The 144,179-nt window shown below is 37.4% G+C and overlaps 3 protein-coding genes across 6 annotated transcripts in view; 1 reads left to right on the top strand and 2 right to left on the bottom strand.

Moving 5' to 3' along the window:
* Positions 1-8,475, top strand: part of LOC134532886 (pachytene checkpoint protein 2 homolog) — a 20,519-nt gene extending 12,044 nt beyond the window's left edge. The window contains exons 3-8 of one of the 2 annotated variants that reach the window (XM_063369894.1): positions 1,648-1,845; positions 2,668-2,895; positions 3,634-3,824; positions 4,320-4,473; positions 5,128-5,246; positions 5,971-8,475. In XM_063369894.1, the coding sequence (XP_063225964.1) occupies positions 1,648-1,845; positions 2,668-2,895; positions 3,634-3,824; positions 4,320-4,473; positions 5,128-5,246; positions 5,971-6,121 (1,041 nt within the window). In that variant the 3' untranslated portion in view covers positions 6,122-8,475. The remainder of the gene's footprint in view (positions 1-1,647; positions 1,846-2,667; positions 2,896-3,633; positions 3,825-4,319; positions 4,474-5,127; positions 5,247-5,970) is intronic. The other variant, XM_063369895.1, reaches the window with a different exon arrangement.
* Positions 8,446-40,484, bottom strand: LOC134532885 (solute carrier family 52, riboflavin transporter, member 3-B). 3 transcript variants are annotated; one of them, XM_063369893.1, is made up of 3 exons: positions 40,413-40,484; positions 23,593-24,865; positions 8,446-16,356 (listed from the first exon to the last, which is right to left on the bottom strand). In XM_063369893.1, the coding sequence occupies exons 2-3, from the start codon at positions 24,778-24,780 to the stop codon at positions 16,159-16,161; spliced, it is 1,386 nt and encodes a 461-aa protein (XP_063225963.1). In that variant the 5' UTR covers positions 24,781-24,865; positions 40,413-40,484; the 3' UTR covers positions 8,446-16,158. The 3 variants fall into 3 exon arrangements, with proteins under 3 accessions (XP_063225963.1, XP_063225962.1, XP_063225961.1); XM_063369892.1 differs by lacking the exon at positions 40,413-40,484 and adding an exon at positions 26,184-26,271; XM_063369891.1 differs by lacking the exon at positions 40,413-40,484 and adding an exon at positions 25,730-26,156.
* Positions 40,485-56,171: 15,687 nt separating this feature from the next.
* Positions 56,172-138,137, bottom strand: LOC134533406 (uncharacterized). The gene is made up of 5 exons (XM_063370928.1): positions 138,026-138,137; positions 76,546-76,699; positions 57,299-57,438; positions 56,444-56,668; positions 56,172-56,292 (listed from the first exon to the last, which is right to left on the bottom strand). The coding sequence occupies exons 1-5, from the start codon at positions 138,067-138,069 to the stop codon at positions 56,172-56,174; spliced, it is 684 nt and encodes a 227-aa protein (XP_063226998.1). The 5' UTR covers positions 138,070-138,137.
* Between the last annotated feature and the right edge of the window lie 6,042 nt (positions 138,138-144,179).

Genomic DNA, 144,179 nt, shown 5'->3' with positions numbered 1-144,179 from the left:
ACTTTACTGACTCCAGAAAATTTGTGTGTTGTAAATATACTTAATATATGATATAGTAAAGACAGGTACTAAAGAAATTATGATACTGGTATTTTTTTTGTTGGTAAACTTAAATATTATTGCAAAGGTTATTGTCATATTGTTTTGAACTGGCCAAAATTAATGTTTAGTGTTGCTTTCTATGTTCCGAGCTGTTAAATGTAATTTAGTGGGAATTATAGATTTTCAAAATTATATAGTTTCAGCAATAGTTTTGACGTCGACCGGGGTTACGCCCTCCCTAAGCCCGATGTGCCTCACGCCGTCGACACCCCTCTCCTCCCATGATCACACCCTCTATTTCAAACCTCCCGCCCCGTGTGCAGGTGTGTGTGCGTGTGAGCCTTGGCCCTGCAAGAGGCAGTAGCTTCAGTGCCACGTTCCCGTAAAAATGTAATTAAAATAATAAGTAATTGTAATGCAAACCTTTATCTTCATCTTTTTTAAATTCCTAAGTGTTTATGTTTTAAGTTGTAGTTAGTAAGGATGGTGCAGCGCCCCAGGCGGGCAACCCCGGAACTACCCGCAACTACTTTTTTGAACTTTAACGAATAAATTAAAAATAAGTTAAGTTTGGTAATGTTAAATCACTGTGGTCAGTTTTTGCTTAATGTTTAAGAGGGTTTTTCATGTTAATATGTTACCAGGTGGATACCTGGTAACATAACGGGAACTCAACGCTTCCCGGCAGCCATGATGCCCTGGCCTCGTCAGTCAGCTTCCATTCGCCGCCCGGGGTAGAAGGCCTGCGCGCGCCTCGTCAACTTCAATATTTTATTTTCACTGATCTGTTAACATCCGTCGCTCCGTAAATATTTCTTAAAACCTTTTTCTTTTCCTCGAGGTCTACCCCGGGAGGATGGCTCTTTAACGTAATTATTTAAATCCAGTTGGATATTTTATTTCGTAATACGTAACAAACTTTCGAGGCCAGACCACGAGGTGACCTGGTCAGCCTTTAAGCCGGGGTAATATTCCTGTTGCCATGGTATTTCAGTGTATCAGTGAATAACTCTTTTCATGTAATTAATTATGTAACATTTTATTTCTTCGTGCCGCTCGACATCAATAAAGAGCTTTCCCTAGACTTCTGTTAGTTTCACTGAGCAGCCGCGTGCGGAATCTTCTGAGTCCCGAGGCGTGTGGGATGCCTTAAGAGCCCACTAGTGCTACTGCACAAAGGGGGAGTCGAGCCTAGTCCCCACACGGGTAACGTCACGGCCCCGAGCGAGGAGTCTACGGCCGGGTCCACGTGCCCCTACACGTGGTGGCACCCAAGTTACGCAATTTCAATTGATCCAAACCCCCCCCCGTAACAACAGTTTATTTCAATCTTGTCATAATTTGTACCTTGCTGTATCAAGATACTCTGAGTTTAGCACTGACGTTTGCAAATATTTTTAAAGTACTTAATACATGTCTTTTTGAGTTAGTTAATAAAATTTTGAAAGTTTATTTAAAATGCATACATGGTAAGTTAAGGTAAGATAATTTGTTAGCTAGATGAAGCTAGAAAAAAAACAAAGATTTTACTGTGTGCTCTTGTTGTACTGTGACATTACCATCAACAAATTTTAAGTTTTTCTGTACACTTTATGAACTTTACAGTTTGAAGTTGATACCATGGGGATACATTTTAATCTGTACGAGTTTGTGCTGACGGAAGATGAATCACTTTTTGAACACTCCACCAGCACAGGAAATGGGAAGGATGTCGTCACTGCTGCGAAGATTTGGCATTTGCCTTCTGTTCAATTTGAAGGAATATGGGAAACACTAATTATGGAACCAGGCATAAAAACCAAGGTTTGGCCTTCAACTTGTTCTTATGATTTGTGATTTAAGAGGCCTGCCTCGTCAGGGATGTTTGTGTGTTATGAGGCGGGATGTGACAAGTGATGCTTGTGGGTATTTCTAGCGCTGTCTCTCCTCTAAATGCAAGGCTCTGTACTGTCGCTTATTCTTCTCACCGTACATTGGACAAACATGAAAACTTGAGCGTTGACCATAACATTATATGGCGGAGAAATGAGGATAAAGGTGTAATGAAATTTCCTTAAGTGCTTTCAAGAATCTGAACTAGTATTTTTATGCCTAAAAATTACTCTGAAAACACAACTTTTTATTTATTCTAACTCTTCTATGAATACTGTTTAAAAACTTAATACGGAAAACAAACCACTTTTCGGCCCTCAGTGAACACTTAAATGCTTTTTGTAAACAGACACCACTCGAATGTGTTGAGTAGTTTTCAAATTGCGTTATTTTTCCTGAAGCTCTGCGCACCGTATGTGTGCCCGGGTAGGCGGGCCGTTGAGATGCTGTGATAATGTTCTATACAGAATAGAGGATCTGTGGCAACCAGTATTTAGACCAGCTAATATTTGGCATTTCTTAAAATGCTTTCAGTTCTAAGAGCCCTTAAACTTGAAGCTTCATTAATTTATTTGTTGCTATTTATTGAGTGGTTCTCAATAGTTTCTGTTATCACAGTGTTATAAAAGAAAATTAAAAAAATCATTTAATGATCATATGTTCTTATAGTGTTCGTCTTTTGTTTTATCTTTCCTAAGAACGTGTGGATAAACTCTTAATAAGTGATTGCATGTTGTTATATTTTTTCCTTAGTTGCTGAGCTATGTGGAGACCATGCTATGGTTGTCAGATGCTGGGGTGAACAGCAAGATTATAGCATGTAATCGTTTGGTGCTGCTGCACGGGCCCCCAGGTACAGGGAAAACATCCCTGTGTAAAGCACTCAGTCACAAGCTCGCCATCAGGCTCAGGGACAGATATTCAAGCGGCATGTTCGTTGAAATTAATGCCCATAACCTGTTTTCAAAATTTTTCTCAGAGGTATGTAATAACACCACTCATACATGCACACACTGTGTATGTGTGTTTGTGAATGTGTGTGTATACATACATATATAATAGCTAGTAGGTTTCCCCAAAGAAATACAGTTTTTTGAGATTACGTCTTCCTTTTTGTCTGTGTGTGTATATGGACCCTCTCGTAAACTTAGCATTTGCTTAGCCAAATTCAAAGAAAAATGTCTTATTACAGTGGACTTTCCGATAACACAGGTCTGCGATGAAAAAGTTTTTTAAATAAATTTATCACAAACATGTAGATGTTGGTCTGTATATAGCAAATATAAACTTTGTTTTAACGTATCACGTCACATTCTTTTTGCATAGGCTATAGATAAATATATAATAGTTTTTTTTTTAAAAAATTGATTCCATGATCTATATTTCTATTCTATACTCTTATGACCGACCATCCTATAGTCTATTGTTACTAACCTGCCTTTCCCCTGTGAGAAAAAGTATCAAAAAAAAAGTTTTATGTAGTCTATGACTAATCATAGTGGTTTAAACTGCAAAAAAAAAAGTGTAATAATAGATTTTGTACATTTTTTTAGTAAATCAGACAATTGAATAAAATTTAATCTGTGTGTGTATATATATATATATATATATATATATATATATATGTGTGTGTGTGTGTGTGTGTTTGTGTGTATATGTATGTATGTATGTATTTGTAACATACACCAAAATGTCTATATGCACCCCATTGTTTTTCAGAGTGGTAAATCAGTCACACAGGTATTCACAGCTCTCGAAGAAAAGATTTCTGCATATAGTGATACATTTTTCTGTATTCTAATGGATGAAGTTGAGAGTTTCACTCACGTTCGTCAAAGCAACTCAGGAGACCCTTCTGATGCAATTCGAATAGTCAACGCTATTCTAAACCAAATTGACAGTATTAAAAGGTAAGTATCATGTACCAGTCTGTGTACATAAGTAAATGTAAGGAATTGTTTGTCATAATGCATTATACATGCTGAGTGGTGGTGTTATTATTTAAAAAATTATGTAATTCAATATTGATATCCCATGTTTTATTCTGCTGATTCTTGTTTCATTGTTTAAGAAAAAGTAGTATTTTTTTTTTCCAGCTCTGATTCTTTACTTGATGCAGAAGCCAGTGTTGGCAATCTCTTGCTTTACTGTTGCTTCATCTTGATGTTTGCACAGGCATTTTGATGTAATGCAGCATTTTGCTGTAGGTATTCCAGGGATTTGCAATTTTAATTCATGTTAGGTAATGTTCGAAATGTTTTATCTACGATTTTGTAGGACTACTATCCTGAGTAAGGTCATCTCTCATTGCATTCCCTCTAGCTTGCCTATACCCTTTTATCCAGCAAGAATATACTAAATTGCATCTGATTATACTAACATTGTGAATTTTCTTTCATTTTTAGGTATTCAAATGTTATTCTACTTGCCACATCTAACCTCACGGACTCAATAGATCCAGCTTTCTTGGATCGTGCTGACATAAGCCAGTATATTGGTCTTCCACCTCAGCAAGGGATTTATCAGATATATCTGTCTACCTTGAAGGAATTGGAAAGAGTGAGTTTACTTTTATATATATATATATATATATATATATATATATATATATATATATATATATATATATATATATATATATCTTGGTACAAGATCACATGTTGCTTGAAATATATTTGCTGCCATGGTACATATTCCACACTAAAACAAATTAAAATCATTAACAGTAAAAGGTCTTTAATCCGGCATGTCGGAAAACACGGCCATGATGGGTTATTGATCTCAAAATAGTTTTAACTGGAATACCAAGGGTGAAATTGTGAAATGTAAACTGTTGGAAAGGAAATATGTGTGTGGAGTCCTGTGGTTGCTTTATGCCCCTAAATGGTGGGTTCAAACATGGCTTTGGTAGTTTAAAATGTTAAAACATATACATCCAACTTAAATGTGAAAACTTGGGAACATTATTTTCTAAATATCACTGTGTGGGTAGTCAGTAATGAGTAAGCATCTCACAATTTTGCAGCTGTTGTTATAAGTTCACACTGTTAAATACTGAATGAAATATGTGTTTATAATTGGTATGTTAAGAGTTGGGATATTTACATGATTATTCATGCATTGTTTTGTTACAAGCCAACATTAAATATAAGCAAGCATTGAACTTGCAACACTTCTAATGTATGTGTGGCATCTTTCCTCTTTGTTTTGTAGACAAATCTGATATCAAAAATGGGTGATGAATGTCCCTCTACTGTGGCTCTACTTTCATCGCTCGAAAACCGTGTTTCTTCTTGCATATACAGTACTGAAAGACTGTTGGAAATTTCAAGGTAAATTTCAGTTTGTTAGAACTAGAACATGCTTACCACAAAAGTTTTCTGAAAACTGCTTTTTTGTAATGGTTATATATATTTCTAGCTATTGTATTGTTTATCGAAAGATTAAAACATACACAATATCAACTACTGGTACGCTGCATTGCACAAAACCAACAGGTCAGGACAGCCATCCTAATTTGAAATGCAGGTCTTTTCAGTTTGTTATAAAATTGATGTCGACCGGGACTTCGCCCTTGTGAGCCTGGTAATACTTTGCTACCTTCCTGACCTTCACCAGTCATTTTCCTGCGTTTGTATCGCCATAGTACGTAAGTGCCACAGTTCCGGAAGACACCTGGCCACATTCAGGGTTACAAACCCCTTTTCATTAAATAAGTAAAGTTGTGTATTCCTTTCTTTTGATCCCCAAGGTTTTTTTTTTAAAGCATACTAGCTTGGAGCACCCATAGTTGGCAGAAGCGGGCAGTATTTTTAATCTCGTATATTAAATACCTGTATATTAATTATTAACGAGGGTGTGGGAGAACGTTCCTCAATTATGTAAGTGTTTTTGTGTATTTATGTTTTAAGTACCCATGGCACAAATTTAAATAAGTCAAATGGTTCTTTGCTTGACATGGAGATGCCATGATGCTCTGGAAAGCGTGCTCTGCATGTATGTATTAGCATTTTTCCTCACAGTGCTGAAGTTTGGACTGTTTTATTTTATTTTCAGGCACAGTGCAGGACTGAGTGGCAGAACTTTGCGAAAGATTCCCCTTGTAGCATTTTCAATGTTACGTTCAAGGAAAAATGTGAAGCTTGGCGAGTTCCTTAATGCTATGAAAATTGCTGTTACTGCCCACCACAAGTCTACAAAAAAATGAATTTTTGGGACTAGCATGCAGCTAAGTTTTCTACAGATTTAAGGAGTTTGAGAAAATCTATTTAAAATATCTGAGCATTTCTGAGCAATGTTCTAAAATTTGCTAGCTAAAGTGCACATGTTTTCTTTTTAGAGAACTTTTAAGGTAATAAAAAAAAATCACTTAAAAACTGATAATTTAATTTGAATGTTCTACTGAGAAAATATTCGTGCTAATCAAATGATGACTCACTTTGTTTTGAGGCTTAGGATGGAGAATTAAAATGAAATTGGTTACAGCATAGACGAGACCATAAATCAGCATCTCCTATGGAAGACTGTAGAAGCTCATATCAGTTACAAATATTCAAATCCTTCAACCCATTAAAGAGTTTTCCAATAACAACTTATTTAATTTAAACATACTTTCACAGCACTATGACAGAACTGTAAATCTGTGGCTTCGCTGTGAATTCCATGTACATATTTTGTTTTATTGCACCCTGAAGCTTTCTTCAGTGGAACAAAAAAAGAAGTGAGAGGAAAGGAAGACACAAATTGAGACTAATGTCGAAAACCTGCCTTATACAGACAAATGATGCAAATGAGGAATAAATATAGATGAGTAAAAACCACATAGTGTGCTTAAATTAAGTTAAAATGTTGTGCCTTGTGAAGCATTTACTAGCTTTACAGTCATTGTATCTGTGATAGACTATGACAGAAACAGAATGTATGTTAATATTCACGATCATCTTAAAAATATGATTAGTACTGCAAACAGTAGAAATTTAACAAACAATTGTACGGAATTTGTGTCTAGCCATCCAATTGTTAGTAGAAAATTACATTACTTAATAAACAATTTTTTTTTTCTCTTTGTAAATGCTGTAGGGTTAAGTACCTTCACAATTTTTGATGACATTAGCTTTAGAAAGCTTATAATGTGACATGTGCCCAGTTTTGCTGTCTGAATGATGATGAAATGTTATCTACGTTAAATGGAATTAGGTAATAAATGGTTATTGGTGTTCTTTATCCAAATACAGGTTATTGTCAGAGTGAATGTGTTAAGGATGGCTTATCAATTGTCAAAAATATGAATAATGCTTTGACAACTTTGTATGAAATAGCATTATACCTGCCTAAGGAGGGTTCTAATGTCTATCTTATTAATTGAATAAAAAATATTGTACATAAAGAATTCCTTATGATTTGGAAATGCCACCATGAAATAGAATTAATCATTGTCATTAAGCTGAGTTCGAATTAAAGTCATTACATAACATAGTCATACATAAAACTATTGTTGCAGTACATCCTATGAAACATGTATCATCATTTAATTTCCAAAATACTTGCAGTCTATCCTGCATGCAGTATAACTACTTTATTTTAATTAAAAAGACTTTTTGGCAAGTGTGAGAATGAACCTTAACTTTAAGTTTTGTGATTGTTGCATCCAGTGTCTCACTTTTGGAAGGGTACATGTTCCAGATATAAAATGTAAAGTATTGGTGGTTTCATCTCGCTTGTCCCATTGTAATCCCCGATTTTCTGTTCATGTAGATATTTTTTTTGTATGGGTGGATCACTGGACTTCTCAAACTCTCTAATACCATTTAATTATTCCTTGTTAATTATTTTAGTCTTTATTATTTAAGTTTGGATTCAAAGTATGCATTAAGATTCAAACTTGAGAAAAATTAGAATTTGAACCTAGGTTAGTTTTTTTGGGTATGTTTTGTTTGTGTTTTGTAATGACATTCTCTCAGTAGTTGTGACTGAAAGGAGCTTCATTGCTTCCTATATCTTTTCCAGTTTTCTCACATTACCTGTTTTTTCAACAATAGTATGTATTGAACTCTCTCTCTCTCTTTTTTTTTTTTTTTTGCTGACTCATATTTATCAACAAAAAATGTCAGGTTGAATTTACTTAGTATAAATTATGTCAAGTGTGTACAGTAATTTATTTTTGTAGTATGGTACCATTAATTTCTACTTACTTTTTTTTTGTTTAGGCTAGGCATTCAATGAGGAATGTATAAAATTGTGTAAATGAAATACTTAATGTGTGATTACTTCTAGCACATTGTAAATGTAAGAATGTCAACCTTATGGATTCACAGCAAGTTTGCCAACTGGTCCTGTTATTCAAACAAATTAAAAGCCAGTTTTAATGTCTAATACTAGATACTATAAAAACTCACAAAGGAAACAAAATAAAATTCCATTCAAACAGCCTGACTGAAGATTCTGGCTGAGCTCCGCTGTACACAAAATCATAAAACATTTTGATTACAAATAAAATGGATTTACTACAAAGCATTGTAATTTAAACAACTATAACATTCAAAAAATATATTTGGGCTAATTTCTTTCAGTGCACTAGAGCTTTACAGATTCACATATCCACCATTTCCGAACTGATACGGGGTGGGGGAACATTTTGGTTAAAAATATTTTTAAAAATATATTGGAGTACGCTAAAAGTCTCATTCTTAGAAAAGAATGCAATGCTAATTGCACATGCATTTTAGTTTCAGTAAACAAAAGTTAATTAAAAAGAAAGATAACCTAAGATGTACAGAATGGGAGATCATTTTTTTTTAAACCAGCGGTAATAAAAAATACAAAAACCAGTGTGTGCTTGTCTGAAATTCACTGTCATAAAACATTTTGACAGTAAACAATTCAACAAATTGACATATCCATACATTAGCTCACTAGAAAACATCTAAACTACAACCAATTACAGAATTCGTAAATTTTTATTTAGAAAACATTCTTAATTTTTCAATTAACATATTTTCGTACCATTAACAATTCCACGTGCTGAAAAAAGTCTCTGCAGGTACACATAGGTAAGTACATGTATCAGAAAGACATAATTTCTGTTGTACAGAAATTAATTATTTATTTGCAAAATAAGATCCTTAAACAGGTAACTATGAATTATATTGATTTCACAAAATAGAAAGAGAATTTCAAATGTGCAAGATTGTGGGAATTTGTAGATGTTCACAATTAGAGAATGGTAATTACAATACCAAATTAATGCAAGTGGTGGCAAAAACTCACGATACCAAAACAGAAAGTTTGCTTTGCATGGAAAAATGTAAAAGTAATTCAGGTTATGTAAGTACATTATTTTTATATAATTCAACTTTGAAAACTTGACGTAAATTAATTTAAAAATGTCGGTCACAATATTACGGACATTTATTTTGCATTTTGAGCAGTTGGTATTTTCTGTTATTTTGTTGTGGCAGCCATGATTATAAATCAAGTCTTTGTTCGTACAGAACTTTACAGTGATGGTGATACATTTAATTACAATGTATTAAATTCAAGAATGTTATTAAAACAGGGTGTTTTAAGTTTGATGTGTACGGCAGGCACCCATATAAGAAATGATGTGAGTTCAAAGTATTTAGTACTATGAAATGTGAAAAGGGTACTCATAAATTTTAAGGTTATGGCGTATACTTTAATTTTTTAGTAGTATCAGCTGAAAATTAACAAGCGTATTGTGAATCAGCAGAAATGCCAATTCAACTAAATACCGGCATAATTGGCTTCCTCTGATTTGTATCGGTATAGCTTTACTTTTCACATAATTTTTTTGAATTCATTCACATTCTGTTAAGAAAACAGTTTATAGATAACAATTTTTTTTTTTAATTTTACTAATAATCAGTGAATACATATCTGTAATAAAACTTCCATTAAGCATTTATCAACTACTCCTAACTTATGCAAAAATTATGTAACTTAACATTCATTACAAATTTCATGGAAAACTGATGCAAGGGAAGACATGTTCTGCGATGTGTTATAGGTACTTAAATAAAAACAGGAATAACTAATATTGATTATTTTTTTAGACATAAAATCCTGATGTGATTTAAAGTTTACAAGATTTTGAATCATTCCTGAGGATTGTGAACAAGTAACTGTCATTATTTACATTAAAAGGCTGTCTCATGCTTTTTTTTTTGTTTTGGTCCCCCCCCCCCCCCTTTCCCACCCCCGCAATATTTCCCCATTGCATTTTTCAATGGGTATTTTTAACATTTTAACTCTATACCTTCCTTGCATTTGTTTTTCTTGCATAAATATTTTCAACCGATGTTCACTTAGTGTAATATCATGGATTTAAAAAAAGGCGCACAAGTCTTTGTAATTATCATCACTTGCACAACTATTCACACCCATGATATAACACACAGTGAATATCTGTTGAAAATATTTGTGGCAGAACAACAAATGTAAGGGAAGTAATAAGTTAAAATTTAAAAGAAAAGTAGATAAAAAAAATTATCATGGTGGTTGAAACTCAACCCTAAGGCCTGGCTAAAACCTCCATCTTGGGTTATTATTATACTTTGTCTTTGTTTAGCTTTTTTAGTTCTATAGCAGTCTGATAATAAGGATACAGTTTTAACAGTATAGAAAAATAATCTATTATTATTTAAAGAGGCTGCTTGCAGCAATCGAAGTTAGAATTAGTTGGAAAAGGTGGAGTGCTTGGGATACAATTGTAACTCACTTGCTTTGCCATTGCAAAATCGCAACTGTGAAACATGAATGATTAATGTAATACGCCTCCCCCCTTGCCCACGGAGCAATCCAGCTGATATTTGCACATGCCTGCTAGTAAATTAACTATTTTTTTTTTCTCCTAGCCTAATTAAAACTAAGTGTATTTGTTTGGTAGCATAATTGATGTCATGACTATTGTAACTAGTTTAGTTGGGTCTAGGTAGAATTTTCATACACAGGGAAATCCCTGGGCACATTCATGCAGGGTTAAATTCTTGCAAGCATTAAGCAGGCAGGTTCAACACAGGACAGGAAGGATGGTCTGGAAGAAGAGTTGGTCGGAGCAGAAAGTTTCAACCGTGCTGGGGGTCGGGAACTTGGATCTTGCAGCCCGCAGCGGTGTACGTGCGTGTCTGGATTGGTACCTGTGGCACATGTGCCTCTGATGGGAGCGACTTCATTCGTCACACTACGGCTGCCAGTTACAGTCAGCACACACAATTAAAACTATAGAAAAGATGGTGCTGAATGCATACTAATAAGACTTATTGTGAATTAAATTATGTTAACCGTGAACTAGCGCATAGTGTCATTCCAAAAGGTATAGTGTTGCAGGTAGCATGACGTCAGTAAAACCTACTAGTATTGCATTCCTGCAGGAAGCCATTGAAAATGGACATTGCTCATGCATCTTATACTAAAAATTAAGCAGAGCTTGGCATGCTTTATTTTTAGCTGCAATAGGGGGTCATAAATATGCAAAATTATATTTTTATCACTTAAGTTTCAAGATGTTAATTAATTTAAATATATTAATATTCCAATACTAAATTCTCAAGTTTTCTCACAAGAATCCATTGGAAATGGATATCACATACACTAGTCCCTAAAACACACTCTGAGTAAACTTTAATTTTGGCGCAAGTGGGAATTATTTGTGAAAAGATGTGAAAGTTACAAAAACATGTAAAAGAAAAATGTTTTCAAATCTTTTGCCACAGCAATAAATCGCAAAAATGTTATTAAAGTTTATCCTGTGTCTATTTACTTTCCTTAAGCCTCTTTATTCCCCATTACAGGTTACCCAATACAGGTCCCGATTTTTTCTCTTATTGGCAACTTTGGTTGCACAGAGATAGTGTTTGCTAATGTTGCATTGCATAGTATTTAAGATCTCATGAACTGATGTAAAAGTTGTAGTCCTTGTATAAAACATTTGAGTATTTTTTAAGTAATACTAATGTTATGTTAACGTAACAAAAAAAATTCTGGAAACCAACACATGTTGGGAATGAGGTGGTCAGCTGTGGATGAATTCAATACTGCGGGCTGTAGCCATCACACGAGCTATTTGTTTACTTATCTTGCAGCTCCTGTAGTGAAATTAATTTGGATTTATGCAAATATTTTCTTCTTTAATATCTAAACTTTGAACTATCATATTTTAAATTTTAAACTTTGTCTTTCGTAAAAATAGAAACTTTGAAAGAACATCCCTATTTAAACAAGTTATATAATGATTTGATAACCCAAAAAAATTCACACAACCTAGCAACAACACAAAAAAACATTGTAATACAAGAGAACAAAATACATAAACAATAAATATTGCAGAAAATTATGCATATTAAAGAAATCCATATCTGAATTTAATGTGTGTATCTAGATGTACAAAGGAAACTTTGTGCCTCAGCTTTCTGATTCAGTTTTTTTTTACTGGGTCAAGAGTTCTCTGTACATACTAAAACCTAGGACCCAGAAAAAATTTCTGGGTCTTACAAAATTAGACTACAAACTTACTTGGTAATCAACTTGTGAGTATAGAGCAAAACAATAAATTTTTGGTGTATTTGCATACAAATGCTTGAAATTAAAAACAATATTTTTATTTACAAAACATGAATAGAGAGTTAGAAAATATATAGCATAAAATTGTAAAAACAAAAAGTTACTAACACAAGTATCACAAATTTAGATTACACAGTTCACACTACCTATTGTAAAGACATCCCTCATAGTAAGAATTCTTAAAATGTTACAAAGATAAACTTAGTAAGTACATAAAATTTTGAGCAATTTTTTTTCTTCAAATTATAACATTAAGCTAGTTCACAACAAAACCTTAAGTTATTGCTTTACTTTGGTCATTCATATTTGTTAAAAATGTTTTCTTGCAAAATTTGAAACATGGTTCTGGTTTTATTATTACTCTTAGGGCCGGTTTCACAAAGTCTGTTTAAAGTTTCGGTTATCTAATCGAACGATTAATTTAAACAGGACATTAAAGTACTGATTATCATTTGACTGTTTCCCAACGTATTTTTAACAAGTGTTTAACTAAACAACGGTTAAGGGAAATATGGCAACCAGGCGATGACGTATCGGATCGCGATTGGCTGTCGTGCTACCTTCGTTTGTTACTTTTGGCCAGTGTTTAAGGTTCGGTTAGAGAAAATTGTAAACAAACATCAATATGGACGAAAATAAGCGGTAACTTGATGTAAAAAGTAATTTTTATGTTGGATACGATATTTCTGCATGAATGCAAAGGTATAGTGATGGAAAATAAAAATGGCAATTTCTCATAAACTATTTGGAATTTCTTATCTCCGGTTTTTTTTATTAAATTCAGGACGGTTTAGAGAATGGAATTAAGTTATTTTAGGATTTTTAAGTATATTCTTTAAGGAATACCCCTAAACTACATATTTACCGATAGCTGCCCTTGGACATTTATGTATATAACAAATATAAAATTAGGCCTACACACTACGTAAGTCTTCATACCTGTAGAAATAATTTTGATGTGGGTACAGTCAATAGCTCCGATTACTTTTGGAAACCGTGCCACATTGTAAAATTCTTCATGTAACAGCCGATATTGTTCATCTGTCTCAGGAAATGCAATATATTCTCTGCGGAGCATTGCTATCACAAGAGTAACCTTTTTTACAATACGACATACAGTGCTCTAGTGTAAACCGAAGTAATCACCAACGGAAATAAAATATCCATCAGATGCATAAAACCTTAAGGTTACTAGAAGTTGGTCAATAGGAGAGACAGAAAAATTCCTGAAAACAAAAATACTTGTTTATACTCACATGTTTACATAGCCAAATAAATTTCAAATGGAAGCTCACACAAAAAGTACTTTTTTTTGTTTGTAATAGATTAACAAGAAAAAAGCCATAACTAACCTGTCTGTGGGCACTTCCAACTGTCTTTCTATTTTTTGCAACAGTGCTAGGACCGTATTTTTGCTAAGCCGAAACCTCATTGCAAATTCACTGTCATTCATTTGAAAGTGATTTGGCCTTACTCGAAATATTCGTGGTCTATTTAAATAATCAACAATTTCTTCATCATCATCATCAAACAAAATGTTCAATTCATTCGCCATCATCACTGCGGCACTTCAATCAATTATCTCTGTTTTGCACACTATGTGGTTTCAAACAGCTTCAAAAATATACATAACCTCAAAACTATCAGCAGTAGCCAACTAATCAGAACCTCTTCTTGTGTTTAACTTAACCATTGGTTACCATCAGTTAATCATCCGATTGCTGTTAACCCTATATTGAGAAACAGGTAATTCTGCTAACCAGCACTTAAATTTTAATCAGAAGATAATCGGACGATAACCAGACTTTGTGAAACCGGCCCTTAGTCTGCATCCTATTTTAATGTATTGATTTATTTAAAGATGGTATTGAAAATCATAAATTTAGTGTGAAACATAAAAAAAATAGTGAACCTGCTGTACACATATTTCAACATTGACTGTTGAGGTTAAGTCATTTATATGTTTTTAATGGGACTGGTAAGCACAATAATAAAAGTGATTAATACTTAGCATTTTACAGAGACAACATGTGATCAAAATTATATCAATACAACCTTGCATGATTAAAAACATAGTTTCTTTGAATTTTAAAATTGAAAACAATTTTTTTTATATATATTTGTATTTGTTTCACATGCATATCAGTAGCAGAAAACAAATTAATAGTATGCAAATATTAAGTACAGAAATAAATAAGTAAACTCAAGTTGTGATGATATATAAATCTCTACCACCATGTGACACAGAAGAAGCTTGCTTGCTGCGTTTATCTGTGATGAAACAAACATTGTGACAAAAAAAAAGTCTATACAGACTACAAATTCTAGAGAAATTTGGTGTAAATGTGTTCCTAATATTATTGAACAGTAATACAGTTTTCCAGGTCACCATTAAAAATGGGTGAATAACTAGGGTTTAAAATGTAAATATGAGCTCATTTCATTACTATTTCAGGAATAAAACTATTTGAATATTTTTGTGTGAAATGGGTAGAATTTTCTTATTCATTTTAATTGCGACATGCTGAAAAAATTTTTATGGGATTCATATTGATGTCATTGCTGTTCTCACTATTGAATATTTTAGAACCCAGGAGGGATCAAAAAATGCAGTTATGGCAGGACTTTCAAGGTACACTGGTACAACTAAAAAAATTTACAGTTAAAATTTCTTTTTCCACAAAAAATCTAAAACTGTATTTTACTATTTTAATTGGAGAGTAATTGTATAATCATATTCAAACCGAAAATCCTATTCACACAGGCCCAGTAATCAGGCTTACTGATCAATAATGTAAACTTAATTGCTAGTGTCACATCTTATCTGTTGATTGATAATGTAAATAATTGTTTATTAGTAGTACGATAGTATTTACGATTGCCTTGATCTTACAATCATTAGACGGCCCTGAACAAGATGACCTCACATAACTTACACACTAATAATTGAGCTCAAGGTTTTATACTGTATATAATACGCACCTATACATCATCCAGTTACTTTTTTTACTAAGAAAAAGACATGTCTGGTAATAAAATAGTAACATTTAACAGTAAGGGTTGACTATGCTGCTAGAATAAAATAAAAATACAAAACGTATTGATAACTTACACATTTTATGCTGACAACATTAACTGAACGGATGATAAAACATTATTAAATGCATTATTCATCAAACCAACAAAAATGTGACTGGAATTTTTTGGGGAATTGTTTCATTTCCATTAAAATAATGACTGATCTTGATATGAATGAGCATACACAGAATTTCAATTCTGGAGGAGGAATGGGAATGGGGGTTTGATGGAACCACGTTGTATGTTGTTTTGCTTTCTTTGCGGGAATGAGAAGATTTTTTTTTGGAATAGGAGGGGGGGGGGATTCCCCTCTCTCCCATCCTGTGTACACCACTAATTTGAACATATAATTCTATGACTGCTGCTGCAAACATGAAAATTATGTTAGCTGTTTTCTTGCAAATGAATGACATTTAAATAAATGCTAGTTAATGCTACAGGATGATAAAAAAGTATTATAAAAATGACTTTTAAATGCTACTGTACTTATACACGTTTCGTTGCATTTCTAAAAAAAAATATATATATCACAGCCATCTATAAATACTACTAGTTTTTCGAGGTTTTATTTCTGTAAAAATACGCTTTCTATTGGCAAGGTATATATGAGTGAAATATATTTGCAAAATTTATTAAAAAGAACCCGAGTATAGCACCAAGAGCAGATCCCAGCTGTTGCATTGCACCACACCAGAACAGTTTTCGTCCATCTTCTTGCCTGAATACAGACGCCACTGATACTTTGATGTACGAGATCAAGCCAGTGTAAAGAATCCACACCAACACCTTAAAAAAAAATTCATAATTTTTACATCATTCTATCATAATGTAATTGCAGGTAATGCGAATAACCATAAATTTGATGAGAATAAAATGCTCACACTTCAAATATATGTACGTATACATAAATTTACAGCACCAGGTTTTGGCAAGATTAGAGCCGTTTGACGCACTCTTACTTCTAGCCAGCTAATGCAGTCATGAATATAGCTGTACTACTATCATCACAATGCCTATTTCATGGGAAATAACTGCTGAGAATGCTCTGTGTTTTTTGGCCACATATACAACCAGCATCACTTAAAAACTATCCTGTATTTTGATTACAAATCATCTGTTACTGGAAACCCGTCTGTTTTCATCATTAACTATATATTGATTTAATTATTTAAAGCTCTATCAAATGTTGGTAGTCTTGAACATGGTCGCAATCACTCTATTGTTTCAAAGTTTGGCAGCATTGGTTTCAAAGCGTTGATGGAAATGATAACAATACAGATTATGTATTGTGCAAGAAAAGATTTTATGGTCAATTTGACATTTTATTTGGTTGAAATGTGTTTTGATGACCATTTGTAGTTTAATATATTTATGTTATCTTGCAAGGCTGAGTAATGAAATGACAGGGAAATAAATTTTGGTTTGACAGAAAGAACAGAAAATTTAAGGAAATTGTTAAGAGCAACAGTAAGAGTTGCATAGAGTTATGATTAAGGACCAAGATGACTTAAATCAAACATACATGCTCTGGAAACCACAATGCCCAGAATGAGAAAAATTCATATCGCAGGTAGCTATTTGATCTGTCTTGTCGACCGTGAGGTCATTTATGATGAATACATAGGTTATGATGAGTCAAGGAAATTGAATTAAAAGAATCTGGCAAATTAGCCTGGAGTGATGAATGGACGGGGATTTTATTTTTCTATTTATTTATTTTGGTTTTATGCATGGGCGTGGATCCTGGAGATGACCAGGGGAACCTGGGTCTCTCCAAGAATCAAGAAGCGCTCTCTGAGGGACCCACTTGCGCTTGCCAAATCGTAACTGTGAAATGGGAAAGATACACGTTATCCTGTGGGCCCACCCCCCTGGGAATCCTACAGATTTTCGCCCATGGTTTTATCATGTCAAGTAACAGCTGAAAAGCCTTTAATGGTAGGCACCATACAAAAATACATCTAACTATATAAATGGAAAATACAGACAAAACTAAAGAAAGAACATGATTACATGCACAAGTGACATTAACAAGTACCTACACGTGAATACATTTATGTTTGAGAGGTTTACTAATTTTAATAGCTAGTAATGAAAAAATGCTGTCAATTTTATTAAAATAGGTGATGAGTATATGTTTATTCTACTTTAAAATTTTAATTATTTATTAAATAATAATGTAATAATTTCAATGCAAATAAATTATACATATGGGAACATATCCTCACTTATATAAATATACTTGAAAAAGTTTATATACACAAATTCTGTCACAAATATACACAATAAATAAATATTTTTTAATTATATGAATCAGTATTCAATATCGATCACTAAAGTATATGATTTAAAAGCACTTAATTAACTCATTTAATTTTTATTTGTATTTAGACTTATTTCATCCTGCCAATTTTTGCTGTATGCCACGTGTGTATCGTAAAAATTATTTCTCATAATTTTTTCATAACGTGCTTAAAGAAGTATAACCTAACCTCAATTATATAAACACAATTGAAAAAGATTATAGACACAATTTATATCTCTAATATTCACAATATATAAAAGTTTTTAATGATATGGACTAATATTCAATATCATTCACTAAGTCTAAGATTTAAAAGCACATATATAATTTTTATTGTATGCAGCCTTTTTTCATTCTGTGATAATTTCGTTAATGGTGCGTGTGCATTGTAAAAGTTAATAAGCATATTTTGTAACATGTCTAAAGGTTATATTTTAAAAATATTTTAAAAATATAACCTTTATAGTCACATTTCTGCAAGTTTTCTACGTAAAACTGCAAATAACAAAAACAAATTAGGGAAGTAGAGCATTTAGGGTAAGGATGTACATTTTATTTGTTTTTTCACAAACCTTGAAGTTCATTTTGCGCATGAGCATGTGTGTGTTTTTTAACTTTGTTCACCTTTGGAATCTTTCTGTTGCATAATTTTTTTTTCCTTATGAGGAAGCAGATAATATTTTAATGTTAGCATCGTACTTTCTACTACACCGACGTTAGCACACGGATATAAAACAACACTAAGCATGTTAGAAAACAAAATCTAACACCACTAAGAGATAAATATTAGGTATTTTAATTCAAAAACAAAACGTATTGAAAGGTTTAGCATATATTAAATATTTCAATTTAAAAATTGTGAAATCGTAAAAGTCCACCTTGATAACATGAAAACAAATGAATGTGTCACATTAGTTGAATACCACTGCTATCTAGCGGCAGAACCATTTACTGTGCCAAACTTTGAACATTGTTCTACCCAATCTGTATTAGAATTAACCTTAACCTTGACCACTGGCCACCAAAGTTTTTAGTTTGATCAGTGTTTATAGTTACTGTCTGTTTTCATTTCAGTAGAGTGTACCTTGGTTTCTAGCGGATTAAATTTCACTTCACTTTTTCACACATGGTATTCCCATTTAAACTCAATAATCCTGCAAAATTGCTAATTCAGCATGGTCATGGTACGGAACGTGCCGGATTAACGACCTTTCGCTGTACTGTGAAGAGAGGACATACATTTCCTACTCTTGTTCTATTTTTACGTGAACTGATATGAAATGCCCTGCCTCGTGTAAACTGGAACAAAAAAAAAGTTGTGGGTCAGCACAAAAAAGTTGTTATTGTATCAGTCCCTTCCTTCTCTCTCTCTCAGAATGCATAAAGACGAAAACGGAATGAAAAAATGAGGGGGGAGGGGGATTGTTGTTGGTTCCTTCACCCCCAAGTGTCACAAGTGTCACTGGGTGTTGATAATATTATCTGTACATTGGCCACATAAAGCATGATTAGTTAGCTTGCTGGTGCAGTTTACGTATCTCTTAAGATTTGTTGAATTAACATGACTAAGAGACTGATATTGTAATTCCAATAAACATCACAATGTTGATCATTCACCATTCCTGAGAAACTTGAGAAACCTTAACTGTTTTTTTATTGCTTCTTTTGTGGTGATAGGGAATGTGTGGTAACCTGCTTCTAACTTGTTAGAATAAGTCCAATGAGAAATTACTATGTGAGCTGTCAGCCAACATAACTGTCAGGTTTTAACAGAACCTTCAAATATTAAGTTAAAACTTTATAAATAGTAACTTCTTTTGACAGCTCGGAACTTGGTGGGTTCACCACGCAATTTATTGCGGCCTAGAACCGGAACCTATCCCCGCACGGGAAGGTAAAGTAATGCATAGACATTATCATAGGGTACTTTCCATTCATTATTAAACATAGTTAATTAAATTTCAATTATTAAGATAATGCACTGCGACAAGGGCCTCAATCTTGATAAGAATAAGGAGTAGCCTACTGCCTACGTTCAAGTTCGATAAACATTGTATTCATTAATTTATAATTGAAATAACATAACCACGTTATACCTGTAATGTTTTACTCAGCATAAGCTTGCAGGAAGCAGTCTAGGTGGTCAATTTTCTTGTAGTTTCAGTTACAAATATTACAATATTTTATGAAAAGGCTCTTTTTTTTAAAAAATAATAAAACATTGCTTATGTCCATCTGGAATAATGTAGCTTTATAACTGTAAAAGAACTTTTGAGATTGGTTTAGCAGTTTTAGAGTTTACATCTTACAAACAATCTCTCACTCTGTCTGAAACACAAGTAAAATATTTTGAAGTTTTTTTCTAGAAAGTAAATTAAGTATTCATATCACTCCTCAAAATTTATTGTTAGGGGTTTATTTGAAGTGAGTGAGATATTGTGAAAAATTTTTAATTGGACTGGTTAGGGAAAACCAAAAATATAATGAAAAAAGTATATTTGCACCCTCATCCTAAATTTTGTTGTTCATAAGCAATGAAATATGTTTTAGTGGCAATTTAATGATCTGTTAATATCCAACAGCATGCTGCCAAAAAAAAAACGGATTTCACAACTAAATGCAGTGAGAAAGAAAGGAAGAGAAAGATGCCGCACTGGAGAATTTGTCTTGTGGGCTGGCTACATTCTAAATACATCCACAGCAAAGTTCTGCTGTAGAAATATAAGTAGAGACTGGAATTTTACGCTATAGTGAAAATTTGTAACTTATTTACAATTTTAGAAATGTTGCTTAATTTCTGCTAATTCTTAGCTAAGTTTCCCAAATAGTTTTGGAAATTTTTAGGCACGTTATGGAAAAATGATGAGAATGAATTTTAACAATGCACACATACCATTTAAACAAAATTTTTACAAGAAGATGGCGGACCCATGTGAGTGAACATAAAACCATACGTCACGTTCATAAAAATTAGGGAACATACCAAACCAAACATACTGGTGTGCCAAATGAAACCTTATGATAGTGAAACTACTACCCTGGAATATATTTGTTAACTATAATAGTCATAGTATAGAGTAATTTCAAAATTTAAAAAAACATAAATTATATTGGTATTACTACTGTTATGGTACATTTTCTCCATACAATCTTTGTCAGGCTTGGTAGTGCAGTCGTTAAAGTGGGCAGTTAATAAGATAAAGGAACGTATTTCAAAATGCTGCAGTGGAAAGTTTTTTGTTACTACATATTTCTAAATTACAGATTACTGGGTTAAAAAAATTGTGCTTTAAACAAATATAAATGAATATATTTTATTTGTTTATTGTATTGCGATTATATTATTGAATCCATAGCTCAGTCCATTATTTATTTCATACTAGGTAGACTTATAACCTCTATTTTAATTAAAGTAATATTAAATTAATTACATTTGTTATGAAATGAATGTCCATGAATTCACCTAGGTAATAATAAACAAAACTTTATAATAGTACAACTATCCTTTACTACAAAATAATTTATAGTTATCTAATGTATGCGGAAACTATATGGTGGTAACCTTTTAATAAACTTTAACAAGGGCAGTATTTTTAATAAATTCCTTGCCTAAAATCAGGTCCAAGCCGAGGTTTAGTATTTTTTCAAGTCTTTTTCGTTATTATCAAAGATGTTTCATTACATAGTTTAACCTTTCACTCTGCAAATTGAATATTCAGTAGTCGACATAGCTGCTCTGATAGTAAATTATAGCAATGAATGTGGAACTACGTGTGAGTACCGTTTAGAAATTTAGTGATTTATATTGAATCCTGGTCCATATAATTAAAAACATTTATTTATTGTAAATAGGCCTATTAGTGTTAGAAATTGTGTGTATAAACTTATTTCAAGTTTGTTTATATCAGTTTATATTCCTGTATATAAATATATTTGCATTATAAATTATTACATTAATATTTAATAAATTAGAATAAACATTCAGCATATTTATTGATTTTACTTATTAATTAAAATTAATCTCAACTATTTTACTAAATTAAATAATTAATTTTTATGAATATGTTTATATTAATATTTAATACTTAGATATTTATTTAATTAATTTTTGTTACAGTAAATTTCAAATTAGTTCAATAACTTCTAACAAGTGTACCGGTACATACTTTATAACATTAAGTACATTTCTTCTCAGTTACAATACCTATGCCTATATTAAACTGAGATGGTGCAACTGTAAAATGCTGGTACGGAGCAATGCAGTGCAGTGGCAAGACAGTGGAGTCACATTCCAGAGGATGCGGGCTTGAATCCTAGCCTGGTCATCCTGGTTTCTGTTTCATTGGTTTCCTGACAACACTGCAGGCAAATGTCAGGATGGTTCCGTGCTGCAAGTGATATTCAATTCCTTTCTAATTTTTCAGGCATGGAATTGTGTGTTTGACTCAAGTGATGATGTTAACAAGGTGTTATACCATAATACAATAGTGTCTTGATTAATCAGTTAATGTAAACTGCTGCAACCTCGGATAAGTAAAATCTCACTAACACGTATATAGAATAAGAATATCTTGGTTTCCCAGTTGGACCAGTTGCAGCTTTTCTCTAGTGTACATTCTTTTATATCACTCTGTGATTTGCCCACCAGTAAAAAGCATCTTTGAAGTTAATCATCTTTAGACTTTCGACAACAGTTAAATCATTTTCTAGGTCCTCAAGCAAATGTTTCAAAAGTTTCTGGTAATGGCTCTTTGGGTTGGCTCGGATAATCGAGAATCTACTGTACAATATCATGTTTTTCTTAACAACATGATTATTGCCAAGAGCACAAATCTGTAGGTTTCTAATGAGGGGGGCAAATGCAGAATCTGAGGCCAACGGGATTTGCGCGTGGGTATAACCAACACAAGTCATCTCACAAGGCGGTCTATGTCTATATGCACGTAAAAAGCTGAAAACTTTAAAATATTCAAGAAGTTTTCTTTAAAATTTATTTGTGTTGCTTAATATGTTTACCATCCCAGTTTCACAGTTACATCCACTGTGAGGGCCTTTTTTTTTGGGGGGGGGGGGGGGGTGGAAGGGGAGGAACAGGCTCTTATCGCCATCCCCTGGGATATACGTCCAAGGTTGATGGATTTTCATACTGAATTTTTTTCCCAAGCATGGTTTATACAGATGTATTACTATACAAGGACTGGATCTTGGGTTATGTAGCAAACATTTTTATCAATCTATTTGTAGAAAGTCAGCAAATACTTATTATAAAGGTAATTTTTTTACTGACATTATTGCATTACTAGGACCCAATAAAAGTAATTTTATCAATTTTCACAACTGGAAAATACACACAAATTTACTTGTTCCCATTTTCAAGAGATTTCTCTGAAAAAAAAAATTCTGAATAAAAAAAAATCTTATATGGTGAGTGAAACCATACTTAGTAAATCAATGGTTTTGCTTTAAGTATTAAAAAAATTGGAAAATATTTGATAAAGTAAAAATTTATTTTCATAAAAATTGAGTTTTTAGCCCTTTAAAATAGTGTGTTGCATTTCGAATACAATTCCACTGGTTAGCTTTCTACTATTAGTGCATCTTAACGATAGAAAAAAAAAAATATTTAAATTTTTTTGCCAGTCAGAGTAGTTTTTTAAATAGCATTCATCATTAAAAAAAACTAGCAAAATTAAGAAGAGGAAACCAAAATTACTTACTATGAGGGCTTCTCCTCCTGTCGTGCCAACCAGTGGCGGCGTGGGACTCAATAACGCTGTTGCTGCGATGAATGCTGACAAGGCAGTGCCCAGTACGCCCATGACAGTTGTTGCCGTCACAGACGAGTATGGCATGAAGAATGCCAAGAAGCACGCTGCAGGGTTGGCCATGCTCCCCAACGTAACAGCCAGATGGTATGCAACATTGCCGTATGGGAGACACGAATAGGACTGGATACCAGGAAACAAACCATTGCTGAAGAAGCACAACCAGGAAACCAACACCAAGTAGTAAATATATACTTTACGAGAGAGATCTTTAGGCTTCAAGGTATCATCCTGTGATCCTGCCTTTCCATAGGAACTATTATCGTCATTTGGGCTAGTTTTTAGTCTTTCATCGTCCATGGTAAAACCTTGAATCGTACTAACAGGCACAGGTGTGTTTGTGGAGTCACTGCTCTGTTTGTATGCCAAGTTAGTGGATGAATAAACTTTCTCACTTTTCAGATACTTCAGATTGTTTAACATGACAAATGATAGATTACTAAGAACCAACGTACAAAATAAAAATATAAAAAAAGATTCAGTAGAAAAGCGAGGTGGTGGTGTATAGGAAGTCCATATGTTTGAGCCATTCACTGTTTCATTTATACATATAGGATTACCACCAACTCCTTGTATTAGAGCTACAATGCTGGGTACAAAGCCGCTCAAACCTTCACCAACAAAGTAGGAGATCAGATACGTGCCTTTAAAATGCCTCAAGAAAGGCATGAACAACACGGAACTTGTGCAACCAACCAGTGCTACAAAGAAAACCAACGACAGTAGAGCTGTGCTATGCTCGGTCTCCCCAAAGAATGTTACTTCTTTATAGAAGAACGACATCAACAGCAAAGAAGTGCAGCCCACAGTGAGGATTCCGTAAATAAGCCAGCTATCTCTTACTCTGTCTGGCCAAAATTTCTGAAGCAGTGTGTATGAAATAGGCCCAATATTTCCAATTTGAACAACAATGGAAAGGTATGATGGTAAATTCCATCCTTCTGGTTGAGTCTGCACCATTAATGGCAGCTGTACATACATTCCATTTATACCAATCCATGCTCCGATACCAAAGAAGATAACCAGCAAATCAACAATCACTTTACGACTGGCCAGAGCATTACGGCAACTATCAAACATTATTCTTGAACTACTGTCTTCCTCGAACTTATGATGGCTGTCACACTGTACTGGCAATAAAACTTCAGCTTCAGCTGGATTCCCCCTAAAAAAAAAATTAAAAAAACTAACATTAAAGAGCATCTCTCTAATGAACCCATTTTTTAAAATGTAATTATGCATAGATCAGAGGCATTGCCACCTTGGCATAGACACAAGTTATAGTAAAGATAGTAGGTAATTTAGATGGGGGGGGGGGGGGGGGAGTTAAAATGAATGTAACCACAACATTTATTAAGTCCAAAGGCTAAAGTAACAAATACATGGCTCAATTTATGGCCACTGAATATTAAAAATTACAGAGTAAGAAGCTTCTCTTTGAACATGTATTAGGGCACAATCATAAGTAGTATGTAGCGTAAGGATCTACCATTCATAAGAATAAAATTTTATTAAAAAATGTAACATTTTGGAAAAAGCCAAAAATTTGTTTTAAATCATCATCTTTTGAAAACTTTTCTGGGGGAGGAACAGTGGACCAGCCACTTAACTGTAAACTTGGAAGAAAGTATTTCATAACACTTCCCTCAGACCAACAAAACCAGGCCTGTCATAAGTATTCTTGTTATAGTTTCATTTGCCTCAAACCCTTCTCGATTAAGCACCTGTATGGATCTGTCATCAGATAGAAAATGGTTCAAAAAAGGCAAATATAATATTGCTCATTAAATTATATATTTAGATAACAACTAATGTAACAGATCACAGACACAGGCATGTGAATAAAAATGTTTATTGTGTAAATTTTCAAACAGGCTGACATGGCAGTAGGTAAGACAAGATCCAAAAAAGCATTGTTATTACTTTACCCTTACATCTTTGTCGCTAGAAAAAAAAAGGGGGGGGGGGGAGAAATTGGCCAGTATTATTTTGGTTTCTATCAACGCCTTAGCTTTGGCAATGCACCTACCTTAATACTTCATTGGTAAGTACAGAAACTTTCTCAGAGGTTTTGCTACCTTCCTTCGACATGACTTATCACTTTTTATCCTTCCGATTTCAACCACCTGCAGCCGTACGTACACCGCGCAACAGTAACGCAATCACAGCCAGTACACGTGTGACTGAGCATTCAAAGATATCCTCCTTTTTTAACAAGTTCTGAAATGACGTCACATCGTTAATTGTTTGTGTGCAGATATACTGATCCAATACATTTGTTAAAAAAAAAAAAAATTACAGACAGGTTATCTGGGAAAACCAAAACCATATAACATTCGCTTTGATAGGTGTTTTTCCTAATAATTTATTGGTATTGAGTTAACCTATCAAAAATAAATAAAATAACCATAGATTAGTTGACGCAACCGTGAGAACAAATGGTTAGGATGGAATGTTAAGTATTTTAAACTTTTGTTACAAACCTCTCCTCTCAAGAGAAGCCACATTAATTCAAAAGTTGCATTTTATAACTCAAAAGCGTTGGCTTCTAGTGATGGGTCGTTCGTTAACGATTCGTTCAAAAAGAACGAATCTTTGAGAGAACGAAATCTTGCGATTCGTTCGCGATGTAAAGAACCGGCTCTTTGAGAGCCGGTACCTTGAAAGATTCGGTAGAACGAAAATGCGGAGAGAACGAGAGAACCAACCGGCTCTTTGAGAGCCGGTACCTTGAAAGATTCGGAAGAACGAAAACGCGGAGAGAACGAGAGAACGAGATGAGAGAACCGGCCACGCGCCCGGTCTGATTCGTTCGTGAAATGATTCATGACGTCAGGAGTCTGAAGAATTAGTAATCACAGCGTGAGCATGTTCATAAGAGCAAACGATAACTGATCAAATAAAATAGGGTAACATGAAAAGTATCTATACCTGAAAATGTCAACTGTTAAGTAGTGGTTTAAAATTGCGTTTTCACATTCACATACACAAATTTGGGGGGGAAAAAAAACATGAATTAAAAATAACAGGGAAAGTAACTACAAATGTTCACACTTACCATTTAGGTGTTAATTAATGTACCTACTTCATTTTTCTCTCTTCATACTGAATCGCAGTAGTAGTATTCAATTTTTGTCTTTTTTTTTCTAAATGTGTTGGTCTACATGTAAACACTTTACTCTCTCTAGAGTGTAAATAGCCTGTATATTAATATTTGTAACTTAAAAAGTAATACAATATAAATAATCTTGTTTCATATACGCAACTGTGATTCACTGGCTACGAAAAGCAATGTTCAAGTACTAGCTATAATAGTGCGATTACAAATTAAAGTTAAGAAAGATCACTTTCGTACCTAACATTCTTAGATTTAATGCTCCCGTATTATATAGAATCACTGCATGAAGCATTTGCAGCGATCAACAGTCAATAATTTTATAACAGTCAGTATACAACTAGACGTTTGAAATTTCATTTACCCATGCAGAGTAGATAAAGATAACCACCCACGCGATCCAGCCTCCTCTCGTTATCGGGTCACGCGATAACGAGGGGAGGCTGGAAGCAAACACGTAGCCAATACTCTAAAGGATGAACGAGTTACGACACCTGATAAAAGAGCCAGATCCTATTCACAGAAAAGAACGAAATGACCGAGATGAACGAATCGTTCTGAACGAATCTTTCACGGAACTGATCCGAAAGTACCGGTTCGGTCAAAAGAACCGTTCTGCCCATCACTATTGGCTTCAATTGGATATAATCTTATCAGTTAGAGGCATTAATTTTTTGTTACACCTGACTGTACATACTTGAGTAGACAGTGCACGTAAGCTGCGAATATGGAAGGACCACCAAATTCTTTGGCGTGGGGCAAAATTTAGACCACACCTCCAAGCTGGCTGTACAACCTTTTTTGAGTCCATCATCAAATGGTCTAATGTCAAAATTGTGGTCATGAAAAACGCAGCTGGTACGTTTTTGAGATCATACATAAAATCTCTTATCATCTTGTTTAACCAAATTTTAATGTTATGTTTAATATCTGATAACTATAGCATTCTAATATTTTCTGCATCTTATTATTACTATTTTATATTCTATAATTTTAACAAATTTTTATTATTATGTTTTCAAAATATTAAATTGACCCATAGCATGGCCATGTAGCCCCTTATCTATGCATGTAGTCATGTCTAGCCACTTCATTTTATTCTGTGTTACACTGTAAGCATGTTCATCTCCAACTATAATGGACAACAAAGTGGGGTCTGATTGGATACAATATGGCATTCATTATCTCAGTTATTGCTGGACAGATAACATTTAATCAAATTTTAAATACTGTTATGCTATCAAAGTTTATTATTAATCTGAGCTACCTCATAGTATTATTATAATTTCATAATTAAATTGTAGCACTACAGTGTTGGATGGAAAGTATAACTTGTTTTAATTTTTGCATTTTTTTTTAACTTTAAAAACAGCATAGTTTTAAATGGTATTAGTACTCTTTGCATAGTAAAATTAACATTCTGCAATCTTTAAACATTAAAAAACATGATTTTTTTTTAAAAAAATCATTTTACACGTGACTTTAATATTTTAAAAAATATATATATGTTTGACATTCAAACCTTTTTAATTTTTTCAATTATACTTAAAACATTTTAAAGATAGGTAATACGGAAATTAATGCTAATTCTATTTCCGTAGGCCACGATATTGATTGGCTGGTTCAATCGACCTGACGACGACTATCGCTGCTCACCCAGCTTGCACAGGCCATTATGTCCTGACGTCGTCCGACCGAAGGCCACCCTAAAGCCCGACCTGCAACCGCCAGTATTCAACCCCGCTAACGGAACGCGCCCCTAGCCATGGCTCACCCGAGTCAGGCGAGCCACCAGCAACCAAGGTAGAACCCGGCTCCCTCCCAATAAACAGACCGTCATGACACCCCAACCTCGTTACAAGAACAAACATAGATTATTAAACAGTATTGAATATTAATTTGAAGTTGGTTGACGAAAGTGCGACGTAGGAGTGCCCGGGCACTCACGTGTGTGATACGTCGATACGTGTGTGAGTGTTCCCCTGGTGGCCTTCTGCCTGATATAGTCAATGAAACCATATGACATAATTATTCATCCCTCGTGTTACGTTTTTTACCCCCACCAGAGCAATCCGGCAAGAGACGAACAGTCGCTGGTGTGACGTAAAATTTAAATGAAATAATTCCTAAACACAATAACTTCAATTTGTAGAAGGGACGAATGACCTTGGTTCAGCTTTAATAATTAATGTAAGGTTTTAACGTCATTAAATTCTCTTATTTAACATGTCACATAGAAACTAACGTAATGAGGTCAACCCTGGCGCGAGGGCCACCAAGCCTCGGCCGGACACCATGACATGACGCCAGTACAGCGCGACTCATGGACCGGGGTGGACGCACGTCCCACGGGGAGACATCATCCTTTGTCCACACCGAGTTCACTTCTGGTAAATATAGTCACTTCTTAAAACCTCTTCTCTACTAATCTCTCCGTGCGTACCCGGTCCAATTTTTCGGTCCAGGACCTAATCCAGCCGCATAAATTTAAAACCCCCCCTGCACCACACTTGGTCCGCGGGGTAGGTTCAGCATCCGGCACGGGCCGTCTCCCGAGGAACAGAACTTTGGTTAAAATCAGTCACTCCGGCGCTGACACCACCCGTAAGGGAATTTTTGAACGAATTTAGCTGCGGTCTGCGCTCCACTACCGTGGACGCGAGCACCGCCTCGATACGTAGACTTACGGGATTGGTCGCCTCCAATCACCCTCATCCCTCGTGTGAGTAACCAGGCTCAGAAACGCCTAGTACCACGCTAATACGTAACATTCATAAACTTGTGCAACGCACCTCCACATAACATTCATAAACTTGTGCAACGCATCTCCGCGTAACCTTCATAAACCTGTGTAACGCATCCTCATGTAACATTTCTTTTGTAAACTTGTGCCACATTTTTATTGAGTAACTTTCAAACTCATTGTTGTGTAATTGTGTAGTTTTTGTATTTTTGTGACGTCACCTGTTGTACGACGTGGCGTGTAACCAACGGAGTTACACCTGAACCACAGTCGCCTGAATAAATGACGCACGTCATTTATTGCCTCATTTCAGCGTATTATTACTTAACCCTACGATTCCCAACCACCGCCGAGTAGGGAATTCCTTAAACCCACGCAACATCGCCGACGGTCCTAGTGGGCCACGCAGGGCAATCGACCCCACGACCCACCTACTGGTTAGACACCGAGCTAGCCTGGCGCACATCCGGACACATTACATTCACAGCAGCCACTCCCGCTAGGAACCGCACCGGGACTCGAGCCCGAGACCCCGGACGACGGCAGTCCTATTGCCATTCCTTCAGGGCTTTTGCATCTTAATGGGTCGAGTGCAGGGAAGTGCAGTAAAACAAACGACCTCCACCATTAATGTATCGATAGCCACTTATTCAGCTATCGACTAGTGTGTTCGTGTATTCTTCTGCTAATTACTTATTTGTCAATTAATAACAAACCAATTCTAAAACAGTTTTAATTCAATGTTTATTATCTTTAAGTAGACAACCTCTTTTAAAATGCGAGTAGGCCTACATATTTAAACACAGCCTGACTTATTTCCACGCTCTCCATACTTCCGCACAAAACACGGCAGTCGTCCCTCGGCCAGTGATGAGGCTGGATGCATCACGTCGAGGCCTCTTGCCGAGCAACCAGAGTGTTATCTCAGCCAGCACTAAAACTGGATGCACTCGCACTCACGGAGCTCATCACCATCGTCAACCACCGGCTATCACCTATCGCTCTCGTAAGCATATCAACCTCAGCACAAGCTCTGTGTCCAAAACCTGTGTATTTTTTCCTCATTTTCCCGCCTGAATACGAGGTGTGGTGTAGCCACGTGATACAAAACTTTGCAGAGGGCTGTGTAGTGCCCACAAGGTGGACCAACTACAGAGGCCCTTTGCCCAGGCATCATGCCAGAGACAATTTTCTATCAAGTGTAATTGTATTTCAAACCTTATTCGTGTAACTTTAGTGTACTTTTCAACTGCCCATTAACAGACTCTCAGGACCTCAGTCTGTGTATGCTACTGGCTATGGTCTGTATGCTAGACAGTCTATAAATAGCATTTTTAGTGAAACTTTGTTTGTGTAACTTTTCCAGTGCCTGTGTAACGGACTCCTGGGGTTCTCAGCCCAGGCACTATGGCAAACAAAACACATTCCATTCTGTGCATCTACATACCATATATTTTGTGTTTAACTCACCCACACGATTAAGTAAGCGTGTTTCAGCTACTACAGCAGAAAGGTGCCAGTTACCTGAAACCATGAATTTTATAACTATACATCAGCATAACAGCCTCAACATGCTCATCACCGGACTTACTGGCTACAGTGTGTCGGGACGAGCCCATCAGCTCTCATACAAGATGTTGTTGTGCACAGAGATAGCACTGTGTAAAGTACTGTGTTTGTGAAACTAAACATGAGTTCTGAACCTTTGTCTTTCATTTCCAAACTAACGGCTTCCCGAGGGGCCTTGGAGGAACTCTGCTGAGAAATACATCCGCTGCCCCCTGCCACGAGGCCAGTCATCCCACCCTGAGATCTCACGTGAACTGGTGAATGGTAATCTGCTAGTTGGTGCGCTGGGCACAATGAAACTACATGACACCGAAGGGGGCAGGTGATATGTCGACAAACCATTGATGGCCTGCTGCCTTCTGCCATACTGACTAATACTGCTGATGATGCTAAGGGCACCAACTAATGTATTTATGTACCTATAGCCATTTAACATTTGGAGATAACATTTTATAGTAAAATTAAACTAATGTATGACACACAAACCTTAAACTTGTTAAGCATCACATGAACGAGCAAAGAGAGGGTCCCAAAAATTCCATGGGGCTTAACTAAGAACGATGCTAGTAAACATTTCGCATAACCAGCAGCCCTGTGTTTGCGAAGCTGAGAGAGACTTGACGAATATAGTTCATTACATGATGTCTGGGCTGCCATCCATGCTCAGAATAAAAATCACCAAAAAATTATGTAGAAAATTGAAACTTCCCTTGCGTTGACAAACATTATTTAAGTACGCAGCTGGTGAGTTTAAGCCAGCCGTGGAGAACTGGCCATGGAGTCGATGGAAAAGGATTCGAAAAACTTACACTATGGATGGAACATGGTTAATGCTGAATCAAAGGTCGATGGGCTCCACGGTGCGGACGGTACTATCCCTGACTCGAAATGATGGCGAACTGATCGAGGCCGTAGCAACCACGCACAACCCCAGCTTGCTTCACGCGAAAATTTGTCACATGCTAAAGGAATAATAAAGCCATGTTTTCAGCTTAGTCATGCTAATCCAGAAAGTTGTTATTAATGAACATAATGACGTCCCTCGGCTTCTGGTCCCTATTTCCCTGTTTGCTAAAAATGTCCGTTATGCCCGTACTGCTCTCGTCGGAGAGGTGTGGGCCCAGGCCGACGTGGCCGGGACCCGGAAATGTGGGACCTGGAGGGATGGTGAGGTAGAGTGACAGGTAGATCGAAAGGACCACTCGCTGTTAATCGGTTCACGAGCTCTTTTATTACGTTCAGAGAGCTTGCCGCGGCCTGGCGGATCCGTCGCGGGTTGCGCGCCTCTCCCACGAAGACCCGGACTCCCGGTGACCGTCTCGTACGGCCCACTCGTCCCGACGCGTACCGGCTTTTAACCACGTAACAAAGTTCCTGATAGTCAACTATGTTGTAATGGCACGTGACGCGTGCGCGGCCCCTACGTACTGACTCGTAACGTCTGCGAATGGCACGGCAAAGGTTAACTACGCCCCACACTAAGACACGTGAGGCGTACGCGGTCCTTACGTACGGACTCGTAACGTCTGTGCAAGTTCTGCGACGCGTAACGAAGCTTACGCGTCCCGTAATACGTGATGCGTGACGTAACTTACGTACTCGCAACTCAGGCACCCACTCGCGTGGGCGGCTCGTCGTGGGCAGCACGGCTGCTGCGAAAGATGCTCGTCCTACGGCTGAGTCGCCGGACCGTGAGCTCTACACCCGTCTCGCGATCAGCGCGGAGCGGAGCGCACGTCCGCCGCTGCTCGAGTCCTGAGTTCAACTACTGCTCTCCCCCGCTCGTCCGCGGACCGTCGCGCGCGGGCTGCGGGGGAGTGGAGGGGAAATCGGCCGGCGTGGGAGAGCGCCACCCCTCGCGACGCGGATGAGCGCCAGGCCGCGCTTACATACAGACACTGCGATACGTTTACAAGAATTACACGATAGTTGCCGATAGTTAATACATACATAACAGTTACACTATTTACACCCTTAAACAAAGACACTGTCATTTAGAAAGAAACATATATACACGGAAATATTTACATAAAAACACTGGCGTGCTAGGGCGCACGCGGGTGCGTCCCTAGCCGATGCACACACTGGGGTTCACTGGGGTTCACTGGGGTTCACTGGGGTTCACTGGGGGGGGGGGGGGGAAACAGCCCCCCTCAGGCCCACGTCGGTGGCCAGGTACGGCCTCTGTATCTGGGAGGGTACGACGACTGTCGTCAATACAATACATGCTACAAAAATATTGTCTATCATACCTCGGTTACAGAAGTTACAATTAATAAATATACAAATCTGAGTTGATAGCCATGTGGCAACAATCGACTCGTCGGTGGCAGCCGTTCACCTCGCTGCACCATACTGCACTACATTGTACTAATAGGTGTTCTAGTCGTACAAGTTTTCATGAGGCACCGATGTGCCATAGCAGTTTGTGAGGATCGAAGGAACACAGATGGATGTCATCAACATTCAACAAATTTTATATCCAATCCTATAACAAATATTTTATGGAAACTCAAGGCATCACACATGTCAAAATGCCATCAACCATGGTCTTGTGGCTGTGGCCAGGGATGAGCTTAGAGGGAGATGATGTGTATCATGAGATATTAAGTGTCTGGGAGGATGCCAGGCCAGCTTGCAAACTAACCACTGATGTTGTATGGGTCGTCGGCCCCAGCATTGCTCATTAGGCCTTAGGTGGCTGGGTGTTACTGAATAAAATGACTATCTATTGCAGTAGGTACACACTTCCTTGAAAGAATTGAGGGCTGATTCCTGTCTAGTGGGATTATAATTACAGAATGAAACACATCCTGAAAAAAAAATATGTGGTTTTATTCATATTGTTACGAATGCGAGAGACCAGACCATGATGCCAGGTTCAAAGCTGGCTGGTGGCCCTGCACAGCCACTGGCATCACGTGCCATGTCATGTGCCATTCAATGATGTAAGGCATGCCATGCGCGCCTAGCCAGATTACAAGGGTCGTCGCTACCCCATTTCCCCTCTGCGCCCTGCGCATCGTCTTTCTTCGGCGCTGTTATCTATCGCTGAGCAGCCTTGGGAATTCCGCGGGCCGCCGCACGGAATGGCGAGAATAAACATCGCCTTTCTCGTTTTTCCGGGCATCAGGTTGGCCCAGGATGACGCGACTCGTCACAGATGCTCTCGTAGGTTCGAGAAGTGCGCCCCAGGTACTTAAGCAGCAGCAACATTGACCTCCGTATGAGTGCAATGGGTCCTGCGAGAGTGCCGCGAGAGTTCCGAGCGAGTTGCGAGCGAGTCTCGCGACAGTTCTGGAGTTCCGAGAGTTCCGTGAGCGAAGGTGCAACATTGGCGAAGAGGGTGAGAGATACCCCTTCCCCCTGAGAGTGGTGCGCCGTGAAGTTAGACTGGATCGTAAGAGTGCAGCGACTGAGTGGCGCGAGACTGTGTATGGTCAGGCGTGAGGTAAGGGGCGAAACACTGTTGAGCCTAGTTCCAGTGAGGAGTGCGAACTGCAGAACTTGACAGAAATTGAGTGACTTGAGAATAAACAATCTTAGTGCCAGTGATTTGTTATCATGCAATTTTAAGTACAATTGTTTATTATTAATGTAAATATTAGTAAACCATAAAATTTAAATGGAAAACTCATATGGGCTACCTCTTACGAACCCAGTTCTCCCCACATTGGTCATAACAATATGTTACACTTGATACATTGAAGTGGCTCGTGCTGGCAAATCACACTCACTCTTAAACACGCTGTACTTTACGTTGGTTACTATTCATTATAATTAACCCTAGCAGCAGTCTTGCTAAGGGGATCATATGCTGTAATTATAGGTGGCCAATCCTATAAAATGATTAAGTAACTGTGACGCGAAGCATACCTTCTAGAGCCGTGAATCTACTATAGACTAAAATTGAAATGTCTGTGATGCCAGCAGGCATGTGCATGGCTGATTAATTGAAAATTCTCTTCTGGAGTTGCCCAGTTCTGTAAACATTTGACTCTGCAGTGTGGTCACATGGCGGAGTTAAATTTAATATGGGCGGGATAGACCTGGCCCGGGGACATGTAGGGAGATAAAGAAAAGATTTAAGGAGTAGATTTATAGTTCCCAGAATAAACGAGATTAGTTGAAGCAAAGTTGAAGGCTCCCCATGGAACTGCACTTCTGCCCCGAGCTGTGAGCTGATGAAGTCTGCCGGAAGGGGGTGGCGCGAGGGAAGGAGACAGCGCCACCTCGCGCCAAAAACAGCAAAAAAACAGTAGGTAGAAAAAGGTAAAAACTGATTAATTTTATTTGGCACATCCACCCTTATTAAAACAGTGTTAATTATGTTACGATCTGAGTTCTTTAAAGTTACTAAAGTTTGCGATTGTTAATTATTTCATATCAGGGTTCAAGTTAGCATCTGTTCGAGGTGGGTTGTTTATCTGAGCTCTGGCCATCGGCCATTAGTGCGTTCTGCAGACAGGGGTGGTTGGTGACAGGGTGGGGCCCAGGCATCAGGCCTCGTACTAGGTACAATGTCAGAACAAACATGGTTGTACTAGTGATGTTTTCGGTAACATAACCATCCAACACCTTCTAATAAAGTTGAAAAATATAATGTGCGATACAGACTGGTATGGTGGAGCATGTGAAGGGGGAACAAAGCCCACTTTCGGAATTGATGTCCCAAGAACTTGCACCATTCGTGTGTAGTGGAAGGCACCACGGACTGGGAGACAATGATCCCACCAGGAGTCGAACACTGGCTGTCTTGCCAGACAGGACTAACTTACAACCACATTACTGCAGATCTTGACAACCACAACCTACTACCTACTGACCTCTCTGACGAGGACGAGCTCGTGTGTGATGTTCAGGCCATGTTGCAGTATGCTGCATTGCCACTAACCCATGGCGAGAATGGCACAACTAATAAAGGGATGGGATTATCTGGAACCCAACTCCACATGAAAAGAACAGGTTGTGCTTGTATGCTCCACCTCATGTACGAAAGGTAGTGCTGTGATTTACACATTCTGTGGGCTTTTCTCCTCCTCCTCGCTCATCCGAGCAGTGTCCAATTCCAGTGTGCTTTAAGGGCCAGTCAGCGAGTCAAGCTAGGTTTTGTAAATATGCGCCTGGCAATTGTAGTGAGTTTTACAAACTGGCCAACCGGGTATTTTCCCAGTGTGCCAGTTTTTGAGGGGGGGGGGGGGGAGAGAATTAGAGGCGCGAAAAAAATAGGAAAGTATGTAGAGTCAAGAGGAAATTATAATTTTTACTAACTAATGCAGTGCTCATAGGCCAAACACTTTAGAAAGAGATTTAGAAAATGTTTAACAATGGACAGTATACTATAACTCATGTTTTATTAATTTTAAATAAGGAAAAATACAAACAACACATGTCTTTGAAAAATGTAGTATTTAGTTGCATAATGTGGTGTTTTAAAACTGATAATAAATAAACCTGAATTTGTATAATTTCATGTTTTTAGGGGGGGGGGGGGGGCTAAAGATTATCTGCCCAGAGCACTAGCCACTTGGAATCGGGGCCTGCTACTACCTACTTAAAGAGTGATTTGAATTAGCGCTATCTAACACTTTTATATAAAGGTAAGCTATTAATATCATAAACTGAAAAACTCATTTTTTTAAAGTTATGCCTAATACCCCTTAAATGAAAGATGTGGATTGTGGATTTTGGGTTTTTCCTAAAAGATTTATATATATATATAAATAAATAAATGATATATAGGTGTATATATATATATATATATATATATATATATAATGCGCTGCTGTTCTTAGTTGATTACACCGCACAAGTGTATTGTCAAATACAGAAATGAGGTTTTTTTTTTCTCACTTTACGAAGCGTGAAGAGCGCTAGCACAGTGGGAACATTCGTCTACGTGCAGCATTCCCCCCCCCCTTTTTTTTCTCCTTGTGACATCATCGCCCTGGGCAGCATTGGAAGATTGGTACCTACTCACTAGCAGTCGGCCTCGATTGCGGAACACACCTGACGATTCCAGGTGATCGATATGTCTTTTCCGCGCCATTCCCTGCCTCAGTGCTCAATGCGACTCAGATACCACGTAAAAGTTAATTCAGAAGCCAAATACCTGAACAGTTTGTGAAAGTGCGACGTTAGCATTTGTGACAAACCCCTCGAGAGTGCCTTAATGAGCCATGTAATCATTTACCCTTGAGGCCAAATGCCTTAAAATAATTAATGCAACGCATTGACACTAAGTCACACAAGTAAAATTGATTAGTTAATTGTACAAATCAACAGTACAGGCTAAGCTGCTGAATCGAAGCTGCACACTCTTGTACAAACTTACATACTTCATTTCAATATTCTAAAAATTGCAGTATTCATTTCAATATTCTAAAAAAAAAGTTTAATTTTTTTTGAAAGAATAGAGTGAGATTATATTGCATACGAATGATACATTGAATGGAACTCTTTTTATCAAGTTACTCTCCATAATCTAGATACGGTATCAGAAATGTACTATTTAGAGTAACTGAGTAATAAGTCTCGTGATCCTCGTGTTTGAAAGAGAACAATCGCGGAAGATTACGTTGGTAAAGTTTAAGCCAATCTAACTATGGCTTTCAGTAAAGAGGGGAGAACAGGCACACCTGCATTTATCTACTAACGAGGATTAATGTACTTAAGTCTTAATGACACTTAGTTCAAATACATTAGTGAAGATAGCTTTAGATAACCATGCTTTATGGTTTTTAGCTGGGAAAATAATTTGCTACGTGTTCACTAGCACTGCCACACAACGACTAAAAATAAACTAGATTATTTCTTACTCTTACCAAGTCCATCTAGTTTAAGATAACGTGTTTGACCGCCTTACAATCATTTACGCCTCCAAGAAAACGGCATAAATATTTCTTAACACTGTTTCCCAATAATAATTGTAAGATAGGTATCAGTAAAAGTATAAGTAACTTTGAAACAAACATTAAATTATATCATGTCAGAGCTACTTTTGAAGTAAGGTTGTTGGAATGCTAGAAAGGTCAATTTAACTAACACAAACACAGGAATCGAAGGTAGACTGAAAGCTTTCGCCGTGGTCTAATTAGCTGTCTTGGCTTTAGAGGTTGAGCAGAGTCAAAGTGGCCGACGTTTCGCTTTGCATTACAGCAGACGTCTTCAGTGCCCCACTCACGTTCCGATAATCCTCCTCAGAGGAAAAAAACTGCGCAGGTCAGGCGTGTGTGGCACGCAAATGCGCAGTTTTGAAGGACTGTACAGACCGCCGGAGACGAATAAAAAAGTCAGTTAAGCCTGCGCAGTGCTGTACCTGAGCGTGTGTGGTCTCGCGACGTAACGGAAGAGTTTATAAAAGCGTACGAATCAAAACCATGCTTTCATCTGGTAAAAATTAACAAGTACCATGATCGAAAGAAAAAGGAAAATGCCTACCCACGTTTAGTCGAAATATTAAAAATCACATTTGAGTAAAAAATTTATAAACGAAATAAGGAGTGTGTAGAGGAAGGAGACAAAATATAATTTATGGAAACAACGAAGTCTGCAGCTGAAAGTAATAAAAATTACGAACAGAAATTGTGGTGTTTCATTTATTTTTAAAGTAAATAACTAAGTTATAGACACAATATGTTTGTTTTCCAACATGTGCCGCAACTAAATACCCAACAACAGCCAACACATAGTCTGACTATGCCATTGTAACCTGTGAACATGTTTTGAGCCTGGCCTGCGGAACGTGTGTGGGGTCCAATTAAGAGTTTATTTCTCATAATCAAATCAACACTGAAGATGCCTACTGCAATATAAAGCGAAACGTCAGTACTATAGACCACACTAATGAGACTTAACCTCGAAAGCTCATAGATAGCCCATCACACTATGTTGTCTATTTTAGAGTCCTTAGACCCATGATGGCCAAATTCACGCTTTTCGAGGGCCAGATATAATTTTCGAAACTTTTCCGAGGCCCAGACACAAATGAATTAATACTTATTAGATTACTGTGATTGATGTTGCAACAATATACATGTATCCGGAAGAAACTCACCCAATCACGGAACACAAATGATGCTACAGTGTTTTAACTTTCAGCTTTCTCGGAAATCTTTTCGCGAAATACGCATGCCGCTACTGATACACATAATAGTAGGTATACCTGATATCTGTTTGTTGACAGATTATTAAAGCGGGTAGTACGAGACGATCTAGTGGGCCGGAGCCGGCACTGACTGAGGCAATGCAGTGTATCGCACCTGGCAGGATACAGTGATCCACTGTGGCTGGAGAGGTCAGCAAACTCGCCTCCCTCCAAGGCAATGCGGGTTCGATTACCAGCGGATTCAAACTCTGAATTTTGTCTGCAAGCGTGAGCCGGGGGATTTTCTCGGGGTACTCCAGTTTTCCCAGTACGTAACATTCCGTCGATGCTCCATTCTCGACGAGGTATTAAAGTCCCCCCCCCCCCCCCCACCGACGCCTTTCCTGGCACGCATACAGTGTGTAGAGCTTCAGAAGAAACCATGCGATTTGAAAACTGCTCAAGACAGCCGAATGGGTAGTTTTGTTTCAGTATTTCGGTTTTAAACTGTATTTTAGAACCGTGGAAATCGTTAAAACGCAAGTTTTCAGACTAATTTTTATTCATGAAACGCCTGGTACCAGATTCTTCAAATCATTCGAAGGGCCTTGCATTACACTTTTTTTTTTTTCATTTCTCCGCCATCTAATGTTATGGTTACCATTCAACATTCATCGTTGCCCTATGCATGACGAGAAGACTGCGCGCCAGTTCACAGCCGTGCTCTTAGAGGCGATATCACACTGGAAGCACCAGCGAGCGTCGAACTTACCATCCCGCCTCACACAGCTACACCCATGACTAAGCGTCCGTTTTAAGCCTGAATTAAAAACAATGACCCTTTTGCTTTGGAATAACGATATTAACGAAATGTTGTGTTAAAAGCTCCATCAGATCTGGAGTTTTAAAGTAAAGTACTTTGCAGAAAGCAAAGCAGATCTGTTTTTAAAAAAAAAAATGATATTTCATCATAATTTTCAGATATAAAAATATTGTACAAACAAGATACAAAAATTTACGTCTTGGTTATTGAGACAATAAAAACTAATTCAATCGGTTTTGTCTTTCAGCAGTGAGAATTGTGATTCCGAATTTTTCTTTTCGGTGTACTTTTCAGAAAGCAAAAGGAGACAAATTACCAAGCAGTAAACGAGGACGATCAGAGAACATCTCCGGTTGCTAGGAGGTGTAGTACTTACCCCGGCTACAAGACTGTCTTGCCGTGAATGAGACGACTCCTTGAATAGGACGTCTCTTTACCAGGTGATGCTGATTATACTGGCGCTATAGCTGCTTTTGGCTTCTTCTCGACGGAAAATGTTGCTGCGATAAGGAGTTGCGCAAGCGACAACACTGAGCCGACAGTTGAGCCGGGTGATACCTTGCGCTGAACTTTGAGACGACGAGTGTCTGGCCGCGGATGTAGAAACAACGAAAAAACTAAATCAATAACAACAAAAAAACAAGTTTATCTTATAAAGCTGTAGTTTTTCCCCTATTCTAAATGTAACTTTAGCTTATGTAAATAAGTATACGATTTAAACAGTAATAACCTAGTTCCTTATACTACACGTCGTAAACTTACTTAGTTTAAAACTTAATACATATATTTCCTTGAAATAGCTCCTCACACATATTCTACTGTCTTAAATTATTTGAAATGAATTTTTAATAAATGGTGTTATCAATATTTCAAAAGATCGGATTACTATCATTACTCAGAAAGGAAACTGTAATATTCGTTAAGCCTGGGCGCTATAGACAACTTTATAAACAAACACTAAGCCTAAATCAAACTACTGTTGGAATTCAATTCAAACAGACGTCTAAAAAGCAACTCAAAAGCGTAGTTTGACCTATATATTATACGAAAAACAATGATAAATCAGCATAGTCCTCCCATTTTATCATAACCATTTAGTTACGAAAAACTAAACGGAAAATTAAACAATTGGGTGAATAAATACGCTAGACACCAGTGTCACGGACGAAACTATCATTAGAATTCGTATTAAATACTTAAAGTATTGGACATAAAATGGCTTCTAATTTTCTCCAGAAAATATATTTGTACAGATTTGTTAGATTTATCTTAGATATAAAAAAAATTGAAGGAATTGTTTATTAAAAGGTCCTTAAAAAGTGCCAAAATTGGTTCACTAGGTATTTGTAGACATCTTGTATGAATAATGTTTTCTTTGAGCTTGGGATTAAGTATCTCAAACTTTTGAATTGTTTGTTCAATTTTTAAATTAAATAATGAGCACAATACTGGGGGGGGGGGGAATTTTTTAAAACTTGTTTGTGCATTTAAAAATATTTTTGTACATTAAACAATTTAAATCACAATCATATTCGTTACATAATGAAATAATATTTCAGAGATTTTTTAAAGTTATAGAAACATAATTTCATTTTTTAAGAATGAAATGGTTTCGCTTACGACGTTCATATTAACATTATTTTACTTATTTAACATTTTTTTTAAATATCTTTAATCAGCCATGGGCTCTTCACCATTTTAAAGAATCGTTGAGACGGAAACGGGTGTTATGTCCGTTTTCGCTAGGCACGATTATGAGTGGGCGATCGCATCCAAAATCTAAATTATTGTAGAACTCGTCCTACATGAAAAATTTTTTTTGATGGGGACTCAAGTCCCTCCAACTTGTCAAACAAACATGGCTGCAGGTGTGAAGTTTTCGGTGACGTCACAACCCTCCAACTATATTTGACGTAACACGCTGGAAGGTGTTGGAAGCGAAACAGTGTGACAGTGTGACAGGGCCTTAAGATAATGCCCTAACAGGTCGACAACGGACAGCACTGATAAATATTTTGTCTCGGTATTCTTGGCTGCATACCACACCGCCCGTTATTTTATTTTTTACCATTGTGAAACGGGAACCGAAAACGAGTGTTCTTCTTCTTCTTCTATGCTCCCGAAGGACACAGATTGGGATGAAAAGTTGAAGTTGACCAATGTATTAGGACCATCGCCCACACCACCCGTGGCGTCAGCGGGTCACGTGGACCAATCAGCGATCAGTATCCGTTGGACACAGTTGGGGACGTTGTAGTTGTATGCGGGTCTTCAGGCCGACAGAGGAGCGAGGCTAGGGGTTGCCCCTTCACGTGCCGCCGTTAGCTATCACCACGCGCATTCCTTCAGGTATTTTAAACATTTCCAACTTAAATTTACGAACAACACTGGTTACAAATTATCCAGGAATTTTCGTTAACTAACAGTTAGCTTCGTAAGTTTACCGGTGTTCAGTTCACTTACTTTGGACATGAATCAACAATAATAATCCTATAATATTAAAAATACATTTTTGAGTCTACAGCAAAAACCTTTTTTTTTTCCTTCAGCGTGTGTGTTTGGATAGCTTACATTTCACAGGAATGAAAGCCACAACCACAAACCGAACAGCACCGAAGTTAATCGAAATGAAAAGGTATGTTCGGAGAGTGTAATGAATAATAGTTTTTTATTATTTTCCAGGATGGTAGGGTAGGTTAGGTTATCGTAACTAAAATAAAATTTTGGTTAGGTTAGCGTTTTTTTTAATACTCTTTGGCCGTAAAAAAAATCAGTGTCCTTAATTAGGTGTTTTTTTTTTTAACTTAACAGAGATCGAACGAAGGACCAAAATCGTTCAATACAATTTTTAAATTAATTTCGAATTTTTTTCTGAATGTTTTGGATGATTTAAAATATTTTCAAAATGCCGGCCATTATTACTGAAAAGATTTTGGCTGGTATGATGCTTGACGATATGGTGATAGACACTAGCACATTCCAGCTGACAAAAGATCCCATCATGGTGACATATTAGGATTCCGTGACGTCACATTGGTGGAAGTAATATGTTTTAAGTCTTAGTGGTAGTAGTAGCGGTTATCAGTCTGTTAGTAAATGTTGAGGAGAAATGTTACTGTGGTTTATCTTTTACAAATACATCCGCCGGGAATCGAATATAGTGTCTGAGAAGTTCGTGACGTAAGTATTTTATATTAAATATATTTTATATAATTTAAAATTTTTTTATAAATATATTTTACTATGTTGACCTCGGCGTCTTCAAACTGAGGACTTTATCAATTGTTTTCATTATTTTTATTATATTTTATTATTGCCCTCGCCAAGACTTCAACGAAATACATACCTTTATTATATATATATGTAATTACAATATTATTTTAACTTCATAACTATTCTCCCCAGGCTTCAGCAATATATGATAGTTGTCACTTAACTCAGTGACCATTTAAATTTTCATTCTTATCCTTGGTGACGCGAAAACCTATTCTAATGTCAAGTGCCGACCGCCCATTGAGCAATACGTTGTAATCACGCCCATTGAGTAATGGCTCCACTGTGCTCACCCGGATGGGACAGCCGTCTCGCTGCGGAAACGTAGAAGTAGCAAAGGAGGGACGCGGAGACCACCCCTTTGCCTTCCTGAGCACAGTGGCACAAAATAAAAAGAAATAGAAGGGTGAAATCATAAAATGATCTTTTATTCAATCAAAAATTTACTGGTGATAAATCTTAAGTCGAAATCATTGAAAAAAAAATTGTAGCTTAAAAATGGTGGCTATAGCTTGAAAAATTATACCCAATTCATTACTAATTAGTATGTGGTGATTTTAAAAGTCACTTATTGCGGTTTTAATTCAAAAAATCGTTGTCAACAAAATAGCAGAATAATTTATTATGTAAGTAATATTATTATGTAAGTAATTTATTATGTAAGATAAGTAAAACAAATTTAAACTTCAAAAAAGTTTTATAAGTTTTCATTTATGCAAATTATCAATACTCTGCTATTTTTAATTACGTGAAAAAGAATGAGACTGACACAATCCTTAACGAAAATTAATTATTCGAAAATAAAACGATTTATAGTTAAAACTAATTAAATGCAGTATAACTTACGGTACTTTATTAGATAGAATAAATGTTAAAATCTTAATCCTCGTCCAAAATCATAATTAACTGATGGACCGATGTCAATCGTAGAATTTTTTTTCCCTCGCATTCAATTTGCAACTATTATGTAGGAGAGAGAGAAATAACGCAACGGCTTCTTGGGATAAACTTTTTTTCCTTGCGTATACATTTCCTGGAACTGAATACGCACTCACAAGTTACCACGAGCCGGTCGAAAACTTCTTAGATCGTTTCAGCTCTCTTAACTTTTCCGTGAAAAAGTTCCACGAAGTCGCATCGCGTCTTTGTTTCGGTCTTTCCGGGCGTATTCCAACAGTGGGACAATTGGTAAATAAGTAAATAAAAAAAAACTTTTATTTATTGACATAGAATCTATAACCATCGAATTTAACAGGCATGTAGTTAAACACCGCGTGGGTGATGTTGGAAACATTTTGCTGCGGAGAGTGTTATAATATCTATCAGGGGCGCAAATATGTAGGTTCGCGAAAATTTCCAAGGGGGTTCAGTGTGGCCCGAGAGTTTTGCACGTGGGATTAACCGACACATCATCTCTGGATACGGTGCTCGTATGTTGTATACTGACCATATTTTGTCCTTCGTGTATACAATAAGCAGGAAACTTTAAAATCTACATAAATTTTCCTTAAGACATCGTTTTGACGTCAACACCGTTTCACAGACACGGTTTTGACGTCAAAACCGTTTCACAGACACGTTTTTTGCAAGTGCATGCAGTCTCCCCCCCTCCCCCCCGCTGTGAGGGGCTTCTTAATTCCAGGGGGGCCTGGGCCCCCGGTATCAACGCCCAAGGTATCGATAATATGACGCTAATTGCACTAACAGCTCGTTCATCTCCTAATGTAAGTAGAGTACACGAGAATATCTGGATAAATTGTACCAATATTGAAACGCGCATTCGAGGTTAAGCTAGATTGTCTATTATTTCATCTAGACTCAGTTGACTTGAGGTTATTGTAACAGCCCTAACAACTATGTTGTGGTCCCGAGTTTTTATGTCGCATCAAGTGCGATGTTACACCATGGTAAAAAATAAACCTGCTTTGAACCACGTGTATTTCGAGCTAAGTTGGTATTGGCTTGAACTATCACCGCTTGGGAACGATTAGTTTTATTGCAAATAAAATCGAAAATATGTTTGCACAGATCTTGTAATAAAGATTTTTTTTAACTAGTGCGATTTTGAATTTTTTTTAATTTTTCAATGGTAGGAACGGTGAAAATAAGTTTTATTCATTTTTAAGTGGAAAGCAAGTAGCAGGGCAACATAGGAAACTTAAAAATACCCCATGCAGTATTTAAAATCATTCTGGTAATATAAATGATTTCATAATCTTAATTTAAAGAGAGCATTTACTACCCACTCTTGAGATCACTTTCTAACAGCTTTCCAGTAGTATATTATTTTAGTAAAATTTTGTATATGTACAATATATCATCACTGTCCTTGGACTGATAGCTGTGGGCAATATCACTCTGGGTTGGGTTAGGAAAATAAAAAAAGCTATTATTAACAAATTTGTTTATTTGCAATCGAGAAGTAAGCAAATCCATAGCAGATTTAAGTAAGAAATGAGCCGTTTCTAGTTTTACATAAATTCTTCTAAATGCAAAACTTTATATATCTGCAAGAAAAAGTTACCTGTTTTAATGATAGTGAGCATAACTTATAACATTAAATATTTACTTTTCATTTTATTAAAATACATAATTCAGAACAGTTTCGAAACTTTATGCTTCAGTGGAAAACACACACAATACATATCATGAAAATGAATTAAACGAAGAAAGATTAATACCAAAATACATGCAAAAATTATTTAAAAGACCATATTCGGAACTTTCAGCATTATTCACAGTAATGTTTTCCACGCTGCTTTTCTTAGGTTCTCAGAAATTTCCAAATCAAAAAAAGAGATTTTGTTAACACTTTTTTTTTTCAATATGTGCGATCATAAAAACATTGAATAAAAGTTTGATCCAAACTGTTTTATAACCCGTAGGAACATTTTTTTTGAAAATATGTATAAATATTACAATTTTTTTTTTTTTACATGGCTGCAAATTTTAAGGAAGAATATATACAAACATTTAAAATAAACAGTATTACAGATATTTAAGCATAAAATATAATAAAATACAGAAATATATTATTTCTAAATATACAAATATCAGGTTTTCGAGATAAATAACATTGTACAAAATATCCCACTTAAATCTTAGAACATATACTTTTATACAATTAATAAATGGATTCAATACATGTACTTAGTAGGTAAACATTTGGTACGATAATAACAATAAATATACGTATAAACTTAAAAGTTATTTTAAGATAAAATTATAAGTCTGTGTGCAGTAGTTCTACTTATCATGATTCTGTAATATTAAATCACTTAAAAACAATCCTTAAAATAATAATTTAATTAGCAAGGATTTTTTAATTGTATTCGTCGTGTGATAACTTTTGCTAATGAACTCAGTTATGTATTGAAATAGTTTGTATGGTTAAGTTGGCATTAATTGGGTTAAGATAGTTTGTGTTGCCTGGTTGGCACAATGTATGTTATGAGATGAACTGCAGCCATGTTTTGTGAGTGAGAACTACAATGTTTGAGTGATGTGTCTTTAATAAATAAAGACATATGCAGAACATAATACACTCTTGATCATACATTTTTGGGAGTCAAATATTCTTCCAGTCATATCTGTTCTGAGTAAAATATAATTTATTGTATTTACATTTATGGGCTTATGCTATCAAAGACCAAATTTAATTTCCGCTTTCAAAACTTATTTGGTAGTGTTTTTTTTCTCGCATAACTTAAAAAATTTGGCTAATCAATTTTTTGTTTAGTAATGAACCAAGAAATATAGATTCGGACACTGCTGATAAACTGTCTACGCAAATCAAGTGACAATAAAAATAGTTTTTAAAAAACTAAAGAAACATGCTTTTAAAGATTATCAAACTAAAAAGTAAAAAATAATTTTAAAATTTAATTTATGACAATAGTATATAAGCAATACTAGTATAAATGAGAAAAAAGCTTGAGGCGCTTTGTGCCATATTTTTTGTATATTAAGCGCCCCATGCTTTTTTCTCATTTATACTAGTATTGCTTATATACTATTGTCATAAATTAAATTTTAAAATTATTTTTTACTTTTTAGTTTGATAATCTTTAAAAGCATGTTTCTTTAGTTTTTTAAACTATATTTATTTTTAACTTTTTAGTTTGATATTCTTTAAAAGCATGTTTTATTAGTTTTTTAAACTATATTTCTTTTTAACTTTTTAGTTTGATATTCTTTAAAAGCATGTTTTCTTAGTTTTTTAAACTATATTTATGTATAATTATCATAGGGAAATGAGTTACCGACACTACCTATTACCATCTGAGATAACTATTTGGAGTTGCAACGTCACAAAGAAATGGTAAAGTCTCTCCGAATCATTTACAGTTAGATGTAGGGATATAATCTTAGAATTTACCGGGAAAAAAACGTGGCGTGGCCGGGAGTAGAACCCACGATCGCTGAATCCGTAAGCTGACGTCACAGAAGTCGCGCGCCTTAGACCGCTCGACTAACGAACGTAAAGAAATTGGTGGGACATTTCACAGTAATGAGCCACTCACTCTTAGTCGAAAGAGTTACAGACGGACAGACAAACAAACATACAGGTGAAGCTAATATAAAGCATGTAAAAATAACGCTACTTCCTGAACCACGTGCTTCTGAATATTTACCAACTACTGCACACAGGCTGATGTTATCAGAAGAACATCGCTTTTTCAAGGCACACATACGTAGCATATTTTTATCAAACTTAACAGAAAATATTTTACTTTAATTTTTTTTCACAAAATGCAAAATTTACCGCAAGGTTTTATGTACAGTTCTTAGAACAAAATAAACTTATCTAAGGCTTTAAGTTTGTGAACGATCTTTTAAATAATGTAAATTGAAAAGTATGTATTTACTATTACTTATTGAAGTTAAACTTTTTTTTAGTAATTACGTGGAGTTAATACGCTTATTGTATGCTGTTTATAAAAAAATATTTCAATGAACTTTCAATGATTTTAATCAGAAATATTATCAAATATAATCAAATTTAATGCATAGCCGAGTATGAATGATCAATCTATAATTTCGTTATCACCTACACGTTTTAATTTACCACAAAAATTTACATTTTTAATTTGAGTAGACGTATAAATATTGACACTATAAAGGAAATGTAAATGCTAACTTTCTCTGACGTAAAAAATTGTAATATGATAGAATTTTTACACCAAAATTAACTTCAGAAATAGCAAGATATGTATATTTTAAAGCGACGCATTAAATGCTTGGCAAAAATTTGTCAAGTTAAACAAATGTAACTATATAACTACAAGCCTATTTATGTTTTGTATAAAGATGACACTTACACTAACACCAATATTAAGAAAATATTATTCAGAAATTGTCTGAACATACAATAAAGAAAGCATCCATGAAACTCTTTTATGTGGAACAAGTTCCGAATTGACTTGAAGATTGTAATATTTTCTTCTTTGTAGACTGTACAAGTGTCTGGGTTACCTCACTATCGCTTGAAACATTTGGTTCACATTTCTAACAAGCGTTTGAGGGAACAGTGCTTAAAGATACAGCGTTAATATATTTGAAAAATAAATACAAAAAGTCTAATTCGGATTGCAAGAAAGCTATTCATTGAAATATTTAGTTGCGATAGAGATCAAGTTTGTCACTGTCCACTTAATTTTTAGCACTTTATAAAACACTTCGTTTAATCACTTGGTTATCTTGAATAACATCAATCCATAATTTTCGAATATTTTCATACACTAAGCTATATATGTTTTACAACAATAAAAATATATCTAAAGGTCCCATGCATACATGTGCAAACTATTGTTTTCCAAGTGTAATAGAGGCATAATTTCTAATTCACTTGATATACAAACTTAAAATATAAATAGTATAAGTATAAGTATAGTATAAGTATATATATAGTTTAAGACACAAATCACAAAAAGCAAATGCAATTCAACATTTTACTCACGCAGATATCGAGGGTGCCCGTATCTTGATACGTAAATGAATGTAATGTAGACGTTTTAGTGAGAATTGTTCTTAAAAAAAGTTATAAAACATTTTAAACCCAAATATTGTTATTTTGAGTTTTTATGTTTAAATTTATAAAATATGCTTGATAGATTTGCTGATCTTTTATACAAAAATATGATGGACTCTGATTTTATTTTGAGGCCGGAGTTTGTATTTAAATTTAATACTTTAAGATAAAATTATGCAGTTAGTGGACTTTTAAAAAAGCAACAGCTGCAAGCAGTGAAACTACCAAGTTGTATTTCATGTTCACAGACATTTCGCATATGGGCATTGTAACATTTCCGGTGATATGGAATCTCGCTTTTGTGGATTCCCATTGGCATATAGCTGTACAAACACTCTCACATTAAGATCAAGCCTTTCATGTGGTTCTATAAATACGTTAATAAACAATGCTTCAGTGTCAATCTGAGATAGAAAATACCAGAACACCATTATAAAAACGCTTATTTTATACTTAAAGTGTAAAGGATTCACCCGACACAAGATGTTTTCAAATCATGATTAGTTTAGAGAAAGAAATAAGCAAATTCCTTGCTGTCTTTGTTTTCCCTAAAGCTAATATGCTGGTGAAATAAAAGGAAGAAGAAAATAGTGAAATATAACAAGCATTTAAATAAATATTTAACGTAAATTTTGCTTGAGGTTATTTAAATTTGGTTGTATTTATAATTATAAATTACATTATGTGTGATAAAATAACGTATATCACATTATATTCATAAAGTGTCATCACAATATAGGTATACCTATTTCTTTGAAGTTTGTAGCCCACAGTAGGTGCTAAGCCAGAAGTTTTATACTTTAAACTGACTTCTAATTTGTGTAATCTATACAGTTACTTATTGGTTTTAGAAAGCGTTTTAGTATAACGAAACATCAAACTTTTATAGTATAGTTGCAAAACATTCACTGTTTTGTACGGAAACACAGAATGTGACACAAAAACGTTTCCAAGAATATATATATTTTTAAATTATTACCGTGAAAGTTTACTTTGATTTAATCATCGAGTTACGAGCTAGTTCATTATTAAATAAAGAGAGTCTAAATTCACGACAGAAAGAAAACCATATAGGTAACAATGTAATTTTTAAGATTTTCGTCCAAATAGATACTAACTGTTGGACAGAATAATAATTATCAATATAACTGTCAATGAATGAATACAAAAAGGAAATTTTGTTTGTTGACGAATTACAATTTACTGTAAAAAAGAATCTCATCAAGTAAGAACGTAAAAAGGGGGAGGGGGAAACAAGGATATGTGGTTAAAATATTTTTGGTTGCAGCTTATATACATATATATTCAGTTTGATAAACATAATTTAACATACAAAACTTAAAATTTTTGAGCTTGAAATTATTTGTTAAATCTAAAACAAGAACAGAGTAATTACAAAGTCAGAAAAACTTTTGAGAAGTAAGATAACAATTAAACAAACATCTAGGCCTAAAACTAAAATTTGATCTTCTTAAAATAGTTTCTAATGGTATAATGCTATTAGTGTAGATATTTCACAAATAAAAAAAAAATCTCTTTTGGCACAGTCTACAGGCGTAGGTACATTTCGAAGTACCTATTTATATTTATTATGGAAACGTTTTTGAAAATTCTATGAACTTCTGGAACAATTTAAGAACGAATATGGCTTATAAACTAAGCAGTTTGATGGATCAGTTATAACTTAATTTCAAGAGAATTTTGTTCCCGGTGTTAGATGCTCTGTCATGATCAGTTTTTTCCGTAATACACCATTTTGGAGACGGTTTGCAAAGTAGTTTTTGATTTGATGTCAACTTATAGTTTATAGCTTGTAACATGTTGTAACAGAAAGGCAAATAATAATCTAGCCCAAGTCACACTGCCGATAATGACGAAGCTATACGATATGGCCTACCTAGCCATAAAATGTTATTCGAACACACGTACTGCTGTGTCTGTATGTTGAAAAATTTACAATTGTGGGATGAGTAATTATTAACTGCAAGGTGTTACAATATTCTATCTTCTAAAATAAAACTGAATAAAAATATTAATTTGGCATCATTTTCGCGGAGGATTTCACTGCTAGGCCTCAAGTGACAAATATTATACGTATCTCAGGAATACACTGGTATACGTTGTGCCTTAGTAGGCACGTAATTACATTTGGACATCTAATTTTCATGGGAAAATTTTAACTGGTCCAGTTGAATAAAATCATACACCCAAACCATTAACGAGAGATCAAAATTACATGTGTATTTAGTCTTCTCCTGAACAACACAGTGTCACTAACAGCATTAGAAAATAATATAGCTGTTTTAACTGGAAAACTAACCTTGTGATACATACAACGTAAATGTTATAAAAAAACACCAAAATAATACATGGCCTACCAAAATTAACAGAAATTGTAATGTAGCTATAACTTATTAATGTATTCATATTTGTACATAAAATTAAGTTCCTTATTTGATTTAGTCCTGATGTTACCTTTATAAGTTCAATCAAAAGCCTTGACCATAATAGAAAAACCTACTTTTTTTCCTTTCCAGACAGTGAATAACTTAAGAGTGCTATGTATATAAAATACACAAAATTTTTTGAAGAACAGCAGTTACATAAATTCTGAAATAATACAAAGCCATTCAAGCAAATAAATACCTTACAGATAGGTTAAAATAAATGTATAACTTAAATGAATAACACAAGAATTTTTCTATAAGCAAAAAAAATGCTATATCTGAATTATTCTGCATAATCTGGCATACAATGGAAAAATATTTAAACAGAAGGGATTAAAATAAATAATTAATACAAATCAGTTTCTTAGACTACACATTATCTTGGGTTTATTATAAGTTTAGTTTTACGAGATGACTTTCTTTTGGCACAGTCTTGAGGCAAACACGACGTGGAATACAAATGTATAGCAAAAAATTAATCCCACTACACTAAACTATTAACTTGTTATATTTGATTTTTAACTACGTGTGCGACTGATCGTTTATACTAACACATATTGTACATAAATACTGTTTTTTTGAAAGTACATTTGAGTTAGTGAGTGATAAATATTATCTATACGGTTTAATTTTAGAAATTTGTGCACGCTTAAAGAAGGCATCAATGCATAAATAACATCGGTATATAAGATAAATGTTATGACACAGTAAAACTATATACAGTAGTATAAAACTACAGAATTTGAAACACGTTTCAAGTGGAAGCAACATTAAACGGTCACATGTTAGTGGACTTATTCAGAGAAAGTTGGTCCCAAGTATGAAGAACGAACGGCTAAAGTAGCGCAGACACATAAATGCATTACTGTTACAATAACATTGTCTTAACCTTATGACTTATGTACACACTCCACGTATCATCAAGTTAACAAGAAGGCAAGCGAGAAGCGAGAGTAAAAACGCGTATAAACAGCTTGAGATGCAATGGTGCTTTATCCTTCTGTGAAGAAACCACATAGTAACTGTGATTTGGAATTAAAAGTTTCGATAGTTTTAATAAGTACCTACACTAGTTTGTATTTTACACTATAGGGACCTGCTTAGTCTTCGACAATCATGAGCACAAGCACCGCCATATTTTTAACAAACGCCTTTTCACCAACTTAAAATAAAATTAATATTGGGAAATTGGTATGGTTAAGGTTAGTTGCTGTGAATGTGACAACCCCAGCAGCAACATTTCATGGCCTAGGCGAAAGCGCTATTAGAAAAAAAAATCAGTGAATAATATCAAAATATTGTTACTTCGTAACGTTTCGCTTCATTAGAACTTCGTAAGTGACCATAATGTCAAAACCCTCAGTAGAAATGGTGGTCAGAAACAGTCACGACAACTTCTTGACCAGCAACCCTAAGAAAAGACTATCCTTTCGGTTACTATAGGGAAGATATCAATTAATCAAGGAGTATTTAAAATTTCAGTAAAAAGAAGACAATCTTGTAAATTGAAAGTAAATCAAACAGTTAGTTCGTAGAATTTTTAAGTGTATCAATACAAGCAGTGGCGCAACAACTATATTTCCAAAGGGGGGGCAATATACCTTTTTATAAAGAATCATCGATCCCCCCTATTTAAGCGGGGGGTCCGGGGGTCCTCCCCCGGGAAAATTTGTATTTCAAGGTGGAAAATGGTGCTATTTAAGCAGTTTTATTATCTAAAAATTGATTACACAGCACTTTCTTTGCCCCCGTTTGCCCCCACTTCAAGGTTTCACAGGGAGGGGGGGGGGCAAAATACCCTTGCCCCCCTGTTGTTGCGCCCCTGAATACAAGTGTTACACATATATTTGTCACACATCGAACAACGAAATTCATTCACCCATTTAATTCACGATTTCGTGAATTAGTTAGTTTTTAATTTGATTGATTTCAGCAATAATTCTCGAGAGTTTCCACTGAAGAAAGACATACGTATTTGTCTAGACTGAAGGTCTTAATAAACTAACATGTAATATATTTATCTAGATTTCTTTCTAAAAACACAATACTTCCTAAAAGTCTAATGTCTAGATATCTAGCTATTACATTTATTTTCTTATTGTTTCACATTGAATTTTTTTGAAGTTTACATCTGCACAAACGTTACTACTGACAAAATGAGTATTTTTGAATGTAATATTTAAGAAAATATTCATGTTTTCATTAGAAATGTACTTAAAATATTAACTATAACGCTCGATCTTCGTTCTAATCTTACTTAAAAAAAACTAAATTTATTTAAAAATTTTAAATTTAATGCTTAAAATGAGAAACTTTTTTTCTCTCTCTCAAATACTTGGCTACAATAGTCGCCAACTTATTCTCTTTAATGTTGATCTGAATTATAGTGAGAGTTGAGCTACTGAAAGACTTCACTGGAATTTAAGTTGCCTGCCAAAGGGATGTCAAGAAGGGTGGACTGATGGGAATGGCGCTACCTCTAGGTACTAATCGCATTCTCAAGGCAGTGTATCGGTTGGAAGGGGTGGGGGGGGGGGGGGGTGAGACTCTGAAATATTGTGATTGGATTCTTCCAATTGGCCAAACAAGGGTTGGATACAGCGCTTCTAGTGCTTCCTTGAGCCATCACGGCTGCAATAATTGCGCAAGGTTTAGGTTGCAAGTTCTATTGCTCCGCGATCACTGGTGTGACCAGCGAACATCATGCTATATCACTGGTGTGATCAGCGAACCTCATGCCATATCACGGGTGTGACCAGCGCCATATCCACTTTTCTGGGTCGACGGATGCACATTCGTGTCCAAAATTTCCATTGATCGAAGTCTCCTCTCAATTTTTGCGCTGCGAGAGATGCAAGAAAAACTGTTAAAAACTTTGATCTTCACGCATTTAAGAAGAAAACTGTTTACAAATTACGCGGTGACCTTCATGAATTTACATATAAAAAACGGCGTGTAACCAATTTCTGTGTCGTCAGGGCTACGTGTGTGCCGTACTCTGGTTAGATTCTGAAGAAACGAGAATGACATGGGTAACTTAACTCTTTGGCAAGAGGCGTCATGTATGCGTATTTCTTGCACGGCCCTCAATCCACGGCTCAGAGGATGCAGGAATCATTGGCGCCGACTCCAACGACTGTAGGAAAAAAAAACAGTTTCGTGGCTGCCATGAAAAATATCCGTGCAAAAAAAAAACTCTGTGGCGATCGCAAAAAAAAATTTTCCCTGGTAAGAAACAACACTGTGTTATCTCTGACAATCAGTTTTGTGGATACCAAAATGATATTTTCTAGTAGACTGGGAGAGTCAGCAGACCCGTGATCAAATATGAGCCCGGCCATAGAGATTTAAGATTTTTTTTGTTTAATGTTTTTTCAGAAATCACTCCAGAAAAAACGACCGATTTGTTCCCCAATTCCTTTGTCTGCAAGGAACTCCCTTTCTGCGAGACGTTACGCCATGCACACTTACTTGAATGAACAACTTAAAACACTTAACTGAATATTTTAACGTGAATCCAAGCAGAGGAACAAGTTTTACTTGGTATGCTGCCAGACGAAGAGTGTGACCCACGTTTCTTCCCTTGCCGGTATGCCGGACAGTGAACAGGCTGTCATCGGCTATCTCTGGCCGCCGCGCCGTGACTGTCAGAACTGGACCCCAGCGTGTGCACCACTTGGGCAGAACTGGGAAACAACAGTCATCAAAGCATTCCAGTTGGTTTTTTTAAGGGACCGGGTACTGGCACTACCAGTTTGGCACTGGGGACCTCCTTCCTTGACGTCAAGAGTTCCTACGTGTGAAGGTTGCCGAACCTCCAGCCAGCACCAACCCCGTTTAAACTGGTCCTTACACCCATCACAGGCCGGCTGCACCCAGTCCCAGTCACAGAACAAGGAGGGAGGTATATTAGTCCACTCTTGCAGTGGAAACTGAAACCATGTTTTGCGCGACATGTGACACTGTATGTCGGGTAAGCCCATAACTACTAGCAAAAAAAAAAAAAACAAACTCTTGGCCCCAAATTGTTTATAATGTTAATTAATCTACTATATGACTAATTGCTTAGCAAAAGCAATTAAAACTGTCCAAGAAGCACTTAACGCTGTTTTATAATAAAAAAAGCATGTTAATTATGAAAATGAGTAAGTGAAGCCAACAAACACCACAAAATACGTGGCAACCAAAATAAGGTTGAGTTAATTTTCACTGGTTTTGTTTGGATGATAGTAGCTTATCAATAACTTCTCGCAATCAATGTAAGGTATGTCGGTAACATATTATGAAAGCTGCTATCTAGCGGGCGGGCCCAAAAGGCTGGGTGTGAGTCTCGGCAATCAGAGTTTCTCCCCCCGTGGGTGTAGGGTGGGGGTGGGAAGGGCGGCTACATGTAGGCCTTGCGGCGGCCGGCCTTGGCGGCGCGCGTCGCGAAGCTGCCCAGCGAGCAGACGAACTGCGCGAGCGCGTCCAGCAGCGCCGTGAAGGAGAAGCGCGCCTGGGGGGGGCTCGCGGGGCCCGGGAGGGGAGCCGATCAGCACGATGGGGCGCACGGGGGAGGCGGGCACGGCCCACGGCGTGATGGCGGACTCGCGCCGCGGCGGCTGGGAGGACGCGCGGCGCGCGACGGTGCTCGGCCGCCTCGCCTCTCAGGCGTACTCCGTGTCGGTGGAGAGGCTGCGGTCGCCCAGCGAGTATGCGCGCTCCTCGAAGTACGGCTCCTCCTCCTCCTCGTCGTCCTCCTCGCCCTCCCCCCGGCCGTCGAAGGCGGCCAGGTCGTTGGAGTAGGTGCCGCGCGAGTGCGCGAACGCGATGCTCTTCTGGTAGCTGAACAGCTGGCGCTCCAGGCTGTAGTTCTCCGCCTGCAGCGCCGCGATCTCCTTCCTGCGCACGGCACCACCCGCTCCGGACTCCTCGCCCCGCGATGGGCTCAGAGGCGCAACAACTAAATTTCCAAAAGGGGGGGGGGCAATATACCTTATAATAAAGAATCATCGATCCCCCCTATTGAAGCGGGGGGTCCTCCCCCAGGAAAATTTGTATTTCAATGTGGAAAATAGTGCTATTTAAGCAGTTTTATTATCTAAAAATTGATTACACAGCACTTTGCCCCCGTTTCAGAGGGGGGGGGGGGCAAAATACCCTTGCCCCCCACCCCTGTTGTTGCGCCCCTGCTTGGGCTTTACTGCTAATTGCCTCAAACATCTAGACCTACATAAAGGTCAGTTCGGCAGCAACTGACGTGGGCTTCCATCAAAGTATTCTGCGTTAGCGACTAGAAAGTTATGCGATTTGAGTATATTTGATATTTTCACTGACCATGTCATGTGTTTTACAAAATTTTTATAATTTTGGACTTGATAAAAAGTCTATACTTTTCCACGTGCATCTTTACACTGAATACGGAAAAAAAACAACAACACACATTGCTTGGGAGTCGTAATCCGGTGGAGTATAGAAGTTTTGTCACAGTTAGTTTTAGTAAATGCTATTCCAAACAACACAGCTATGTACCTCATCTGATAGTTGTGTATCCTGCACACGTCATCGTACTTGTGGTACGTGGACTGGAAGAGCAGGTAGCACTCCCCCCACTCCACCTGCACCTTCAGCTGTCCTTTGTCGGTGAGGAACGGGCAGCCTGCTTCTCGGAGCTGGAAAAACCACAGCGAGAACGGACGGTTGTTAAGACATGCGAAAACCAAGCTTCCTCGTTTTCACAGCAAAGCCGTTCAATCAGGAGTACTTTATGCGCTGTCAGATTTTGTAGTAAATTTATTTTCAGACTGCAGGGTGTCAAGACGATAACCTTATCATAGCGTAACGGAAAGTGTAACGCTCGGAGAGCAGAGATAAACGCAACGATTAGGAGTGGGACACTTGATGGAATGTTTGCATTGGAGCACACTTGCATACTCATATACTTTGTTCGCTCTAATATTTGCAAACATTCTCGTAGCTCTATCTATGAAGTTTCACTTCAAATGCACGAGGCGGGCAAGCAAGCAGCCATTTTTTTATAACTGTATCGAAAAATTATGTTTTAGAAAAATGTTAGGTTATTTAATTATCCTTTTTTCAAATATATCCTATAATTTCTTTGAACGCATAAATTATAACGTAATCTGTAAAGAACGAGATAAATGGGGTAATGGGAAATCGAATATGGATCATATTTTGTCATCTGTATGAAGTTAAAATGAATTAACGCGGCCTTAATGTAAATATTAAGGTATACAGTTATACCAAAAATTCACATGTCTCACGTTTACGTACGTAGATATTTATTGATGAAATTATTAAATTTTCTTGGTTGAGATACTTATTATTTGTAGTTATTTAAGCAGTCTTTTTTCAGTTATGACAATATTCTATATAAAAAGCTAAACTTTCAATATTAAAAACGTAATTGCGATATTTTATATTTTCGCATTAGAAACAAATTATCAGATCTAAATATAAAGAGCGAACAAGCAATTAAATTTACAGTTAAACATGCACAGTGAAAAATTTATTTATTTTTGTTTAAAAATTGTTCTCGATTTGGGATAATGTGGATATTATACTAGTAAACCAAGGGAGGCTAGAAGACGGGGTTTCCGAAGGAAGGATGGAAGGAAAGAAGGATTTGAGTCTGGTCAATTTGGAGTCTAGAAAGTTTAGAACCGCGCCTACAATTACTGTCAACATCCAGCTGGAATTTACAATGTTACCTGGGTTTTGATAATACTTACTGATACGGGTGTTATTATTCCCTTAGATATTAGCAAATACAAAGCATAACAGTCTAGTTCGTTAAAATTTTCTGTCAATAACTTTTAGGACAGTAACATGTTAACTGGAGTCGCAGAGCATTTAGACATAGCTGAGCCACGTGTTTTTTAAACTATACCCAACGATAAATTTTATCCCTGAAGCTCACTTAACATTATGTTGGCAGCGTTTTTTAAAAATATATTTTAGTTCATGATTTTTCACTTGATTCCAAAGACCTGGCACATATGGACCAAGTGATAACGTTTGTATTTGGAAAATGTCAAAGAGACAGTTTAAGTCAGTAAAATAATGTTCATTTTTATAAGATACTCACGGATTATCGAAGCCAATGCCATTCCTTTACCGTAACGCTTCCGCGATCAAAGACACCAGATGGTTCACGGAAAAAATATTCAACAATCGGAAATATAATTAAAAATACATCAAAGGCGATTGCAGTCCGTACTACGCACTACAATAAAATGAAGCACTTTTTTTTCTTCCATAGTCTAACCTTATAAATTCACGCAGCAAATTTAAAACTAAAATATTTTTGTTAACAAGCCTTAATTTTACTAATGAAATTACTAAGCTATTATAAATATTAAACAGATAAAGGTGATCAGTTTATCACTGAACGATTTTCCCTGAAAGAGGGATCACAAAACACGAGGGAGTGAGTGTGTGTATGGAACTCGTTATTTGAGAGTTTATATCACTGTTCTCCCACCAACGCGATTAGATTACCGGTTGGGGAAACGTTGCTTACGTTGTCGAGAGTCAGTGGGTTTTTTTCAGAGTGGTCTCCTTTTTCCCCTCACCAATTCATTCCATCTAAGCTCCATTTTCATCTCATCATCCGGAATCGTCCCGAATCTCCTTTGTGTCAACGAGAGGCTAAGCCTCAGTTCATTCATTGAAGAGACTGTGCTTTATCAGACTCGATGTTCATTCATGGAAAGTTCTTTTAATATATTTTGAAGTAATCTTCGCATAACAGATAAGAAAATGATCAGCCTTATTATATCTTCTAGACTCTCATTGTGATTTTTTTCTCCCCAAGACGGTTGACTTCTGATAAGATATTTTGATGTATTTTGTAATAAATAATTTGATTCGCATTTCAGATGTTTGTTAATTCATTTCATTCACAAACATTTTTGCTTAATCTTCTTTTTAGTAAACGGTTTTCCGTCAAATATTCCTACGAAATGTTTTTTATTTGATGTGTGAACATCTTAGCCCTCGGTATACGGCATTAGAATCAGTAGAATTCTTTTGAACAATTATTACTCTTAAAGTCACTTACGGGGCCGGAACTTGGACTGTAAATAAGATATATACTGGGGAGATCAGAGCAATAGGAATGGAGTTTATGAGGAGTCAGTTACGAGGCGAGACAGGACCAGGAATGAGATGGTGCAGGCAATAGCGGCAGTACAGGACTTACATGAGATGGCATGGCCATGTAGAGAATGGGAAAAACGACTGATTTGAAGTACACGGGAATAAGACCCGAAGGAAGACCAAGGCGGATATGGGAAGACCAGTAGTTAAACGAGTTCAGGAGGGAGGAGAAGACTGGAATACAGTGAAGGATGTTGTTTGGAAAAGGGGGGGGGGGGAGGCAGAGGAAGATGGAAGGATTTTACTTTGCGTACTCGGCCACTCGACTCTGGAAGCAGTCGATGATTACTTTCAATGAGATTGCTTCACACGAGCTACTGGTCCTACCACAACGAATAGTTTTTTGTTTCACACGCTGCAACGTGTGAGGTTGAAATGTTGTAATAGCACTCGTGTTGCTCGCTTGGAGTGGACCATGGCTTGTTATTCCTCCAAGTCCTCTGACTGGTCATGTGCAAGTCCGTGTCCAGTGACCTCTTTGCTGCCGACAACCTCTACCTTCACATCCGACGGAAGACTACGAAATGAGCAGAATGTTCTTTTCGATGGGTCGTGCAACGTACCAGTTAGAAGTCAGACCGTAAAGGTGTGGCTGTTGCGCGTAATTATATCGTTTATGACGAAACAACAGAATATTAAATTTTTTTTATGTCAAACGGGTGTACTGAACAGCATTGCGAGAAAAATAACTATCGCCTTGTAACATAACTGAATATGCCAGTTTATGATCACTTAAATAAAGGCTATACGGGTAATAAGTATACCCTAATCACAGTAAGTCTTACTAAGAGTCGTAGCGTTGTTATTAAATTCCGTTTCTGCTTCGTCCCCTATTGTCACCGCAGGAAAATGTAATAAGTTGAGCATTGAATGAAGGAATTTAGGCTTAAAGTCTCATAGACTTCTTAGTATTAGAGACGTCAAAGTGCGATGAAATAGGAATGGTGCATAGAAGGAATGGATGTGTGTGTGTGTGTGTGTGTGGTATGGGAAAAGGGGGGGGGGGGGAGAATTACAAAGAAAACACATATGACGCACGATTTGCAACAGTGCAATTTGTCTATTTCTGAACAATGAAAATTATCTTCAAACATCAAAGTTGCTTTGTTGTTGTCCAAAATTGGGCAAGTTAACACAGGAGACGAGAGACTGTTTCATATAGGCCTTATTCGTTGTGCAATGCTTCAATGTGAAAAATAAACGCGACGGTGGTAGACTGCTGAGCTCTGAGTGTCCCAACAGGGCGATAATTTCTTTTAAATTTTGATGTACTGGATAGTACTATTAATGGGAAATCGATTACAACTTAGTGGTAAAAAATTACGTGCTAAAAAATGGTGTAAACCCCCCGTTTTTATCAATGGATGGGGATGGGAAGGCAACCATATTTTCACAGATGTGAGATCACCGTTAAGAGAAACTTTAATCACTGATTATTTTCATAGACAAAATTACCTTGCATCAGATATATATATTTAAATATAAGTTTCTTAGAAATTTTTCTTGATAACTCCAATAAAAAGTTAATCTGACCTCATTATGCAACAAATGCAATTGTAACTGCTCTTCTGAAACTCATATACAATCACAAACATATGAAGGTTTTTTTCCTATTTATATCACACATTTATATCACAAATGTCGATCTAAATCCGAACAAGAAATTGTACAAATTTCAGAATAAATATTAAAAAAAAAACATATCGTGTTTTATCGAATAATTGTCACACATTCTATAAATCAAGTTTAAAAAGTAGGGTTGCGATGGACATCGGAGACGATGTCCATCGACGTCACAATTATTGCCTTCGCATCTCCAGATCAATCTTCCCGGAGACGGAACTACTCGTCCGATATCCACGCATAATTTTTTTTTTAAATTGCTTCTGGTAAACGGACACCACTCTTGATATCATGAGAAATTCCAAAAATTCGCGTCGTTTCTTCCGAAGCTCTGCACACCGTACTCGTGCCGGGGTAGACCCGGGGGGGGGGGGCCTTAATCCCGTTCGAAATCAACTCAATATCTGCGATGGATGCGGCGGGACTTCACGCCGGGCCCAGGCGGTGTCGTATCTGCACGGCGGGACGAGAGGAGGGTTCCGACCTCATCTCCCCTCCCCCCCCCCAGCGGGGGGTCCAGCCCGCCGCGCCGCCACCGCGGCACAAAGGGCTTTATTGAAATACCTCCCGCGGCGATGTGCGCTCTCCGCGCGCATCCATCTCCCGCGTTAATTACGAGCCTCTGGAGGACGGCCCGCAGCGACGTCTTTCGATACCTCGCCTCGCCCGAGCTCCCGCCGGCAGTGGCCTCAGGGGTCGCGGGTCCTTTACGAGCTCCGCGGCGACACGCGGCGACACGCGGCGACACGCGGCGACACGCGGCGACGCTCGCAAGGTTGAGTCGAGGGAAGGAACATAACGTGGTCTGCGGCAGGGGTCGGCAGGCTTCCCACCGACACGAGCCAAACATCAAGTAAACAGATTCTCGAAAATTTTTCAGAGAGCCGCATCGCGTATTTACTCTGAATTCTACATGGAATTTTAATACGATAAAAACAAAACGAGATAAAATAAAAATAAAAATTTTTATTCACAATTTCAACACGAAGTTTTAAAAATAAAGGCTACTTAGGAAAAAAAATTACGTAAAATAAAAAAAAATATATATGTCAGTCATTAGCAGAGCTCAACTGGTAAAACAAGAAAACCTAAATTGTTTTACTCGATGAATTAATTATTAAAATAAAAAAAAGAACTTGGGCGAGTGCGGTGGTAGGTACGAGCGCAGGTTCAGGTCGTCCGTTGTAATTGGGCTTTTCCATTTCGGTCGGCTTTTTTTGTGCTGCGGCAGCGCAGTGAGTTGTAGAGCCGTGAAAACCTACGGAAAGAGCCGCATGCGGCTCGCGAGCCGCGGTCTGCCGACCCCTGGCCTGACAGTGGTGGCTAGCTTCACTATATTATATGTTATAAATGTAAATTCTCATATAAATTAAATGCGTAATGTAACTAACATTATTCAATTGGATAAGGATCAATACTATGTCGGTCAAAATAGAAGCACAAATACAAACTCATTATTTTGAACTAATTTTGAAAGATAAAAATTATTGTTACTGTGAGTCATACAAGAAGATATATATACCTATGCTTTTCCGGACTTTTCTGTAGTACACTAACTTGATGTATAAGTCAGCACAAGCCATGTAGTGGTCCTAAAAGCGTCTTTTTACGACTTGGATTAGAAAAATCGAAATCTCTCTACTATATTAAAAATTAATATTAATGTATTAAACATATAAACCTTTCGAAAGAAATTCTCTAAATGATGGTGAAAATAGCATCAAAATCTATTGTGCAATTTAGAAGAAGTGAGCGAACGAACAGACAGACGCGAATTGCGACCTTTGTTTTATAGTATTAAAAGATTATCCTGTTGGTTAACCAATAAATACAGTTATATGGCATGTGATTAATTAAGGAATAATAATTCTCTTAAAAAGTATTTACAAAATCTTATAAAACTTTAACCCAAGAAAATATTACCATGAAACAATATATAGATGATAAAACCTTAAATAATATTTTTAAACATTTCTGTCAGAATATCATGGTTTCATAACAATGTCTACAGACAATTTATTATACTAATGTGCAAACAGAGACGTCAAATACATGACATAATACCCGATAATATTTATCTTCCGAAAGAGTGGTTAATTGGGCCGTGCGATGCACTGTAATTTTTATTTTGTAAATGGAACAGAAAATGCATGTAAAATTACAGATATTTGTAAATAAGTACATTTAAATGAAAACAAAACAAAAATTCTCGCAGTATTACTGGGTTCGGATTATTACCCCTGCCTTTAACCTTTGTGTTGTCCCAGTACATCCAAAGGTTAAAGTTATTTGTAAACATTTCCCTGAAGAGCTTTCCAGTATCAGCTGCGCACAATCATAAACATAATAAAATAAAATACCGTCAAATTATTGAATATTCAGTTATCTTTTCCATGGTTTAAAAAATTATGCTTGAATTAAAAATCAATTATCATATAAAATTATGCCCCAATTTTCGTAAGAAATACTCAGTATTATGTCGAAAAATGTATTTCATGAATGAAAAACTAACCATAGCCATGTGTGTTGCAGATTTACAATAGGAATCTTTTGTAGAAGTACATAAATGTTTTTCTGTGTACAATTATCACAGATCCGGCCAGTGGGCAATGACTGACGTACGGTAAGGACGAGAAAACAGTTCTAAAACCGGGTACAGGACTGCCGGACCCACATTCGAAACCAGAGTTCTCCGAGATGTGATACCGAACGGTCGGTTTAACTGACGTGATGAGAGTTCTCTCGGCCATGCCGCGCTAGCACTTTTGCCGGGCTATCGGAAGTCTTCACAGTTTTCATGGCAGTGCCAAAGAGGAATTAATATACAGTAAAATGTTCCATGAAACAAGATATAATAAACTTATGTACATTAAGTAAAAATAGTATAGATGAGCGTTGGTCTTCTTAAAAAAAAAATCATTATGGAAATACACCAACGAAATGTGAAACGTAACCCACTGGAAAACAGGAAAAACTGCACAGAAACATAAACTATGAGCAGCGGCCTCATTGGTGCAGGATTAAAGAACGAATCGAACCACAGAATGCCGGATAAAAGACTTTTCACCGGAATTGATATAGTAGGGAGTTAGGCGGCGCAATGGAGAGATCCTGGACTATTCTGCGGGACCCTGGCCCGAATCCCGGCCATTCTGGACTCGGTTTTCAATTGATTTTCCGAAATCACTCCAGGAAAATGCTGTGCAGTTCTGTGCAGTAGCGGTCGGATAGGGATGGGGGTGGGATTGGGAGGATACATCCCTTCCCCCCTCCCGAAATTATGAAAAACTTTGCAAAATATCAGTAAAGACAGTATGTTACTGTGTGAGAAGCCACGTCAGTGTGCTAATGCACGTGCTCAAATTTTTTAAATACACCCCCCACCCTCCGAAAAAAAAAATTATGTATCCGCGACTGGCTCTGAGTAGTTTTGTGTTACCTCGTGGCTAATGATCTTGATGACGGCAAGACGTTGTACAAAAAAATAATGCTTTAGGTATTAGATTTGTTGTCTCAATGTGGTTTATGAGTGTTAAGTTATCCGGTTCAGTTCCTGGCCCGGTAAGAAATTTTCATTTGGTGAAATAAAAAAAAAAACGAATTCAGGAGTATGTGTTGTGTTATACCCTACCTCGACAGTGCAGAAGGCATTTAACCATTTAGTGGTTAAAATGGGGGAAAATGTTATTTTATTTTGAAAAGTCATTACTCCGAAGCGAATAAAGTGGGAAGTAAGGTATTGGATACTATTAATAAGCAACAAAATACTACAAAAAATATATTTTTTTATTTTATGAAATTTCACTCATAAGGTGTGTAAAAATGGAAGGTTTGGTTTGAGAATTTAAATTCCTCTATATACATTCAAATATATTATTATAGCAAAATGTAATGAAACTTAAAATGGGAAACTTGATGTCGAAAGAAAAGAAATAAGCGAGTGTTTTACTAATATTAAAATTCGCTCTGTAACGGAGTGGAAAGGAGGTAAGCGTAATGCTATAAAAGTTTAAAATATCTTCAAATACACTTAAAATGAGAAATAAGTAATTGGTATGCGTAAATGGTATGCGTATGCATTATAAATATGCAGGCTTATGTGCATTGCCACTCTCGATATTCCAACTATGAATGATTTTGAAATGAATAAAACCTTCGTAGACCTAGACCTGACATTTTATTGCGTCTATTGCTTTACTTATGGATATTTAAAATCCATCACAGGCGTTTCTTAATAAATTGTAACAACTTAAGCAGTGTCCTGATATTTGCGCCAGTGATGCTACGGGTGGTACGGTTCGTAAATTCACATATTTATATTAAAATACGTGAAAAAATGTAATAAACTAGTCAAAATAAATATATATATTTCGATAAAAAATTATGAAAAACGATATATACTTTAATAAAATATTATTGGTTCATGAAAAAGAGGGTAAACTATCAGATTGCTAGATTTAAAAAAAAAAATGTTTTCTATCATTTTAAACTTAAAAAATTTTACGTAGCCTACATAGGGTACTCTTCTGAGAGAATTGCAGGCGTGGTTGAAAGTAATCGGTTATTGGTAGTATGATGTCATAAACAAACACATGTGTGCCGCTAATCAAAAAAAAGGTGGTTTTTGTTGTCTTAAAGGAATTTAACTTCAAAATTAAAATTATGTAACTGTAAAGAAGTAAAGCATGTGAATTATATATATTTTTTTTATTTGCATAGATATATGATAGTTACAATGGATCCACGGGAACTGTATTTCAATACACGAGATCCACCGCCGCGGTCATGCACTGCTACGCGGACGCCTAGACGCCTGCCCGCAGAGCAGAGCAGAGAACATCCCCTTGAAGCGCGCCTCAAGCCGGCGCTGATAAGAGGCTCATCTCTCGACGTCTCCCCCGGGCAACTCGGCGAGCGCCCCGCGTCGTAATAACAAACACTGCCCCAGGGCGAAGTGGCGTTTGAGAGCCAGGGGAGGGGACGGGAGACACCGAGGGCCGAGTCCCTACACGCACTCCAGCCGGGAGGGGGGGGGGGGTCAAAGTGCGTGATCGCGCCTTCACTCTCCACCCGAGACATGGTCGTCCGGCAGTTTTCACGCTCACGCGGGAAACACGCTCGTTACCGGACCCTGGGCCGCGACCGCGATTTCGTTCCCACGTCAGCGGTGCGTGGCGAGGAAAAAAGCAGTGCGTCCTGCGGAAGTGACGTGGCAAACGTCCTTAAGAATACTTCACAGAATATATTACTATCGTGCTAACTTTTACAATAATTCATTGGGTGTTTTAGAATTATCTTTGAAAGATTTGTGCAATGGGAGTGCATGACTTGATGTAGGCTTTTGGACATAGGCCTACGCCATTGCTAAGCACATGCATATCTGTAGAAGAAAACTACAAAAAACATAAATGACAAAAACACAAATTAAGCAAAAAATTGCTGTTGTCAGGATATAAAGACCACACAATACTCCACAACATTGTTTCTGAAAATATAAGTTTTTGTTTTTAGTGTGTAAACATGTTAGCTCTCGGTGTATGGCATTCGGTGGGAGTAATTTCGTGAAAATGGAACAGATGTTGATGAACGGAAGTGAGAAACCAAGATGGCAGACACACGTGTAGCAACTTAGACCCGTATGTGATCACTTTCGTAAGCATCAGCGAACATACCAAACGTATTGGTGTGCCAAATGAAACTTTGTTATATTGAGACTACCCTGGAGAACTAAAACAGTCATAGGAACTATTAAGACTGATTCCAGTCGTTTAAGGAAGATAAAAAACAACAAAATATACAAACATATACTTAGTGTTATAATATGTGTTTTAAAATCATTTAGGTTAATACTTAAAAAATGCCATATGAGTAGCTATAACTTCTAACGTGCACGGAAACTTTGTATAATTAACTGTATAGTGAATTGGAACAAAATGGGAAGTATTTTAATACAATTACTTGTCGAAAATCAGGTTTAAAGTACGGGTGTTCTCGATGCAGTTTCTAATAGTTTAAAATTTCCTGTTGTTTCGTGCTGCTCTGCTATCTGCGTTTGATAGTGACAAGCAACGTTTACGAATCTGGCAGCGAATTCTAGCGGCGGGTGCTGAAAGTATGTGTGTGATTCGCATCTAGATATTTGTATTTCAAAAGCGAACATTTTATTTATCAGTTCATTTATACACTCGGCATTATTTTAAAAAAAAGATTTCTTCATTAGATTTCGTGCCGAGTTTCGTATTTTAAGTTTGTTTGCAAATTGAACAACACGAGAACACACGGATTTGCTCGTTACAGAGGTTAAATGTTTAGTACATATCACTGGTGAGTACTGAAAAACTCGCTCACATTTTTTTGACTTTGGTAGGCTATCACTTCTTAATATCAAATCTAGCACTTTTTGAAAATATATTTTACGTACAGACATAATATCGTTACAGTTTTATTACATGTAAATATAACATAAAACGTAATTAAAGGTACAGTATTATGCCACACGTGTACGCAAAGTGGCACAGAACCACTCTGACACGTTTAAGAGTCATTTCGTGGGCGGGGATCGAACCCGCGACCCTCACCATGCGAGCCTAACACGTCAGCGATCTCAGCTACATATGAAAACCCCGTGTAACGTAATTCTAATTCTTACAACCATAAAAACAAAATTCTTCGCTTGAGGTTGCAATAAAATACAGTGATAAATTTGGCGTTCAAGTACGACGCCTTAAGTATACCAATGTCATGGACAAGTGCACTGAAATGTATGCACAGTTACAGTCCCATATTAAAGCATCAAGACCCTGAATTCGCACCCTGGAGTAACAACTCCAAATACCGTTCCCACCATCTTGATTTAGATTTTCCATAGTCTCCACGAACACGCTGGAATGGCCCCCAAAATAAATGTAGTGGAATATGCCTTGTATGGGACACGCCTGGAAAATTTTAGAATGCATTAATAATAGTAAACAGTGACATAATTTAGCATACTGCTTTGCGAGTAAGATATGAGCTTGTCCTAAAACTAAAGAAGCAATTTTTTTTTTAAAAATATTCGTTGTTTAAAAACGTTTGGTTATCGGAAGAGTCGTTACCTATCAAATGCAAATATACGAACACAGCGATGCAGGTAAGAAGATATTATGGACAAAACAACGATGGCTACACCGACGAACACAGTATAGGTTTTATATTACAATAAAGTTGAGACGTTTCGGTAACTGGCATCTTTTTTTCCGTCATCAGGCCCAAAACAGTGCAAACTGCAACGGCGCAATGTCCGAGAAATTGTATTAAATTCAAAAAATTTCCCATTCCACGAATCATTTAGAGAACGAACATGGCGATGGTGAGGTAAAAACAGGACATTTGACTACGTCACGGTTCGCAGTATCCGGACAATTTCCGACACCGTGACGAAAGTCCTTGCGGCATTAGTTAAATCAAGGGCACGTTTTCCTCTACCCTTTTTTTTTTTCCTTTCCTCTCGTGGCTAGGGCCGCTGCCGTAAGAGAGGGCCATCAGTCAGGCAATTGAGGGTCGGCTTTGTGCCCCCGTGTGGAGAGGCGTGGAGGGTCAAGAGGGGGTGGACTGTGACCCAGGGGAGCAGCGGGTCGCGGACGCGGGGCGGTTGACTCGCGTCGGTCGCGGTGATGGAGGGGTTAAAACGGGCAGATCCAGCCTGAGGTCGGTCCACGCGTGAACGCCTCCCTACCTCCGCCCCCCCCCCCCTCCTTCTCCCTCCGGCGCAATGCCATCAGAATAATTGAATTCCTGGGAGGCGGGGCGAGATTGGCCAGGAGCGCTGCCTCCGTCGGCACGCCGCGCGCCCTCTCGTGTCGGCGTCCACCTGGCTCGAAGCGCCCGAAGCGCAATCGGCGGTGTCCGCGACAGGCGACGTAGCCTATCCCCGCTAAAAAGCCTCGTTCCCACGGCACGTGGTTCAGCCAGCCCTGTCTGCTGCACGGAGTTTAACAAGTAAGGGAGTTGCGGTTTTACAATCTCTTTGAAATGTTAAATACCTACCTTACAGTTCAAAATTAGAACAATTCCTCACCTACCTCGCCTATCTGCGGATATAAAAAAACAATAAGTGGTTACAATGGGGTTTCAAGCTGATTACTCGCATATGTGTTATCATATTTTTTTTTTTACAATACTCATTTGATGATGATATTTTTATGCTTCTTCGTAGCGAGTTCCTTTCAAACTTCTAGCAAAATAGCCCTTCTACAGCTAATCTTTGTTCTGGTATCCAATTGCTAACCAGTTAACTTAAACTCCAGAACACACGCCTAATCCATAGATTGATGCCTCCAAGGTCTGGAGTTTGTCATGCTGCGCGACATGGGAACCTAGAGACCAACAAAATGAAAGAATTTGAAAGCAAACATCAGGCAAAGTGGTTATATTCCCACACACTACCGCTCCCACCCGAAATATAATTCTGCGTACTCGCTTGATTCAAGGTAACTCGGGTTCACCCGAACTTTACCGTTAAATGTCAGTGAACGCTAGAAATTAAAGGCTCGTGGACTGACGGAAAACAAGCCTCAGTGCGACGATTTGCCAAGTCACACGTAGGAACATGACTTTGGACTATGACTTACCCCACTACAGCTGCGTGATGGCCAACGTTATGGGCTTACGGACTTCTTCTAGAGTTGAGACTGTGTGTGTGACGATTGTGGGAGACACTCAAATCCTCTAATGGCTCCTGGATTAATTTTTGGGTAGGCCCGGACTGCACCGCCGGGGCGTATGCACAGTTCTGGGAGTCCGGGTTCTTAACGGGAAGGTTGGGCACCATATATCAGAGGGTGGTCCGGGGAATTTTAAAAATTCAGGTGCAAAGTGGTAAGTTTTCTGGCTTTTTGAGAGTAATTTATTTCTCTCTGAAGTCCAATATGTAGCTATAATATATATATATATACTAGGCAAATGTACTTATAGTTTCATTTCATTGCCAACAGACCTTTTTAATTAAACCTAACGTTTAGTATGACTGGTGCATTTTTATAAAAAGTCTTATTTCCAATTTTTCCGTTTTGAAAATGTTGGGTAGTCCCGGGCCGCTGGAGCCGCCACTGCCTCGTGTTACAATAACCGCATGTTTACCCTGGACCACCAAACGCACACGAGGACGCTTCACGGATCCTGGCCGCACAGCTGCATGCGAGGTGCGATATGGGCCGGCTGAGGCGGTCGAACAAAGTCAACGCGGGGAAATGTGTTTCGAATGATCTCCACTCACCCAAGTGCACTTTTGTCCATTAAAAGCTACAATTCAACTTTGATATGTGACGCGTAGCGTGCTAATAAACTCGCCAGTAGGCCCTGCACTGCTCTAAAAAATTCTTGCATACTACTTTTACTTCATAATTGCTTCCTGGTATTGATTTTTTTTCTAATCTTTATAGAACAACTAGTGTTGTATTAAACCTGGCGTGGGAATGAATAACAGACATTGGTCTTTATCCAAAGAAAAAATTTACGTTCAGGTACGTAAAGGAACAAATTTTGTTGAAAAGTGCAAAACGATTAATAACATAAATTTGTAGATAAACTAAAAAAAAAAAATTGTGAGCGAATCTTTTAGTACTCACCAATGAAGTGTAACATCTAACCTCAGTAACGAGTAAATTGATGTGTTTTCAATTTGAACATACTCTTATAATACGAAACTCGGGCCTTAGACACAAAATTTTACGTAGAATTCTTTATAATAATGCCGAGCGTTAAAAAACTTACGCACATTATGTTTTAAACCACATTTCTGGAGGCGAATCACACTTTCTTTCCGCACCCGCCACCGGAATCGTAAAAAAAGCTCACTTCAACTATCGAGGTACTCTATTAGCTAACGGAAATTTTTAACTGTTACTAAACGGCTCCGATAAAAGTTAAAAATATTTTTAAAAAAATCCTTATCCCCGGTTTTTAACCCGATTTTCGACAAGGAATTTTATTAAAATACGGCCCATCTTGTTTAAAATTCATTAAACAGTTAATACTGCAAAGTTTCGCTTTGCAAACGTGAACTTTAATACGGCCCCATCCGGCACAGACTGCAGCAACGTGGTTGTCACACATTTCCGCTCCAAGCGACAAAACGCCGTGTACCGATGGCTAAGATGTTACTCTTCAAGAACTTTACGAAGGTTGTAAAGGTAAGGCTTCAAAGACGTTATTTACGGTTTTTTTTAGTCCCGACATCATTTGCACCCACAAGGGGGAGCTTTAAGCCACGAGACTCAGGAACAAAAGCGAGCTCGGATAGCGAGCGTGCTGCAGGTGTGGCGTGCTGTACCGCATTAATCACCGCTCAGTTCATCCGCTGCTGGCGGTCGAGCTCACGCCTGCCTCCAAGCCGCGCCCCGGGACGAGCTTAAAATACACTCCATACACCAGCTGGTGCACCCGTGCTCGTACACTGGTACACTGCTCGTACATACACGACCCTCCTCGTTGGCACGCCGCTGCCGCGAATTACAACGAGAAAAAAAATGATTTTTTTTTTTTTAAATCTACTAACGAAGAAAAAGTAACTTTTTACACATCCCAGTTTTGAACGACATTCCTTTAGTTTATTAGCCGAGCCTTATAACCATTCCGCTACGAACCCTACAAGGGAAAAATGTACTATTATCGTTACAAAACCTGTATCATTACGTTTCTTTTAAAACTTGAAATTACTCTTTACTATGACTATCTTAGTTTATCAAATACATTGAAGGTTTGTTTCACTATCATAAAGTTTCATTTGGCACACCAATACGTTTAGCATGCCCCTTAATTTTTTTTTTATGAAAGTGACTAGGTAAGGGTTTGTGTTCATACACGTGGGTCCGCCATCTCCCTGTGGAAATTTCGTTGCATGGTGCGCGCGCATCGTAAAAATTCACTCTCATAATTTTTCCATAACGCGCCTAAAGAACCACAACTTCAAAAATATCGTTAAAACACCGGAAGAAATATAAACCAAAAAGTACATTTTGGAGTCAAACAGTTTTTAAGGACATTGAAGTTCACATTTATGTAATAAATTCTGTGTTTATATAATGGCAAATGTAATTACATAAAGACTGATGAAATTTTTTTAAAAAATTTTTTAAAAAATAATAATGTAATAGCCGTTGCCAGGAGACGAAAAACAATCTTCGGGAAAATGTTGAAAATCGCTAAAAAATTTAATTTGAAAAAAAAAAAAATCTCTTCGAGGTGCAAACTGGTTCGTCCCCGAGGATCTACGTACCAAAATTTACGGCTGTAGGCCTCAAAGTCTCCCACGCTACGCGAACCAGAGACTGACAGATTAACCCTCTCTCTTTAATTAACAGTTGGCTCAGTAGCTAAAGAAGTTTCTGGCTGGCCGGTGATTCACTGGCGGGGAATCTTCCTTGCCGGATTCAGGAAGGATTGGGTGATGTGTCGGCCCTCCCGTTCCGCAGAATCGTCTCGCCCGGAGCTCCTAAATAGCTTCAGGGCCGATCAACCATCACCATCACCACTGTGGGATTGTCATGGGACTGAAACGAATATAGATCTCTCTCTCTCTCTCCCCCCCCCCCCCAACTCCGTTCCAAAAAATTTAAGTTTCTTTAATTTACAAAGTTAAAAAAAAATGCTTAAATCAAATCTTACCAAAGAAAGTTTTTTTTATGTAAATGAAAGTTAAGGAAAATTTACTTTAGAAACGTTGAATAAACATTCGAACTCTTGATTCACTTCGTGAGAGAAAATGTGTCACCGCAATCCCACTCACCGCAAAACTGTGTCTCTGTCTGTCTCACTCCTAGCATGCAGTACAGAGAAAATGGCACCCACTGTCACCAGTTTGATACTACTCAGCTTGTTAACACCAAAAATAATTATTTCGTATACTGCCGATAATTGTGATAAGTTTTAGTATTTTTAAAATTTTTTAAGACCATATTATAGTGCCTTTTGTATAGGTACATTTTCACAGAAAAAAACCATCAATTATAAACACCAATTATTATTTTACAGGATAAACTATTTGTAGCAATCGGTCACTATTAATAACAAGGCGTTGCACATTGCATTTATTAATTTCTACGGTCGATCAGAGCTCAATTTTTTAATACTAAAAGATATTAAAAATACTTTAAACCAAGACGACATTTTTCTCATAAATGTTGTTAGAAGAGAGAATAGAGTATTATCAGATGATGTTATTGGTGAAATAAAATAAGAAACTAAAAAAAAAAAAAAAAACTCTTAAAATAAAACTTTTTAACTATATTAATTAAATTTTACTTTAAAATCCTGTCTAAAAGTTGTGTGCTCTTTGCACATATCTGGCAACAGAGCACACTGAAACAAGGACAGAGCTAATATCAGATATTGTGCATTGGAAAAAGAGAGTAAGTGCCCATCAAAATGCGAATGCTCGTGTAGTTCCTAAATGTGTGACTCTCTCGCCACTTGCTCGTAAAATGTGCTGGTCAGTGATTGTCAAGTTGGTTGATTAGCATTTGAAGTGAACTTCGTAGAAAAGTTACGGTCCGTTTCAAAGGTTTTACATCATGTTAAATATATATTTAACTAAATGCCATTTTAATTTTTGGATTACATCATAAATAACCTGTCAAAATTTAATATAGTTTTTAGTTTATTCATTAACTAAAAATATTGAAAATTTATCTTAAACTATGAGAACCTTCTAGTAGATATTATTTTAAAAAAACGGATGTAATAAGCCAGGTTATAGTTATGAAAGTTGATACTTAACGCCTATCACATGTTGATAATTTTCTTGACTTTAACTTATATTATTAATATATTTTTTCCTTACTAATGGAAATAAATGTATTCTTAATATAATAAAAAGTTTTTTTATACTAAAGAATAGCATTTGGGAGACATTTAACGTCCACTGAAAATTTCACTTCTAATTGCATCCTTTAAAATGTTACTAAACAGGTTTTAAGTTTAACATTGGTCAGCGATGTAGACACCACGCTCGCCTCTATAATAATGCAATGATAAACGATAACTAAATAATGTTCCCACAGTGGAGTGGGCTTGCTGAGCAAGACTATCGTTATATTTTTATATGTATAAAAAAGAGCTACAAACTCCTCAAAAGTCCACACGGATGTAAAGAAAAAAAACGCGAGCGACTCTTCTTTCCCCGAAATAATGTATCAGCGATTCTGCAATGATCTTTGCAACTGTTGAGGTCAACCAAAAATGGCTGAAATATTTCAAGATGCACTTCTGAAGGATCCTTCACGCAAAAAAAAAAAAGGATCCTTTAAGGAGGTATTCGAAAACGGAATATATGTCTTCCCCTTAGTGAAACTGTCACCGCCCTCTGTGTCGTTGAAGCTGGAAGCAGCGGGAGTGTCTGCAACACAGAGCTGGTAAGCAGCTTGTTGTGTAGAGGAGAGATCACTCGCTCACTGCGCAGTGAACAAAAACACACCCTGGCCTTCTCCAAGCAAAAACCCCCCCTTCCTCCGCGGACGTCCGTATGGCGGCCTGGCACAGCTGTCCCCGGCTGGGAACCCCAGGCCCAGCAAGTTGCAGGCACGATCTGCATGCCTGCCCGGCCACGCATACGCTTGCGCAGAGCTTCAGAAGAAACGACGGGATCCGAAACTACTCAAGATGCTCTTCCCGAAAAGCACTTAAAGAATATGACGACGAGTTCCGAAGAGTAGTGCTGTTTCTCGGATTCTTTTTAAACTGTTATTTTAGGAAAGTGAAAATGGCTAAAAACCCGCATTTTCAGAATAATCTTTTACGCAAGATTCTTGAAAGCACTCGAGGAAATTGCTTTACACCTTTATCTTCATCTCTCCGACACCTAATGTTATGGTTGCCCTAAAATCTCTTACGTTGCCCTATGCATGATAGAAGCACCAGCGAGCACCAATGCGAATTGTTATATTTTACCCTGAGATTGTCAAACTGTATTATATTTAACTATGCTTAGTAAGATCTACCTGTGGTAACAAGTCAGGCAATGGTTCATAATTACGATCACGTGCATGACCAAATAACGGTAAGCAAATATCTGGAGAGGGAATTTACTGGCCCGGTAACAAGTTAGAGCTATGTATAGGAACGTATTTACAGAAATTTTGCTTAAAGGATATATGCCTACTCAGGGATGTATGCATTTGTGCCAGTGAGGCATGATGATAAGTGCGACGCTCGCTGGTGCTTCTAGCGCGGTATCGCCTTTAAGCGTAAGGCTGTGAACTGGCGCGCAGCATTATCGTCGTGCACAGGACAACTGTAAGATGTGAGCGATAGCCATAACATTTTATGGCGGAGAAACGAAGGTAAAGGTGTATGCTTTCAAGGATCTGTGCCGGGTGTTTCGTGTTTAACACATTTTCTGAAAACAAGCTTTTTCCGCCATTTTCACTCTTCTAGGAATACAGTTTAAAGACAAAATACGGAAACAGAACCACTCAGCCGCTCTCGGCGTATTCTTATAGGCTCTTCGTGAACAGACACCACTCGCATATCTTGAGCAGTTTTTTTCTGAAGCTCTGCACACCATATATGTGCTCGTTTAAGGGTATTTAGGCCCCGCCATCTTGGATTTTTTTCCTATTTTTGGTATGATTATAATTTTGAACTATATCTATATCCCAATTTTTGGCATGTCGGTCGGGGCATATCTCACATTTTCTAGAGTTACTATACCTTTTTTTTTTTTTTTTTTTTTGCAAACGCGTGTTTACTAAAGGGGCTCTAGCGTGTAAGCGCCGCGAAGAAATAACTTATTATTTCACGCGGGCGACCATAACCGTCATGGCAACGCCAGTTAACAAGTGTTTGAGTTCAGCAAGTAGCCAAAGCAATGTCATGTGCCACGTCAAAAACCACGGAAGCTCTATTGCAAGATCGTGGTCAAAATCTTTTTTGCAACTGCGAGATGGCGAGGCCTCGGGCAAGGGGAGTGAAGGGCGAGGTGCGACGAGCTGCCCACCCACCTCCTTGACCGTGACGTCAGTCTCCATGATGATGCCCTCGTCGGTGAGCTCCTGCGCGTAGTAGTGGCTGAAGGGCGCCCCGGGTAGCGGCACCGGCTCCACGTGGCCGGATTTGCCGTGGTAGCGCAGCAGGTACGCCGTCCAGCACACGTACCTGCGAACACCCGCAGCTCTCAGCCACTGCCGCACCACAGCACATCGCACATGCAACAGCAGTAGCATAAAAGTCTTTATTTTTTGACGTGACAACGTCTAATAAATCGATGAACGCCGGCTGCACGCACGAAAAAAGTGTCCCGTTACGCACATTGTCCAGTTACGCTGTGTCCCGTTACGCTCATTGTACGCTTGCGCCGCATCCATCTCTCTTCCAATCGATTGGAACAACCATCGATTTGACTTTTTCGAGGCACGTTTAAATTGAAACACTCCCATCCGTTTCCTACTTTTCCTATCATCGTCCTATCCTTAACAGGGTAACACAGATTGGGAGAAGTTAAATAGCAAACATGTATAAATGTTATAGTTAAAATAATCTCTTCGTTAAAGTAATAAACATAGCCTATTTGAATTAATGAGTGAAAATAAAAGTAAATTTATCAATTAAATTGTAGATTTCATTTCACTCCTTCTTTGTATCCATACAAAATAGTGATAATTCAATACAAATGATTCAATTTTATTCATAAAAGTATGCAATCATTTCATCAATGTTTTGTTATGACGTTGTCACGTTAAACTATCGTCCGTAAACCGACTTTACAGACAACCAATTTTTTTTTAATTTTAACAAACAGTAATGAAGATAAAACAAAAAAACCGTGGGGCGTGGGCCTTAAGCGAGTTTTTTATTATTATTACACAGGAAATGCTATAAAGTTTCCCTTTGTCTCTGTCAAATTTGGTTCGCAACACTCGCCACAAATGGCAACACTGTGGTTGTAACAAACACATTTCCGTTCCATTCACGAAATCACTCCAAACCAAATGAAGTTGTTTTTTCCCCCCTCACGGCTTGAACATACTTTCAAAACACACGAACACCAACTTGCAATTTTTCCAGACTGTCACACAGGTTGCGAAAGTCACGTAAAAGTTCCGAAATAAACAGTGATGGTGCTGGAAGTGTTAAAACTCAATATTTTCAGTGGCCTTTCGCTAACTCTTTCATTTGAAAATGGCTTAGTTGAGCGTAATAATTTTCAACATGTGAAGAACTCCTGTCTGGAATTTCAGACAGCCAGGACCGTCAACATGTAGCAGACAACGGGGTCAAACGAGCACACAGCCCAGGGATGTCGTGAAGGAATCCACCTCGGCCAGACGTAGAGAAGGAAGCAACCCCCCCAGCATCGGCAGAGTGTCATCTCATGACTGCGGGATCACCAGAAATCAGGATGAGCGCAAACACACTGGACTCCAGACAGAGGACATCGCAACAAAACAGCTTATGCCCTAGGATTTTCTTCAACGTAAAACATTTCTGTGATTAATAGATTTGGGGTTTTTTCGCAATTAAACTCGCAATGCGTTTATTACTCAGATTTGTGAATAAGTATACCCAAATATACATATTTTGAAATATAAAACAAAATTACGAAACGTAATTATCGCGATAAATTTTACGATTCCATTGGCTCACGTGATTTTGTATATACACACACTTAAGCTGATTTGTGTAGTTCAATCAAACTCAAAGTCTTTGCAATGTTCGATAATATTATATTTTAGGCTACAAATTTACTGTTATTTTTATTTCAAAAAACCTTTAATTTACAATTTTGACAGCTACTATGAAAAATAAAATAAGTGTGATTATTTAACTGTATAATCATTACTTACATTACATAAAAACTTATAAAACTACCCGAGTTTTCGTTATTATTAGCAGAAATTTTTAAAGAGGTATTTGTCACTTGCAGCGTAATTTAATGTATTCATTAACGAGATAAACACGATGACAGCTGTCAGTATGTTGTATCCTCCTTCCCTGGCCAACAAAATGTGTTCCACTAGTCAGGATCTCATCATATTACCCGTCCAATAATGTGGCAGCAACTACATCATGAATCCTTTCCATGACCAGTTTATTGATAACAATGAGGTCCAAACAAACTTGGTTAACAGCACTCCCGTGTGGAAACAGAAACGTTCCTTTACTTCCATCGCATTTACGAAATTAATCCAACCAAATGCCGTATATTGGTAGCCAATCTGTTACACATCAAAAACTTATATATCTGAACAAGCAATAATTGAATTTCACCAAACAGATGCCTAACATTCAAATACGGCAGGTATTAATGTGTTGTAAAATGTCAAACAATGCAACTAATAATTGCGTTTCAGAAAGTATTTTGGCTACTCGTTTTCAAAGATGTAGTTTTAAGGACGCTTTTAAAAAAAATTGGACTGTGTGCACGCAACATTTTGTCTGTACATAAATTTAATTTCGTTATTTTGTGCTTAGCGTTTGTGCTGTCTCTCTTGATATAATGTGCCGCTAGTGGCAAAGGATGACCCATTATGGTGGAATTTCGTTCGCGCCTTGAACCAAGCGCATCCATTCGTTTTGCTTATCCATCCACCAATGTGCCGTTTTTATATTGTTTATGTTTTTAATATTCGGTGTTTTTATGGGCACTTAACCTTCCGAGTGTGTTGTTCTACAGCGAATAAACATTTTAGGTTACTATTCACGCGTGTTTCCCCACCATAATCTTCCCATAAAAATAAGAAGTGTCCAACAGAAAGGCGAAGACGAGTAAACGTACTTGAATAATGAAATGTAAACTATACTGAATAGACGAAAACACGGGTTTTCTTGGATCTTTTTTTTATAGCGACCGTACAGGGTTTTACGGTCGTGATAGATACTTGGAAACTTTGGAACTTGAAGAAGTCAGTTTTAACAGTTTGCTAGTTAAACTCTCGATAGCTTTACTTTTAAGTCCCCGGTCGAAGAAGGAGCAGATGACTCTGTTATCAACTTTGAGTTTGAGAGGAGACGATACAGTGGAAAGTTTTGCAATCGCTTGCAACAATCACAAAATAACGAGTTTATAATGATTTATGTTTCGCGATATAGCATGTTCATACATAAAAACTGGTTTAATAGCTTACTAATCCACAGAGTAATTAGTATTAATTAGTCGTATTGTTTCATTCTTTTTAATTTTTTTAAATATTATGTATTAATACTATGAATATGAAATGGACCCATTATAAATAAGTCAATATTAATGTACACGTTACATTCAATGCACATGAAAACATTTGCCAATAGAAGTGATGTCCATACAATTACTACGTAACGGAGAAAATTAGTTTCACGCCTTAATGATGCAACGGAGTTTAATTCAATTTTCGGTATTAATAATGTTTAAATTTTTTATTTCAGAAATAAAAAATATCTCTATATACGAGTAAATAATATTAGAAGTAAGTTATACTGAATATTGCTCATGTCACTCAAAAATGAATTCCCACAAAAGCTTAACTAATTCATAAAAGAAACGCACACAACAGAACGATATTTCGGAGTGCTGATATTAAAATAGAAACAATACATAACAGGTTAAAACATCTAGTTATTAAATAAAAGAACTGTTTACATGTTAGGGTAATAATTGGCTAGATTCTTAAATATAGCTACTATTCAGAGACAGTTTATGTGATAAAGGCAGTATTTTTCGCAGGAAAATCGTCTAAATAGGAATATTTTGTGATGATATTATTAGATATTTCTCACTCCACACAAACAGCGCTAAAAATATGGACTCTCCTGCGAAAAGTTTCACTTTTTTTTCTAGAGTGACTGAGTTCCGATACTAAATACATGCACGCTGAGCGTCTAGCATCTTCGGCTCGAGGCCTGGACCACAGATCATGAGGCGCGAACGTTTGCTGCAGTCCTAGGTCACCGAGCAGGCAAACAGTCGGATTCACAGTTAGTCATTTAAAAGTAAGTAGCTAGTAAATACAGCAGAGAAAAAATTACATGCAGTTGACTACCGAGATGACGGGAAAATCTACGATCTGTAAATGTTACACACAGTACGAGTCCGAATTTGACCGAAAAACTGCATGTTCATAAGGGGAAAACAAAGTAGAAAACACACACACAAACATATATATGTACGAATTATGGTATTAAAATGCTTCAAGTCTTTAATACACGCAGTTAGAACTGATCAACTTTTTTTTTTTTACTGGAGCTAAAAGAGAAAGTATTCAAGATGGAACAGAGCGTTTGGATAATGTTTTATTTGAACAAATTTCTACAACCACTACAAATTGTGTTGCTGTCGTAAAATTATATATTTTTAATGCGTGGGGGTAACAGCATGAAAGGTAAAATGTATTGAAAATGATGGTGCGGACATTCCTCTGATGAGGCGACGGAACTGTGGGCTGCCAAGTACTGTACGTGTGATGATACTCGCCCAAGGGATGGTTAAACTAATAACCGTTTAAACAAGCTCCTACATTTATTTATTTATTTTAGAATATGCTGGATAACGTCACGCAAAATTTAAACATATGTACACAATTAGAGTACAAAGTACAATGTAAAAAACCCACCAAACTTATATTTAGTTAGAATTTATTGAAAGAGCTCAGATACGGGGTAAATCAAACCGTTTCTTGAGTAACGTAAAGTTTCTTTGATGATAAAAAAGTTTAATATGTTGAGAATACTTCTTAAATTTGCTTCTTAAGGGCAGATACTTTACTAGTCAGAAAGGTTATCTGGTGTTTTGTTACAGTTCGTGCAGATGAGCAGTGGATTCCGGGTTAGAAAGTAATCAGACTGCCCTTGGAAGCTCTCGCAAAGCAACAGTTGTTCGCGGGGGTTAAAAATCACGAAACCCCCCCTCCCCCCATCACCCACTCCTGGCAGCTCGCCCGATGCTGCGAAGGCCAATTCTCTCCAGCCGAGACGCCCAACGGCTCTCTCGCCGCCTCACTGCACCACCCCCCGGGATGGGGGGGGGGGGGGGGGTAGTAGTTATCGCTTTCAGGAGAATATGGAGACTCGCCTGCTGTTCCCTCCCTCTTTTTTTATTACTGCGATCTCATGCCTTTATTTTGTACCCGGGAAATTTCTTCGTCTCTTCCACTAGGAATACAGGATGAGTCAGAATTTCACCAACAAACTTCTGCTACACGTTCATCACAAATAAATAAATAAATATATATGGAAAACTTAAACTCGACATATATTCTCAAGTCCTTCCCAAGTTGGATTCAAACAATGTTTTATTGCACAAAATAAATTTTTATTTAAGTGAAACACTAAGCGACAAAGTTCTACAACCAAATAAAAAAAAATATTCGCTGTCATTAAATGATTTCACTGAAATAGTTTCACGACCGCAACAGGTTTCCGTTGAACATTATACAGACGCTATTGTTCAATATTAAATACTTTCTCTATTGCTTGCAATAAAAACAGTTGTTCAGCACTACTTTTAAAGTCCACCATTAGTCGTACAAACGTGTGGGAAAACAGGTACGAAAGGGAAAGCCCAATTAAAAAAAATCACACTTAGAGTGTATATAGTGTTATTTAACAACAACTACTAATTATATTACAACACTTAAATCTTATGTCCACAAATAAATCATTCTTTCATTTAGTCCACAGTTTACTGTCGCCACTGGAGCTCGGCTCGACTGTGGCTCTCCCTGCTGATCGTCTGTTACCAATTTAAAGTTCCAGCAGACGTTTGGTTAAATATTTCCTGTTTGAAACAAATTATAAAGTCAAACGATAATTTTTTGTGCGTTGCAGATATTTTCAGTGAAATATCTTTAATCTATTATTCAATAATTCTGCACATTCTGTAAACCGGCAACAATTGAGCCGCTCGATTTAAGATTTTTTTTTCCAGGTGTGTTCCTGCTGTTGAACTTGGCCTCCAGGTCGCGTTACTGTGCCGCCTGCTTCATTAGTTCGGTCAGAGTTCATAGGTTTTCAATTCAGTACAGTGCTTCCTGTTTGCTAGACCGTTACATTTCACGGGTATATTTCCCGTAACGATTTATTGAAGAAAACTAACGCTCGTCTGTATTTTTTTCTTTCCATGGAACAAGTTGTTACAATTGTTTGATATACCATTTTACTGTAAATTTAGTTTTCTTAATTCCCGTTAAAACACTACATTTACTTTTAATAACCTGGAATATCGCAAATTTGGTCTTGAACATGCCAGATTATATATATATATATATATATATATATATATATATATATATATATATATATACACATATACTAGATAATGCCCGGCATGCGTTGCAATGCCTCAATCAATTTTTTCTGTAATTTTTTAAACGTATACTAAGCATCTCTCTTTATCTCTCTAATTCTCTATCTCTCTATGTATATCTCTATAACTCTCTCTATCTTTCTATTTATATCTCTATCTCTCTATATATCTTTCTAGCGGACCCGACAGACATTGTCCTGCCCAAATGCACTTTTTCTGAGATATGGATATGGCGGTAAGTATTTCTACGCTGGACATTTTGTATCTTCTCATTATGCCCTCCTCTTGGGCACGCCACTGCCGTTACCAAAAACCTTTCCCATGGTTACGCAGAAGGCAACAACATTGCAAAATCCCATTGCCATGGAGGCTAATTATCAACAATGCTTAGTTTTTTTGCTTTTAAAGCGTGTTTTTTTTAGTTTTTCTTAACTCAGAATCGAGATAAAATATCCAATTGTGAATCTAAACCATCCTCGAATCCCCGTGAACTCACACACAAAATTTCATCAAAATCGCGTACAAACAGACAGACAGTAAAAGTACTGTTTTATTATAGTAAGATAGATAGATTATTCTTACATGTTCGCATCCATGCAGTATATGAAAAATCAGCATGCATAGCCCCACACCTATAACTATATGTTTCTGCTGCCCACGACTTTTTCCGCATGGAATTTTGTATTATCTTGCACCATTTAGAAATTTAAACATTATAACATAACAGTTGATACAGTTGTAGTAGTTTTCTTATGTTCAAAAATGATAATTTTTTTCACCTCTATTTTAGTCTTTGCAATAAAAATATGTTACTACCTAAATTTTGAGTAAATATGTTTCTACTTTCAAATGTAATGACGGGAAGACACTTCATAAAATGTCTTTGTAAACCACATTTACTGTTTTTTCCGTTTTGAGCTAGAATGTAAAGATTGTCTGCATTACTGACCCGCGAGCAAGCTACATACATTTCAGAGAGAGAGAGAGTGAGTGAGAGAAAGACACCTATTGAATGTCTATCTAACTAATTTTTTTTATGAGAGCATATTTTCATTAAATAAATCATGAAATCATTCAACGATAAAAATATGTTACTACCTAAATTTTGAGTAAATATGTTTCTACTTTCAAATGTAATGACGGGAAGACACTTCATAAAATGTCTTTGCAAACCACATTTACTGTTTTTTCCGTTTTGAGCTAGAATGTAAAGATTGTCTGCATTACTGACCCGCGAGCAAGCTACATACATTTCAGAGAGAGAGAGAGTGAATGAGAGAAAGACACCTATTGAATGTCTATCTAACTAATTTTTTTTATGAGAGCATATTTTCATTAAATAAATCATGAAATCATTCAACGATAAAAGCTGTTTATTTAACTAAGCGGACGGGTTCGCTCCAAGGAGAAAATTGACGCGGCGAGACCTCGTGGACATAGAGAAATGACACACACTCTCTATTTGTGTGGCTATGAAACATGATTTTTTTCTGCAATTTAAAATGTAATATACAAAAAGGGTATTGAAAATTGAAACAAATATGGCGACACTATAAACTGTCAGGATCTTTATTTTTTTCTTACTCTCTACTTAGTTCCTTACAATAGCAAAACTTAATGGCTTCTAATAATGCGTTGCAATTTTTGCTTTTAAAGCGTGTTTTTTTAGTTTTTCTTAACTCAGAATCGAGATAAAATATCCAATAGTGAATCTAAACCATCCTCACTATTTGTGTGGCTATGAAACATGATTTTTTTCTGCAATTTAAATTGTAATATACAAAAAGGGTATTGAAAATTGAAACAAATATGGCGACACTATAAACTGTCAGGATCTTTATTTTTTTCTTACTCTCTACTTAGTTCCTTACAATAGCAAAACTTAATGGCTTCTAATAATGCGTTGCAATTTTTGCTTTCAAAGCGTGTTTTTTTAGTTTTTCTTAACTCAGAATCGAGATAAAATATCCAATTGTGAATCTAAACCATCCTCGAATCCCCGTGAACTCACACACAAAATTTCATCAAAATCGGTCCAGCCGTCTAGGAGGAGTTCAGTGACATACACACGCACACAAGAAATATATATAAAGATATATATAATGTGTGTGTCTATCCGCCCACTTGGTCTGGTTGTGGCTAGCGTGTCTGGCTGGTGGGCCAAGGGACCCGGGTTCTATTCCCGGACGAGGAGTGGGATTTTGCTAACCTTCTCCCTGGGTTCAGGGCTGGGCTTCACGCTGTCCCTTTCACCTTAATCCTGCGGAAGGCAATGGGTAAACCACCACAGAATCATACTGTCCCGGCAAGCATAGTATACGTCACGGATGTCATCCCCGTGACGTTGCCTGTGCTCACGGCACACCCAGTAATGGGCAAAACGAATTCAATAACGTACACGAAGAGTCGTTTATTTGTTCGCTCTTTTCCTAGTTCGGAAACAATCAAGCTTTTTCGTTGGAGCATGAAATTCGCTGTAAAAGTTGGACTGGCAGACGTCCCGAAACATTTCGCGTTATCTTCCTCTCCTCTTATCCCCCCACCCCACCCCGTCACTCCTCCGGGCGGCAGTTGATTGCTTTTCCATGTCCATTGTTGCAGAGAGTGAGAGAGAGAGAGAGAGAGAGAGAGAGACGGCGTGGCCGCTACGCGCGTCATAAATATGTAAATAATAATTCATTCCCCTGTAACGTCTGCAGGCTCCGCGCCATCTGTGCCCGCGCACTGACACACATTTCCACCCCCTCCCTTCTCCACTGCAACCATCATGTTCATCCATCCTCGACCTGTCGTCGGGCCACATCGGTTACAAACACGCGCTCCCCGGAGTGTCGTCGCTGCTAAGAGGAGCGTGCGACGCTCATTTATTTCACGGCGATCTGACGTCACCGCATATTGCCCTGGGATATTAACACTGAGTGCAGATCGTTCTCTCAGACACGTCTGCTTGCCCGTCGGACTGGGAAAATTCATATAAAACCCAAAGTGCTGACAAGCCAAGCTAACACCCTAAAAAACATTTGCGTAAGAATAATGCAAAGCCACCTGAACAAATATTTTAACGCGTTAACATCTTAGCGCTCGATACACGGCATTGGTAGGAGTAATTTCGTGAAAATGGAACAGAAGTCTACGATGGCGGACCCACGTGCAGTAACATAAAACCGTATATAGTCACTTTCGTAAATATTAGGAGTCATAACAAACGTTTTGGTGTGCCAAATGTAACTTTATGATAGTGAAACTACCCTAGAATATATTTGGTAAACTAAAATAGTCACAGTGAAAATAATATGAAGTTTTAAAACAAATAAGAAAAGTGGCATTACAATAATTATAATACATATTGTCATTTTAGATTTATAATAGGCTTAGAAGCAGTAGAGCGCGCGCTTGTTGACCTTACGTGATGTGGTTCAAATCTCATCACTGTGGAAAACCTTTTTAAAATCATAATAATGATGTTGAAACAGTTCAATAAAGTTATGGTGTGTTTGTAGGAAGTATTTACGGAATTATTTCAGTCGTTTAAGCAAAAACAAAATACAAACATGTACTGAGTGTTATAAATGTGTTTCAGGTTAACATTCTAGTAATGCCATAAAGGTATAACTTCCAACGTGTCAGTAAACTTAATAGTATTCACTGTTTAGTGACTTTTAACAAGATGGACAGTATTTTAATAAAATTACTTATCGAAAATCAGGTCCAAAGTTGAGGTTTAGAATTAATTAAATTTTTTTCCCTCTTTTATCGAAGCCGTTATTAATTGTGTGTTTCGTGCTGCTATCTGTGCGTGATGGTTGCAAGCAACGTTTACGATCCAGGCAGAGAATTTTAGCGGTCGGCGTAGAAAGTACGTGTGTAATTCGCGTCCAAAAAATTTGTTTCTTGAAAAGCGAACATTTTATTTATCAGCATATTTATAAAGCTCTGCATAATTTTGAAGAATTTTACGTTTAATTTTTTGTTCGAGTTTCGTATTATAAGTTAGTTTATTTGCAACATGAACATCATGAGAACACATGAATTCGCTAGTTATCGAGGTTAGATGTTTAAACATCATTGGCAAGTACTGAAGTTTCGTGCATATGATTTTTGTCATAATAACGTAAATTTGATTGTATTAAGTTAAAGAAATGTTACAATGGGTGAATGTGTGATGCGAGAGATATAAAACTTGAGTTCCGAATGCTTCTAATATTCGTACAACACACAAATTGTTTGGTAAAGGTGTCAACCTATGTAACTTTTATCCTGGGAAAAACTATATTCCAGGTATTCCAAGGGAGGGTTTCCAATCGTTGCGTTCATGCTGTTTTTTATATGGTATAAAAAGTAAACGATGTTTTTGGAATAGTGAAAATTCATTTCTTTAAAAAATAAAGTAATCTATTTATGGAGATAATTAAACAATTATTTTAAATAAAATTTTCAAAAACGTTTATATTTAATGGGAATATATTTAAGAACTTTTTTGGACATTATTTCGTGTTTTAAGATGTGCAGTTAAATAAACTATATTTCTTTTACTGTATAACACTTCGTAGAAAAATATCACATTGATGAGCAATAACACAATCTTATTCCTCAGGGAGATCTCCGAAGTAAAGAATTAGATTAAGAACAATTTATTAATAATGATTTTATAAAAATTGTTTTTTTTTTATTATTTTCACATACTTTCCATTTATTGCGTTTACTATTGCACTGCTATACAATTATTATTATCTCGTTTAATGTAAAAAATAAAATATTTTTTTAGAAACAAATAAAGGAGCGTGTTTCAAACGTTTGCATGAAAAGAGCGTATGAAAGGAGCCCTCAAAGCTGTGTGTTTCAGCGAAACATTTTACCTCTCGAGCTCTTTCGTCTGAAACCAGAATAGAAAACTGTTCCGGGAAACAGTTCAGAAGGATGCAAGTCAAGAGTGCCACAGCAGCCGGAAAAAAGTAATGAAAATTTGTGAAGAAAGTGATTGGGGGATAATTATTCCGAAATATGAATAAGATAACTCAATCAGTTCCAAAGTTATGATAGTTAAATGCTAAAATAATTATTTCCGTTGAACATTTCCACTGGGAGTTATATTTTCACTACGTTTTATTTCTTAATACATATAGTACCTACACACATTTAGTAAAAGCATTTTTAACTTTTTTTATCTTTAAGCTGTCACAAAAATAGGCCTAAATATCACGTTACACAGCAAAAATAACAGCATACCTAAAGGCCTCACGTAATTTTTTTCTACGTTAATATTTTCGGATTTTAAATATGGCGGCCGTGATGTCATAATTCAAAATGACTGCAATTTCATTATTCTAACGGTCCAGGTCATGACCTCAGCGGCTTATGGCGGATTGTTTTGAGAAGTCTTAAGACACTTTTTAGGAATTTTAAAGCCATCAGCATTATTTGAGGACTGAAATGAGAACTTTTACCTCGAAAAGGGAATTTTGTCTTCATTTTTTCAGAATTATTTTGATTTTTTTGATGGAATTATTTTCCTAAAAACTGGAAATTTTGGCGAAATTTCGTGAATTTTTTTGCATATTTTGGAAAAAAAATCTTGTCATTTTTTTTTAGAGAATTTCGGCAAATTTTGAAGTTTAAGAAAAAGGTAATCCAAGATGGCGGCCGTGGTATCACAATCCAGATAGCGAACATGGGCTCCAGCTCCTCACTCAGAGACCAGGCGCAGGAGTAACTATTAGCCTATATACTACTACTAGTTTCACTAAGCGGATGGGTTTCTCCACTATATGACCGTGTGGCAGACATAGGGAGTTGACACAAACTCACTGCTTGTGTCTATATGACCTTCTTCCTATGATTTTCTATTATAAACTGAATTCTACCCTTTTTCGCTCCCTTAGGAATGGAATTTCATTATTAAATGTAGTCTATCTCACTCTCCGGCCCATAAACTATTAATATGAAAAAAATAATTTCAATCCGTTGCTTCGTTGATGCGTAAAAGAAGGACAAACAGACTTTTCCAATTATATTATTAGTAGGCATTAAGCAATGCTCAATCTATTTTAGCACAACCATTTTTAGCAATTTAGTTTTCCCAATTATTAATAAGTTATCTTCATATATCTCTTTTTTCATTTTTGAAACTAAAATAATTAATCAGTACTCAATAAAAATATTACTTAAGTGATTAATAATATTTAAAATATTTGTATTTTAAGACATTCCTCTTAGCCATAGATATCATACACTCTCCGTTTGCATAAATTTAGTAAAATCTTCCGAGAGGAAAAATATTTCTTTTCTTGATGGCAGAATTGAAGATGAATTTTTTTCTGACTAAATATTCACTGCGGAAATGTAACGAAATAAGTTTTAAAAAAGTTGCAGTGACTAAAGATAAACCTGTTCAAAGTTTCTTGCTGAGGAACTCTCTGAAAAGTTTAAAACTTTTTCAATCAGTCCACCAGGAAACTCATTTTTTTGAAATTTTTTTAAAAGTAAGGAAGGTAATTCATTTTGCCTGTGAAAGAACAATCACTTTTTGCTGTCTTGGGCGAGCTATATAATGGACAATTTTTTAAGTAAAAATAAGTAAATAACACTTTTAAATGTTTTTTACATCTTGAAGTACCTACTGTCTATACATTTAAATATTAACATATTATAAAATATGCAATCATTTCGTCCATATACAATAAAAGTTTAATTACTATGTTAATTTTAAATTTAAAGGAATATACACATTAAAATATAAAATTTTTAATAAATATCAATCAAAATATTCTCTCTTGCCGACTTGGCTTAAAGGTTTTCATAATCATATTGAATATAAATTATCAAACTTTATTTAATGGGAAAACTCAGTTAAGGTCTACTGCAGTAACGGTAAAATGTTAATAGACATTTTCTCCGGTTATTTAGCAAGCTTTCTTTGAATCTGAAATATGAATAATCAGTTATTAAATTTTCCTACTGTACTGTTATTCAAAGTTTATTTCTATAAATTTATTACATTGGATCTTTTGCGTTTGTTTTTTGGTCACAAATTTCGTTAAATGTTAGGGCCGATTTGCTAAACTTAATTTACGAAATGTAAAATCTTATGCAAGAGATAATAATGATTAACACTTGCGTGACTTCTTACCGCTATTAAAAAAACACTAAGTAAATATTTGGTGACAAAATTTGTGACACAAAACAAATAAAAACATGAAGGAATAATCCTTAAATAATAATCATAAACACAAAAATATTAAATTAAATGAATGGTGTGACACAGATTTCAGCATCTAAATGTGACAAAAAGGTTTACATTTTTGGCGTGTAGATAAATTAATGGCTTCTTTTAAATTATTTATGTTTATTAAACTGTAGGTAAGGAATCAGGATCTTAACGGTAATCATGTCTGTCTCGTAACCATGAAATATAGCCTTTAAGAATGTTAGATTAAAATAAGCTCAGTTATAGACATTGTAATATTTTTATCAAGACATTTTTATTAGGTTCCATAATTTTGGAATACTAGACTGTCAAAGACATAACTGTAATATTTCTAGTATGTTAACAGCAAGAAAAATTTAAAATCGGACACATAGACTAATGCAACACATGATTTAATTAATCTCAGATAAATTATTTTTGGCGTGTAGAACACAATGTCAAACTGAGCACTGCTGATCACCACTAACGTAATTAATATATTTTAATGTTAATTGGGCCACTTTTACAATTAAACTGACCAGGATAAAACATTTTCATCAAAACTAACTTTGTTATTTCTTTTTTTTGTATAATACAGTGACTATTTAGTGTGTAACAATATCAGAAAAAGAAAAAAAAACCTTCATGCTCGTGAAAATTAATTTTTTCTTAAGGTAAATTCTGTGTTATATAATTATAAAAATATTGTACGTTATAAATTGCTTTTAAGGGGGTAGCATTCTGAATTATTGATCTTCTATATTTATGTTTTTTACTATGATTTAAATTTAATTAACAAATAACCCTATTTTAAATAATCAATGTTTTCCTCATTTCAATAAGTGATTATTTAAGGCTTTATTAAAAACATTTGGAGAAATTTTATATTTTAATTTGAGCTTGAACTAAAATCACTAAATTGTTGTTTAAAGCAATGAATTAACCTTCAGTAATTAATATTTCTCTTAAAACTCTTCAATTTTATGAATCTTAAATAAATAACAGAAAATACGATTTTTCCAAATCCCTAAAAAATCAGGTTTACGGAATTTCGGGTGTAAAATTAATTTTTAAATTTACGAGTGATATAATAAAAAAAAGTTGTGCAATCAAGACTACACACACAGAGCTAAATCAAAATTGTGAACAACTAAATCACATGTGCTAAGTTCATGCTGGGATTAAAATATAAATCTGACGTTCAACTTTTTAAAAACCATTATGAAAATGCTTATTGAAGTCATAAAATAGTTTATCAACAATTAAAGATTGCATTCTGAATTCAATAAATAATATTAGACAAAAAATTACAGGAGCTAAGTAAATTAGGAAACTACCTACTTTTATAAAGCTAAGTGAACTGCGTGGTCAGACCCTATGGAAAAGTGTTAGTTGCTGCAAAGTGTTCTGTCTCAGAGTCCCGAGGAGTCTGCTCTTGCTGCGGTCCTGAAGCCCCCCCCCCCCCCCTTCTCTTTTCACGAGGACTCTCGCCAGGATCCTCAACTTCCTCAGCTTTGCGGGACGCTCGCTTACCACGCTTGAAGCTTCTAGTTCCTCTAAGAAGTGCTTCAAGCATTCCATTGTATCCGCCGCGCGATCTGTACAAGTGATGTCAGCCCTCACGTTAAGGCCGTGTATCACTTCTCGAACAAGTCCCACTACGATGTTAAAAATGGTTCACCTTAAACGTTTCACTGGTTAAAAATTGTTCAAGAATATCCGTAAATTTTGGCCATGGTGGTTAAATGTTTGGGTCCTGATTCTACACTATTAGAAATTACAAAACTTTTACAGACTTTTAAACAAAGAATTCACTTCAAATAAACGAAAAGTTGTTCGTAATTTTAAAGTAAATGGATCTTCGTAGAAACTTATCTGTATTCCGACTTCCAAAGTTACGTGTTTGGTTTAAAACATACGTGTTTGGTTTAAAACAAGGTAAACATATATGTAATAGAAAGAAGAGAGTTTTTGTAGTTTGAACGAGTATATGCCTGTACAAACTCGCAGCTAATGCGGAAATGGCACATGCAGTGTGAGTGGAGCCTGCATCTATTCCAGGTGTGCAAATGGTTCGCAACATTCAGTTGCCGTCTGACCTGCAAGACGCTGTTTTCGTTTCATCCTGCCAACGTGAACGTGAGCGTAAGACCTAGCTTCAGCAGTGTCGAGTGCAGCTACTGGGATGCCGGGTATCTGCGCACACATACGGGAACCTGTGGCGGAGTTGCTCAGCACTGGGGTTTTTTGCACTTTCCTGTGTCCTACGAACCGACTCAGCAGCAGCTAGATTGCTGCGAACCTGGAAACTGAGCCATCTATCACGAGACCACACACGATCCTACCAGCCAGCATCGAAGAAGTAGTTGCTTCGTCCTGCATGTGCCACACCAAAGTTGGACTTGTTGCAACCTGTTGCAACCTGCGATGCATCTACATAGACGTCCAAACGATATGTGTCTTGACCTAGCTCTGTCTGTGACCTAGCTCTGTCTCAACAAGCACCGAGTCAAAGTCCAGGTGCGGCCGCTGTCGCATACGTCGTCGTTCATGTCTCGCCGAAGCAGTCGTCGCCGAAGAAACGGACCAGTCGGATACCTGTGTTCCTGTGCCTGAAACCCGCGAACCAGTTGGAACCGGAGTCGACGAGGCATTCCATGCAGCGTTTAAGACTTTTCTTGCGAAATTGCTTAATGTCTTAACCCAGAATGTATTTGTGTATTTTTTAAAAAATAAATTTGGGAAAATTGAACTTAGTTTTTTTTATTTCTGGAGTTTTAAGGTACCTACCTGCATTTTAATCTAAAAAAATTTAATAGACCAAAAAGTCATTGTTTTGACTCACTTATTATACCAACAACGGTGGGTATATTTATAAGTGAAGTTCAGATGACGGGGCCCTCAGTCCACCTTGACAGTGGTGCATTGCGGATCGGCTCTCTTCAGTAAGTTTCCTAATATTTAGTTGGTGTTTGAATGTCGACCTTGATGCAAGACCTAGCATCAGCAGTAGAGACCCTGGTGGCAGCGACACAACTGCAGCTGCGGAGATCCCAACGCAGCGGGGCCGCCAACTGCAGAGGTCCCGGTGGAAGCTGTCTCATCACTGCTAGAAACAAGTGTGCTACCAACTGCAGAGGAGATATCGACAGGCACTGTTCCATCGCTTGAAGGTTTGCCGGTATTTTGGAGACTTCAATGAACGATGGTCTTTTATCGCTTCAGTGCAAATACTGTGGTACGTCATTCACTCAACAATCGCTCGCATACATAAAATACGTGGATGTCCAATTAATGTACTGCAAAGAACTCTGTTTCAGTGCATCAAATGTAATAAACAATTTAGGCATCAAGAACTTACGTAGGCATTACGAAATATGCACTGGTTCAGTTAAGCGCAAACATGCACTTGTTTATAAAAATTAAACTGACTGTTGTTTTGACTTGCGTCTCATACCAGTCGCCATAAGTGAGCCCCCGGCGATTAAACTCTCATTCCACCTTTGGCTGTGGTGCAGTGGGTATCGACTAGTTTGACTCATCTCACATATTATTCCAGTATCTGGGAATTTTGAGAATCTTTATGGCATCGTTACTATCATTAACGTCAACCTAGATGGAAGGCCTACAATCAACAACTCAGACCCCGATGGCTACGTTGCTGACAGCTGCAGAGATCCCGATATCAACGACAGCGACGACGACGCAAATTTTTTTGGCAACGGTATCAACAGTTGAACCTACTCTTTCATCACTTCAGGAGATTTCGATGCATGCAGTGTGTTTATAGCAGAGCATATCTTGAAGATTTCTGTGGCTGGAGTTTCACCAGTGTTGGAATGGTTGTCAACAGTGCCAGTGACAAAAATAAAGAAAGCAGCAACTGACGTTCCATCAAACGACTGTACGTACTGTGACAAAATCAAAAACTTGAAAATTCGTAATTAAATAATACACAATTTTAATAATAAGTCTGAACGCATTAAATACCAGTGCAACAGGTGTTGTAGTCAGTTTATACACTGCGGAAATTTGAAAAAGCACAGGTGGTTTTGCAAAGCACTAATTTAATCATTCGTCAAAATAAAACTGTACCTTCTGTGGCAAAGCATTAGCAAATATTCCAAGTGAAAAATGTCATGAAATATGCCACTGTCCTTTTAATGAAATCGAAAATTTTTCTCTGTGTGAGAAATGTGGTGTGCCAATTAGTCGACCTAAATTGAAGACATGTCAAGGTATAAAAAATGCTCGCTTCACTTTCAAAGACGACTGTTTAAATCGAGAAACGCTAGTGATTTGTTTATTTTTTCTTGTAGTAGAGTAGAAAAAATAGGTAATACATTTTTTATTTGTAATTTTTTTTATATCTTGAACTGTAACTTTTATGGTGTTTTTAATAAACTACATTTTTTGTACTGATCAGAGATCGAACCAGCACTGTAAACGATCATTATTTTAACAAATGATTTTTCGACGATTTTTGGGTTGTTTCCCATATTTCTAATTAAAAAAAGTATGGATATTCTAGATGGCGGTCAAGATGACTGACAAGATGGTGGGCACCTTGGCAATACATAATTATAAATATAATATAATTTCGTATATATTTTATACATTTTAAAATATTCTCCGATTTTCTAGCTTAAACTCTCGGATTTTCATGATGACGACCGAAACAAAAATTGCAACGTTACTTGAATCCAAGATGGCGAATGCAACATAAAGTGAAACATTAGGGAGTGGGGTGTTCAATGACAAGATGGCGGAATGTTCTAGAAAAAGAATGGTGGAAAAGATTATGGAATCCAAGAGATTACGGAATCCAAGATGGCCGCCGGGGTCAAGGTTGGATTCAAGTTCATCCAAGATGGTCGCCGTGACATCACAATACAATAGTTCGGTCGGTCACAGACCCGCTCCTTGCTCCTCAGCCTGAAGCCTGTGCCAGACTCCCCAATATCTTACTACTGCCAAACTTACTCAATTTAATCTGAAGCTAATTTTCTTGAGTTAAAGGTTGTTATAACTTTATAAAATATATATGTAGGCGGTTTACAAATACAAACATAATATACTTTTTATGCTTTACCGTTCAACAAAAACATTGAAAAGTTAAAAAAATTCTTACTGAAATTTTTAACTATCTATTTCACATTATAAGAAGAATATGGACTAAAATCATTACAGAATTTCATTCGGGAAAACATATTTTTGTATAAGAAACAAATTTGTCAAATGAAATTTTTATTTGTGCTCAGACATATTTCATTCAAAAATATTAAGGAATTAATTCAGTGCATATGGATTTTAAGATTAAAAAAATGTAAAGCTGAAAACAAAATATTGTAAACCATTGAAAAGAAAAGTTAAATTTTATTGTAAGGGTCATAAAATATAGTCAAGAAATAAAGAGAGCAGAGATCCACGAATCAGCCCGTTCCCCTTTCCAACAATCCATCTGCGAAACTAAATATATGTTCAATTGAGGGAAAAATCCATAAGCTGCTTTGCATTGTTCAGCTACGCCAGTCAAGCTGGCAGGCCACTTCCAAATGGCCCGCCAGAGATCTATAAAATACACGCATAGTCCTCGTTTGAATGCCCAACGATCAGACAGCATTGAACGCCAGAAAAGCGCAGAACTTCAGATATTTCCTACCATAAACCCATATTTATGGATTGTAATTCACATATGAAAAAATGCGGATATAGCGGCATTCCTAATCAAAATTTCGGGTAAAGAAGACTTCACCTTCCATGAAAGCTATAGCTACGGTGTGGTCTCACAGGCCATGTTATTAGAGTAGATTATGAAGAAATGGTATCTATTGTAGCTGTTATCATGGTGCGACTTCTATACATTTTTTATCGTAAAAATTCAAAACGCCCTTAGTACGTACACTATAGAATACCTTCAAATTATTTGTAAATGGAATAATGTTTGTGTAAAACATTTATCTGGACCAATTAAAAAAAAAAGAACCACTGAAGAAACGGGAATAAAAAAAGCGTAGAGTTAAAAACAAAACACTTAATCCGGTACCATTCTAATTTATTGCAAAACCATAAATTACTATCTACAAATTTCGTCTAATTTCTCTCCACGAGCGCAGAGCTTTTACGTGCTACCGCTACGCTCTTATTATTTTATAAACGCTTTTATCTTTATGCCTGACTTTTGGGGAATTGTATTTTGCCAAGTCATTTCGTGTGGCGTAAGAGAGAGGGGAGGAGAACAAAATAGAGGCAAAAGCCGAAGGGATACAGGAACCATACGTAGCAAAGTTATTTATGATGACCATAAAATTATGTACTGAAGTAACCGACTTCGAGGATGGTTTTAACACGTTTCTGCTCGAGCAAGCAACCCTTCACTGGAACCTCATCTTGGAAACGACCTCTAATGGACGTGAAATCGCTAAATTATGTAATCTCAGAGCCACCGCGGGGGAGTTTGAGAAGGTGGGGGGGGAGAGCCAATCGCCACAGATGTGAGGTCGAAGTAGCCATTCACCCCCGTCGATGCAACCCCCTTTACCTGCCGCTGGCATGACGTCATCCGATACTCAATCTAGGTACCTGCGTCGCGGTAGACGATCAGCCCGTGATCTGATTGGCCACTCAGGAGAACAAGGTAGAGAATTGCTGCTCTGAGCCAGGTAGTGGGGTTAAGGTTGCGTTAAGGCTCACTCTCTCACGCCATGTGAATTTTTTTTTTCATCATTGATTTTAACTAAAAGCTTTTTCGAAAAATTTTACTCAAAACTTCCCTTGCGTATATTTTTCTACCACAAATATTTTCAACCGTAAAAAGACATGCAAGTGATGATAATTATGTAGACTTGCGCGCCTTTTCACACGCATGATATTACACTAAGTGAATAAATGTTGAAAATATTTATGGCAGAAAAATCAATGCTAGGTAGGTATCAATTAAAATTTTTATAAATAGTTCCAGACGGAGCCTTAAGGCGCCCGCCTACCTAGCAAGTGTACAACATTGCAGTGTGTTTGAAATACACATTTTTACAGAAAGCTATGGAAAATTTTCGAAATTGGTTTCCGTACGAAAAGAACACACACTTCAGGTATAGGCTTAATTTTTATTAGAAATTAATTATTCATATAAAAAACATATTTTAGAATCCCTCAACATGGCCAAAAACGGGGTTTTCAGGCTGCAGTATCTTACAAACTATTCACGGGATCTATGTGGCACTAATATAGAGACATGCAATGGACCTTGATACAAAATATACACCAATAAAATTATAGGGTCACCGCATTGAATTCCGAGAGGCACTTGTATTACTGCGGCATGTTTTGCACTTGTTGGCAGTCCATCACGTGGCGCGCTCTCAGCCGTAGAACAGCAATCGGCTCGTTTCCGCGGGGGGAGGTGAAAGATGAGTCAGGTTGGCGCGCCTGATGCCCCCTCCACTCTCGACACAGGGCGTGCAGTAAGCAAGCGCAGTTGCGGGGTGGAGTCGCTGGACGTGGCCGGATTGTTTTTATTTTACATCATTATGTTCAGCTGTTTCCTTTGAATATATATGTTATATTTGTTTTAAAATGAAAGCTGTCGACGACGAACGAAGAAAGGGAAAGAAATCAAGGTTGAGATTACACGCCACTCGGAAGAAACGAATCTGGAAAAAAGGAAAAGTTAGATATTTCGACGGCACAAGGTATAATTTTACATTATTACTATTGTGTTTACTAATTTATTTTTAATTTTTATATTATAACTTCATTTTTGTGTTCACAGACGGTCTCTGATAGCGTAGTCGGTTATGGCGCGGGAGCAATAGGCTCTGAGTTCGAATAGAGGCGTGCAAGTAGCAGTAAGTTAAGGTTTAGTAAATAATATAATCCTCTCGCTAGTTTAACCGGCGTAATGTAGGAAGTTAAATAAAACAAAATTCGAGTGATGTTAAATGCGTCACGTTTGATGGATGTATATGTTTCGTTAACTGTGTAAGAGAAGATGCCAGTAGTAAAAATTTTCCTTTTTAAACCTGTACTGTATATGTATTAGGTCAATACAACTCACAATGTAGATACAAGAGCGTGAAAGCTAAAAACGAGATAAAATGGTACGAAACCAAATGATCGCGTAGTTGCGACGGTAAATCTTCACCACGATACAAACAAACAACTGAAACCAATTTACAGTGCAATTTTTCGTAGCTATTACATGCTATTTACCAGTTAGAAGGTCGATGATAAAAGTTTTTATGCATCAGTAAATAAATGGAACGCATTCTTTAACTCGTACGTGTAAATTCATTATCGTTAGTAAGTTATAACCAGGAAACCTTTGCTCATAAATGGTAACGGCATGAATTGGATATTGAACATTATAGGTATTTAAAATATTTATTACATAAACATAAACAAGGCGTGAATTTTAAACTCCATTTCCTTCAATTTAAAAATAATTTTGATATTTTAAATATATATTATGTACTATTTTAATGCTTCAAGGTAAAAACTGACATGTTTTGCGAACGGACTAACTTTGGCTAAATTTTCTCATGTTCTCAGTACTGCGTGGACAGAATTTAATTTCTGCCACATAGCTTTTATGCTTGGATAATAAAATATCTTAGAATTATTTCTTAGATTAGAGACGTCCACTGTTGGTAATCGATGTAGCTATTTATTTTTTTTCCGTCAGAGCAGAATGTCTGCAGAATTTCGTAAAGAAGGATAGAGATAGAGTTTATTACATAACTTTATGTTGTATTAAGCTGGAGTCACAATACCACGACGAGGCCGACACGACAGGCCCGACAAACCTTCGTTCAGCGTTCCAGCACGACAGATTTAAAAGCGTAGGGTCACAATACCACGACAAAAATAACCCGACGATTTTCAATTTGGCCTTCGGCAAATGGTAATATGTGGATTACAAATAATTTAAAAAGTACAATTTTTTTTTTTAAATAACCAAGCCAAAAACTCGAAGCAACTGCATTCAGAACTGATAAATATTTAGTTAACTTACCGTCAACTTCTTCTCCCGAAAAACTATATGTTATCTCAGCCCAGCAAGGTTTTTTTTTTTTTTTTTGGCTGGTTTCTGTAGTCCTTCACACCAATATCATACAAAATAGCATAAGCTTGGACTTTACTAATTAGAAGTTCTTCGTTGAACTCGTCCATTCTTAAATCCAATCTTCACGATTCTAAAATAACGTCTTTAACCGCAAACAGACGAAGGGAAGCTACCAATTTTTAAATTCATCAACACGTAAAACGAAATTTCACTTTCCAGCAAAAATATTCACCAAGTAGGTAAATATTTTTGAAATTTAGTTCTGTACTGGTTCTTTTCCGTTGGCGTTTTCTTATCTGTCGGGCAGTACGACACGACGGAATTAGAAATATAATCTATTCCTTGCTGGCCCTCGGGGTGCGTATTTTGCCGGGGTGACGTCACGGCGAGCTTGTATTTAATTGGCTATTGAACTTTTCGGGCCTGTCGTGTCGGGGCCGTCGGGGCACTGTGATTCCAGCTTTCCATGTTAGCTGAGTTACTAAGCCAGCTGAGCTGATAAATCAAATAAACCTTTATGACATGACATCATACGTCTAGGGAGTTTTGTTTTTGTCGGCGGAAAAAATCTGTTTCAAAATATCGGGTCTAGTTTCAAGTAGGAATGAAGTTCATTATATGATTTTTTGATGTTAGTCTTGGTAATCAAAATGGCTTTCAGTACTGCGACACTTAACTGTGTTTTGTCAATTGTTCATATTTTGTTCATTAGGTATGTTGAATTATCATTTTGTTTGCGAAAGCGGGGAATTTTTGCCCTCGCTGGGGACAGCAGGACAGACAGCCTGAAAGCGTGACTGTCCCGCCCTAAGTAGGACGTATGGTCACGTTACCTATACTACATATTATAATAAATCTGTCCGAAAGTACAGGAAAACTTACAATTTGAATATTCATTTAAATTTTTGTGGTAAACTTACCTAAACTTTTATTTGGCGCAGAACAAAATTAATAAAGCCAGAAGATCTCAAGAAAATTAAGAACTGTGATGGAGCAAAAACAGCAGTTTTGGAAAATCCGTGTATCCCTTGCACTGACGATCTGCAGGGTGACTCCTGTGGCAACAGTTATGCGAAGACGCGTGATGGGTAAGTAAACAGATTTGTATTTCTTGGAGATGAGAGATCTTGACGCTGAATTTGTTACGATGTGTGAGGGTAAAAATTAGCAGGGGGGTTTTCACGAGTCAAAGTAAGGGGCAGAACAGATGAAGATTTTAAAAAGTCTATGAATTTATTAAAACAATTTGAAGGAAAACAAATGAAACATTTGCTTAGAAAACAAAACTGATGATTTTTTTAAATATGATATAACATATTTCAACACAATTAAGTAGATATATAATATTTTAGGTCCACACACGAACGCTTACTTGAGTTTTAAATACTTATGTCGTATACGAACTGGAATTGTAAGATTGGTAGTGCTTAAACTACAGCTATAATTTGGAATGTACTCAGATGCTGCGGTTTCTTCTCACCTTTTTAATTAATTATTATAATGCCGTCATTTAATTTAAAATGATTATAAAATATTTTGTATGATAAGGAATGATATGTCTGCCTATCACGCAGGTCACGCAGACAACATTAACCTTTCATTATACGCACCTTACACTTTAATTAAACTTCATCTTTCCAAGCTTACTTAATTTGAATTTAATTTATTTTACATTAATTCTCTAAATAGCCCATTGCGTCGTGAAGTCCATTAAAGGAGATCTTTCTGTGCTTCGTACTCAAATAACAATGTAGATTTGACACTGCTGTACAACTGCTGTAATATGTTATCAAACATTTTGTTTCAGATCACCCATCCAACTAACCACACTGACAACATTTTCTTTGGAAAACACTCAACCAGGTTGCTCTCATTGGCCTGATGTGTCATTTGAAGTGACAACCCCTACAAAGAGCAGTAACGTGCACAGTGACCTGTCCACTACAAGTCAAGTAAATCACGCTGCCATACCTGACCATTATTGGGATGAATCAGATGTTAGTGTTCTACCGTTATCACCAGCAAGTGAAGTCAATAGCAATGGCCTGTCAGAGTATCCCGCCTCTACAGAAATAAGTGGAAAAAATGCAACTGTATTAGTTCCTGAAACATCTACCACACTAGTACGAGCAATCATTCAGGGGCGTCGTATTTTTTATAAAAATCGCCTGTTTTCAGAAGTAGCAAGAATAAGTAGACACAGTAAAAATTTTGACTGTAGCTTTGATAATATGGTGTTAAGCAACATACAGAACAAACAAAGATCTGCAGAAAAAAGGAGAAAGCGGCTCCAAGAAAAACCGAAAAAAATTAAACGTAGGCGATTAGTAATGACTGGGCCAGATTGTCACTATGGCAATGTGAATGCAGAACCTGAAATGACTAAAGAAGAATTCCAAAGACAAAAGCAAAACTTTTTGGTAAAACTTAGCCTTGATGAATGTGAAAGAAATTCTCTTCAGGCTAACACGACAGCTCAAATTAACTCTCAGCTTTGGTTGGCAGAACGTTATAAACGATTAACAGCATCTTCTTTCGGCCGTATTTGTAAATTTAAATCATCAACACCAAGATCAAAAACTCTTATATCTTTAATTTAAAGCAGATTTCAAGGATCGTTCGCTACAAAATACGGATTGGCCAAAGAACCTATAGCCCTAGAACAGCTAGAAAAAACTCTCGGCAAAACGATTACAGCATCAGGATTGTTTGTTGACCAAGAGATGCCTTGGTTAGCAGCTACCCCGGATGGTCTAATTGGCGAAGATTCAGTTGTCGAGGTGAAGTGCCCTTTTTCAGAATCACGCCTTACTCCAGAAGAGGGTATACAACAAAATAAAATAAAATTCTGTCGTCTTGAAAATGGGGAACTACGCCTGAAAGAAGACGACAGGTATATGTATCAAGTACAGGGAAAAATGCATATTGCTCAAAGACAGACGTGTTATTTCGTAGTGTGGACTCCCTTGGGCATGCTTGTCCAAAAAATTGAGCGAAGTAAATCATTTTGGGAAGGAAAAATGGTAAAAAAGTTAAACGACTTTTACATAGAATTTATGCTCCCTGAACTTGTGGATCCGCAATAGCCGAAAGGATTACCTGTGCATGACATAAAAAAAATAATGTACACAGTTTTGAAACAAAAGTTTCTTGACAAATTGTATTTTGTTGAAGTATGGAATTTTATTTTCAAGACATAGTCACATATGATTTATTTCTAACTAAACATTTGCATATATTACATTTCTGTACTTATTGTTTAATTCCGTTACATTTGTTACAACTGAGTAATGAACTTGGTGTGTTCGCTCTTTCCCCTGTGTGCATATTTGTTGTGGACATGTTTTATACATATTGTTATTTCATGTATTTGTTATAAATAATTTAATTTTTTATAAATACTAATGTCTTAACTTATACAAAAGCATTTTATATTTTGTTTGAACTAAGGTTACTTTTAAGTAAACTTCTCATAAATTACAGCATAAAAATACAAATATGTTCTAGGCAGTCTCAAATAGGTATGTTTCTTAGAAAATTAACATTGTATAGCTGATGAATTTTTTAAAAAAAATCTACACAACATTTTATTTCCATTCGAACTTTCAATGTAAATATATAAAATTTAAAAAAAAATGGCAAATTTATTAATGCCGCCGTAATGATTGAAAACGATTCACTATTAGCTGCGAGTTTGTGATAGCCCATTTCACGCGGGTAAGCGGACTTCGTTTGATGCAGTGCGAGTCTCAGGAATATGCTACATTTTCGCTCGCAATACAAAGATAATACGTGATCAAAATTGTTTATCCATAAATTTTAAATTAAAACGATTCTTTAATAAAATACTCGATGATACACGTCGGAAAATAAGATATTGTCAGTAACTTAATTTACACCAGTCCTGAACTGAAACTGATGTTTAATAATTTGAGTGCGATCATTGTGTGTGTGTGTGTGTGTGTGTGTGTGTGTGTGTGTAGGTGTGTGTGGGTGTGTCATGATATTTTGTCCACTTAAATTTTTTTGTTTGTTATAACTAGTTCTCGTAGTTAATTTTATATTGATTCGACTGTCTTTTACACTTGAAAGGCAATCATAAATAATTTTTGTTAGAGCGTAGGCCTATTGTCAATCTTAGCAAACTTGTTCAACTAGGTAATAGTAAAATGCCGAGACACCTATATTACAATTCATAAAAAATATATATAGATTAAACTAATATTTACTTAAATTTAAAAACTAGTTGATACAACTAGGAAAATTTAAGCTAATATCTAGATTGAATTATAAAAACTAGAGCCGCGCAAGTGCTGTTGCTGTAGTTAGATACTTTGGGCCCTTTTTTTGTCAAACGATTTTTTTTTATATTTTATTAATCCATATTTAATTTAAAACTTTTGTGTTAAAAGTTATAGTTTTACCTTTATCTATGTTGTTTATATTGTCGCCTAAATTTTTATTATGATAACTTGTAATAAAATTACAATATTGAAGGGCTTTCGTTGAATTTAGTACACATAGTACCTTTTGTTTGTATTAACAAAGCAACGGTATTTGTCTTATATAGGATAAATGACACATGAATACACTTATAAATGTTTTCAATTACTCACAAGATTGCACTGTGTTAAAAATAAATGAAATGTATTAAATGATTACAATATCATTTTTCAAAACATTCATGGATATGTAAAATAACTGTACTTACAACTATTAGGTTCTGAATAATGTTAATTTGTATTTTTTTCTATTGTATATTACGCAAATCGACGCAATGAATAATATTTTACTATGAAAGAGTTCATTATTATAACTAACTACTAGATATTTTGTACGAAATATATCGCTCGACGTGAACATAACCTACTATTGATGATAATAAACAAAAATAAAATGATTATTCTAATATGAGTAACTCATCTACGAAGGAAACCACAATTTATTTAACTTGCTTCCACTTACACAGAATTTGTCCTTCCTATTGCATGTTTTCACCAATTTACTACACATATCATTATTCTTTGGAAAGGAGAAATGTATATTTTATTAAATAATATTTATTATGTTTGGAGAAACTGTGACATCCGTACGCTTCATAATCTAGCATCTTGACTACATGTAGCTCATACGATTATACATCAACAATCAGAAAGGTCCTCGCGAGACGTAAATGAAATGGATAGCCTTGGAATAAGAGCTCCGTCTGCAACCAAGGAGCGGTGGCGTGGAAGCTGGAAGGGGGAGAGGGTGGAGAGAGGAGCATGCACGCGGTATCATCTGTCTTTCTTTCCGCCGTGAGAGCAGAAGTACTGGTGGTTTGGAAACACCCTACTACGGTGGTGACTCTCCTTTGGAGGGGGGAAATGGATAGCACTCCCGCTGTGCGAACACTGCTGCAGCCGCCTAGTTCCAGTACCGACCACTGTCGCCCGGCAAGGTCGCTCAGCCAGCGAGTGAAATTTCGGGATGTGCTCCCAGGTAGGCGGGCGCCTTAAGGAGTGGAGATGGGAACGTACGTAGAGATGTAATATCGGTATCATCAGTTTTAATGCAATAATATATATTTTTGAACATTTAATGTTGAAATTTTGCTTTCGTTAAGGCACATATTACACAGTCAAGAGATTGCCAAACACCTTACCCAAGTGTCTTTTGCAGTATTATTACAGTTGTAAGCAGGCCCCGATTTCAGGTTGCTAGCGCTCTGGGCAGATAATCCTCTTCCTTTACCATCCCCTCCCCCAAACATCATACATTTTACAAATCCCGGCTTATTTACTATCAGTTTTAAAACAGCACATAATGCAACTAAATACTAAGATTTTTTTTTTCAAAACCATAGTCTTTTTGTATTTTTTCTTATTAAATTTAATAAATGGTTGTTGCAGTTCCATACGGCTGTTATAACTTACATTGTAAAATTGTATTACATCAATAAACTCTTCGCCTTAAAAGTGGCTAGAGCCCACTTGCCAAGCCATTTCAGACAATGGCCGCGAAAGCTTGCGAACCTTATTAAGCGTAGTAAAGAATTTCATTACAATTTTTTTTCGGTTTCTTATTTGAGAATGTGTATTATTCACAGTATTTAAATGATTTATCTGTTTCAAACAAATATCTAAAATATTTTAAAAGGTGGCATATAGGTACTAAGTTCTTTAGTTATTCGTGTGAGGACCCAATAATTTTTGATGTGTAACATCTTAGCTCTCGGTATACTGCATTCGGTGGGAGAAATTTCGTAAATTGAACGGAAAAGTGTGATCACGGTGCTGCCATCTGTGTCGGATGGCGTGAATCAAAGTTCAGAAAGCCAAAGGGAAACTTTAAAGTATAAACTGTTTAGTTAATTTTAACAAGATGGGCACTATTTCAATAAAATTCCTTGTCTTAAATCATGTCCAAAGACGGGATTTAGTATTTTTTTTCAAGTCATTTTCGCTTTAATCGGAGCCGTTTAGTTATAAAGTTTAACCTTTCACTCTGCAAATCGAATTATTCGATTATCAACTTAGCTGCTCCGGCAACGAATTCCATTGGCGGGTTGCGGAAAACCAAAAATGTGGTTGAAAACATAATTTGCGTAAATTTATGACTTTTGGCATTATTTTAAAGAATTCTACTAAAAAATTTCGTTTCAGAGTCACGTACTATAAGTGTATTTGCATCATGAGAACACGTTAATTTGCTTTCACCGAGGTTAGATGATACACATCACATCTCGGACGAGTGCTGAAAGACTCGCTCACATCGCCCCCCCCCCCCCCCCCTTTTTTTTCTTTTCTTTGTTTGAATTTCTGGAAATATATATATATATATATATATATATATATATATATATATATATATATATATATATTTGGTGGACCTTCTCAGCGTGTTGGAACGGGATGCGGTAGGCGGGTTACCTTCGAAAGTAGAAAGTAAACAAGAAATTAAGGAGGGTAGGGGAGTGGGAGAGAGGGAGGGAGAGAGGGAGAGAGAGAGAGAGAGAGAGAGAGATCTGGTGGTCGACAGGCAGGCGGACATTACGAAGGCTCGGCCGGGAGTGATTGATGCGCAGCGGTCAGGATTGTGCATTTTCTCGCACCAGCGATTATGTTTGTCTGGAAGGGGCGGTGTTGGGAAAGAAAGGAGGGGGGGGGGGGGAGAGGATTGAGGCGATTGGCGAAGAAACTTGGCGCGGCGCGTGGGCCGCGGAGAAAGAGGATCGCGTGACATCCGCGCGGAAGAGAGAACGAGGTTCTCGGAACCTGCGGCATTGGATAAGGCATTGGCGTCACCATCCCTATTTCAAGGCTTTTTATTGGCTTCGTGCGAAGATGGATCGTGGTATCCTTCATCTCCTGCGCCCTTTTTTTTACCAGGCTCTATCCAAGTGGCGTTACCTTCTGTCTATTGTTTTTTTTTTAAGTGAACAAAATACGTCTTATTTTTATGTATATATAAGTGTGTGTATGTGTATATATATGGTGAAGAAAAGAGAGGAAAAAGTGCTGCCTCATGTAAAATATATTATATAGAAGTTTTATATACAATATTTGAAAACAGAAAATACATTTACAACTTGACTGCAGCGGCATTGATAAGCTAACCTGCAGGAAGATCAAAGTCACAAGCTCTCAAATTGCTGGGGCGTTAAGGGCGACACTGGCTCGCGCATCTCACGTCTCTTCGCCTCTACGAGGTCTTCGCGTCTCGTGACGCATTTCTATGGGACTGTAAGCTGCGAACCTGTAATTTTATGACTAAATAGTAAATATAAAGGCTTAGTGCAAAACACTTACACTATACGTACAATATTATGATTATGTACCAAAACTTTCACGCCTAACAACGTTTGAGAAAACACCCGTTTAAGCCACGAAACAAAATTACCATAGGCACGTGTAATGGCCCTTACTTGATATTCGTAATTAGAGTCCTTAACAATTAATCTTGGGCGGTTTACAAATGGCACGGTAACACCCGGAGCTCTGCACGAAATTTGGCGGCCTAGCCAGTCAGCCAACTTTAATGGCCAATGAAACGCAGTTTTTTCCTGTTGAGTTAGCTTACGTTAAAATTGTTACTTTTAAGGTTTTTTTTTTTCAAAGTTTGAAACTTAGTATTTTGTTCCCTACCAAATAAATTAAAGTTATTTATTCGTTCTGCAAATTAAGAAGATAAACCCATTTAAAGAGAGAAATGTATACAAAAAGACGTCCAAACGCGCCTGTGTGTTTATATAAATATATTAATTGATAGTGCACACTGTATTTATTAAACCTAGAGACCTTGTTACAATTTTAATTCATGCGAACGCTTCTTGCAAATATTAAGATAACCATTTTACTTTATACAACGACAATGGTATTAAGTATCCGACTATTTCATTTTTACTTCGTTCTAAGTAGTTTGAACCAGTCTTATAAGAATATTTAGATTTGCTAGCAACAAGTCTATCACCGGGAAAAGACCATGTAAACATATCAAACTACAAAGGGTTACAAAACTTTCTTAACACATTTTGGAGCGTTCAAACCATTACCGTTATAAAACATTAAATATAAGAAAAAAATATAGGCTATGTAATCCTTAATCAAACACTCCAAATTTACTATAAGCGTACGCCTCTTATTTGAAGAGCTAGTGTCCTGTCAAAGTTTTTTCACTTCGCGCAAGATGTCAGAAAGTACGTTTTTAAGTTTTAATGGCCTATTTAAAATTTAAAGAAATATTCACTACTAGATGAAAACTATCTTGGATTCCGGGGGGCGGGTCTTTCTCATTTAGTTTTGTTACACTAGACTTACTTGCGCCGTGCGATATCATTAATAGCCATATTAAATTTTGTTGTTATTCGTGACGTAAAAACAGCCGGACCGCCTATTCGCAGAGAATATTGATATAATTACACAAATAAACACAATGTTTATATGAGGTGACTATATATATAATATATTATATATAAACCATGATTTCTTAGTTCTTTTCGGGTTTCTTAGGCTAGGTAAACACTTTTTGATTTGTAACATCTTAGCTCTCGGTATTTCGTACGGGTAATATCGTGAATGGTATCTAAGTCACATGTAACGAAAATGTGTAACCATAATGCTGTCATATGTGGCGGATGGCGCGAACCAAACTTCACAAAGCCAAAGGGTAACTTTATAATATTAAATGTTTAAAGAATTTTTAACATAATAAGCAGTATTGTAATAAATTCCTTGACAAAATCAGGTCCAAAGCAAGGGTTTAGTATTTTGTAAGTATTTTTCATTTTTATAGGAGCCGTTTCATTATATAATTTAAAATTTAGTTCTGCTAATAGAATGATTCGATAGTTGACGTAGCTGCTCCGGTAGCGATTTTTAGTGGCGGGTGTAGAAAATACGTGTGATTCGTGTCAATAAATGTAGTGGTAAACACAATTTTCTTATATTTACATGCTCAGCATTATTTTAAAGAATTCTAATTTAAATTTCGTGTCAGAGTTTCGTCTTATAAGTGTATTTGCAACATGAGAACATATGCATTTGCTCGTTATCCAAGGTTAGATGTTACACATCTCTGGCGAATACTGGAAAACTTTTTTGCAGTGGTCGTTTTTTTTTCTTTGACGTAAACGATGTCCACCGTGGAAGTCGCTGTCAGCCTCGCAGGAGCCGGACATCGGGGCGAGAGCGTCTCGTCGGCGCGAAGAGGAGGGTCGGCGGCGCGTCTAGTGGAGCGGAGGGCGAGCAGGCGCCGCGCTGAATATTTCATAGGCCGCCGTCGCCGCTAAGGCGTCCGGCCCGAGCCCGCTACCCTCCACGCCGCCTCCCACACCGCTGTCACACCGTCTCCCATACCTCTGCCACACCGCCTCCCACACCTCTGCCACGCCGCCTCCCACACATATGCCACACCCCCTCCCACACCTCTGTCACACCGCCTCTCACACCTCTGTCACACCGCATCCCACACCTCTGGCACACCGCCTCCCACACCTCTGCCACACCGCCTCCCACACCTCTGTCACAACGCCTATCACGCCTCTGTCACACCGCATCCCACACCTCTGGCACACCGCCTCCCACACCTCTGTCACACCACCTCCCACACCTCTGGCACTGTTTTCATTAAAATCGGATAATAAATATAGATTTTCAAGATGGCGGACCTGACATCATACTTGCTGACATAAGTGGTGGGAGGTCAGTTTGCCGGCGGCTTCCGTGTAGGAAGGACCTGACGTCATTTTTGTTATGTTTGGCCTCGTCGGGTTCGAACCGAGGACTCCAAGCTTAATGGCGTAAGTGTACATTTAGTTTTTTTATATAATATTTTATTAAATTTTTATTATTAAATTTGATTATTTAATTTTTTTATAAATTTAAAATTTCTCCCGAATTCCTAACATAAAAATTAGGGTTTTTCAAGATGGCGACCTTAACGGAAATTGCAACGGTGACGTCATAATCCAAGATGGCGGTCATGGTATCCTTATTCCTATAAATGGCTTATCGGAGGCTTTAGACATGGATGCTTAAGCCGTTTTTAGGACATTATGTTCTTTCTAAGACAAAAAGTATTTTGAGATTTTTTGAAATCCTAATTTTTGTATTTTGGAATTTTTTCAGAAATTATGGCGAGATTTTTTTTCTCCAAAAAACTGAAATTTTGGCGACTTTTGGATAATTTTGGCGATTTTTGGCTAAATTTTAGCTAATTTTGAAGGTCAAAGTTCAAGACCAAGGTCATCCAAGATGGCCGCCGTGACGTCACAATCCAAGATGGCTGTTTGGCTCCCGGCTCCACGCGCCAGCGCCAGTCCCCGGAGCCCCCAAAACATACTACTAACGTAAATGTTTAACAACCACGGTGCTGCCATCTGTGGCGTGTGGCGAGAACAAAAGCTCTCAAAGACAAAGGAAAATCTTTATAGTATTAACTGTATGATAAATTTTTAACAAGATGAGCAGTATTTTAATAAAAATTCCTTGTTGAAAATTCAAGTCCAAATATTGGGTTTGGTATTTTTTTCCCTAAGTCTTTTTCGCTTTTATTGGAGTCGTTACATTTTATAGTTTAAAATCTCGCTCTGCAGATCGAATTATTCGACAGCTGACGTAGCTGCTCCGACAACGAATTCTAGCGGCGGGTGAGTAAAATACGTGTGATTCGCTTCCAGAAATGTAGTTAAAAGCACAATTTGATTGTATTTATCACGCTGGGAAACATTTTAAAGTATTCCACGTTGAAATTCCGAGACCGAGTTTGGTATTTTTCATTTCCCGAGGTTAGATGTTGCACGTCTCTGACGAGCACCGGATCTTGTAGAGCTGAGCTGGTTACACGCAAGTAAGCTACTGTTCAGTTTGTAAGCAGCCTGGCGAGCCAGCACCTCTGGAGACAGATCTCCGCGCGAGGGCGCAGTGAACGCGCGGCTGCAGCGGGAGAATACGGAAAGGGGGGGGGGGGATGAAAGAGCCCCCGGAGCGAGCCGCCGACAGAGTGCGAACCGCCGGGGCTTATCCCGCGAGTCATTTGAAATGCAGATGGCGAGCCGGCAAAGAGGCCGCCACGCCGGCGGCGGGGAAAGCGAGCGGGTGGTGGAGAGGAGAGGAGAGGAGGCAGGGAACTGCGCATCCCTTTAGAGTCTTTGAGAACTGGAAGGTGGAGGAAAACAGGACGCTCCTGGATTCATTTGCTAATGAGATCACAGAAAACGAGTCCAAACGAAAAAAAAATATTAAAGAAGTTTTATTTTTAGAACTCCTCATATTATTCCAGTGGTTACTCCCCAGAATTGTTGTTCTAAGGATTGTTAAAATTATAATTAAAAAAAAAGTTTATTTTTCTCGTTTGCTGTCTAAAATTTCGCAGCAATGCCTACTCTGGAAATAATTAATTTTTAAAAGAATGTCATCTTTAGCTTTCTATGTTTTCTGCAGGAAAATACGAGCGGTTTGTAAACACCCCTAAGAAAAGTCGATAAACAATAGACAGGCCAAAACTCATACGATTTGTTTCGCAACAATTTTAAGGAACTCGCTTGACTAGAAACTAGTTCTAAGTCAAAGCCATCACACACAAAACAATTTGTCAAGCTAAGTTTCACGGACACATTATTTGTTCGATGATTATACTCCTCGCTTCAATGCACGGAATACTGCAGCCTGCCACCTAGCTAGCTTTAGTCCTAAATTTAAGACAAGATAATTGTTCATGGCGGCAATTTGTGCCATGATCGGCCAATTCCCTAAAAAAAAAAAAAAAAAAAAAAAAAACTCTCGATTGCATGTGGACCTTCCCGCATGGTTGGTACGCATAAGGCGGATAAATTTTACATTTAAACTTTTTATGTTAGGTTAAGAAAAACATTTGTAACTTCGAACTCTGGCTCAGTTCAGTCAGCGCATCTCAGCCAAGTATCGCAATATCAGAACAATTTTGAAAGAAGCATGATTTGGTGCTCATAATTTGAATTTTGTGATTTTTATCTAAACATTTGGAGTGATCTGATAAGATAGTTGTAAAATCAATGGTAATCGAAAATGTCAGTTTGTAAACAATACTTGTGACAGAACTTTGACAGTGACTTTGTAAGACCCATTTGTTCTGTACTAATCTACATTTGTCTAGCTTTAATGTTTGTGCACCAATATCTCAAAAGCTTATGAGTGCAGACATTTCGAACCAAAAACCGCTTTTAAACGTTAAATTTAAGCACACACAAGTGAAACACGTACTATTGTTTTATTTACAATTAAGATGAAGTGTGTGTGAGTGGTAAGCTTAGATTAATTAACTTACTGTGATTGATCGCAGGTTTGAATTCTTTTTTATTTGGTCATTAAAGCTTATTTTAGGAGAGTATCTAGTGCAAAACAATCTTGGCTATTTAGTCTTTAGAAACTGGCGTACCTGTGCTTTGTAGAAAAATTTTGTTGTATACAGGATAATTCAATAGGATTTACTGCCACGCCAGGGCTTATTTTTTACTTCATTTGAAGAACAAAACATGGATAATGAATTTAGGTCATATTTCCAACATTGACAGCGTAATTCGGCTGATTGAGAATGTCTTACTACGAACAGCTTGTTTACTTGATCGTATCATGCATGTCGCTACAGTAATCAAAGACAGCCGTAGAAACACTTTGTAAAATCTTTTGTAAGCTTGTTAGATATAGTTGCGTTGCTCAACTGTAAATAATGTGGCTTGATAATAGATACATCACAGCATTATTTTATTCTTTTTTTTAAATGTTTTAAATTATTCTGTAAATATATGCTTATTTAACTCACATTTATAAGATACACTTTGCTCCAATCATCTTGTAAATAAATGTTAATATAGGGTTTTAAACTACGTGGGTATCAGAAAATATGGAAATAATTTAAGTTATTCCCCACTCTCAGTTTGAAGCGGGAACGTAAACATATTACATACGGACGCCTCCCCTAACAAATATGTTAGTGGTCCTCAGAAAAAAGGTTTTGACAAGTGGCCCGTGATGCTCTGAACGTGGGAAGCCACTGATATAGATCACGTCCAATTATACCGCTATCTTTGCGACAGGCGAACTTTGAGTTGACGATAAACGAACGTACGTGCCAGCGACCTCGTCTGCCGTGGCAGTCATATCAGCTACAACGGTTCACGGCTATTTATAGGGCCGGGTTTGTGAACAATGCAAGAAATTCAAGAAGCAAAAAGTTTAATAACAACGTTTTCATATTATATACCCGTTTATAAACTACGCAAGGAAGCAAACACGCATTGCAACTACCAGCCAACTTTCAACCTCTAGCGTTTCAGCTTCCGTTTCCGCCTTCCATATTTGAAGCGTAGGGGTTCTGAAAACTTTAAGACGCAGACTTAATGTGCAAAAAAGGCCATGACGTAGTTTTATTGAATACATCACCACTGGTTAAACTTTTCATGGTTATATTTTTAGCTCATGTCCAATTCACAAGACTGTATTAGTGATTTTTTTTAGGAGGTCTTGTTGGTTATATTAAATTTTAAGTAAACTTTTATTGAGAAAGTTACTGCTACCTTGAACACTACTTCTATAACTTTTTATGCTCTGCTGCAGTTATATTTTATCTGCATCGCGGTCGTAAGGAGAACGGGTCTAGTAAAGCTCGCGATGCCTTTTTTTTTTCTTAGCAGATTTTGCTTTTGGTATGTTTTTGAGGATTGTTATACCAATGCGGACCTAAAGTCCAAATACCCCTGCCCTACATGGTAGACTTTTCTACTCTATCCAACTCTTCTTCCAGAACTATCATATGTTTCCCGTAACCAACCTGCTTGATATTAATGCATGAAATTTTTGCATCCCGCATGTTAAGTGCCCAGGGTTTTCCCCGTGTCTATGCAGGTTTTACCTGGGCCCAAACGTATCTAGTTTTTAGTCTAGAATAGTCAGTGAGGGGAGTTAGTCACGGCGCCAATCGCTGCCCTGGCTGGCCAATCCCCCCTCCTAGCACATGATGCATGCTACATATCTTGCATGGCTAACACCTTGCATGATTAGAGCGAATAGGCATCGTCTTGAGGCGCACTTAGTCTCCCTTCCTAACCCGTACCCCTCCCAAACACATTTAGTTAGGTTAGGAAAAATAAATCAGGTGGGGGGGGGGGGGGAGTCACCTGCGAGCAGCAGCTCGTCAAACATCTACGAAGAAGACGCGCGCCAACGCTTCAACCCGCACCGCAACATTACGCTTCCCGAACACTGCCGGGACTCCAGAACAATGGTATGGCAACGATATATCACATGAGTTTGGTGACAGAACTTTTCGAGCGAGAGTGGAAATTGGTGATAGAAATATATTCGAGATAGTCACAGCAGGTGACTGAAGTATTTCAAAGTCCTGCTGGGCCTCAGTCCGTTTTCTCGCTCTGCTGGTCGTAATGTTGGCGCATAGCGTAACGTATTGACGTGTTGACGTTTTAGGTGCTAAGTAACATATGCGGTGGTTGTGATCATCGAGCTTGTCGGTGCTGGGCAGTGACGTCCGGTGTTAGCACGGACTTGATCTCAATTTAACAAATTTACCAATAGTAAACAGACTGTTCTTACGTAACGGCAACGTAAGAAACGTAACGAGTTTTACGGTTTTGTCAACTGGACATAAGCTACCTTTGATTGGATTCAGGACATTGTAGCCATATGTGCACTGAGTGGTCTTTAGAGTGTTTTTTTTGCGACAATGTGCTCTCACGTGTGTTACGTACAGATACGTGGCTTACGTACGAACTGTTGCCCGGCCTGAGTGGCAACGGATCGAATAAGAACTGCATGGTCCCGTGGATGTGTTGGTCGTTCCTTGGAGGACCATTTTAGTCTTTCGTGTGCTAGTAAGAGAAACCAGCGAGGACACTCGTCCTTACGTATACGTCTACGTGAGAAGCGGGTGGGTACGGAGACGTGTCTGGTGGACACCGTTACGTTTTATGAGATTAAACAAGCCGCCGGTGTGGATCAGCGGTTCCATCCGTCGTTGGCACCCGAAGACTTCGAAACTCGCCTCTTGGCTGGCGAGTCCTGGAACGAGTGGAGAGGTCTGCTGAAGAGCGACGAGCTGCGGCAGCGAGTTGGCACTCGTGACCGACGTTACGTGATTTCAGGCGAGTGCCCACGCGTATACATTATTCCCGTTTTACGGACGATATGTTCACCATGGAGAGTTTGAGCCTGTAAATTTTAAATGTTGTTTTATATAATTTACAAATATTTAGATTTTATTTTTTAAAAAATTGTGTTCAATATTAAGTATTTGTGGATTAATTACTGGGCCGGTTCTTCAAGAGTTTAGCAACGATTAGTGTGTGTGAACGAAACGTGATATTTAACATTATGGCCTACAGTATTATTGGTGTCATAATGTGTTTTATTTGAGTAGTTTATTATTATTATGTAATCTGTGATTAATTCTGTGGTTAATACTTTGACCTCCCGTGATATCTGCACATTTGATAATAGCTTCATACGATTCAAATAAGGCAATCAATAGGTATGATGTTGTTATGTATGATGTTACGATCGGTTGGTTGTCTGGTAGAATGCAAGGGTCGCCGCTTTCGCCCCCCCCCCCCCCCCCCTCCTTCCCACCGCTCACCGCGCTGGCCGTTAACCTGACATCTGACAGCTGGGGAGTTCCGCTCGCCGCTTTGCGAGCTGCCGACGACTTATCGAGAATTAGGAGAATAATAAGGCAATCAATAGGTATGATGTTGTTATGTATGATGTTACGATCGGTTGTTATACTCTGCCTCTTGTGTGTTGCAGTAGTACCATCAAGTTTGTTAACGAGTTTCACCTTGAACTGTGTCATACCCGAGCAAGGCCATTACAATATCGAGTGTCATGTTTAGAACTTGTGTTTCGGTATTATTATTATGATTAATAAATTTTTGTTGTAGCTCAACGCGCCTGATCTATCATTTTCAAGGTTTCTCACCTAACTCGCCCCGTTGTCAGGATTTACGCAACTAGGTGATTCGTGCCGAAGTGTAATAAACGGAGCTTTCGACTGACGTTATCTATAGTTTAAAACGGGGGTAATCGCAGCATGTATGGAATAATGATGCGCAACCACGCACCCATGTGTAGCGCGCTCGCTCGCAGCATTGACCGGCGGTGGTCGCCGCAGAGCGCGCGCGCCGGTGACCCACGCAACGCGCGCGGTTCACATGAGCGCGGCGCAGCTCACCTCCGCCAGACGCCCGTGTGTTTGGACGTCTGCTGTGCGGGCTGGAAATCATTTTAATGACGTCGGTTATCATCTCTTTCACTAATTATTCCACTTCGTCACGAACCACCTTGTGCGTGGTAGTTTAAACAGTTGTAGTACTGGGTACTTCAGTTTAACATCGTTTATTTGCCGACAGGAATGAGTGAAGGAGGTCGATTCATAAACTGTAAACGAGATGGAAATGTAACAGCTGCGGCCAACTGTTCAGATGATGTGTAAAATTCTTCTCGCCTCTTTGCTTCGAAGTCTTATATTCCACACAAATTTAAAGTAACTGCCAAACCTCTCATAAACATAAACTTGAAGTTCAATCATGTTTCACATTGGAAATTAATTAATTGCAATAAAGCTTCTCAGTTTTAATAATCAACACATTTCAAAAACCAATAATTACAGGTGGAAAAGAGGAGGTTGTGGGCAGCTTTCCGCTGACTGGTACTCCTTGAACCGGGCCCAACTTCTGGTGTTCGGCACATTGGGTCCGATATGGCGGTGACTGGGAGTGCTCCATTAAACAACTATTCTGAGCCACGTCTCGCCTACACCAAGGTCTCCAGAGACTGGCGGGTGGTGAGACGGAAGAGCGACGGAAGCATCGCCGACTCGTGGCTGTCCGCCGCGTTACCCGCACTTGCAGACATTTCCGGGTCTGGGAACGACGGGAAACGCCCCGGGAAGAGAATTTATACCCTCAATTACGTCGCTCAGGCTTGACAGCAATGTGCTAGATTCACCACTTTGCGACCGGACTACACCACACCGACCCGTTTACTTGCATGCTTTAACTAACCGGCTTATCTTCTTCATATACATAAAAATGAATGTTTGTGGTTCAGTTGAAACTTTGCACACTCGACCTTCGAAACACGGTGAGATAATGATAAAACCAATCCTTAAAGCAGATTTAAATCTTTCTTGATAGAATTTCACCACTGCATTGATAACTAACTCATCGTTCATCCGATCTCTATGAAATTTTTGCACGCTTGACCTTTGAAACCATGGATGTATTAATTACTAATTAGTCCATGTAAACGCGGGGCGGAAATCGGAATATAATCACAAGGTAATCCGCCAATGCATATTAATGTCAATAAAGTGAAATAACCAAGTCGGGCGTGAACTATACCCTTCGGAAAATGGTACAATTTACATTACTCTTATCTCGTTGTAGTTTTATCGGGACACACCAATTTTTTTTATTTTATTTGTAAACATATTGTCTCTCGGTATACGGCATTTGTTTGGAGTAATTTCGTGAAATCGGAACGGAAATCGATGAACAAAAATGTGAGTCAAAGATGGCGGACACACGTGTAGCAAACCGTATATAGTCACTTTCGTAAACATTAGGGGACATACTAAAAGTATGTATACCAAATGTAACTTTATGGTAGTGAAACTACCTGGAATATAATTGGTATACTAAAATAGTCATAGTAGAAAGTAATCTCAAGTTTTGAAATATCTAAAGAAACTGGCATTACATTGATTACAATACATATTTTCCCTCTAATTCCCAATTGACTTAAATTTTAATTTTAGTTTTCAACGATAAAAGCATTTATTATTTTTAAACTACAATTTTATTTTATTATTTTTAGTCTCAAAATAAAATGTCGCCATGTTTGATACAGTAGTCATTAACTATTTTGTACTTAATTGTTTACCACAGCACATTAACACTACAGCACTACCACAGAACTGCAGACAAAATAATTAATAAAAACAATGGTTTTAGCTTGCCAGTTAAAATTATTATGAAATTAATTAACAAACGCTTATGATTTTGAAAAAACTAATTTAAAGAACGACTGATCTAAATTTGTGAGTTCTATGTAAAATGAAAGCTCTTGACCGTCTTTCAAGTATATACCTACAGACTTGAAACTTGGCAGGGATATACTTTATACTTCATACACATGAACTGAGCACGGGGTTTTCCTAAAATCAGCCTCTATGGCGGGTTACGGGAGCTTTAAAGATTTTAGGGCTTTAACACCTCCCCTGGCACATTTTCCACCATGAACCGACCTTGTGGATCGGAAACACTCCAAATTTAAAAAAGCATTGATTTTTAAAAATTTTCAAATTTTTGGACTTCAACCCCCTCTCCTCCCCTAGGGGCACAGTCGACCCATGGGTTAATTCCCACCATGCTCCGATCTTATGGATACACAAAAAAGCATGGTTATTACTCATAGCTCAAAATTAGGTTTTTTGAACCCTCTGACCCCCACTCCCCCTTAACATTAAGGTTTTAAGTATAAAAATATTGTATTGTCAGAGGTTCTTTATATGCATGCAAAATTTAAACAGATTCGGACGTCGAAAAGTGGATAAAAATTGAATGAAAAGGTTTTATTACATAGTCCATTCATACATACATACATACATACATACATACATACATACATACATACATACATACATACATACATACATACATACATACATACATACAGGCGAAGCAAATAAAAGTGCGGTAAAAAAGAGCGCGGCATAGATGCTGATAAGCTTCGGTACGTTACTGTGAAAGAACGATACTTTTTTTTTTTTCAACTTCTGTGATAACATCATCACCCTTTTATCCCTTCGCTCGTAATTGGGTCAGATATGTTCCCAGTGTCAATTTTTTTGTCCAAAAATGGTTACCTAAAAAATATAATAAATTGTATGATACCATATCACCACCTACAAATGTTCTAGATGTTTGTTATTGAGAGGCGACCTTTCATCCTACATGTTTTGAAGTTCCCTCTCTCCTTTTAATCCTCTCAGTCTTGACGTAGGGGTAGCTCTCCACGGTGGTTGGATGGTTGGATGGTTGGGGATGCTAGGAGCTGTTAATCCCCGGGAAAACAACCCCTGGCAGAAGGGGTGTGGAGAGGAATTTTTGAAGTTATACTTCTTTAGGTGCGTTATGAAAAAATTTTGAGTGATTTTCACTATGCGCGCGGATAACACAACACAAAAATTTTCACAGAACGAAAATAAAGGCTACATGCAAAAAAAATTACACACAAATAAATATTATATATTTGCTTTCAAATCTTATACTTTAGTGATTGATAAAATTATTCAAGTGTATTTTCAAGTGTGTGTTCCCGTGTGTATAATTTATTGCATTATAAATTATTACATTATTTAATAATTAAATAAAATTAATACATTAGAATAAAATTCTGTATATTAATTGGAATTCATTACTAATTAAAATTAATCGCGGTTATTTTAACAAATTAAAATTAATCGCGGTTATTTTAACAAAATAACAATTAATTTTTTACACGTGTTTATATTAATTTTGAATATTCAGTATTTATTAAAACTTTTTAATTTGATCGAATTATACTTTACCAAGCGTATTTATAATATCCTTTCAGTCCTTTTATTATTTCATTTATTGTAATTATTTGCATGAAAAATTAAAGTTAGTGTTTTTATTACGCTAAGTAAGTAAATATCTAACGCACGTACATAAGTACACGCACCTTTTTTATGTTTTAAAAAACTTATCATTTTTACCCTCCCCTAAAGAGCTGCCCAAAATGATCAGATTAAGACCGAGTCAAGGACCCCGTATGCCCGGACACACACGCGGTGCGCAGAGCTTCAGGAAAAACAACGCGATTTCAAAAATACTCGAGACATCGGAGTGGAGTTCTGTTTACGAAAAGCATTTTAGAATTCGGTCAGGGCCGGAAAAGTAATTTTGATTTCGGATTAAGTTTTTTAAACTGTAATTTTAGAAGATTTAAATTTGTTAAAACGCGTGTTTTCAAGAGTAATTTTCAGGCGTAGAACAGATTCCTGAAAGCACTTAAAAAGGGCTTGCGATACACCTTTTATCTTCATTTCCGCGTCATATGATGTTACGGTCACCGCTCAGATTTCACAGTTATCCTGTGACGACTAGTAGATTGCACGCCAGTAGTGTTCAGAGCGTGCGCTTAGAGGCAGGGCCGGTGCGTCCATATAGGCGAACTAGGCAACCGCCTAGGGCGCCAAGTGGCTGGGGGCGGCGCAGCACGACACACAACAGCTGATACAATATGTTTAACGTTTATTGAAACTAGATGAAAATGGATTTTTGTAACAGTATGGAATGTTTATATTGATTTAAGTAATTATTTAAAGGCCACGGTGACCTGTTTATGATTTGTAATAAGTAAAAAAGTAAAAACAAAACACAAGCCTGCTTACATTTGATTGTTGACAAAATCTTAGGCTTACGTGATGTATTTTGAGGCAAGGAAAATTTTTTTTGGGGTGTCCGGCCGGGGGGTGGGGAGGCATTAAGTTTATTTCGCCTAGGGCGCCAATTTGCCTTGCACCGGCCCTACTTAGAGGCGATGCCGCGCTAGAAGCACCAGCGAGCGTCGCGCTTATCATCCCGCCTCACTGACGCACATGCACCCCGACCAGACGGCGCGGGTAATGCAGTCATAGCTGCGGCCGGCGCGGCGAGGGGGGTGGGGGGGGGGGGGGTGCGACTCCGACACCCCCCTTCCCACCCCTCAACCACAAGCAGGTGCGCGACGGACGAACTTCGACGGGCCGCTTTAATTCGCAATCTGCATATGCAAGCGCGCGCGCGCTGGTGCTCGTTCCGGGGCCCGCGCCCCGGCTGATCACCTCCGGACACGCGGCGCACCTCCCGGCCAATAGGAGCGCTGCGCTGAGCGCCGGCTGAGCGGTCACGCCACCCGAGCTTGGGTGGATGGATGGAAGGATGGATGGATGGATGGATGGATGGATAACCTCCGCATCGACGTGGAGATCCGGGAAACACTCCTCTCAGGGCGAGAGTACTAAAAGGCAGAAGAACTTGTAATGTACCTCGGTAGGAAACTCTGCCCTGATGATGGCGACCGACTGCAACGTCGACCGAAACGTCGGCGATATGTTCGCCTAGGACGCGGCTACAACTCAGGAGCCAAGCTACTTCACACAATGTCCGCGAAAGCCTGCGATTTTCATTAAGATTTAGTCATTATTTTATGAGGAAACATCTTAACTGTCGTTACGCGGGATTTGACACGGGTGATTTCGTGAATGGAACGGAAATATTTAAAATACGGTGCCGAAGTCGTCAAGATGGCGAGCCCACGTGCAGAAAAATAAATTTTTTCCCCTAAACGTTAAGGGACATACCAAACTTATTGGTGTGCCAAACAAAACTTTATGGTTCTAAAAGTTCCCTGGTATGTTCGTAGTTGGTGAACTAAAATAGTCGCAGCAAAAAGTATTCACAAGTCTTAAAAACACGCAAGAAAACTGGCATTACAATGTCGATAGTACATAGTCTCGGTAGCGCGGTTGAATTCTTGACTTGATTCAATCCTCATCACTGCAAATCTTTTTACTGGATTATACAAACTATGTACTAGTATAATCTAAGTTTCTTACTGATATAAAATTATTTAATACATAGTTGAGTCAATTAGATTGGTTATTTAATAGTAGGTGGGACTATTTCCTTTATTTTTTACTTATAATTAAATTAAATATATGTTAACAAGCAATTTAAACAAATAATAATAATAATTCTCTAATTAAAATATCTACGATAGTAAGGACATTAATGTGTTGTTCGTTAATGGGCAAAATACGACCAAGGTGGTATAAATGGCAAAGGTTTCTTTTAAAAAAATCGCTACATCTCCCTTAATATAACAACTATAATGACCATACGGAGTTATTATATACTGCCAGAGTAATACCAAAATGTTTTGTTAAATAGATTTTTGATACGACCAACCATAATTGCAAGGGGTGGAAAAACAGGGGTTGGAGGACGAAATTATTGATAACTCCCTTATTTGGCACACTATAAAACCGTTAAAACTTTTTGTAAACCATACAAACATTATCTAAAACTTTTATGTGAAAGAATTTTTGATACAACCAATCTTTGCTAGAAGGGGTTAAAAAACAAAATTTAAGTTTTAAAAAATTCAAAACTTTTTTACTATGTAGACTACACTGAAATTCGTTCAACTTAATGTAAACGTTATAAATATTATCCTAAACCATCATTCAATTGTTTTTATATTATCACTTGTTAGTGCAATGAATGAAATATAGTGTTTGAAGGTTAAAAAAAATCTTAACTTTCTAAGCAGGCATAGTATTAAATTCCAGAAGTTTCCAGAACGTTCCAAAATAAATAAGTACTTCGAAGTGAATTTTTTGACGTAGTTTTGTTGATAAAGCTATGGCTAAATGTGGTAAGGTTTTATTTACAAATACAAGGATATATTAAATAAAATAATGATCATACACAAATTTGTGTGTATTTGTCATCATAGTAGTAGAATGATCATGTATATAATAGTGTTCAAGGAATTGAAAGAGAAGACAACGGTGTTTTAATTACTTAAGATGGTAGTATGGAACACTCTTAAAAGCTAACATGCCCGAGGGAAAGTCAGTTATTCAAGCCCACTTATGGGGATTACGGAGGAGTAATGGACTTTCCATTACAGACAGGGCCAGACTTTGGACTTACTGTGAATCTCTCGCCTTCCCTTCTTTTTCTCTCTCTTCCCCTCTTTAATTCAGTCGCCGGGCAGGCGAAACCCGCGAGTGGTGTGGCTGTCCACCTCCCCGCTACCCCGGCGCGGTAGCAGAGTAGCCCAGCAGCGCACCTGCAGCCCGGAGGACTTATCTGCGACAAGCGGGGAACACCTCACCAGCCGGGTAGGGGCCTCTGAGGTCTTTCCCTGCCCTCTTGTCCTCGCAGGGGCTGCTGGAGGCCCGCCCGCAACGGTCCGAGCCTAGTGTGAATGACGTCACGTCGTCGCACGGGAAACAGCCCTGTGATGGCCGATGTCGGAATCTACTGATTTATAAAGTAGTCCCCAGAGCGCAGTAAATATACAGCACCGAAATAAATGTTTTTCGATTGTTTTTGTTTATTTTTTTCATGCATTGTGAATGAACACGCAGCTAAGTTTTGAATATTCATTTAATTGTGAAAGTTGCGGAAGTCCAATAGTTTTTATTATCCTGTAATGTAAAAGTAAATACTAATAAGTTAATTTATGTGTTCTTGGCTTCCTAACACACCGTCCGTTATTTTCTGTTTACCTCTTTGAAACACAACCGGAAACAGCAAATATCACGAGTGTTCTATTTATTCGGACCAGGGAGATTCGGAACATCGCTCACGCCACCCGTGACGTCAGAGGGTCACGTGGGCCAATCGGCGATCGGTGTCTGTCGGATAAAATAGGGGACACTGCAATTGTAGACGGGCCTTAAAGCTCGCTGGTCAGGAACGTACAAAGACAGAGCACGAGATCCGCTTCTGGGAGAGGGGAGTTTAGCCCAATGGGGAGAGAGGAATAAGTGAAATTCAGGTACAGATAAAAAGGCCGCTTGTTTGAAACAGTAGAAAGGGATTAAACACCCAAAAACTGCTCTTCGAGAAAATGGTTACTCAAAAACCGATATAAGGAAAGCCATAAAGCAATCGCAAGATTAAAAGGACACTGAGCCGCTTCCTAAAAAATAACCTTGATATTCCCTGAATTAAAGTAATTTCGGACCAAGTGGTCTGGATTAAGGAGTTCCTGAAATCAAATAAAGACAAGATTCAGGCCGAAAGTCCAGCCGGTATGTACAGTATTCCATGTTCGCGTGGCAAATTGTACACAAAACAAACTTTCAGACGGATTATCACTAGGATTAAAGAACACATCAGGGTGTACAATCATTAAAACCTATATCAGCCATAGCAAAACACTCTATGGCAACCAGCCACAGAAGTGAATTCAGCCAATATGACCCCATAACCCAACATCCCCCAATACAACAAAATATACAGTCGATAAACAGTAGAAATATTGGAACACTCATTAAACATATATAGAGAGGATTGACACAAATTAAGCAGAATATGGGAACCACTCTTCAGAAATAACAAAAAAAAATACTGCATCTAACAAAAGATAGATCGCCTCTGATTGGCCATATAGCCCAGCCATGAAGAGGCTATTGATAAGGTAGCAGCACCAACCAATCACTGAGGCCCAGCACCGATAGGCCAAACCAACTAGCCAACCAGAAGGTAGGAAGGCCCTGACTGAATTATAATTGCAGCCAATCAGGAAACACTCCCCTCTCAGACGAAAGTATTAAACGGCAGGAGAATTTCCAAGAACCTCAGCAGGTAAATGCTACCTTAAAGATGGGGACTGAAATGTGGCCATTACCCATAAGACAAGCAATTTCAGACGATGGCCGCGAACGCCTGCGACCACCATTAAGACTGCGATCCTCGTGTCAGGTGTACTTGCATTCTTTCGTAATTTTCTGTTACAGGCCCATGCTTTTTTTCACAAACATTTTATTTTCTTCACTGGGTGTCATTCCAAAATTTATCAACGATTCCAACACGGGACAAGTTTAAAACTACCAGTTCTCGAACACTAATGAACGGAGGACGACGGGAAAGGCAACCTTTGACAGAGGAAGGTTGGAAGTGATAAGTGTATCGACCGAAACAATATCCCGCCAACACACCCTCCCCCCTTTTTTTCCCGCTCAATTCACCAAAAACCTCACCGCTAAACACGAAGAAGGCACTTGTTTAGTTGCGTAACGAAACACAAGACGAGTCAGTTTGCGCCGGGTGGACTTAAGAGACCGGTTTGGGACAGATGAATTACTGTCTTGTGTACTGCGGACATTCTACGGCTATGAATTACTGCATATGAAGAACAAAAAAAAAATTGTGACAAGTAAAGTAAACCTATTTTGCAGTTCGTTGAAAGAAAATGAAAGCAGGATGTGCGAAACGCAGATAGGAATTTTTTTTTACAGGAACCGATAGTAAATACGGACAAGTGACGGCGATACCTATCGTCTAGACTCTAGAAGAAGGCTGAGCGAGAATATATTTTAGTTTCATTGAGCAAAGAGGGGCGTTAGTGGCCCCCGGACCTTTTACGAACCCGATTTTTCTTTCAAGAGCCCCATCCCACATGCTCGGGCGAGGGTGAAGGGCCAGGGTTTGATCGCCGCCATCAGTCCAGGGTCTCGGCGAGTCCTCCCGGTGAGTGCGACCCGAGCCTTATCCTCGAGAGCCGAGAGCAACTAGCGCCGTCGACGAGAACACTTCGTGTGACGGGCGCTAATGACCCCGCTGTCGGACGCAAAACAACAAACGCCCACACAGGAAAAAAAAATTCCTGTACTTTTGCGAAAAAAAAAAATTCCTTTGGGAAGCCAGTTGCCAAGAAATAAGTTTGTAACACCACAAGAAGGATAGCGTAGGTATCTTCGTACAACACATGGCTACGGTTATTTTTGCGTAAATGAAATACGTTTCTCGAGCTAATACGGAGTATTTCTAATAAAAATTGTTTTATCATTTTTATAATTTAATTGATGTTTCATTTTAGCAAAGTTTTTTTTTTAGACTATTGAAAATATAATTTAATATTCTAAAATTTGAATTTATTTCGTTTTATTATGCTTTTTTTTAGTGCTCAGTTAATACTGGAAAGCTATACAAGGAACTGTTTACAACTACTATTTGAGGTACTGGGACAACAGGAAGCATAAATGCCCGGGTAGAAATCCGAACCCAGTATTACTGCGAACACTATTTTGTATAGAAACAGATTGTTTTCGTGTAAATGTACAAATTTATAATTACCTGTAATTTTACATGAATATGTCTGTTCCATTCACTGCAAATAAATTAAAGTACACCATTTTCTCTTTCGCATATTTTTCGTGACATGTGAAGAAAAGGTAAATAAATTACTGACTGGTGTCGTTTAAGCAAAAACAAACTTATGGTTAGTGTTATAATACATATTTTAAAATGCTTCAGGTAAATATTTTAAAAATACAATAGAAGTTAAACTACTAATATGTGCGTAATGTTAATAGAATATATTGTTTAATGAATTTTTACAAGATGGAAAGTATTTAAATAAATCTACTTGTCGAAAATCAGGTCCAAGGCCGAGGTTTAGAATTGTTTTCAAATATTTTTCGCTTTTATTGGAGCCGTTTCTAATATTTTATAATTCCCATATGTTTCGTGCTGCTATCTGCGAGTGATGGTGGCAAGCAAAGTTTACGATTCAGGCAGCGAATTCTAGCGGCGGGCGCAGAAAGTACTGTGTGATATGCGTCTATAAATTTTGGTTTTTTGAAAATAATATTTTATTTATCAGTACATTTATCTCTCCCGGCATTATTTTTAAAAACCACACGTCTGAGTTCTGTATTATAAGTTTATTTGCAACATGAACATCATGAGGACACATGAACTAGATGTTTACACATCACTGGCGAGTACTGAAAGGCAACCTCTCTCTTTTTTTTTTAAAAAGAAATATTAAAGTCCCATCTTCTTATGCTAGTGCATAAAGTTTGCGGAGAGAGAGCTGGTGATTTATGAACTATTTTTTTTAACAACCTGTAGTTTCTGGAACGTAGGCTTTCGGGGCCCAAGTCATTAACTATTGCTTGGCTTGAGGATTAAGGGATCAATCCAGAATCTAAGAAAGAGTTAACCTGTAGTGTGCATGTTGTAGTATAGATTAACTGTGGCATGCGTACGTTCTTCTGCAGACGTTTTACATACAATCTGCTATCGAGTGTTGTAAGTGTTGTGACGTACAGTACAACGTTGAATTAGAAAGCTACAACATATTTTTATTATAAATAGTCCATAAGAAAAGGCGTAGTGAAGCGAGACAGTTAAAAAAAAGTGGCATGTCCTTGTAACGAAGAATAGGAGAAAGGACACTGTTAATGCTGTTGACTGTTCAACAAAAAGAGCAAAGTGCTATAAGGAAGTTTAAGAGATCAAGGCAGTCTTGCACAGTCATGACTTAAGGCAAAGGAAAGTATTCTTTTATTTGATTAAACTGCTTGGGCTTTATTTACCTAACTGCGCAAGCAGGCCTAAGAAACGGGGCGACTGTTGCTAATGAAACGAAAACCAAACCGTTTACGTTCAGCCAAAAAAATCTTCTAATAGGAAGATTCAGCTGGATTTATTTTACTGAGGAGTAAAAGGTATCGTGAACTTTATAAGAAATGCACACTTTTGAAAAGAAAAAAAATAGGGCCTACAATTTTAGTTTGCGGTATGATCTGTGTGCAAAAATACTTTTTTTGTTGCAGTATATAAACTATGAGGAAAATTCTGAGAAAATTTGGGTTCTCTGTTGGAAAAAAATAGGGGGAGTTATATTACGGAAAGAAATGACATAGTAACATGGCAAACACTGTACTTGAGAACTATTGGAGACAAATGAAGCCACGAAAATGAAAAGCTTTCTTTATTATTATCTTGTTTCAACTTGTATTCATCAGAACATAAAAATTACAGGGTTAGACACAGTTGAATTACACCCCATTTCGGAATCGGAAGGTTTTATTGATAAGGTGCAGTTATTTTTTAAAGCCAAAATTAAATCCGGTGACATTAGCCATGAAATGAACTGTGTAAATTTTACCAATCGTAGTGAATAGCATTTTATGCCAAATATTCTGCGGAAATGCACTGTGGTCCTTGGCAAACCACCATACAATTATTCCCTCGTAAATTAAACCAAACATATCACCTTCGCCGGGGTAAACTAGAAGGGACTGGCTAAAAATTCAAAGCATCGAAAATGCGAACCACTATAGAAAGTGTAGTTGCATAGCGTTCCTGTTACACACCAAAGATACGTCACATGGCCACAAATGTGAGAGATTGCTTCCCACAGTCGTTGAGAGAAACTAGGAGTCAGACCCTTAGTCCAGCCCCCTCTCCATTACTTGTAGAAATTTTCAAAACCCAACATTAAAATAAAATTTAAAACAAGGCCCTAAACATAACTGTGCCAATAACTGTAAACGTTATCTGCGCGTACCGAATAACTTGTAAAGTTGACAATTATTTATAATAGCAATGTAATTGTAAGTTTCATCATGATATCAGGGCAAACTAATGCATTAAAATAAAATTTCGAAACACACTATCTGAACTGCATGGTGCCACGGGATTTCCGTCTCCCCCCTTTTTTTTCCACCGATTCTAAACAGTTTTGAATGAACTCGATTTCATAGATTACAATTAAAGTTTTATGAACTATCGGGCAAGTAGTAATGTAGCCCGGATACGTTCTGAAATTCTTGCTCTTATTCAGCAATGAAAAGTACAAAAAAAAAGTTTGGCCAAAGCAGTGCAAACATGTAAAAAATAAACAAAAATAGTGCGTGTAGTCCCTCCGCGCGGAAGAAGTGAAACTTCGTAATGTAGAAATGAAAATAGGAAGAGGTAGAAATTTATTTTTAGTGAAATCATATTGTTTCTTTAAGACAAACTTTATTAACATTGCTTACAATTCACAATTGATCGCATCTTTTAGTTATCATTTTCGAGTGGAGAAATATCCAAATCTATAACATTTACAATGGGATTATAACTAAAGTAAGATACGAAATGTTTGAGTTTCTTGCAAAAACTGCATCAATGGTAGTTCCATTCCCCCTTTGGTTTTCACTACGCTCACACTGTTTACTTTGCTGCATATCAAGAATACCACGCGCATGTGCTTGGGATCTACCGACTCACTCTCTTTCTCTCTCCTACTTTCTACCTTTGTGTATCTTTCTTTCTCTCTCCCTCTTGTGTTGGAATATTGGACGCTACTCGTTGCTAATGCTCACGCATGCGTTCGAGTGCCACGCATTCAATCTCGCTCGATCTCGTTCTATTCCCCCTCCCCAGGAGCGTTAAACGTTTAACGCAACCTTGTTGGAAGTCGCATTAGAAGTTTCACTTCAGTAAATAAATAAATGGATTAATGGACAATGCTGACCCCAGATTCAACATCAACTTGCAGCTTAGTGACGGCAGTAACAGGGAAACAGAAAACGACGATTGAAGACTCGGCGGAAACGAAGATCTGTGATAACGTATAGGATTGCATGTTTATTCGTGTTTGCTTATCAGTCACCTGCATTGTGAGGACGTCCGGTCGGTTGCGTTACGAAACAGATGGCTTTTCAGTTTCAAAGAGTGAGTAAAACAGCGCGTATCGCACTGCACTGCAGACTGCATTGCACAATAGAAGACTTTAGACATGTTTTGGTTTATGACTTTGACCTTCATTACACAATTCAAACGTAAGGTTTGCGTCTGCCGTCGGTATCATAATCTCACCAGTGCATTTATCAAGACCGGGGCGATAATATTCGGGAGGTAAGATTCAATTCTCACCCCCCCCCCCCCCACCCCAAAAAAATCCCGAACATATCTAAAGTTCGCATCTCGCTCTAGCAACTTCGCGGTCGGGAGTAATAAACATCTATTGCGAGAACCCATACATTTAATGAATTTTAGAGTATTTTAAATGTCGCTAGCTTAAACTACCTACCCAACCATCCATTGATTTTAGTTACGATCACCTAGACATGCGGAAATCTACAATCCCGAAAGAAAAAAAAATACGAGAAATTTTTTTTTGTGTGACAGACGTAACCTAACATGTATATCTATCTTTATTAATTACAATACTAAAAAGCACGAACTCAGATGATTCAACTGGCAATTGGACTTAAATTTTAACGGTTCAATATATTTTTTCTTTCGAAATTATACAGCTAAGAGTTTTTTTTGGCTTAAACTTAAATTTAAAAGGTTAATTGTGTAGCCACCGATCCATGATATTGCCATCTGAGGCATTAAGTTTGTGCGAGGTGAGAAACCGAAGATTCTGTAACACACTAAGTGCACTTTATTTTAAGATGCACCCCACACTTTAGTTAAATTACTTGGATCAATGAGCGGGATTCAAGTAATGTGGGATAATTTGGCACACGGACCTTAAGTGTAACGTAATGTGTATTTTGTAGTGTGATACTAATTAAATTACGTTTATTGTGCTCGGTTGGGGGAAGAAAGTATATTAACCCACCAGTTGGATAGGCGACTCCTTAAGAAACAACATGGCGGTAACCGTCGTAAAGTTAAACCGTATAAAGACACACGTCTAAAGTTTTCCACTGTGTGACGGAAAGAAAAAAATCATATCGTAGACAGCCTTATTATTACTTTGTAGCGGGGAAGACCCTAATGTAATAACGCGAGCAGAGGCATCTAGCGGCCGTGTTGCGAACAGCAGCAGGAATGCGCCGCAATGCGTGGCATCCAACCAATTAGCGACGTTTCTCGTACCCACGCAGCTCACCTTACGTTAATGAAAATAACACGAGTAACGAGCGAATACCACTGCAACAACTTTAAACCTACATCTCAGAGCCACGCAACACTTATAAATGGTGTTACTTTTAAACAAAAATTTAAATTATCGTAATTTGGAATCACGGCACACTTAAAACATAACAAAAAAATTCTTTACGTCATGGAATGTACTAACTAAAATGTATCACGTAAAAATCATACGAATTAGAATTTGATTAGATCCCCGTTTTAAAACACAGTAATGAATTCATTCCACCATCAAAAAGTTAAAAATATTAGTGGCTTGAAGTTATTACAAAATCTACTTATAAAACTTCCACGTAGCAATAAATGCAGAAAAAGCGTTTTTAAGGTTCTAAGCTTAGAAAATTCTGTGTTTGAAAACTACGCAAATTAAAGATTTATAATACTTAGTTCAAATTGCATTATATGTAAACAGAAAAATCAATATCAAACTTCATTTCACTGATCCAAATTGCAAAGTGAATTTTACTACGTATACAAAATTTAATAATAAAATTTAGTTACAATTTTTATTAAGAAATTGTTATTTTTGCCTATATTTTTTTTAAAATCTTAATTCCAAGGATCACCAGCAAATATTTTAAATATATATTTTTTCTTTTATTTAATAAAAATTAATTTATTTATTCATTGCACTATTTGATTTACTATGATACATTTGTTTTAATATACGAAAGAATAATCATTGTTTCTTAATGCAGCTAAAAATGCATGGCTTACCAGAGTTAACGAGCCTATTCGTACACGCGTATCTCACGCGCCTACTGCAAGATGCTCACACAAAATGAGTTCTTACTGCCACTGCCCTTATAACACTACCGCTGTAACTATTTAAGCAAAACATTGGTGTATGTATTTTCAAGAATATGGCCCAAAATCAATTTAGCCAGTCATGATAATAACATTAAAAAATATAATAATTAGGTCTAAACTTTATTTGTTGGGATCGCTTGAGTGACGAATGCATAAGTATGATGCTTTCTGTAAATATGCGTACATTTATTTGAAAAAAAAATCTAGATGTTTTTATTTTCGCGTGTCTGTTTCCGCGCACATTGAAACTGGTACCTACCGTAAGTCGCGAAGTAAATATTTTATTTTAAGTACATTCTGAAAGCAGCAAATCCGTGCAGAGCAAGCAAGCTTCTCTCCCTGCCGAATGCTTCAAGTTATTTCCCCTCGGAGGATGTTCCATAAATATTTTAGTGATCGCAATATTTACCCAGATGTCGACGCGAGCTGAAGCACAAAGGGATAACGGTGATAAAAAGGTGTAGGTTGTATCAAAGGGAACCTTTTCGCCAGCGAGGGAAGGATATTATCATGTGGAAGATGAAAGGCAGGGTGTTGCCGGTCTTTAAAAAAAAAATTGAAATGGAGCCTCTTTACCTGTTACCTGGCCTGATATAAGACCCAACACATGTACACTGTTAATGATATTTTCAACCAAGTATCTCCACTGGGTTTGCTCCTCAAAACAGAAAACATTGGCATGTTATGCAGAACACTAGCAACCATCCCCTATTCATTGTCTTTCTTATGACAACATTTACTCTTCAACAAGAAAAATGATCACATTTTTTTTGTTGGATTGCGTATACAACCAAGTTTTTAAACCAATTGTGATTACCATGCGTTTATACATATTTTTTTTTTTTACTACAGTGCCATTAAAGACCACATTTCCCTGGCGGTTCATTTTGAAACCTTACAGATAAAGACATTCTCTATGCATCAAACCGTCCAAGTTTTCTGCTACAGCGTTGTATAGGTATGTAAAATTAATATTTAGTGCGTAGGTTTTGATCATTTCTCTAGAGGTTATATCATTCAGAATTACTTTGCAGGATTTGCTTATTTGTACAAATCTTTAATTTATTTTTGTGCTTTTATTCCACTATTTGATCAATTTATTTATTTTATCTTGTATGCCATTATGTAGTTGTCTGTGTTTGCCTTTCCTGTAGCGGCTCTCTTATATACAGTGACTACCTGATAAGGTTTGCAAAGAATGTTTAGTAGGCACTTTAATCAATGAATGAATGAACAAAATGCTATCTAAGATAATACTAGGGCCAGCAGACAGCACTACAGTTTGCGAAGGGCGACGCTATAGAAGGGCTCTTGGGACGCGAATACAACATTACTAGCAAATCCCGGCTGACGTTGTCCTGCCTGTGCATATTAATTTTATTATTTTTCATTTATTGACGTGACAACGTCTAATAAATCGATGAACGTCGGCTGCACGCACTAAAAAGTGTCCCGTTACGCACATTGTGCCGTTACGCTCATTGTACGCTTGCGCCGCATATATCTCTCTTCCACTCGATTGGAACAACCATCGATTTGACTTTTTCGAGGCACATTAAACTTGAAACACTCCCATTTGTTTCCTACTTGTCCTATCATCATCCTATCCTTAACAGAATAACACAGATTGGGAGAAGTTAAATAGCAAACATGTATAAAAGTTATAGTTAAAACAATCTCTTCGTTAAAGTAATAAACATATTGGAATTAATGAGTGCAAATAAAAGCAAATTTATCAATTAAATTGTAGATTTCATTTCACTCCTTCTTTGTATCAACACAAAATAGTGATAATTCAATAAAAATGATTCAATTTTATTCATAAAAGTATGCAATCATTTCATCAATGTTTTGTTATGACGTTGTCACGTTAAACTATAGTCTGTAAACCGACTTTACAGACAATCAATTTTTTATATATATTTTTTTCTTCAAGAAATTGTTTTTGTTATTTTAAAGACTCTGCGTTAAATTAGGTATCTGAGTTTCGTATAATAAGTTTATTTGGAACATGAACAACATGAAGACACATAAAATTGCTCGTTACCGAGGTACGATGTTTACACATCACTGGCGAGTACTGAATGACTCGCTCACAATTTTTTTTTTCTCGTAGCGATAAGTCACATCAATGAGTTTATACCTGATGCTCAAGCAGTTTCGTGATCACATTTCTGTATTTAGGAAAAATATATCCAGGTGAAGGAAGCTCAATGCTCTGTTCATAAATTTCCCTACTACACGCTGCCAATCCTTACCTCTCTCTCTCTCTTTCTCTTTTCTCCTCTCTTCTACCAAATTCCCCCTACTCTGTACGGTATCTACGTGAACACTCCAAGGACAATACCGCAAGTATGTTATAGCGTTATTGTAAAAGGAAAGGAGCAACAGGAATTTGATGTACCAAAAAGTTGTGTAAAATGTCTGAAGCTTAAAAAAAAACACATTTCTTCCGAAAAAGTTAGAGCTTTCGCGAGTCCATGCAGGCTTCATAAAATTTTATGTTACCATAACACATCTCAAAGGGATTTACGTTTAAATGCGCCACGGCAAGAAATAAAACGTCAAATATATGACAGCAAAATACCATAAACTACGTATCCTTTAAAAAAAAACTTTATAGTTTTCGTGAGTAGCAAACCTTCTCAAGAAGTTACATGTATAACTAAACCTATTTTTTTATGAAATAATTTAAACAAGTACCATAATTAGTCCTATGCTTTTCTCTAAGTAAAAATTTTTATATACTTAATAATTTTAATGAATCAGAGCTGATGAAATGTGTTAACAGTACTTTTTAATTACATTATACTTTCCACGTGTAAACGTTCTAGGTTTGAAAATAATTTCGGGTTGGATTAAAAACTTTGTTATTTAACTTCAGGATCACCGTTTGATATTTAAGTTAAGAATTCAGATATTCAAAATATACGTTTATGTTTTTGTTTTGTTTTATCGCCACAAATAAATTCAATAAATAGTGGTTACATTAATAATTACTTAATTTTTTCACCAATGAGATATTTGTAGCGAATGTGGTATAATTATATATAATGATTTCACATAAGAAATATATAATTATATATATATCTATAAATATATAGTAAAATTCTGTGTTTTACAAAAAAACTTTACAAGAAAACTGAGTACATAAGTTTTTCAAATAAATTAAATTATATTTTTTGAAATAAATAATTTAAAAAATAAAAGTTTATTGGCTAAAATCTTCTATAAACTTCACAGGTTGTCATTGTTGAATAGCAAATATTAAAATATTTTTGCTATATTACTAATATCTTAAATTTTTTGGAGAACTTGCAACTTAAAAGGCGTGCCGAATCCCATTTTATGATTTCTAGGAGAATATCGAAACGTGGATGCGTAAATACGAAAATAGATTTGTGAAAATATAATCGTTAACGTGTGTAATATGTATTTTACAAAATATTTATTAAAATGTGTAACATGAGAATTGTCTGGTATTAAGAAATGGAAGTTAGTAAAAACTCTTGTAAAAAACATAACGAACAAGAAACTGAGATACGACCACAAAGGTGGGAGGAAAAGAGAAAATAAGCTGAATGAAATAACTAAGCACTTAATAAATGGCTACATTTTTTTGTTAACGTTGATTTTTTTTGCGCTGCTTCAGAGAGTACAGTATTCCACGTTCCATCCCCCCCCCCCCACCCTTATTTTCCCACCCGTAGGGAACACTCAAGAAAATCGCTCGTCAGCACCTCTCTAGTTCTCGTGTCTGCTGTACTGTACTGTGCTCCTGTAGGCATTCTTATGTAAATTTCAACTCTCGCATCAGAGATTTATTTTATGCCTTCCAAGAAATATCGGTCAAAAAAATTAATGTCGAAAGTGTGTAAACAATTCTGAAGTGAAATATTACGCAAAAAATATCAAAATAGCTAAAAAAAATAATAATATGATTACGTTTAGTGAATTAGTCGTGAGTCCCTAATTACAAATTTCATATCCTTTTTTAATGGTTTTCTGAACACGTACTCCGTATCTTCTGCGCATAAGAATATATAAAATTTGTAGTTTGTAGACAAGATACGTTATATATATATATATATATATATATATATATAGCATTGGTAAATATACAAATATCATATGATGATCATAGGAGTAAAGAAACTAGATTTACTACAGACCTCTACAGCGTCTCCTATTCGTCCACACCTCAATTGTCTACCATTTGTTAATAAGAACATCATGCATTTATACTTTCTACTATCTCCTCTGATAGTAGGATCTACGTATTTACGTGGAGAATTTTTTTTTACTACTTGCATTGAATAAGTTCAATAATGTTAAGGTTGGTATGTTGGAAGTACTTACAGACTGATTTCAGTGGTTTTAGCAAAACCAAATATAAACTACATACTTAGTGTTATAAAAGTGTTTTAAAATGTTTCAGGTTAATATTTTAGTAATGCCATATAATTATAACTTCTTGAATGTGCGGAAGCTTTATAGTATTCACTTTTTAGTTGACTTTTAACAATAACTGGTTGTATTTTAATGAAATTTATAGTCGTAAATCAGGTTCAAAGCCGGGGTATAATATTTTTTTAAGCCTTTTAACGGAGCCGTACTGTTATCTGTGTAATCATGGTGGCAAGCAAGTTTACGATTCAGGCAGTGAATTCTAGCGGCGGGTGCTGAAACCATGTGTGATTTGCGTTCAGGAATGTAGTTAAAACATATTTTGCATATATTCGTCATGCTTGGCACTATTTAAAAGAATTCTGGGTTAAATTTCGTGTTCGAATATTGTATTTTAAGTTTATTTGCAACATGAGAACACATGAGTTTGCTCGTTTCTGAGGTTAGATGTTACACATCTCTGGCGAGTGCTATATACCTGCTAATTTTAAAATTTTTTTTTTAGAACTGCCAAATTTAAGACAAGGAGGAAACACATTTTTAACCAGATCATTTGCATACTCATAAATAGGAAAATCATTCCTTTTATTTTACTCAGATCCTTTTTTTTTAAATAAAAGAAAATTCCTTTTAATTTAATTAATTGAATACTCGTTGAATGCACCCAGTGCTATAACATACAGGAATTACGTTAACATTAAAATAAATTTAAAAAAATAAATAAATTTCAATTCATCTACAGCGTGTCTGCATACAGATACCTGGTAAACCAATTTCAGAACTTAATCATTGATCTTAGTGATTTTAATAAATTTTCTTACAATTTTTTAATTTAAAAAAAAAAGAAACAAAACACGAAATATAAATAATTTCACTTTTACACAGCTCTAATGCGTCTAGTTTATATAATAATCATTAAATAATTGAGAATAATGTGTGGTACTTTGGCCCGTTTTCGAATGTATGAGTTCTCGTAGCATGATGTGAACTCACCATTGCAATCAGCTGGGATTGACTGATAATGGATCAAATGTAAAATATCTGTTAATAACGGCTCCAAAGATTACTGAGTGCAAAATAATGCGAAATATTTCTACTCATTACCAAACACTGTCTAGTAATTATATGTTTGTAAATCTATTCCACTCTATAAGATTTCCCTGCAAAATAAACAAAGAACTTGAAACGTCTGATGATTATATAAACATTAAATAAATAATTAATATACACACAACTTTAAAACATAAAATTGTTTATTTTTCACGTATCGCTGCTTCCATTAACCATTAGTTATGTCGAAGAGGTTGTGAAAAGTTTGTTAAAATTAAAATTATAGGATTTTTTTTTAGAATTCCTCAACACGCTTATGACAATATCTTTCCTATAGCCTATATAAGTAACTACGTAATTTCCCTCCACTTTTTAAAACAAAGTTTTGTACAACTCTCGCAAGAAAGTGCTAGTGTCCATGGTTTCATGTTTTTCCATGCTAAGCAAGCCGAGTGTCCGGTATTGAGTTCTATATCATTACTTACAAAAAAAAAAGATTGGTCCCATTGTAAAAACAAGAGTTAAAAATGGTGTCGCGAAAATTCGCTGGTTAGTGTTATCATAGTGTTTTGTCACTAATGACATATATCGTTCTGTCATCAAAAAACGTGTTTATATCAATTATTCGTGGCTATGTCGTTTAAACAATGTTTCATATCTTAAACAATAGTGTTGCTCAATATATAAAAATAGATTTTAATTTTTCAGAGGTTTAAAATTAAAACCAAATCAACTTTTCGGAATTCTCTCGTCGGTTACATTACTGTTAAATTTCGAAGTTTTTGGCTCGTCTGGAAGTGAATTAAAATTAGTATGGATGAGTGAGTGAGACGCACATCAGGCTGGATATATATTTGGATTCACAACTATATGTCGCACTGCACAACCACCAACAATAATTTTTTTTGTCAATACGTTGCCAATTGAATCGTTAATATTAGTTATTGGTTATTGGGTGGGGTTAACAAGTACAAGTCACTAAGAATGGAAAAAGTTTAGGTTCGGGACGACATACTAGTTAATAGCTGTCGAGAAAGAAAGTGGATGACCCTCAGACCATGGTCGGGAGAATGCCAACCTTAGGTGATTACGAGGTACAATGGGAATTTCCTTTCAAACAATTGTCAAGAGCGAGCCTAACTGAAGTAGTTACAAGGCACATTGTGGATGTCTTTGAAGACCATTGTATAAAGCGTGCCTACCTGAGTTGGTTGCGAGGCACATTGTGGATGTCCTCCATGGTCAATAGGGTGCCTACCTGAGGTGGTTGCGAGGCACATTGTGGATGTCCTTGCAGACCATGGTCAAGATGGTGCCTACCTGAGGTGGTTGCGAGGCACATTGTGGATGTCCTTGCAGACCATGGTCGAGATGGTGCCTACCTGAGGTGGTTGCGAGGCACATTGTGGATGTCCTTGCAGACCATGGTCGAGATGGTGCCTACCTGAGGTGGTTGCGAGGTACAGATTGTGGATGTCCTTGCAGACCATGGTCAAGATGGTGCCTACCTGAGGTGGTTGCGAGGCACATTGTGGATGTCCTTGCAGACCATGGTCGAGATGGTGCCTACCTGAGGTGTTTGCGAGGCACATTGTGGATGTCCTTGCAGACCATGGACAAGACGGTGCCTACCTGAGGTGGTTACGAGGCAGATTGCGGATGTCCTTGCAGACCATGGTCAAGACGGTGCCTACCTGAGGTGGTTGCGAGGCACATTGTGGATGTCCTTGTAGACCATGTGGAGGCGGACGGTGTCGGAGTGGCAGTCGCTCTTGATGGTCCACGCCTGCTTGTCGCGGTCGTAGCACTGGGCGACGACGGGCGTGGGCGCGAGCAGCGGCGCCGGCGACTGCGGCGGCTGCGGCAGGTGCTGGGAGGAGGACGCCACGGCCACCTCGCTCAGCGTGTTCGCCACCATCATCTCCAGGTGCACGCGCACCACGCCCTGCCGCCGGAGAAACACACACGCACCAAACTGTCACACTCTTTTGACGGGATATGTGTTATTGTAGTCACCAACATTTCATTTTTCGGGGAAAATTCTGTACCCATTTGAGAATGTATTATTAGAGACCGGAAAAATTCGCGGATTCATTTCACGATATGCTAGAATCCAAACAACTGTACATTTATGTTGCTTCTGTGATTGGCTTACAGTTTATCTGAAGGACTTTTAGCCAATGGGAAACCTTCAACCAAAAAAGTATCGAATCGCAAGCGTCCCAGTTGACAAGTGTCACGAGTCAATAGCCAATGAGCATGTGGCATTTGCCTGAGTATGTAGAGGGTTGTGGAGTCTATTCTAGAGGTCATCGAAAGTGCGAATTTTTCCAATCTCTATGTATTATGTGTGCCTGCGCCAGTGGTTTCTTTCTTGTAATTGGCGGTAGTCTGCATTTTTAACCAACGAGTACCATCCTCACTTTAATGACTAATTTTCGAAGTTCATTTTTATTTTGATGATATAACTAGCTGTAAAAATGTGTTGTGACTTATTTTAACCTATTACAAGTTTACATCCATGCCTCACCCGGGACTCAAACCCGGAAGCCTTTACACAGAAAGCTAGCGGGCAAACAAATTCACTACGGATGTCTGCTCCACTTAACCACGGCGGCTACCTCGAGTGATGTGTAACGTTCGCGATAAATTCAAACGATTTACTGCTGATTTTTTTATTTTCTTACGGCGAGCTAGCTGTGGAAAGTTTGCGCAAGCTTTGGTTAATGGGTTCTCTTGCATTGTTTCGCGCCGGTGTTGTCTCCGTTACCACAGCACACGCCGGAGTGAAGCGCGGCGTTGGGTGGTGGTGGAGGGGAGGAGTGGCAGATCTGGCGAAGGAACTCCTTTGTCGTCGAGCTCCTCGGCTAAGCCGTTTTACATTGTTTATAGCCCGTGTCGTAACGAGGCGAGCGCCCTCACGGCGTAATCATCGTGCCTGGATGGGGGGCGGGAGAGACGCGGCACTTGGCAGTGGTGTTCGCGGGAAGAAGGAGGGGGGGGGGGGTTTGTCGGAAGACAGCCGCGGGTGGTAAATTAGTTCGCCAGCCGGGGACGGCGCGCTCCTCCCAGCCGGCTGCGTCGACGATCCACCCCCCCGCGCGGGTCAGGCTGTCGCGGCAGAGACCCAGCGGCGCGGACAGGAGGAACCAGAGGTGTTAGGTATATCTGTGCGCTTACACGGAAACAACTGCATCACTATTTAAATAGTGTCATGTTCGGATTCTCACCCGGGAATTTATGCTTCGCGTTGTTCTGTTACCTCCAACTGTTAAGAGTTACTTGCAAAGACTTCCAGTATCAACTTACGCACATCAATAAGCATAACAAAAAATAAATAAATTCAAATTGTGGAATATTCGATTGTATTTTCCATGGTTTAAAAAAATATATATGCTTTAATGAAACATCAATTAAAATATAAAATTACGCGCCAATTAGTATTACCTTGAAAAAAACGTAGTATTTCAGGTATGCAAAAATAACTATAACCATGTGTTGTACGAAGTTACAATATATTTATTGTAGTGTTACTGGTTTTCAAAGAGTACAGAGATTGTTTTTCTTTGTGTGAAAAGACGGAACACGGAGACGAAGGGCTGAGCAAAATAGCTCAAATCTCGGATAGCTGCGCAGGCAAGACTATCAGTCGCGCAGTTAAGTTTGTGTTCATGGACAGTCGCTCAGGTTTACGTTCCATCCAGACAGCAGTTTTCTTTCGAGGGTGGACCAGATAAACAACGTTTTTATTGTGTTGTCTTTGAAGGCAGTGTGGATAGCTGACCTTCATCAGTTATCTAAAGAGTTTATGGTAAAGAGTTTATTGAGCTCATAAAAGTTACTCTTGTTTGTAACGAGTTAAGTACAGAAATAGGTATAAGGAAGGGCAGGCTTAAGAGGTATCGGTACAGGTATACGAAGGCGGTGTTTCACGAGGCAAACAAACAAATGGATGAGATCATTTTACCAGGAGTAATTGGCTAAAGTGAATAAGTAAAGCTAATTTCTGGGTTAAAGTTGTGTGTGTGTGGACGCTATGCTCAGTTTCAACTGCGCAGGCAGATCGTTACTCAAAACGTGGCGTGTGAACCGGCCTTTAGGAACCCGCGCACTTCGGCAGGGTAACGTCTGTGTCACAGAGCTGTAGATCCTGGCGGAGGTGGGGTATCCTGAATTCATCGCTGCGGTATTACGAATGAACGTGCGTCATTAAGCCAGAATTATTGTACTGTGAGGAGGAATGTGGTAAGGGCGTCTCACTAAGTCCCTGCGCCACCGATGAATTTGTGCATTTGACAGAGCGCTTTCTGCACGAGCTGTTTATCTTGCCTTGAAACGACCCTGAAAACAGAACTCACACGCGTAATTGAAACTCACTCGACTGAAGGTCACAAAGTTACTTAAAGACGGCCGGAATCACCTACCTAAGGCTCCTTCCCTTATCCCCGCCACCACGACATGATGGTGGCAATGTCCTCTAGCAGGTGGTAGCTCCTGGTAGCATGTACTGAACACAAAATGTCGGATCCATGATGTCGTCAAGGTCAAAGTAAAATTTCAAGGTCAAAGTTCAAGGTCAAGGTCAAAGTTCAATGCCAATAGTCGAGGACTCCGAGCTCCATGACGTAAGTGTAATTTTTTTATATTTTTTAAAATATTTGTTATTAATTTTTTTATTTAATTATATTATTTAATTTTTTTATAGATTTTAAAAATATTTTGAACATATAAATTACGGATTTTCAAGATGGCGACCGTAACGTAAATTGCAACGGTGACTAAATAATCCAAGATGGCGGTCATGGTATCCTAATTCCTATAAATGGCTTATCGGAGGCTTAAGGGGCCCGCCTCGTCAGGGGTGTATGTGTGTTAGTGAGGCGGGATGATAAGCGCGACGCTCGATGGTGCTTCCAGCGCGGTATAGCCTCTAAGCGCAAGTCTCTGAACTGGCGCGCATTCGTCTCGTCGTCACAGGATAACTGTGAAATTTGAGCGGTGACCGTAACATTATATGGCGGAGAAATGAAGATAAAGGTGTTATGCAAGCCCCTTAAGTGCTTTCAAGAATCTGTACTGATTGTTTTATGCCTAAAAATTACTCTGAAAACACGCGTTTTAGGCATTTTAACGCTTCTAAAAATACAGTTTAAAAACTTAAACCGAACTTAAAAGTACTTTTAGGTCCTCAGCGAACTCTTAAATGCTATTCGTAAATAGGCCCCACTCGGATATCTTGAGTAGTTTTGAAATCGCGTTGTTTTTCCTGAAGCTCTGCACACCTTATGTGTGCCCAGGTAGGCGGGCCCCTTAAGACATGGATGCTCAAGCCATTTTTAGTAATTTGGGTTCTTTCTAAGCAAAAAGTATTTTGAGGTTTTCGAAATCCTAGTTTTTGAATTGAGGAATTTTTTGAGAATTTTTGGCGGGATTTTTTTCCAAAAAAAAAAGAAGGGAAATTTGGCGATTTTTGGGCAAATTTTGAAAAATTTTAAGGTCAAAGGTCGAGGTAAGGTCAAAGTTCAAGGTCGAGGTCATCCAAGATGGCCGCATTGACGTCATCGGAGATTTAGGTTCCAAGGCAGCAGAAACTACCACAACACCACACCCTGAACCCTGTCCCCGGATGCCCATTTGTATACCTACTACTAATAACAAACTCATGTTTTAAGGGTTGGGAAAATGAGATGGGAAGTTTTTTTTAATAATCTAGGCAGCGATCTTTCTATTGTTACAGTTATAAAGGACATGTATGTTCACTTTCATCAACCTCGGAGTAAGATGGTAGATTTGTATTAAAAAATTAACCCAAAGACAACCTTATATATGCACACATATATGTATATTTTCTACAGAATTAATAATTTAATGTTCAAACCAAGTCACGCAATATTTACTTACTTTGGTTTAAAACAGTTCTGTCGGAAAACCGTGCGCAGAAAATGCGCCAACCTAGATCTCAGATCTGTCCCGGCGGCTGCGGGAAAGAGCGCAGACCCGAGATATTTCGCGGATTCATTTCGCGATAGGCTAACATTCAAATCCACATACACCTTCAAACAGCTCTTGCGACTGGCTCCCTGCTCACGTGGACGAGCCTGACCCAATGGGAAACCCTCAAACAAAGAAGAATCGTATTACAGGCACGAAAGCTGAGACGACTGAACGGTTCAGCAGCCAAATGAACTGGCGTTATTATCTGCCCGAGTATGCGGAAGACCAGGGGCGCAAATATTTAGGAGCCCGATACTTTTGCACGTGGGGTTAACAAACATGTAACATCTGGATGCGGAGCTTGTATGTTGTGTGCTGCCCATATTGTTGCCCACATGCGTGCAACAACAAGCAGAATACTTTTAAAATAAACATAAAGTTTTCCATAGGACATAGTTTCGACATCAAACCCGTTTCGCAGTCACGCTTTTGCATGTGAAGGGGTTTCTTAATTATAGGGGGGGGGGGGAAGAGGCCGGTGGCCCCGGGATCCACGCCCATGCAGGTAACTGTGTAGTCCATCGTGCACGAGAAAAAGGTTTGTTTGAATCAAACAAATATTTGTTTATATATGGCGAAACAAATATTTACTTGGCGGAACAAAATATTTTGTTAGTTTAACCGAACTCGGTAAGTAACAAAAATAATTTGTTTCGCCTAACCAAATATATAACTGAGTTGACAAAATCATTTTGTCGGGTCAACAGAATCTTTCCTGCTACAAAATATTTGTTTGAATTAACAAAATATATTTACTTCGCCATATATATAAACAAATATTTTGTCGAGGCGAACAAACCTTTCTCTCGGTGAGAAGGTCGCCGAGACCGCCGAGCGCGCCGCCGGGGCTCACCTTGCAGACGAGGTCGTTGAAGCGGGTGCGCGGGTGCCAGCCGTAGCCCTTGCCGTCCGAGTCGGACACGTCGTCGACGACCCCGGAGTCGAGGCGGCGGTCGCCGTCGCCCAGCGCCACGCTGTAGCGCACCCGGCACTGGTGGTCGAAGCCCGTCAGCCGGTTCAGGTACACGGACAGCCGGCTGTCCGAGCCGCCGCCCGCGCCGAACAGCCCCGCTGCGGGCAGCAGCGCGCGCGCGTCGAACAGAACCCGGGGCTGCAGCTCCCTCGCCAATACATACACACCTTTCAAGTTGGAGCTAAACAACTAGTCTATTACCAATAATTAGAGATTAGAAAAATTCGCGCTCTCGATGACCTCCAGAATAGACTCCACAAACCTCTACACACTCGGGCAAATGCCACTTGCTCATTGGCTATTGACTCGTGAAACTTGTCAACTGGGACGCTTGCGATTCGATACTTTTTTTGGTTGAAGGTTTCCCATTGGCTAAAAGTCCTTCAGATAAACTGTAAGCCAATAAAAGAAGCAGTATAAATGTACAGTTGTTTGGATTCTAGCATATCGTGAAATGAATCCGCGAATTTTTCCGGTCTCTACCAATAATTAGAGACCTGTAAAAATTCGCGGGTTAATTTTGTGTTATGCTAAAATTCAAAATAATTATACCTTAGTGCCGCTTCTGCCATTGGTTCACAGTTAACCTGGACTGAGGGCCAATTAGAGATCTCCTCACTCATAGAAGTGCCGAATCACAGGCCACCCAGTCGAGACGACTCACAAGTCAGCAGCCAATGAACAGTTTGGCATTTGCCCGAGTGTGTAGAGGATATTGGAGTCCATCCTGAAGGTCATTGAACCCGCGAATTTTTCCGGTGTCTACCAATAATCCGCCATTAAGTGTGTATCATGGGACAACGAGCAGCCGGGTAACGTTTAACTGCACAACGGTCTATAATATCCATTGCTGTAGTAAAAGATTTCCCTTTCTATTTTGT

This window comes from Bacillus rossius, chromosome 6 (assembly GCF_032445375.1).
Source record: "Bacillus rossius redtenbacheri isolate Brsri chromosome 6, Brsri_v3, whole genome shotgun sequence".
NCBI lineage: Eukaryota > Metazoa > Arthropoda > Insecta > Phasmatodea > Bacillidae > Bacillus > Bacillus rossius.
The sequence above is the reverse complement of the archived record's forward strand: the minus strand, read 5'-3'. Positions and strand labels throughout refer to the sequence as shown.

Bases quoted from the DNA above. Each gene is read 5' to 3' on its own strand.
- LOC134532885 (XM_063369891.1), bottom strand. From the start codon at position 25,791: ATGTCGAAGGAAGGTAGCAAAACCTCTGAGAAAGTTTCTGTACTTACC. The intron at 24,866-25,729 runs GTAGGTGCATTG...TTTTTTTTTTAG, and splicing joins CTTACCAATGAAGTATTAAG to GGGGAATCCAGCTGAAGCTG. The intron at 16,357-23,592 runs GTAAGTAATTTT...TTTTTTTTTAAG, and splicing joins CAGGAGGAGAAGCCCTCATA to GTGTTGGTGTGGATTCTTTA.
- LOC134533406 (XM_063370928.1), bottom strand. From the start codon at position 138,069: ATGGTCTACAAGGACATCCACAATGTGCCTCGCAACCACCTCAG. The intron at 76,700-138,025 runs GTAGGCACCGTC...GGGTGTTCGCAG, and splicing joins GTGCCTCGCAACCACCTCAG to GTACGTGTGCTGGACGGCGT. The intron at 57,439-76,545 runs GTGGGTGGGCAG...TGGTTTTTCCAG, and splicing joins CTGACGTCACGGTCAAGGAG to CTCCGAGAAGCAGGCTGCCC.